Below are 144,179 nucleotides of genomic sequence, written 5' to 3' on the forward strand. Positions count from 1 at the left end.
TTTGAAAATTTTACAGGCAAATTAACCAACGGTACCTCTGAGAACAACCTTTCAAAAAGTTTCTCAAGGTGTTTTCATCTGTGTCACTGAATTAAATCGTACCTCTTCATCCTACCCCCATATTGGGTTGTTTTGTGTAGGCTTCTGTACCAAATGAGCAAGGGCAGAGCAAGACAGATCAGTTACTAACAAGGGTTATATGGAGGCATAAAACAGGTTAAATAGAGGTATAAAATTAAAAGGACATAACATAAAAGAGGTAAAATAGAGACATAAAATTAAAGGGCCTTATCATATTCACTTTTACTATTTCTAATAAGTTCCCTGACTTGGTGTGACCTTCTGAGAAGCTTGGTAGTGCTCAAGTTTTATTTTTTTTTATTTTGAAAATATTATCATTCTCAGTGGTTATTTTTTCCTATTATTATTTTCCCTAAGTAAAAGAAAGAATCAAATTAGTTTAGTATAAGAAAAATCACTCCAAATGTTGAAGCTCAATATCAAATGCCAAAGTATCAAAAAAGTCTCAATGCTTTTGACAACCACAATTCTTTGTTAATCTTGATTTATTAATAAGTAGCAAGTGCAAAAAATATCATATGTAGTCCATTCATTTCCTACTGACTTTTTATAGGTAACTTTGTAAATTTATGTGTCATATTTAAGAATACATAATTAGAAACATATATTTAATAATTTAAGAAATATATTTAAGAACAAGTAGTCACCTTTTATCTGTCTGTTGTTATTTTCATAATAATGCTTAGAGACTACAAACCCAAATGTATTATGGTAGGAGTCCTTCAAAGACACTGAGGAATCAGTGCTCCCTGACCATTTGAAAGAAAGAAATAAAAGTTTAGGCATGATAAGAGTATGCACATTCACATAATATCTCACTGGTAGTGTAAGAAAAGGAATATAGTTTTCCCAAGTCCAGGCCAGTTTCCTAATTCTAATTTCCTAACCTTTTTCCTGATGGCTGAAGGAAGAGGAAAGAAAAACCTAGGATTATTTGTTTCATCCATGACCCATCTCTGTGCCCCAGCCATCATGGCCTGATCAGTTTTCAGATACTGTCCAAACAGCATAATAATGTAAGTAGACAAATTAAATCATATTAAACATCTTAGCCTTTGGATGATAAAATCACACTTAACAATGTCTGACAACAAAGAAAAGCCTATCCAGTGCTGGGTTTGATAAAGAGTAAGACCATAAAAGAGAAAATAAAAATCTGCCCTAACATGCTTGCAGAATTTCTGTCAGTTCAAATCTTTTTTGAAGGATCTACGGCTAACTGTTAAAATATCTCAATTTCTAGAGATGTCAGAAATTGACATTCGGGAAGCCGAAGATAAACTGTGAGACTAAAGCTTTCCAAGATTGTTTTCTATGCCTTTGTATTGCTGTCTCTTTTCCTGTGTTACTGAAATAAATTAATTTCTCCTCTGCTACTTGACAAGTCTATTGAATACAGATAAAAGGAACAATGCTTATTCTTACATTTTCCCAGGTCTGCTACATTAGGAAGAGAGACAGTAAAATACAACAAGACCTGGCCTGTTTTTAAAAGCTGTAATTCAGAGAGGTGCATAGGAGGAACATGTACAGCATACACAAAAGGTACAGAGGTTTCCCTGCGCTGCGAGATTGTCTGTAAGATAAAGTTTTACACTTTACATGGTCTGAGAGCTGTAATAGTATTATTGTGTATAGTATGAAATACAGGATGTAATGATTAGCACCAGTTATAAGAACAACTAACTATAGGTTTGTATATATGGCTGCAGGTAAAGTAATACAGTTCAATAACTATGACACAGTATCTGTGATAAGATTTGAGAGCATATTTTGGCAGATTTTGGGGGAAAACACTCCTTACTTCCTGTCCCTTGTGCTGTGCAACAGCCTTGCGCAGGCTTCTGACTCAAAACATGTTTGTAACTTTGCATTGCTATGAGCAACCATGTGATAACCTCTGGAACTGTTAGTAGGTTGGGATGTTTTCTTTCTTTCTTTTTTTTTTTTTCCCCTCTTTTTTCTTTTAATTCATGTGTCTCTGTCATTTATTCACACATAAAAGTATACAAGCTCCACAAAAATGGGAACATAGTGCAATTATATATTTATCTATACTTGGACAAGGTTGATTCCTCTCCATACAGCAGAAATTAGTCAGTTTACACAGCACAGGAGTTAAATGTGAATCTCTAATATGCATGTATGTGCTTCTATTACATGAATTGTATCTCTAGTCCCATCAGCATGGTTGTGGGGTAAGTCACCCTCCCACTGGCAAAACAGAGACACAGAACATTATCTGATGCAACGATGACTTAAGAGGTTGGCAGCAGCTAATGGTGCAGAAAGTGGTTGTTCTTTTCAGCCCACTCCTTCCCACCTGCAGAGCTATAAAGGTATGCATAGGGACAAACGAGAGCAGCAGGAAGAGTCATGCTCCCTGCAGTCTGAGCTACCCTCTGCTACCAAAAATGACAGGTAGCTTTTAGCCAGTGACTCTACAAGTCTATTTTTGGTAACTTCTTATCCTATGTATTCTATTTCTGTCATTACAGAGCGTTCATGCAAATGTCTGTATGGAGGTTGCTGTTACAAAGCTACAATTTACTGGCCCGCATTAATTTTACTACAGTAGATTATGACAGACAGAAATTACCATGGTAAAGATGTCTTCATTTACACAAAGGGAGACCTTTTCTATTATTCCTAACTGGAATTGCTGTTCTTGTGAAGCCTATTCTTGTTATTATCTTTTCCTGATTACACATCTGTCATTTCTTTTACAGTCTTGGTGCTGTTCTAGCTAACCATATTTTTAGAATAATGGAGGAATTTTAAGTCTCTGTTCAGAAGTAGTTGGAAAACATAATCTTGATTGGCAGAAAAATTGTTTATGTGATTAAATTTCTTTTCAGCCCAGCTCCATATCAGTCTATTACCATAACTGCTAAGCCTTTTCCTGGTCATCTTGAAGACACAAGCTGCTTTCAAAAATCTTAATTTAATATATTCGTTTCCTGCTAATCACATTGCATATACTCAAGATTCCTTCATTTAATATGCATTGTAACTCAGTAAGTACTTATATCTTGATCCCTTCCTTCTGTAAGAAAACATTCCATTCATTCAGTCATCTGTCAAATGTTACCCTGCTGTTGCATTTGAATAACCTTTTAATTCCTTTTTTTTCTACTTTCTTTTGGCTTCTTGAATGAATGGATATTATAGAGTGAGCTTTTTTAGATACATACTTCTAGATTTGTAGACACTTCTTTGCTTTGGTAATATATATGATTTCCATTTGATCTTTAATTTTTGGTTCTCAGTGTGGGGTTTGGGGTGGGGGGAGATGTGTTCTTATGCTTTTATTTGAGACTTTAATTTTTTCAGTTTCAATTGGAGTTACTTTTCTAATCAGAAACACCTCTGAGGTTTTGGTCATAAAACTAAGCAATATCAGGCTTAGTCAATGGCTAGATAGGAGACATCCAAGAAAAATAGTTGAAGACCTCAAGTTACTTGTGGTATTTCAGTAGGTGGCACTCTGCTCTAAGCAGGAACAGAGCTGCTGCGCACTTGTGATACTAGGTGGAGACAAAGTAATAAAGAAAAAAGCTTAAAAGTCAAGATTATGAAGGCTTTTGATCATGAGGTATCCCATGACACATATCACAAGAATAGCAGCATTTTGGTGAAAATCCAGTTTGGGTAATTATTCTTCTGAGTTGAATTCCTTTTGCCATTTCAGTCTCAAAGAGCAGCATTCTTCACTTTCAACCAGAACATGTTTCATGCAGCTTTCTAATTGAAGACTTGGTGCATTACAGGAGTGGGTGAATTAACATAAATAAGTTTATTATTTGTCCAGGAGAATAAAAGAGAGTAACAAGGCCAATTGTTCTAGATATTTTTATGTGAGCATCAATCTATCTATTCCAGATAAGTAGCAGTCTCACTGATGATCTAATGCTTAGTAGGTTCATGACAATATTTCAAATTGTATTGCAGAGATGCACATACATATGGATTGTATATATTGAAGTGGCACAGTGCTGCCTTCTAAACTTAACTGCATTTGTTAACATAATTCTCAAATGTGATCAAGACTAGTCATGTTTAACTGGCAGTCTTTGAATCACCAGCACTTTGAAAGTAAACATTTGGAATCAGACTGGGGGAGTGAAACACTGGTTATGGCCAGTCTCCAAGATAAGCTTTCCTACAGGGAGCTGCCAAAAGAGACATTGCTGCTAAAGGAATGTGCAGATGTTGGAAATCTGACTGAATGAAAATCTTGAAAAGCAGTGGGTGCCTTGAGGGTGGCTCTGTTATGGCTCAGGGTTCTGCAAGACTTCAGGGGTTAAGAAACCTCCACATGACTTGATGGGAAAGCAAAGGGGTGCATCTGTGTGGGGTGGGGAGTGAGTTTACTGTAAATACCCAGATATTAAACTGTTTGCATGCTTGCTTTTAAATACTGGCTACACCTACAGAACCTCTTTTGTTGATCCTTTTCATAAAGAAATAATGTAGTTATACAAACACAGAGTCCTATTGTGTATTTCTCAGCATGTGATGCAGGGGTGGAAATAACAATAATCACACCCACCAATAAAAGGAAATTGTAATTAACTGCAAAACATAGTAGCAATGAGAAAACAGATAAATTAGAAGCCTGGAGGGACTCCAGCTACTAGAAAGCTGAATTTCCAGCTCTAAGAATAAAAATAACAACATATTTTTAATCTATATCTAGATCTTATCAGTACATATTGAAAACGGAAAAGTGAAAACAGAGATTATTGAGGGAAAAGATGTGAGAAGTGAGGGGCTTGCAAAGACTAATGCCTGAACACTGAAGAAGCCGATAAAGGCTTAATGAGTTCAGTGCCATCAATTCATACATGGGAAGAGCATTTCTTAAGCCAAGAAGTTAAGGAAGGAATAGATAATTACATCAAAGAACTGGCAACTCTGACATCCATATGTGAATTTGGGCGTTCGTTAATTACAGATGGGGCTGCTTGCAGGAAACATGATTTCAGTTTACCAGAAAGACAGCTGGGAAAAAATCTCTAGAGCTGGAGATGTGTCTTGAAGAAGGAGCTGAGCTTTCCAGGGGAGGAAACAAAATGGAATTACATTGAATCAGAATCATAATTGCTCAGCACTAAAGCTGAGCAACCACACAACACAAGCTGAAGGAATGTGTTAGACAGAAACACATACCACAAATACATACATCATAGTCCAGTATATATGCAGCTGAACACAGGAAGAAGGATTGGAGGAAAATTACTTAGTATTTGAGCACCAGAGGGGTGAAAACAAAACAAAACAAAACAAAACAAAACAAAACAAAACAAAACAAAACAAAACACTTTTTTCATGTTGCAGTGGCACAATATTGATGCACTGCCAACAGATAATACTACTGACCAATACAGGAGATGATATCTTTGTACATATTTTGAATATGCAATTAGATCAAAGCTGAGGAAGTTGTTGCTTCTCAATTATATGCTCAATTATAGAGGCTGCTAATAAGAGAATCATGGACTATGGTGGAGATGTAGTTGTTAACGAAGATTATCACTGCTGGAAAGTACAAAGAGCAAGATAAATTCAAGACAGATTTGCCAGCATCCTATTACCTTCACTCTTACAATGGGAAGTTTCAAACCAGCCAACAAAGCATGAACACAGTGGAGTGTGACAGGCTTTGAAAAAATAAATAGTACCCTGATTGAACAGCTTTCAAGAAGCAGATGCTAAAGGAATCTGTAGTGAATGATGACTGATGTGGGCAAGGAGTGATTGCGGTCAATGAATATGTATGGCAAATTTAAGAGCTGACATCAACTGTCATGGAAAAAGTTGGGGATAAGAGCATGTTTGATTCGAGGCAGAGACCTCTGCTGATTAAGTGTAATCTTACTGTGATCTTTTCATCTGGGAAAACAGAACAAAACAGAACACAGGACTTAGTTGCTCTAGTATATCTCTGCAAAAGTTCTTTTGGTGCATATAAGCTTTGGGGCCCAATAACCCAATTTTCTTTTGGTTACTTACTTAAATTATAATATTCTGCTCCCTCCCAGTGGAACTGGAAGATGTTGCACTGTGATCCCATTTAATATGCGCATAGTAGTATGGAAATCTTCCACATCACTTATTTCCTATAGCTATTACATTTCCAGGTAGTTCCCTGTGACTTCTTTTCACAATCCCTCCCCAATGATCTAATATACCATTTGAGATCTCTATTATGCTATCTGTTATATATTACGCACACACACACACACAAAACAAACAAACAAACAAACAAAAAACAACAACAAAAAACACTTTTTAAAATGAATTTTATAATATCTGTGTTTTCTGATATGTCCTTAGCACCTTAGCATCTGGAAGTGATCAGCCACAGCATCATCTCTGGGCAGATGACAGAATAAGAATGAAAGCAATTTTCAGCATATTTTGAGAGCATGCTGAGAGCTGAAGAGCTCCGGAGTTCAATGAGAGACACCAATTCAGGATTTCCAAGGAAGAGGAAAATAATTCAGTTCTGCCACACATTCAAGTCCTAAAAAGCAACTTTCCTGAGAAAAAAAAAAAGGCGTGCACACACACACAAAAAAAAAATCATCAAACAAAAAACAACCTGAAGGAATAATGGCAGTGGTTTCTGCAAGTATCACTTTCTTTTAAGTACAGAAAAAGATTTTCTGAAATGTGTAATAAGATGAACAGACATAGGCATCAGCTTTATTTATTGCTTTGACTTTGAGGAAACTGCTAAATTTTCTTTCTTTCTTCTGTATGATTATGCTGACAATAGACAGCAAAAGTACAAAGAGCTCTGGCAGGTGCTTATTAATAGGTTTGATAAATCTAGAGGTAAAACTTCATAAAGCAATTTGAGAGAAAGATTGGAAGATGGCTGACGTTAAGTACCAACACTGGTTTGAAATGTTGGAAGTAGTGTTTCAGAGTTGGAACCCCACAGACACAATGTAGAGTTTTATGATTCTTCTGACCTATTCTCTTTATTTACCAAATGCTGTATTCTCCATATGTTCCCTGCCTTTTCAAATAATTAAGTTGTGCTCAATGTTTAATTATTTATTGTTTTATTTCATCTCACCAGTCTCCACAATTCAGTCATAAGTCACTCCCTGTAGAGGGTGTTCACTCTAACAGGATGGAAGTGCAAACAATAGTCTGTTGCCAAACTCATCAACAACTTAATCAGCTCTTTGTTTGTAAATGTTGAACATAGCGTGATAGTTTTCTTTGGAATGAGTGCAATAATGTCTTTGCATGTCAGTCAGAGTATGAGTGTATTTATGTGGCCTGCTCTTTTTGGGATCGCATTGCAGAGTTTTGGAGTTCGTCCATCTGCTTTGTTAATCTTTTTTAACCGTTTCCTTGCCCCAGTCTCCTGTTTTCCCACTCCGTGTCCTTATCCTGGTTTGCCCCTTGCTTTTGTCTTCAACATGCATGATTCATTATTTCTCTTTGTCTTCTCATTCAGGTTATCCTAATTTGCTCTTGCAGTCTTGCTTCTTGCCAGAGCTATCTCCCTACTCCACCTACTGAGGATAGGGATCAGTGATTCCCCGTCTACTTATCTGACTAGTCTTAGTCCCATCGGTCACCTCACATTTTAAAATTCTCTTCCCTCTGTCAAACGTGCCTTCACTGGTTCCCTCTTCCATTTTCTGTACTATCTTCCTGGCCTTCCTTCGTCTTGTCACAACCATGCTCCTTCCCTGTCCAACTATCTCCTCACTAGGCCAACGCGCTTTTCACAATTTCCCTGTCCTTCCTCTTGTCTAGGTCTCCAGATTCCTTTTCTGACTCTTCTTTTCCTTGTCCTTATGGCACTTAAGCTGGGCCTTTCTTCCCTCCTCAGGCACCCAGCATATGTGAGCGTGAGAGATGGGCTCCAGTAATTAGCCCTGTGGAGGGTAACTGCAGTCAGGTCTTGCCTGTACTTCAGCCTTGGCCTGGAGGTGCTCCTCCAGCCTGCGGGACCATTCATGCCCTGCTGCAGCAGCATGAAGGGTTCTGGCATAATTTGAGAATAAATATTTTCAGCAAGTTTACTACCAGCCATGTTCACAATAAAAGTGTTTCTGATATCATAGCAAATTAAGAATATTTTGGTGGCCTCTTCATTCTTGTGCTCAAACATTAAACTAGTAGGCCAAACACTCCTGGTATGTTTGCTTTGTACTGTGTTGTAGGTGAAGGACATACTAACACAGTAAAAATCTTTAGTGAAGATTAAAGATGTATCTCTGAAGAGCTATACTTCGCCATTCCACAATCTAGATAATGAATATAGATCACGGTGAAAATTGCCACAGCTTCAGGGGGTTTAGCAGAGAGTCGATTATTGGCCAAGGTTCTTGCCAAGACTACACCAGAAAAATTTGATGACGTTCAGTGCTAGCCCTGTGAAACCTGATTGACAGCCTCAGCTGAATGCATTTAAGTGACTAGTAGTACTGGAAATCCCAAGTGTCCAATTAAAAAAAAAAAAAAATCTACTGAAAAGCAGCGTGAAGAGCTGGAGCTGGGCCTTTTCTTTTGCTTTTTATTTCTGAGCATTTGGGTTGAATTCAGGTCACCTTTTGTCAAACATAGGTTACATCTCTTGGTTATATAGCCAAGAAAACTGTTTACAAGTCCAGACTTGCAGGTTTTAATAAAGTCTCTCCAATCCAAGTGCTGAGATTTAAGAAGGCAAAACACTGTGAAACAATACACTTGTAGAGGTTGGCAAAATTGTTCTACCACTAATACTCATCTTTCTCAATAGCAGTCTTCATAGAAATCAAGGACATCTCCTGGTAACACCCACATTTTCTCTGGATCCCAGTGTTTGTAAAATAACTGAATAATGAGTGACCCTGAATCTGTTTGCATTTGCAAAGAGACCTGAGATTATTTTTACACTTTCTAGTCCAACAAATAGAAAAGGTAAACATATCTGGCTTTGTGAGCTCTGAAACGTCAATTCCAGAAATAAATCCCTCTGATAAACGTGATTCATTACAGATTTAAGTGATTAGATTTGCATTAGGTCCAGACACTTAGATTTATAGAATAATAGAATCATTTTAGCTGGAAAAGCCCCTCAAGATCATCAAATCCAAACATCAACCTAACACTTTTAAATCCACCACTAAACCGTGTCCCTAAGCACCACATCCACAAGTCTCTTAAATACCTCCAGGGATGGGGACTCCACCACTTCCCTGGGCAGCCCATTCCAATGCCTAAGCATCCTTTCTGTGAATAAATTCTTCCTGATATCCAGTCTAAACCTTCCCTGGCACAACTGGAGGCTGCTTCCTTGCATGCTGTCACTTGTCACCTGAGAAAAGAGACCAACACCCTCCTTGCTGCAACCTCCTCTCAGGTAGTTGTAGAGAGTGATGAGGTCTCCCCTCAGCCTTCTTTTCTCCAGACTAAACAACCCCCGTTCCTTCAGCAGCTCCTCATAACTCATTTTTTAGTCCCTTTGTTGCTTTGTTGCACTTCTCTGAACACATCACAGACACTCAATACCTTTCTTGTAGTGAGGGGCCCAAAACTGAAGCAAGTGCTCAAGGTGCGGCCTCACCAGAGCTGAGTACAGAGGGACAATCCCTTCCCTGGCCCTGCTGGCCACACTATTTCTGATACAGGCCAAGATGCCAGTTGCCTTCTTGGCTACCTGGACATGCTGCAGGCTCATGTTCAGCCAGCTGTCAGCCAGCACTCCCAGGTCCTTTTCTGCCAGGCAGCTTTCCAGCCACTCTTCCCCAAGCCTATACCTGTCAGATACAAGCCTATACTTGTCAGATAGATGTTGAAGAAATATTAGGAAACAGTTTCATGGATGAGGGATCTTAGCTGCAGATGTCCTGTTACTAAAATATACTGACACTGTTTCCAGAAAACATAACTAACAACCAGAAAAGCTCATGTAGCTCATTTACAGCTGTTAATGAACTTTCAGATAGTGCTCCGATCCAAGGCTGGCATCTTTAAGATAGAGGTATGGCATAAACAATCTAAACATCTTAACGTACCATGTCAGGTTTTAGGAGCAAATTAAAATGTGCTATATTAATCCTTATATTATATGGATGCTTCAGTGCAATTTAATGTATACTTCTTAATTTATGCAGAATAATTGCAAATCTTACTACAAGCTGATTTATGACACCGAGAAAAGGAAAATTTAGCTACTTCTTATTCAATGCCCTGCATCAAATGATCCAGAGTGACTGGTTACTTAGTGTGTAAGTCAGAAAACTGTCAACAAAACCTCAGTGAAACAATAAAGCTACTTTAAGAATTTTGTGTATGGCTACAGCCAAGTCTGTAATCCACTACAGTGCACAACCAGCAAGAAACATCCGGGAGATAATGGAGGGAAATGAGATACACATTTACCTAAAAGTAGTAAGACAGCTTCTTTGCTTGACTAATGTTTTATACCATTCAGTTGGAGTAAGATGTGGATGCTCATTACTGCTGTCATGAAAACTGCCTGCTACACAGCAATGGCTTACTGTTTTTGGCACTGAAGATACAATATCTAGATTTTCACAGTGCCAGAAGTACTACAGGTTCCACCCTGACTTACAAAATATCTATGAACAAAAGGTCCTCCTGAACTTCAGCGTGCTTACTAAACACTGGGAAACTACTGGGAGAAAGATACCAGAAATTATGTCAAAGCATAATACTACAAATAGCAATGCATTCTTTCATTTTCAGAAAATCAATATGAAAAAAGAGAACAGCTTGTAAATTCACTGTCCCAGTCAGCTGTTATCAAAGGTAACCCTCAGTCAACGACTTAAGTGACTAATTTGCCAATATTAAGGCACATTTCAAAAGCACCCCTTAATTCTGAAAATTCCTATTTTGACACTATGTAAACCAGACGATGCTTAGTACAGACCATTTTATAGCTATCATTGGTTTGGATGGGAAGTTTGAGTTTCTCTTTCCAAAACAGATTAATAAAATCCTAAATGTTAATACCAGAAAGGGTGATTATAATAATCCAGACTCCTTTGAATTCTGAGAGAATTTTAATAAACTTTTCTTGCATGGAACCTGTAATTTACAGATGAGCTACTGCATATCTATAGGAAGGCACCCAGACTTGATTTAAAGACTTGTGTGAGTGAACCTATCACATCCTAGATAAAGTGTTTCACAGTTAGTTACCTCAGTTCTCTCCTTTTTTTTTTTTTTTTTTTTTTTTTCCAGCTTCTAACCATTAGATTTTATTATGACCTTATTGTTAAATCATCCTTTCTGCCCAGGAACCATAATCAGCTGAACTGAGCTTAGACACAATAAGTCTTTATTTAAACATTTTATTTAAGTGTTGAACAGGGAAAAGGCACAGCATATTTTTGGGAAAAAATGCATGGACCTGATCCTAATGTGCATGTTCCTAATGAGCTGGCAGGCCAAGACATCCTTGAGGAGCCAGGGATCATGGGGCAAGCAGGCAAGGGGCATCAGGACCCTCAGCACAGGCAGGGAGAGCAGGTAGCACACCTGCAGCCCTGTAAATCCCCCTGACATCATGACTGCAGATCCCCATAATGATGATTTGCACGAGACAGCTGACAGGCAGCCTTTGGACTACACCCCTAAGCTGTATGCACACCTTGTGGTACTTGGGAGCCCTTCTTTCTCAGGTCTCAGCAAATCCCTCCAGTTGCTCAGTTGTTCTCTTAGCTGCTGCTGCTCTTCTTTGGTATGCTCAGAGGAGTCCTTCTCATAGTTTGCAATCCTGTGAGAACTGGTTGTTTATACTGTTGGGCTCTCGCTTTTCAACTTGTTCCAGTATTTTCAAGGCCTTTGCTGTTATCCCACATTAAACTCAGTTCATAATAGATTTCTGGCACCAAGCTCCCTTTCACAGGTCAGGTTCTCACAACAGGTTGATAACAAACCCCGTAGAACAGGACTGAGGCCTTGAGAAGTTGGCATTAAGCCTGTGGCCTATTGCTAGCAATGACAGTGCTCTTCTTAGTAATTTTCATTCATTCTATGCTTTGCAGCAGCAGAGGAAACTCAGGTTGAGCTGGCTGTGTAGCACGACCTCCCCAGCATTTATTGTACCACTAGTCTCTAAAATGTACTCCCTCATACATACTGTGTACTAAAATCTCCAATCTCATGTAACCTTGATAATTGAGTTAAGATGTGTGGTGTTCAAATGTGGGTAGTGTATCATCGGATCACTTGTATCAGCCCACTTCTGTCATCACAGCACTTTGCATTTGGTCAGCTTAGGAACTCACTGGCATTTGTTTTATATATATATCAGACTACTGCTGAAGATGTGACAGAAGTCTGACAAAAATGTAGGAGACAAAACCAGTATTTATTATTTTTAAATATAAAGTATTTTTAATGTATTACGTCAGTATATTCATATATGCACACGTGTGACAAACAGGTCATTAACAATCTGATATAGAGTACATATATATGTTAATCAAGACAAATCTATCCCAAATCTGTATTTGTCCGTATTCTGTATTTGTTAATAGTCTACAAAAATACTTACAGGGCCAATTCTATCAAGTTCCAACACTAACCTCTCTTTCCAGTTGAAAGCCAACCCCTCCTCAATGTTTTTCAATGAGACTTTTTTTTTTTTTTGCTGTTGTTTGTTTGGCAATTGAGATAAGGTTTGTTATTTGGTTTTATTCCAACAGGCAGGAAAAAAGCAGATGGAGGGAAGGGCAAAATATAACATATATTCAGGATACAGATAATTGTGTGGTTTGGTGCAGCACAGGAGTCTGACCCATCACCTTACAATTCTGCTTTAGATCAAAGTTTCCTTTCTTTGTGCTTGGCACTGTACTTCTTGCAGAGGATCTGCTAATTCAAATGGAAAACAATAACAGCAATGCCATAACAGATGAACGCAAATATTTCCAGTAGCAAGATTTTTGCTCAATTTACGTCATTTCAAAAACAATTATTAAAGTTTTCAATTATAATTTTACCCAAATGAACACAAAATAAATGTGCCAGCAGTGAACTGAGCTTCTCACTCCACACTAACACTCAGCAACAACCTGTAGCTCCGACATCCTCAGGAAGGTTTGCACACAATTCAGCACACTTTATGGTGGGGATTTAACCCCAACCAAGACATTTGGGTTTTACTATAATAAAAAGAGGTATTATTTTATATTACCATAATAAAAAAGACTGGAGATAATGAGAAATAACTTCACGGTGGTGAGGAGACACAAACCACGAACATCACAACTTGGAAAAGCTGGAGTCTATAAGGTACTTCGTAGCTTTAATTAACTCCAGGTAATAAATAAATGAACAAACATGTACATAACACTCTATTTTGCACAAAAGTCAACAGGTTAAATAAGCTCCTCATCGAGCATTGGTCGGCGCAAGGAGCTGGGCGGTTATTTTCGTCAGGGGGCAGAAAGGAGACGGGGGCTGCTCTCCCCCTAAACACCCCCTGCTCCCTTCACCCCCTCGCGGCCCTACAAAGCAGAAACCCGTCCGGGCTGGCTGCGGCGGCCATGCCGAGCGGCGAGAAGCCCTTGGCCACCATCGCCCCCCGGCGACAGCGGCGGGGAGAGCGGCCGGTGCCGGCGATGAAGGAAGGGGAGGGGAGGGAAGGGCGGGACGCGTCATGGCGGCCGCTTCCCCTCAGCGCTGAGGCGCCGTGTGCGCGGGGCGGGAGGGAGGTGCCGCCGGGCGCCCATGGAGGGCTGCGGGGCCGAGGAGGAGGAGGAGATGGCGGCGGAGGAGGACGAGGAGGAGGAGGACGGCGGGCCCTTGCAGCGCCTCGTCAAGCGGCAGCGCAAGGAGAAGCGGGAGCTCCAAGGTGAGGCGCCTCGCCGGGAGGAGGGAGCGGCCTTCCCTGCCTAGCGCCTCGCTTTGCGGGGGGGGGGGGGAGGAAGGTTTTGGGGTGCCCGGTGGGGTTACAGCGGCCCCAGCTCCGGGAGAGCAAGGGACATCGCTCACGACAGGAAGGAAGACGATAGTCGTGATATTACTGCTGCCTGCCGTGTGGGATCTGTGTCTGGCCGCGTAGGAAGGGCACGGAGGGTGAGGGAGCAGCCGCGCCATAACAGCCAGGCTGCCAGCACCGCGCTGCCTTGCCCTGAAGTTGAAGGAGATGTGTGCTTCTGTGAGGTGTTTTAGGGAAGCCGGCCTCCCCGCTGCCCATGCGGCCACATTTCATCATCCCAAACGCGGCTGATCTGCAGTGATCCACCTCCAACCTCCCACCCGGCCATCCCTGTAGTAGAGGACCCGTGTGGGCTTACAGCACCGCGCTTCAACTCTTATGAGCCCCATTTTACTGGCCCCATTATATATTAATGTTCTGCCAGCTGGATTCTGTTGAGTTGCATTGTTCATTGTAACCTTTTTGTTAATCTACATTGATGTGGCCTTTTCCTTGTTTGGTTTCTTTGGTGTGTGATATGTCAGTTGCAGCCTTCTTATCAAAGGGTTAAAGAGGTGGAGAGAAACTATTTGGCTATTAACTAATAACAGCTAATAATTATTATTATATTTGTAGGAACTTAGTATTTTGAGGTGGTTTTTCATCCCCTGAAGTTAACTGATATTGAAAAGACAGGTAGTAATCAAGAATTAGGTAGCTGGAGCACATGGTACGCTAGCTGGGAGATGCTGAGGAATTTCAGTCCTCCCCTGCCTAAAAGGGCATCAGGTTCTTTACAGAAGACTGAGTCCATCTTCGTGATGGAGAGGCAGGTAACTTAAACCTACTCACTTGAAAAACACATTCCCAAGAAGTACAATGATTAACTGACAGCAAAACAATTTGTTCCAAAGAATTAATGTAAGGTGCATCTCAGCCTCTGAGAACCCAGCATCTCTTCCACTTAATGATCCTTGTAGCTGCCACCCCACAATGTACTCTCCTTGCGTACTGGTGAGTCCGTGCATGGATTTCCTTCTCCCTCATTACATCAATCTTTATGATCAGAACTGCTTCTTTGTCTAACTCAAGTGCTTCATCTGTGAGGCTGAATACTTGACATAAATCTTTTAGTGTAAGTGTTCTTGCAGTCTCTTTTTGAAAAGTTTCATTATCATTGCAGTCACCCAGTCAAGGGTGAAGGGCAGTAAAAATGTACTGGTGATGAATTGTAAGCAGGGTGTTAAGCAGTTAGTGCTGGAACACTAAAACAGTGAATGCAGAAGTGAGGAGAGCTATCAGGGTATGCTTGTGTAAGTGCAAAGGCTGTGGAAGCTGAGTTTATTCAGCCAGGAGAAGAGATTATGGGGGATCTGGTTGTTTCCACTACCAAATGGAACAGGTGGAGCTGGACTCTTCAAGCAAAGCATAGTGAACAGGCTAGAGACAAGAGTTGGAAGTGGTAAGAAAGATTCTCTTGGGAAGAAAAAAAGAAAAACATTTTCATAACAAGAATGGTTGAATGCTAGAAAAGAATACCCCCAAAAGTTGCAGAACGTCCATCCCTGGAGATGCTCCACAGTCATGTGAATAAATTCCTGATCAACCTGATTTAACTTTGACATCAGCCTTGCTTGGAGCAGGAGATTGAACTAGATCACTTCTGGACATCCTTTCTAACCAAACTATTTTGTGATTGAAGAAATGAAGCCTTGACTGAAGGCCTAAAAATACTTAAGGGACTTAAGCAAACTGATGCTTATCTTATTCAAGACATACTTCTTGAATTCAGCTTTTAGAAGCTTTATTAAGGCCAGGTAATCTCTGTTTTTCTTTGTCTGCTATAAAAAACATACACATCTTTTCTGTGATAGGATTTGAGAACTCAATGACCAAATAATTTTATTTGGAAGAAATAGGCTGAGGTCTGCTATTTTGATAGAATTCTTAAGTATTTTTAATAGCAACCGCATACAAGCTTTTTTCTTCTTTGGATGTTATGATTGTGTCTGTTAAGAAAATGTATGTGATTTTAAAATGTGATAATTGTGGTATCTTGACGTGTGTAATTTCTTTTAAGACTAGCAGCCCTCCTTCCTTCAATGATTGTGGAGTAGCTATATTTAGAGGTAACATTTTATCTCGCTGCTTCTTTAACAGCAAAAATTCAAGGCATGAAAAATGCTGTTCCCAAGAATGATAAAAAGAGACGAAAACAGCTGGCTGATGAAGTTGCCAAACTGGAGGCAGAACTTGAACAGAAGCACAAGGAGGAATTAAAGCAGCTGAAGGAAGCTACACCTGAGCAGAATAAGGTATATGCCTTAACTTCAGCTGAAGCTGTACAGATACAATTTGCATTAGGACTTATTTAACATTTTATGATGATAATGAAGTAATGTGTAATGATTTTAAAGCATTTATTCTTTTCCTTGAAATACTGGTAACTTTGGGAAGACCTAGCTGTTATGCTGGAAGAGTTATTTAGCTGTATTCTTGTTGGTGAGCAGTATTTGATTTTGCTCTTACAGTGTGTTAGTAGCTCAGGCTTCTTAATGATTTTTTTAATATTTTTTTTTTAGTTCCTGTTGTGTAGTAATTCTAATTATCTTATGTAGGCTACTAGGGTATTGATGGACTTTGACAGGCAGTTGACTAATGCTGTGTGATTGGCTTTGCAATTCTGTCCACAGTATAACAGACCTTGTTTTTAAGAACGCACTTTCTACAGACATGGGAGTTGGCTTAAATGCTTCTGTTCTGCCGTGTTGGCAGCATAGCTACTTACTTGGATTCCAGTTTCCAGTGTGCTGCTGGATGCCAAACCATTTAATTTTTAACAGAGGCTTAGTTTTACTAAAATCTGAGGAATACTGAGTGGAGTAAATCAGATACAATTAAATACTTCTATAAGATATTAAAAAATTACCTATGTTTTAGCACTTAATAATTAAATAGAATCCTGTTGTTGCAATCCATAGACTTAATTCTGTATATCCAGTACTGAAGAGATCTCTTTATTTGTGTCTTGTGCTTGAATTTAAGTGCTGTTTGTGCAAGCAGGCCTGTTCATATACTTTCTTCACCTAAACAGCAGTACAGCGTCTGCCTAAATTGGTGCAATATGGTTCTCTGTGACTAATGCTAATGCTCCATGCTTTTCCAAAAACCTGTCTGTGTGACACTTCCTGGACCAGGTGTTTTCAGATTTGTAACTTAATAGCGGCTTAAGCAGATTGCCCTTTTGCTCGAAAACAAGACTGAAAAAGATTTGTGGATGACTTTCAGGGAAATAATCTTGACTCAGAATCATTTGCTGAGAATCCTTGTGAAAAAAGCAAGCAGTATGACTCTATAAAAATCTTACATAGTAGTCTTTGCTCAGACGCTTAAGGAGATGATTAATTTGTAAGCATTGAACAGAATGTGTCTTAGATTAGTTACAAGAAGTTTCATTTTGCTAAGCAAGCTGTCAAAACATTGTGATGGAGGACTTTTCAAGCTAACATCTTTGCTATGGTTATAGACTTCCTTGACAGGATTTTGGTTTGAGGTATATGGGTTCTTTGATTTCTCAACCTCTTTGTTCAGGTTGAAAGTATTACTGTGCATCCCAAAGTGACATCTGGTTGATACCATAATGAGATTAGTTCTGACTTTCTTTTTGAGAAAGGTCAACTCTGTCTTTTTTAAATGGTATTTATGTTTTGTTATGGATGATGGAGCCTTCTGCTTTAATTGTTACAGAACTGGGTAACAGCTCTCTGGGTGCTTAAGCTTAACATTCATCTGCTGGTAAGGTGAGGAAAATTTTCCCTTGCAGTCCATAAGCAGTGTTCAGACAGCTTGAGTTAAATTTGAGCTATGCACCTCATAATAATTTATTTTCTGGGGAACAGTGGAAAAAGTAACCAAGCCCATGACAGTGGGGTTGGGGTGTGAAATGCTTGACTTGCAACTTTGACAGGCTTTGTGCTATATGGATCTTTGTGGAAAACATTGTAAATACACACTGAAACTACCTGGAAACAGCTTAAAACTGTTTCAGGAAATGCACATCTCATTTATCATTTATGCTAATAGAAACTTTCAACATTTTCTTTTTTTCTTTTCAGATATATTCTATAACTGATGGGGTTGCAAATGTAGAGCTTGAGCAACAAGAGCAACAGATTCAGCAACCTCGAATATCAAAAGCACAGAAGAGGAGGGTATGTAGTGTTTAAACATTTTACAGATATGTTTCAGTTTAAATGAATATAACTGAAGTTTAACGATTTTACAGGAGACCTTACCTGGCTAACTCAGTATTAATTTTGTACCTCCTATGTGTCTTCAAAATCTGTAGGGTTGCTACATAGAAATACATAAGTATTTTTTTTAAAGATCCACTTTTTTATGCTTAACCATGAATTGGGAATCAAAATAGGAGATAAAAGAAAAAGTTACAGGAGACAAGAAAAATATCTAAACCAAATTATTTTATTTCTTTATTAGTATTTTAGTGAAATTCTTATGAAAAATATGTAGGATACTGCGTGGGGAAAAGTTGAAGTGGTAGAACTTTACAGATTTAATAAAAGAAGTTTACTTCTGAAGTTCTTGTAAATATTTGAGTTTTAGGATGTATTGGTCATCTAGCATTTGTTAGTGTTTAGGTTTTTGGAAGGTTTCTGAGACTTAGTATTACTAATTCAGGAGAGCATTTCACAAACACGAATGTACTGAGGAAACATTTGAAGAGTTAGAGACAAGTACTAAGACAAGAACTGTACAGACATCTTAATATTTGATGTGTTTTCAATCTAAGGAAAAGAAAGCTGCCTTGGAGAAAGAAAGAGAAGAAAGGATAGCTGAAGCTGAGATTGAGAATTTAACAGGTGCTAGACATGTTGAAAGTCAGAAACTTGCCTCCCTGTTGGCAGCAAGACACTTGGAGATTAAGCAGATTCCTTCTGATGGCCATTGCATGTACAGAGCTATCGAAGATCAGCTCAAGGATCGCCAGAATTCCTGGACTGTTACAACTCTGAGAAACCAAACGGCAAAGTATATGCAAAGCCATTTTGATGACTTCCTGCCATTTCTTACAAATCCCACTACTGGAGACATGTATAGCAGAGGTAAGAATTGTGTCATAAGAGACTTTAGAAAACTTAATTTTATAATTCTTCTTCTTCATAATGATATGTTTGTTCCTGAACTTTATTAATTTGTTGGTTCTGCTGTGTTCTACAGAGCACAGAAGATTTACTTTGTTACCTGGTACACCCAGGTCATAATTTTATTTTATTAAAGAAATCTAGCAAATATTATTCCTTCTCTTCAGTGAGCAAATATGTTTTCCTGCATTTGGACTTTTCTGGTTCTAGTTTTTCACTTTAGGATCAGTATTTTTCTTCACTTGCTTGCTCTTTGCTTGTTGAGAGAGAACTACTGAAAGCTGACTTTTCCTTTCTCCACAGAGGAATTTGAAAAATACTGTGATGATATAGCAAATACGGCTGCGTGGGGTGGTCAACTGGAAGTAAGTATTCACTTGAAATTGTATCACAATTTCACAAATTATCAGTATATCTTCAAAAAAGGGTTTATGAAGAAATAATATGCCTGTAGGCATAAAGAAGCACATTCATAATTTTATCAAGAATTTTCTCCTATAGCTATAAATAGTTTCCCAATGTCAGTAGATTTCTGATGGTCCCCTGCTGTCCTGATAAATTTGATGATAGCAGCTAAAGAATTTGATTGTCCAAAATATCACTAGAAAGAATGACAAAAGGTGAGGGGGAACAATATTTCTTAAAGGGAAAGCATCTTATGTTTGTTTTCGTTTATGTCTTTGCTTTTTATCTTTTACTGCTTTCTAAAACAGTAGTTATTAAATTATTAAAGCTAGCACAATGTTACCTGTTTTTATCATCAAAACTCTTTACCTTAAGGCAACTTATTTTAAATTACAGCTCAAAAAGTCGAAGCTATTTTGCTTATTTTAACAGAGTTTAATTTCAAAACAAAATTTGAAGTGTTACGCCTAAACTTATATTTGCTAAAGCTAACTATCATGTCTTCTTCCCCCCTAACCATGTTGGATTTAATCCTGTTGTTGAATTCTTTTTATGCCTTACAGCTAAGGGCTTTGTCACACATTTTGCAAACACCTATTGAAGTAGTGCAAATGGATTCCCCTTCCATTATCGTTGGTGAAGAATATTCAGGCAAACCAATAACACTTGTGTAAGTGTGTCATTTTACCCATTTTTAAAATCATTGCATTTATTTCTGTATGAGAGAACTCACCTTTGATTCTCATCTGTTTTGTTTCATTTTCATTTATCCGCCTGACATTGACCTTCAAGACCAATGGTAATTTTTTTCAGAAATGGTAGTTGTGATTTACAATAACTTTGAAGATATTAAGATTAACATTCTTAAAATGCTGACAATGAGTCTGAAGCATGATTCAGTCACTACTTTATAGAATGCTGCAAAGTTATTTACCTGTTAATTCCAAAATCATTGTGAAATTGATTTAAAAAAATGCATCAGGAAACTTTTATTCAAAGCTTATGTCAATTTATGTCTGGAAGTCACCAAAATTAGAAACTCCTTGTTGACCGTATATATTTATATTTTATATATTTATATTCAGTCTTTTTTTTTATGACCACGTATTTTTTCTAAGAACTTTTGCTAAAACTTGAATTTATTTAAGCTGTCTTCGAGTGCTCTTGATGTTTGTCATGCAGTATATTTTAGCTAAACTAAGCAGTTGTTTTCTAACTTTTTTTAGGTATATGAGACATGCCTATGGATTAGGAGAACATTATAATTCTGTAAAACTTCTAACAGACACTGCTACAGAAAATGGCAGCTAACATTTAAAAAAAAAATCCACGTGGATAACAGTTGCATCTTGATACGCTGGGCTCCAAACAATTCTCAGAGAGACTGTGAAGTAAAACTACCTGGAATGGATTAACAATTTAAAAAAAAAAAAAAAGAGGTACCAGGGTTTTACTGTGAATCAGAAAAAGCTCTTGGTTTGAAACAAACAAAAAATGCAAACAATGCAACAGTATTTTGAACTTGTTGGTATTAATCATATTTAGAAAATCTCTAAAATGCTGGCTGTATAGATTAAAACTTTTTGTTTTACTAGAGCTTTATCCCATGCCACAGTGAAAGTACTCAGCAGTAAATGTTTTGATTAATCTCCAGTCTACTGAAGAATTAAGGTTACCTGAAGGTTCCTGTCACATTATTTCTGGCAGATTTTCATGATCATGGAAGAGTTGAGGACTTGAAAAAAGTTGACAGACTTTGCAGTGTTTCTTTAGTTTCAACAGGATATAGCTTTAATACTATAATAGGGATCTGCTCCTTTATTTGGGCAGGGAAGAGCCGGAGGGAAATTCAATAGTAGAATCTCTTGCTTGGTTGAAGGAATTGCAAACAGTCGTACAATTTTATGGATGCCTATTTAAGTTTTTGCCAAAGTTTGAGGGATTCACCTGTGTTTTGCAGCTGGCAGTAGGAACACTTGATGCTCTTCCAACTACTAAATCTGTTTGGAAGAGGATTACTGTTTATGTACATCGTAGCATTGATGCAAGTTCATCCTTAATCTTCATCTGTGCATTTTGATAACACAGAAATCTTAAAACCAGAAAGCTTCTCAATTTCTTCAGTTCAGGTAGTGAAATTTGTCTTAACTCATCATTTATGGATCTGCTGATTTAAGTGTCACCTAAAAAGCAGTATTTTATAAAGCTTAAAACAGCCGGTTACATACAGGTATAAAAATAACCACTTTGTTTTATGCCAGTAACTTTAAAGGCATAAAAGAATCTACAAAAGAATTAATTTCATTTTCATTGCTGCTTATTATGCACAGAGAAGACTTGAAGGGTGTTTGTTTTTTTAAAAAATACGGCTTGTCTTTTTACGTTGGAAATGAAGATTTCTGTATTGAGGTTGCTATAATTATGACTTCAAAATTAGCAGCATTACTATAATGCAATCATTGCTTTTAACAATAGATTTTTTTTAAAGTCTTTGCCAATAACATCATAAATGTCTGTGTTATTTTAATGCTAATAAGTTAGTGTGGAGAAAAGCAGTTTTTAGCAAATTTAAACAGGTATGCCCTGGATTGAAGCTTGAGCTAACAGTGCATATTTTGTAATTCTTCAGTGAACCTAGCCAGTGGATTGACCTTTTGGGACTTACAAATTCTAAAAAGTAAATCTGCTCTTACTCAAAGAGATAAGTGTTCACTTTATGGATCAGATTATGTCTAATTTAAAGCACTTTGAGAGAGAAAAATAAAAAATAGCTATTTATAGCAGAAGTGTAGTGGGTGGACAGGAGCTGGTTCAATAATGAGAACCTATGAATTGTCAGTTCTCTCCTGCAGTCACTTCAGTAGGGTCTTCTAGTTTGAAGGAACCTTCAGAGGCCCTTGTTTGGTCCTCACACACCGTGGCATTCAGAAAGCCGGGGTCTCTATTTCTGCATTTTGTTGGGTCACGGTTACAGCCTCCAGTGCAGCCCACCTTGTGCCTTCTGCAGCCACAGTTTGTTTCCACATCGGCCCTTGCAGGACCACCCCATGATGCTCTTTTTTCCTCCTTTGACTGCTTTTATTGGAACCCATTCTGCATCCTCCTTCTCTCCAGGCTCCGCAGTCAGAAAAAAATCTCTTCTACATCCATTCCTGGGGTTGGTGCAAAGGGTTTTGTTACTTTTTGCCAGCGGGTCTTGGGTTTGGGTGGAATGTAATCAAAAGAAGAAACTGGAGACTCGGGCGGCCCTTGCTGAATGCGACGGAGCTTCTGTCCACTGGCAATATGAAACCATGAATCTAATTTCAAAGTGTGTAAAAGGTGTGTCTATTCATAATACCACTGAATTTCACTAAAAATAATAGTTTGCAATAGCCTTCTTGGTATTGCTCAAAATTGATACGAAATGCATATGCTGCTTTTCATAGATAACTTGTGAAAGAAGTTTGGTTTATTGGATTTTCATTCTTGTTTCTTTACCTGAAAGAGAAAGATACCAGAATCCTGGAATGCCTGTACCAACAGTTTGTTTACAATCTGTATAAAGCAAAAGAATGTTATAATATAGTGAGCGAAAGATCCTTGCTCATGTTGTATGGAACTTGCCAAAAAGTAATAAATTGGTTTATTTGTGGCGAATCTTGTTGTGGTCACTTTTAACTAACTGCATAATACTGTCATTTCATGGACACAGCTTTTGAAGCATTGTATTCTTAATTGCTTTCAGCAAGAAGTTCTTCACTTTATCGCAGTTGTTGGCCATGAAATCTTAGGTCTGTGGAGTGATATTTGAGCATGTTTCCACTGGCAGCCAAGCTGGAGATAGCATCTCAATGTAATGGGATTAATAAATTAGTCAATGTGATGGTGAGGGTGGGGACTCTATCCAGGTGTCTCCTTAACCTGGTTTGGAGACTTGGCTGAGAGCAGGAGGCTACATTACGCTGCCCAGTGAACGCGATGAAGTTGCTGTCTTAGTAGATGTAGTGGAGGACTGTGGTGGGCTGACCCTAACACAGTTTGTACCACCTGTCCTCAGGGCAGGGAAAAGAATATAAAGAACAAAAACAAGAAAACTTGTAGGTTGAAATACAGAGGAGGAAAATCCATGCAATGCAAAGGCTATCTCTAGCCGCTTCCCCAGCCCTTCTCCAAGTCAAAAACAAACAAACAAACAAAAAAAGAACAAAACCCATAGTTTTCCTTGCCTCTGCCTTAGGTTTTGTCACTGAGCATGATGCTACATGGTAGGAATACCCCTCGGGTCATTTTGGGTCACCTGTCCTGCCTGTGTCCCAGCCTCTTGTCCACCCCCAGCCCACTCACTGCTGGGGCACAGTGGGAAATGGGGACTCCAGTTATTTCTAATAAAAAAAACTCACCCTGTTGTGTCTGAATAGGTTGTTGTTGTCCAGAAGTGTCCACTACAGATGAGTGGTTCTCAGTCTTCTGTCATATGTGTAACCCATAGCCAGCTTTTTAATGGTTTAAGTGCAATGTTATTCTGGCAATTTAGAAGTCTCACTATACGCACGGGCTAAATAAGTGGTTTTTAGAAGTCCATCCTTTGGTCCAAGCCTTCTGTGAAGAAAGGGAAAAACAAGAAATCATGACTACAGTACCTACTGCTCTATTTGTGTTAATCTGAGAGGGGAGTTCATGTTAAAATATGTCATGCGTTGATCTAAATGGTAGGGGATAGACGCATAAGCATGTGTAAAATTTTCAGTTAATTGAAATGAATAAATAGAATCTTGAATAAAGATTAATAACAAAAAGTACAAGCAGCTAGACATCTATTGTAAACTGGTATATGTAAAGAAGGCATTCCACTGCTCTAATAGCTAAACAGGGAGACCACGTGTAGTGTCTGACATTTATTTTCTCTTAGTAAGACAAAGTGGCAGAGACCCATCCTTTCCTGATGAAAACCAGTCAGACTTTATAAGACCCTGTTGATTTCAACCACAGCAGCCTGCTACCGGTATACATGTACAAGGAAAGGCTTTAGAAGCTCAGCAGGTGAAGGCATGATCAGAGCACTAACCAGAATCTGAGTATGTGTATTTGATATAAATATTATAGTTTTATGGAGACATCCAGGTCAACGTGCCACGCTTCGTTTAGTTACTTGACAAGTGAACGCCATGTATGCAACTGAAGGCCAAACAGATTTTCTCTGTATTATCTTTGATTTATTATGACAAACTAGTTAGAATGAGGTTTTTCAAGTTCTTTATATGAGTTCCAAAACAACATCTATCTTTCAAAATAAACAGGCAAAAGATTTGCCTTTCGTATGGTGTCATATGAAGGAAGAACCGCATAAAGATCCTTTCTGAAGAATCCTGTTTGCAGTGGATCTGTTTTCATTTGCAGTGCTATTGACATGGATTAAGTGTATGTTCTTAATTACCTCTTGCTGGAATTCTAGATGTTTTAGCTTTTGCTTATTACCTTTTTTTTTTTTTTCTCCCTGAAACTGCTTGTATTTGTGCTGGTTGGGGACCTTTTATTCGCATTTTTGTTTGCTTTATAAGGAGCTAGTGCAATTGTGGGTGATGTTTTATTATGTCAATGCTTGGGAGGAAAAACTTTTTGGTTCTATATAGAATTTAGTCTGTGCAGAATCATTTTCTCATATAAGTGTACTAATCTTTCATATCTGGTCACTGGAATTAATGTTGAGAACAACACGTAGATATGAGAGAAAATGGATTAGTCTGGCTCTGTTGCATGAATGTGGCTCCTGGTAGGCTTTGAGCTCTCTCTGAAAGATTCTTTTTACAGCATTACAATTGCCTAATATGGATTTCCATTGGAATGTTAAACCAATTTCACATCTGATGTGATAGCACAGACAGCTAGTACAGAAACCATGGTCTTTGTGAATACTTACCAGCAACAAAAAGTCTAAAATCACGAATCTTGTTTTTTAGTATGAGATTTTCATTTTTAAAGAACAACAGAAGGTCATAATAATTCTATAGTAGTTTTGAATACTGTATTACTTACATAAACAAGAGCTAAATACAGAGATTAGGTATTTCTGTTGATGCAAATTAACACAGTATTTTCCTACCAAGCAACTCTACCTGAAAGCAAAAGCTGTCCAGCGTGTTGGCTTTACTTTGCCTCTGGGAGTGTGGGAAAGCCCTAGGAAGTGTATCGGGTGGGGGCAGGAGGGAGAGCAGGAATGCTCACCTTTTGCCATAAATTATTTAAATCTTTCATTACTTTCAAGATTTTTAAAAAAAATTTTTAGTAAATATATAATAAGTGCAATAAAGCATTTGTGTTCCTTGTGGATACATGTACAATTTTCATAATCTGTTGTGTTTGCATATATTAAAATATTGTCCCAGATTTAAAACACTGGGAAGAGGGGAATTTGTTTCATAACAACTTGCTTTGGGGCAAAAATTTCACTGGAGATAGGTCTCACCTCCTGTCCATGCTTGGTTCTTACCTTCCCTTTTTCACAAGCAGTTTAACAGGAGTTGTGACAGGGCACATTAAAAAAACGTAAGGCTGAAATTTCAGGTATATGCACAGCACATCACCTCTGGTTCTACTCTGCCTCATGGACTAAGAAGTGCTAGCAGCAGTGTGATGGGACAGATCTGACAGGGTGGGATGCTGGCCCTCCAGCTGCTATGTTTTGCCTCTGTAATGTTTTTAAGAATTGCAAAGGTGAGAATTATAGCTACCTGTGCTGGTGTGGTTGGTATCAGCCCCACACATTTTGCCAAGCTCTCCAACCTTCCTCCTTAGCCAGCTCTGGTCACCTTGTGGCTCGTGAATTCACTGATGTGAAGGATGAGTAAGCAGAGATAGGCTCTTTCATAGACAGTGTGGGGCTACGTTGTGGTGTGTGTTCCAGAACATCCCAATCAGGTTTGTAGGACAAGTGGCATCTTCAGGGGTGCAACAGCCTTTGTGCAAGAGGAATGATGCTGAATGCCCAAGGGATGCCCTGAAGGCTGCGATGAGAGTGTGTCAGGAAGTCCCATCTGCATCATCTGGTTAGTCTAAAAGGAGCACTTCGGGCCATCATCTTTCATAAGCCATGAAACTGTTACAAGTACAACTTTTTTGTTTTTAGCTCTCAGACACAGGCTGCCCTTTATCTCCCAGCTGCTCTCCTGTGATGTATTTATTAATGACAAGCAGCCTGTGTTGATTACTTAATCTATGTAAGCAGCTGAGCAGACATAAAAATAAGACCTGCAACATAAAAAGCATTTTTTCCTGCTTTCTTTGGCTCTAGGAAGAACACTAACCCACCAATTCCTTTGTTTTGAGAAACTAATAAAAGCAGCAGATGGGTTATGATTAATCACCAGAGGCATATGGTATGTGTACTTTCAAATAGAATTAAAGTCCTTATCAGTTGCCTCCATATGTTAAAACCAGGTATATCATAAAATGAACTGTTCACACATATACAGACACACAAATCAGTAAAATTGCAAATAAACTGACATAATCTCTATGTTCCTAATTAAACACATAAAGGTGTTGACTGAAAAGCTTTATCCTCTTTATCCTCTTTAAAAATTAGGAAAAAATGGAGTGCATAGCCTTAAATAGCAACAAAAAATAAAAAATAGGTATTTCCAGGGAGACAGATTTTCTGCAAAGGCTCCCTGAACTTTATCTGTCCTGTAAATGTTTTGTCTTGACATCTGAAGAGATTAGATTTATGAAGGGTCTGAAGATGTTGTGTTTGTTCAGAAACAAACTTAGGGGCTTCTCAGATGTGAGTAATGCTGTTTTATGTTTTAAAGGATTTTTTTTGTTTCTTTTAGAGAATAATGTTTTTTTCAAAAACATTTTGTGTATATATATATTCACACACACATGTTCATATGCACATATTTAATGATTACTAAGTTCTGAAAATTCACTCTAGGAATTGCATTCTGGAAGGTACTTGAAAACCATTCTGATGAAACTAAGGCTGTGATTTTAAACTAATAGTTTTTCCTCATACACGTACATATCCTATAAAAATCAAAATCCAAATGAGACCTCAGTGGTACAGAAAGTCAACAGTTTGTTGTTAAATCTTATTAAGGCTCCACTGAATTTGGAAGTAGTGAGGGACAAAGGGTGGTGCATCTACCAAAGAAGCATTTTTCTCTTACCTGTATGCAGAAAGTTGGAGCACAAAACACCAAAAGCAGAATAGAGAAGGCTGTTGGTAACTGGGGATGCCTGTGTGAAATGCACAAAAATATCCAGGCAAAGAATACCAACATGAAGGCTAGGTTAGCTATAAAGTTAGCTAAGTACAGAGATGTCAAATTAAACCAGTAGCATGCATTACAGAAACAAAACATGATCTGCACAAGGGAGATTGTGTGTTCCTCCACAGGATCTGTTCTTATGCTTAAAAAGTTTCTTCAGAAGGGGAAAGAAACAAAAGCAGAGGTTTACAGGATTTACTGCTTTTTATAGCTCATATTTTTCTTAATAAAATGAAAAATAACAATATACTGACAAGAAGTTGGAGAATGTAATAAAAGGATGTTTTAAATCCAACTTGAGAAACTGAGCTATTTGATAAAATCAATAATGAAAGGGTTCATAAGGAAAAGCCAATAACAAAAAGGGTTCTCAAGGAAAACGACCTACCTGTTATTCCCAAACTTTAAATTTTAGTTTTTCTGTTTTAGCTGTGTCAAAGAAAAACTTTGCTTATTTTAATAAAGAAGAAATTGGTTGCCACGCCTCTGACAGCGTACCCAGTTTTTGCAGATTCTGTTATTTCTAAAGGAATGATAGCTTTCCCCGACATAACAAATGATCTTTCCCCCTCTAGTGCAAGGACATGTAACAAAAATTGTGATAAGGGTCTCTTTCTATTTAGACAGCTTTTAGATCCTAACATCTTCACTGAAATAGCCTTGATGCTGCGTGTAACAGTAGGGGTGCAATTTTTTATTTTTTATTTAAGAGAAAGTGAATTCTTCACATGATAGGTCCTTTGGAAAAACATCTTAGCTACTGAGTTTTTCCACTGATGCTGGAGATCTGTGGACCATTGCAGATCTAGGGCATCTTTATAAAGATACTGGGACTAGGTTGTCCAACTGGAGTGGTGTGTTGGCTCGATGTGGGCTGTCCAAGGAGGGCAGGCTGGGAAGGTGAGGAGATGAGGCTTCTGCTCTATGAGAGAGCAGTTCTGATGTGCTCTGCTGTGGGACCGGTGACTGCTCTGTCCGTAGCTTGTGGGTCAGAAACACTGGGGTGCCTTCAACACACCAACCAATGTAGAAGAGAAGGTATGCGAAGCCTTTAAAAACAGCTGGAAGAGCCTGTAAAAGCCATTGGAAGAGCCTTTAAGAAGAGGTTTCTTGGTTGCAGGCCCTGAAGTTAAGGTCCATCACCGGTAAGTTGATTTCATCACACTCATAAACAGAAACCTATTTCTGTTTATCATCATGCCAGTGACGGAGATTCAAAGTATCAGGATTTTGATGTCTGACAAGAGATCTGGGCACCTCCTTGCTAATCGCTTTCCAGGACACAGATTCTTTGTGTTCCTGATGCAATATTTGAGAACATTTATAATTACACTTACCAGAGGCTGGACTCAAAAATACGTTGTGTTGATTGTTCAAGACCAAAGCTTCCTAGACAAAAACACTTGAAAAATGCAGATAAAGTAGGAAATTAAAGTGTGATTAAAAGGGCATGCCAAGAAATGTAAAGGTCAGCAAAACCTGGATGTTATCTTTCAGACATAAAAAGATTTTCCCAGAGAGCATTTTAGTAATTGAAAATGTATTATTTAAATAAGGTCAAACATAATTTTTTCCAATGTCATTTTTCTCCTTTGAGCAATTCACAATTGTTTTGCTGGATTTTCTATATAGCAGTTAAGGTCTTCCATTTGCTTCATTTGCCATGATTCCAAAAAGAATGGCAAATCACAGAATGGTTTGGGTTGGAAGGAACCTGAAGGATCATCTAGTACCAATCCCCTAATCTAAGCACATTCTAAACTATCATTCCCTTACAGAGGTTTCCCAGTTCACTCTATGTCTTCTATACAAAACAGGACGAAATTATGCTGCTTTCATTCTGACTATGTTTTAACAATCAATATTTGCTACTGTTACTCAGGAACACATGATGACCATCTAATAAAGTAGGAAAATTTATAATATGGATGTGATTTTGTCAGAGTATTGCACAGTCAACTACACTTTAATGCATTTTTAATCAAGCTAAAAGCTTTTAGTGGTTAATATAAATTAAAATATGAAGATTTTACTCCTTTTTTATTGTTTCCAATTTTATATATATATTTTTCTGCTCTACAATTTATCTGAGAGTTGTTGTAGTATCTACAGATATTATTGTAGTATTGTAGTATATTATAGTATCTACAGATATTATTTCTCTGCATGTACCTTTCTTTGACTTACTGTGGTTTGTGATATATATTTTTTTGCTTACTGGAAAGATGCTAAGATTTAATTTTCAGGTAAGGGTATTTTTGTTGTTGTTGTTGTTTTTCTTTAATTTATTTGTTTCCCAAAGAGGATCCCACTGTATTTTTTAAATGCTGGATGCTGTAAAATTACTGACACTCAAAACGAATAATCAAAATCAGATTGCTACAAAGCTGGAATAGACTTCAACAGACCCACATCTACCCCTTCTAAGCAGGATCATGTTCCCAAAGACCATTTCTCACAGATAATATACAAAGTTTTATTTTTTTCTTAGTACCTTCCTTTTCTTAAGGAAAAGGCTGGTAGCAGTTGCCCCCTTTACAACTACTCAGAAACTGATCAGAAAACCTGTTCTGTTCTTTCTGATGAAAAAAAAAATAAAATGAAGGCACTCTTCTCTTCCCTGCATGTCATGATTTCTAGTCATTCCTTCTAATTGTTTCCATCTCTGTCCTCTGGACACTCACTGCATTAACTCATGAAGATAGGCATCACTTTTAAATTATTTACCCAGTTTGTGGCTTAACTTCTCATTTCCATGAGAATTCTTCCCTCAAAAAACAAACAAAAAAAGAAAGAAAAACAAACACAAAATAGGCTCTTCCATCAGCAATGGAGTTAGGAACCACCCTGATTTGGCTGCGTTCAATTTTGGTCAGCCTGGCTAGCTGCATTCATGGTGAGCTGCATTCTACCCCAGATGGTATGTGGTAACGATATCCATCCTGCCAGAGAACAATGTTTCTCTGATGCTTATTGCCATGTTTTATGCCATGTTTTATGACGCTAATTGCCATGTTTTTTCTGGGATCTTTCCATGGTCATTTCCAGTGGCTGTAATGCAGAACCAAAACTGACTTCCCACCTGCTAGAGAATCAAAGGTGAAGCTGCTGCTCATCTGTATACTGTACCAGAAAAGAATAAGGGGGAAAAGATTTGCTGGAGCAAGGTGTTTTTTGCTTTGCTGTTGTTGCTTTTCTTTTGTTTTTAATACTTTTTTTTTTTTTTTTTTTTTTTCCAGAGTTCTAGTTCCCTGGCTAGCTCTAGATCTTTAATGTAATAATAAGACAGAGTAGGCTAAATTTGAAAACTATTGCTTAGTAAATACATTTTATAATAAAATCTCCCTTTAATCCCTTATACGTGTCTTTTCCTGCAAAATTTATTTACATATTTTGAAAAGAATACACAAGGTAGTGTATTTGTACAACAGGTGAAATTACCTCGGTAGAGGTCTTTTATCCTAGCTGATTCCTCACAATGTATAAAACATATTGCAGTGATGCATGTAACATTAAATGTTGTCAGATGGGCAAACTAAGCTGTTGCCTTCAAAGACTGGGCTTGTGTAACATTTTTCAGATCAGATCACTATTAAGATATCTCTTCAATGACTGTCTTCAAACACGCATTTTAGTGATGGGAAAAGAAACAACAACACTGTACTGTACACTGTAAAAAGATCTGTTAGATCTGTTAGCTTATTTTTTTAAATATATAGAATTTATTGTGCATATAAAAAATACATTTTGTGGGCTAAAAGTTGGTTTAGTGAATGAAAGCTATCATCTTAAATAGGAAGGGCATAACTAGGATGGAATATTAAACACAAAGTATTTCCCAGAGTATTTCCTATAATTCAATTTTAAAAGAAACAGCAAAGATCTATAAAGCCACTTGCCCATCTCTCAGAATTTATTCTGTTTCTCACAAAGCATTGACTAATACAAGATCTTTGATTTCATTTAAAACAATAGTTTTCAGAAAAATAATCTGTAATTCACATCAGGACGTTAAGTGAAGCAAAATGCACCTTTAGAATGGTGAATAAAACAACCTCCATACTGTTGCCTACCCTGTTCTGCTTTGTTTGTGGGTACATTCCTGTTAATCATGACAGTGAACACCACCAGAAGAAATAGCAGAGAACTACATCAATAAAGTTGATAATCTGGAGTTTCTTAAAATGTTTTGCATTTCAGAATAATTCAAATAGTTTGGTTTATTTATATGACTTTAGTCATATAAAAGAATATTTGAATTATCTCATTACTCATCTTAAGAAGAAAAACCTGTTCTTTTAGAATGATACTGATGGGCTTTTTCTAAAGCAGTGGATAATCTCACAGTATGATTTCCTTAACCTAAGAACTTCCCTTTACTTCAACTAAAAATGCTTGCAGCATCTAATATCGATAACTAAGCAATTTTGCTGCTTCAGTTTACATGAACTGTTTTACAGATGAAAAAGAGAGTTGAAGAAATGTAAGCTTAAAGAAACAGACAGATTCTTCATGAAGTAAAAGCATAAAGGAGTAAATACATGCTCCAAGAAGTATGTGAAGTTGAAGCTCTTCCTTTACAATAATTTAGGAGCACATAGTCCGCTGGTGTTTCTGATAAATCGTTCACATATTTTAATCAGACAGTTAATCCTTATTTGCTGTACTAGATTAATCTTGTCAATTGAATGACAGTTTATTGGAGAGCTAGAAATTGTCAGAAACAACCCATCAAGATCAGAATCCTTGACATTAATACATTAAAATATCTTCAACTTGGCTTATTTTAGATATGCTTAAATTTTTTCTATAACTGTTTCAGTGCAAACGACAGAGCAGCATACTGTCTCAGTAGTGAAACACTTCTTGCTTCCATTTTTTAACATGAAAGTTGACAAATTATTTATTAAAACACTGTACAAATTAGTTATTCATTGTCAGGAATAAAACTGTCAGTCAATCTTAACGAAAGAGACTGTAAGATTATGGGAACAACTCCACTTTTCATTTTGCATACAGTGCATCTAACAAACACTTACTTTTGAAATATAGAAGTCTGGGAGTAGATAAGCCATAACTATGTTGAGTAACTCCATTTATATTTTAATTATGAAACAATTCTGCATGCCACTCATCTTCCCATGGACATATAAAACAAACAAACAAAAAAACCTAATTGGGTACTTCTGTTTTCTTCAGTTTATGTTCTAAAGTAAAACAGTAGTTACACAAGCTCTTTTCTGGAATCAGTGCTGAATACTTTACAAGAACATAAGATTAGAGCACATAATATTCTTTTAATTCAGTTACTGTCTGTAACGATACTTTAACTAAATATTTGAATGACTGTACACCAAGATTAGTAGTATGTATTAATTCTCATTTACTTTTTATCTCTAAAGGATAATAACCTGTTTTAAAAATTGCAGGAAACAAAAAGTTAAGGTGAGGTGGGGTTAGAATATGATTATTAAAATTGGGTAAAAAAAAGTTCTTAATAAGGTTATCGGCAACCTCAGTAACAACCACGTTTCAATAAATCCGAGCTTACTACACGAGTACCCCGCAACAGCTCATTTGCAAAATGTCAACATTCAATCACAATTATCTAAAATTAAGTTCAAAACAGATTAATAAATATGAAGCACAAATTTCATAGTTATATTCAGTTACAGTGTATGGTATGGCAGAATCAGAGAATATTTCAATTTTGAAGATATCTCTGAAGGTCCTCCAGATGAACATCTAGCTCAAGACACTACTAATTTCAGATAGACCAGATTATTCTTTCTTCCTCTTTATGAACATCTTCCTGCATATTAAAAAAAAAAAAAAAAAAAAAAAGGGGATGAGAATTCTGTAAATCCAGACAGAAGAGAAACACTGGTTTCTGACTGTGGTTCCCACATTTCTGTGGCCTAGCTGGTCAGAGGGACCAGGGAAGTTCTTTAACTGAGAACTTCCTCAGTTTCTGCTGAGTTTTACAGCTTCTTTGGACTCTGCCTCCTGGGTCATAGTGACTACGAGGTTTCACTGGATTTTTCTACTTACATTCTGTCCTAGTAGATCCAACTGACAGACTAGAACAGCATGAGAGATATTTCTGTCTCTTCAGCCTATTTGTGATGCAGTGTTGTGTTCAGTAGGACAAAATCACCTGATGCTTATTCCTTTAGACAGGTCTTACATCCATTCCATTCTCATCCTTAGCCATCCATTTCTTACATGAGCTATCATACTTAGGTCTTTCCAGATAGGTTATCTTATTGGAGAATCATTCAGGATTACAGTGATGGATTGTCATCTCTTTCTGCTGGGGCTGGTTATAGTTGAGGGCTGGTTACTTAAGAACTTCACCTGTTTGACCTCAGTCATTGCTCTCAAAGCTCTCCCCTGTATGGGTATCGTGAGCACATCCCATGCAAAGAGGTGTTTTGTCCACATTTGTGCAAATGGTGGGCAACTCATACTTTGTTTTCTACTTGAATTTCAGTTTGTTATTTTTCATTTGTATTCCCAAAGATCTTTTTATTATTGCATCTCCCTCCAATTTAGCACCAGCTGCATATCTCATTAAAGTATTTTCTATTTCTTGCACCTCATTAAATGAATGTTATGTAAGACTGGGCTGAACAGCAGTAATGTACTTTGTCACACAGCATTAGCTATCTCACTTAGCTAATGCAATTTGCCCTGAGTATTTATTTCTCGGAGCTCCAGTCCCAACAAACATAGAGCATTTCTGGCAAATTTTGTTATGTGGTATTGAATATCTTCTTGCCTATTCAGACCTAAATTGCATGAACTATCACACATTTTATATGACTTACACCTCTTTTGAAAGGACTTCTCCACCTCAGAGTACAGAACAATTTCTCCGCATTGCCAGTTCTTAATGCTTCTGCTGCAGCTGCCAGTAAGAATTCCCACTATACAATGATTTTTTAAAAAATCTGGGCTTCATCCATGAGTATCTGGATTCCAGCCATGGAGTTAATACCAACTAGTTTGTAGTAACAACTCTCAATTATTACTCATGGAGTACATAATGAAAAGAGTGACTTAGAGGTAGAAGATCCTAAATTCCTTTGCCATCTCCTGCAGCCTTTCAGTCCCCAAGACGCACTTTTATATATATTTACTTTCTGCAGTGCTGATAATTCTAACTTTTCCCTAGATCCTCTTAAAGTTACTGAATTTTTGGAGTAAAAGATTTGTGTGTTGGGTAATGAACTTTCAACCCCATATTAAATGATGTAATGCAGTTAAAAACTACTCTTGAAAGAGATTGAAGTGGATATTCCTCATTACAAATGTGTGTGACTTAAAGGATCACATTATGGAAAAATAAATATAGCTTCATAGCCATAATTACTTTAGCTGACGTTCAGCTGAGCAGCAATAAAACATAGATCATCTTAATATGTATTGTTGTTAATCTTACCACTGATTTATAACATGCAAGCTAAGATTACCTCACTGGGTTAGACAGAATAAAGTCAGTGAAAAACAGCTAAGCTTGATAATTAAGCCAGACAAAGTGGCAAGTAGTTTTTTGTTGTATTATTATTATTACTTTTTCCCTGCTTAGTATATATTACCGTAATATATGTAAGTACTAAAAGACAATGTGAAATTCCTTATTTTTAGCTATGATTGGTCCTGCTGAGAATATATTCAAATAAAGCAGATATTTCAGGTATTTCATAAAAGTAAATACACAGTGTTTTATTTAATTAGCAGAACAGTATTGGAATGTGCTATGATTTTAGGTTAAGAATACCTCCAGCCTTAAAATTCTTCTGGTAACTTGTGGAAGCAAAGCAATAAATGAGAACTTCACTTTTTTTTTTTTTTTTTTTTTTTTTTTTTTTTTGTTCTTTTTGTTGTTGTTGTTGGTATTTCTTTAATAAGTTTCTTATCCTGTTTGGGATAGGGCACTTTTATTTAGGTGGTTTTCTTGCTTTCTTTTCTGATCTGAGGCAAGCATAGAGCTGATAGGAACTGGGGATCTTTGTAATAAAAGAAAAATCAGATTATGTAGTCCTCTATCTTTTTCCATATGATGGTAATAATTATTTTTTAGATCAAATGCACAAGATTTTTATACTTATTGGGATATTTTCAAGTACTTTAGAGCAAAATGAGATAGTTACATTTCATCAGTCAACAATATCTTTATTTTCAATTTGGTCTTTGGGACTATATCTGCAGCATCTTTGTGCAAGATGGCCTTCTCAGTTCACTAACTATTTTTTAAGAAATCCATGGTGGAAATCATGGAACAATTCCATTTAAAAGAAATAAGACTGGTAAACCAAACTTAAAACTTGGAAGAAAATAAAATCCATCTGTATTTTATTGTTGTTGTTGTTGCTGCTTGACATTCTGAAACAACTTGGAGCAATGTCTTAGTCCAAGATTTCCAACAGGACCCAGCTGGCTTTTCAGTCACGGACACTCTGTCATTGAAGAGCACTAGCACTTCTGTTCTGTAAGCCAGAAAACATAGGAGAAGATAAATCACTTCAAAACAAAGGCCTGATCTGATAGCCTATTTCAGTTCCACTTACTTTTCGCTCATGACCAAGTTGTAAAGTATGTTCTCTTACACAAACCTAATTTTTATGAGATGTTGTGAATTGTGGTTGCTCTTTCTATGCTATCAGTTGAACACAGGTGCATCTTTGTGCTAGTTACACAGGCCACCGATTTGCTATGGTAGATAAGGTCACAGAGGTTAAATGATTTGTCTGTAATATGATGAATAGTACAATAGAAAAGAGAATTGGGTTACATGTGGATGTGGGTTGAGAAACTGAGATGGAATTGTAAATCTGTAGAAAGCATTTGGAAATGCAGTACTGAAAAACAGGAAATCCTGAATGAGTACTATTCAGCATGAGCATATGTTTCTTTGGAAGTAAATAGATTTTTAAGGAAGTGGCAGAAGTATTTGGACTTAAAGCTCTGTTGGAGGATCCTAGGTATGTGGGTTTACAGTAGTTTTCATAGAAGGACTTAATATTTGGTTGTTTTTATATAGCTTCCTAATCACAGACTTTATAGTACATTTTGTTTAATGATTTATTTACCTATAAAGCATTTTTAAGACATCACGTATGAATGCATTGGGTCCCAATATGGGTGATAAAAAGAGATTTGAAGAAGTTCAGCACCTTGGAAAACCAAATCTCTTAAGAGCCACTTGAAGGTGGACCTGCTCATATCCAGCATGAGTGTTGGATTTCACAGCAGCTTCAACAGCCTCCCAGATGGATGTTGCTTCTGCTGCCACTGTCAGGAGCTAGTGCAATCTCTCCTTGTGCTACTCTAACCACTGCTTTCACTGCTGGACACCAGCTCTTTGCAGCATCCTGTCCCTTTCCACATAGTGTAGCTGTTGGCTTTGGTCATCTTGATCCAAAATAGCGTGCCTGTGGCTCTAATGAGTAGCCCTTATTTTTTGTGTGTGTGTGTGCTTTTCTCATTTTAGTGTTTCTGTAATAAAGTGAAGGCTGTTTGTCCAGCCCACCAGAGGACACGTAAGCGTGTTTTACTCTGAGGATTTTTAGGGGATGCGGAAACTTCTGGACTGTAGTTCTGAAGCACTGGGCATGCAAAAGAAGACAGGACTGATGTAGCCTAATCCATGCTGCCTTTTGGCTCTTTTTGTATGTGAACCTTCCTCCTAAGTTTGCTCAGTTACTTGAAACAATCCAAAAGATCAAGGGAGTGAGATAAATATGAATCAATATGGGCACCAAGGGTCCAAGGCATAATTTCATTTTCAGGCCCTCAGCTGTTTATCTGTGTAGATGTTTCCCATGAAGTCCAAGCTAACTAGGCCTGTAGTGCTGCTGTGAAAATTCATTCCTGCTTCTTAATTTGAAAATAAGCTAAGTTCCTTCTATGGTCTCAGACAGCTGTATATGCCAGAAATAATGTTTTCAAATATGAAGAGGGTTTGTTTGTTTGTTTGTTTTTAAATATATTTCCTGCTTTAACTGTAAAAATCTGAGTTATAGAGTTGCCATCAGCAGCTGCATAGTAAACACACTTTAAGAAACTGTAAATACAGATCACCATGACCTAACACTGACCATCCAGACCCTCTGGACATGAAATACAATCACTGGTGCCATGACTTAGTATCTTGTTAATTTAAATATTTTAAAGGCACAAATTTCTTAATATCTTGTAGTACTATCTCCTGTTGTAATGTCTTGATTTTCTGAAGTAATTGAAAATTGAAAAGGAATATTTCAGACTTTGTCAAAATTTTTCATAGTATGACCTTATTTATCTTAATTGTATCCTAATCCTCCAGTCTTTTATATAAGCAGTATTGCTGTCTGCTCCTAGCTTAATGTTGTGTACGTGACACAGAAGATAGAAGGTTCCTGTCCTAAGGATCTCAAAAAGAAAACATCTGTCTTAAAGGCACAATTTTAGTTTAAATTGTGCCCTTGGAAGCCTTTGTGCCTTTGTGCCAAACCTTTTTAAAAAGCTATTTACAGGTTGCTTGACAGAATAAGAAAGTGAAAAGTGATTTCAAAATACTGATGTTATGACTTTTCTTTAAAAAGTATGTAAAATATTGATGTGTTTTACATTCAAAAAAAAGTTTTTTTTATTATTACTATCAGAAGAAAATGAAAATAGTCCAAAATATACACCTGCTGTCTATAGGGACTTTACTATGCTCCTGCCCATCATGGTCTTTGCTGCTGCTGCACGGCAGAGTAAGGAAAGAATGTGCTCAGTAGATCAATCAGATTGCTCTCTTTGGTATTGTTTACAATAATTGTTAATTAGTTTCCTAGCATAGTACCTCATTTGTGGTCAAAATAAGATGCACACCAGATGGAGAGAAAATTAATTCCAAAGTAGTAATCTATCCATATACATAATTATTCCTTGTAACTGTGTAATGGTGGTGGTTTTGGCTGTTTAAGCTCTAGCAATGGATAGATCAAACAGATGACATTGCTTAAACATTATTCAGGGTTTTATTGGGTAAGCTGTAAACAATTGATATATGATTGCTTTTTGATTGGCTTCTTCTTGCAATCCATGCCTTTTAATGTGATATTGGGATTTATGTTTTTTGTTTACAGACTTTGGGTTCAAATTTTAAATTTGCATAAAGTGTTGCCTGCTAATGTATTTTGTCATTTCCGTTATAAATCCTACCTTCCATAAGTTGTCTTTTAAAATTTGTTATACAGGTGCCTTGATATGGAAGAAAATGAAGAAATGATGAAAAATATGGAATAAGAATCAGGTTTGAAATGTTTGGAGTTTTTTAACTTTTTTTTTTTTTTTTTTTTTTTTTTTTTTTTTTTTTTTTTTTTCTGTGTGTGTGTTTTGTTGGTGGTGTTTGATTGTTTGTTTTGTTTGTTTTCCTGGAACAACTTTACACTTAGAGTCTCTTATGCCTCATGAAGAACACTGAAAAAGCATGAATGAATTATATTTACAAAAAAGATTTATACTCTTTGTTCTTACTCCTATGGACTTTTTCATGTGGAAGCAAGATTACTCTTTCTTTAATGTTAAGAATCTGATTATTCAAGTTATTTCTCCCTCCTCTGAAATTACAGTTGTTTTTTATTTCCCACTCTTTGGAAATCATGGTGATGTTACACAGACAGAGCTGATTCAGGAAACATAATCCTAAACTTAAGTACATAATTAGTCAGTAATTTCAGAGGGATTCTCAACGCGCCTGAATTTAGGGATGTGCTTTTTAAGCTTCTTCAGCTGGTCCAAAGTTGCTTTGAAATTACTTTGCTAATTACTACTCCTATTATAGATACTGTAAGGCTTAAGAACGAGTAAATAAAAGTTCTATAAACATGCAGATTCTTCTGTAATTGAAGTACTTCTATAAGCTTTCTGTTTAGAAGAAAGGATCATTGGAATGCAAACATTTCTGGAGACTTTTAGCTCATAGCATGATCTTTTCACTTTGAAGGATGCAAATTGCTGAGAGGAGATGAACTTTTGTACTGTTGTGCAAGCTGTGAGAGGTACAGGTTGGGTTATCTCAGCAAAGCTCCAAATATTCTGACACCTTTCTGGATTTGAACATTTGAGCAAGGGAGTGGTTTAAAAACACTCTATTTGCTGTTTACTCTGAGGCAAAACTGTAAACATAACATATTAAATTTATTCTTATCATGATGGAGATATTGCTCAGAAGGCTGTGAGGGGTGCCCTAATGTATGAGAATGACAAAACCAGAGTAAGCGGTGTGAGCTTAGTGGTGTTTTCCCTTTAAGGTCTTTGGAGATTGTTGTCTTATATGCAGTCATATTGTGCTTCCAAATACAAGAAAATCAGAGTCAGAATACTTTCATATGTGACAAGTCTAAGATGTAACATTATACATGATTTAAAGATCAATTATTTCAATAGTTTAAAGAGAAAATATGCAGTTTCTCATTTGGGTAGGGCATAAATCAAAATCCATTTGTGACAAGAAGAACATCAGTGATGTTTACATAAGTCCTATCTGTGTGGGCATTTGCACAGACTTTTTCTTTATGCAGGAATACATGCACACATGCAGGCTTACCATTTAAAAACCTCAGGAAAAATATATGTGGAAAAATTAGTATAATTTGGATACAAAAAGTATTTAATGTCTGATACAGGTTTTGTTGTTAGATGTAGATCTAATTGATGTTGTTTATCTCATTTTTCCTTTTCAAAAACACCTTCACTCCAGCATCAGGTTTCTCAGTGCTTCCTGTTTGACCTTATACTGACATTGGTTTAAGTGGCTGGCTCTTTAAATAACACACTTTAAAAATCAACACACATAAAAGTAAGGCAATATAATGGCAGATATTAATTATATGTGCAAATAAAGTAAGTCATTACTGGCAGACAGGACCCTCATTTATCAGATAGTGAGATCTAAGATGGTTGGAAAGGAGCTAAAAGAAGAGCTGAAAAACAAAGTCATGGTGTGGCTCTAATAGCTGCCCAAATCTTTGGTCTTTCAATGTCAGTTCCCTTTACTTCAATTAAGTTCTGTACAGTCTGTGTCAATGAAGGTCATCAGGACTTGCCACTGCTTTGCCTTTTCATCAACTTCTCTGTAAAATTTCCTCTTTCTCTTTGAAGATGCTTTCTGGACATCAGTAAAGTAATGGAAGAGCATATATTTTGGCTCATGAAGACTGAAATTTCAGTTGAAGATGACAAACTGCACATAGGTGAAATGAGCCTCCTTTCTCACTCAAAATGTTTGAGTAAGCACACCAAATTTCTTTGAAGTATGGAAACTCACTCTCTGAATCTGAGTTTCTCTCTCATAACAGATATCAAGTTTTCTACAGAAATTGTCCCAAAATATGTTTTAAAACAAGAGTGGTTTTTCAGGTTGAAGCAACAAATGTGTGCTATATGTGCCTTGTTTGAGGCACTGTTCTGCCTAGCTTCTAACATACAAAATTGTGAATTTCTGAAGGACAAGGAAAGACTCATTTGAGGGCAGTAATTTGAAACTGGGAAAGTACACAACTGACCTATGAGAGGAAAAAAAAATTAAATAATCAGGAAAAATCCTGTCCCATCAGCAAATTTGAGCACATGGGACAGGTTTTAACCAGGTGGAAGGGAAATGTCTGTACAGAATGTGAGAATCAAAAAGTGGAAATCTTGCATGAAAGGAAAATTAATTGCAAGCCAGTGGAATAGAAAGAAAAACATGAGCTAAAAAATATAAAAACTTCAGAAGTAACAACATAACTATGAGGGGAAAAGACCAAAGAAAGTGGTTTGTGCTGTTTAAGAGAATAAGGAACTAAACAAAAGCAACTGCTAAGCACCTGAATCAGCAAACTATCCAGCCATATGCTCAAGTACATTTTTTTATTTAACAAAACACTCTACAGTCAATTGAGTAATCACTGGGGTCTGCAGAAACCTTTCCATAGCTGCTCTGAGAATTAGTTTAATCCCTTGGACAATCTTATTTATTTATTTATTTATTAAATTCAGTGAGACATAGGTTTGTAGGATTACAGAAAATGAAGATGAAAAGATGATTATTATTTTTAAGAGTTTAATCTGAAATTTTTAATTCATATAAACTGAAAAACACACTCTTCCTGATTACTTTTAAAACTGTATTTGCAAAATCTGCATATAATCAATTGATATTTTTCTGTTTTGGCAATACATCTTGAAATACATGTTATGAGGAGATACTGAGGACACTCAGGCTGTTTAGTCTGGAGAAGAGAAGACTGAGAGGTGGCCTCTTTGCTCTCTGCAACTTCCTGAGGAGGTGAATTGGAGAGGGGGATGCTGGTTTCTGCTTCTGGTAACTGATAGTAGAACACAAGGGGACAACACAGAGCTGTGCCAGGGCAGGTGTCCTGGTTTCGTTAGGACAGAGTTAATTTTCTTCCTAGTAGCTGGTGGAATGCTGTGTTTTGGCTTAGGATGAGAAGAGTGCTGATAACACCCTGATGTTTTAATTGTTGCAGAGCAGTGCTTACACCAAGCCAAGGACGTCTCAGCTTCTTGCTCTGTCCTGCCAACGGGCAGGCTGGGGGTGCAGCAGGAGCTGGGAGGGGACAGACCCAGGAGAGCTGACCCAAACTAGCCAAAGGGGTATTCCATACCATCTGACGTCATGCTAAACAATAGATAGGGGTGGCTAGTTGGGGGAGGGGGGCCGGACTGCTTGGGGTTAGGCTGGGCATCGGTCAGTGGGTGGTGAGAAATTGCATTGTGCATCACTTGTTTGTACACATTATTAGTAGTAGTACTATTATCATCATTATCGTTATTATTATTATTGTTGATATTATTATTTTCCTGTCTTAATAAACAGTCTTTATCTCAACTCACAGGCTTCACTTTCCCATTTCTCTCCCCCATCCCAGAGAGGGAGGGGGGAGGGTGAGTGAACGGCTGTGTGGTGTTTAGCTGCCGGCCAGGTTAAACCACGACAGCAGTTTCAGACTGAACATTAGGAAAAATTTCTTTGCTGTGAGAGTGATCAAACACTGGAACAGGAACAGGCTTCCTAGTGAGATGGTTGCCCCACCTACCAGTGTTCAAGAGGCATTTGGATAATGCCCTTATTAATTTCTTTTAACTTTTTATTAGTCCCAAAGAGGTCAGACAGTTAGACTATCTATGATCTCTGAAGATCCTTTCCAACTGAATCATCCCATCCCATTCCATCCCACTCTTTAAACATACTTAGAAGAGAACAGGGTCTGGAAATGGTCTCAGCTGTCTGTGTTCCCTCACTATGACAAAGGACAGATGACAACATCATAAGAGTTGGGGGTGTCAGGGGCACTAATTGGTTGGAAAACCAACTGAAGTTCTGCAACCCTTTATAAGTATCTGTGGTGGGTTTCTCTTGCCCCAAGAAGCACATTTCAAACATCTTAAATTCATGATTTAATTAAAATATGTGCAATTCAGTCAGGTGACTATGAATTTACCTTTAGTTTTTGTGGACTGAAGGTCTTATCTCCCTGCTCCCACAACCAGGTTTCAATGTTATACACCACAGCAATGCCAGGATGTAGTCGTAGTGATTTAAACCGTAGTTTACTGTTTTCATTATAGAATGATTCAGTCATTTCTAGGAAAGAAAGATATCTAGTTTTAAATTGTCTAATGTGAGCAACAGTGGATATTTAAGAAAGCAGCATTTTCTACATAAATGCAGTCATAATAGAACAGAAGTATATACTAATAAACATGTGGAGCAGCGGTGCAAAGATAGAATACATTGCTCAAGATGATCTAGAACAGATTTTTCTGCTGCAAATATAGGCCAGTAACAACTGGAGCAAAAATGTCCAAATGATAGAGTCTAGGCCATGGAAGTCTTGTCATACGTAGACTATTTAATTACTAAATTATAATTATTACCCTTTATAGGCTTTCCTTTTTGAGTGGCTATATTTTCTGTCACAAGCTGTAAAATATATTACCATTGTAATTCATAGTATGGCAGCTTACAGATCTGGTTTAACATGGTGCTTGATAATTAAACTGTTTCTTCAGTTAAGTGATTAAGTATCCTTTTCACTTTGTTGAAATCAAACCAACGAATAAAATCTATGAACACTCTAAAGCTGCAGGTTTTTGTAACTAACACTTGCACTGAATCATACATCTCTGTAAAACATGTAGCAGCACAGTATGCAGTAAGAGTGGGAAGAAATTAGGTATTTAGAGGCTTTCACACAGAGAAAAATGAGTGAGATATTACCACGGGATGCAAAATAAGGGATTTCATCTGTTGAATTATCTGGAGACAAGCTATTGCTGATTATTCATGTAGCAGTATCTTATCTCTGTAACAGTGTCAGAACAGAAACTTATGTGAGAAAGAAGGCTACAGAAAGTGGGATAATATTTGATTTAGTAGTCTATCCCCCTGCCATAGATGATGTAACACTAGAGAGAGTGTGAGGAACTTTCTACATTGCTCACACTGTTGAATGTAGTGTATGTTTGGGGTAAGAAATGGCAACTCATGAGATGCGACAGGAAAGTGATTCCTTCTGCACCATTTTTGAAGAAAAAAGCAGCAATATCACATTTCAACATTCTTTATCTTTTCCTTGACATTCATTTGATTAATCTGTTATATGGCTCTGAAAAATATCCTTTTTCATCATCCTGATGGTGTTTAAGGTTTTCCTGTTTTTAGAATGCTCACAGACTCACAGTAGCTGTGGCACTGTGGGTAGTGCTTTTCAGTCACACATTGCTACAATTCCAGGAACTGAAGTTCTATTTTCCTTCAATAAACATTGTGTGTCTGAAACTTGAAATCAATTTATGTTGTCTATTGATATAAAAAAACAATTACCATTTTGAATAGCTTCTTGTATGATCATTTTTCTAATAAGACAATTTTTATTTTTTTTTTTTATTTCACTTGAAAGTGGAGTAACTGAAGCAAGGGGTTCTCCTTTCTGAAGAAGAAATACCAGAAGGTGACAGAGAAAATAGAACCAGGCTGTTGTCAGAGTTGTATAACAGAAGGATAAGTGGCAATGGTCGCAAGTGGCAGCAAGGGAAATTCTGTTTGAAAACAGACACACAGGGAAAAACAGAATGCAGTGAGTAGTTAAGCACAGGAATTGTTTGTCCCCCAGCCTTGGAGGTTTTCAAAATGCTCCTGAACAAGGTCCTGAGCAACTTGAGCTGACTTTGCGGTTATTCCTTCTTTGAGGAACTGTTTGGATTAGATGGCCTTCTGAGGTCCTTCCTGACCTAAATTGTTCTATGATTCTAAGGATATTTGGAGATTAAATTCCTCAGGAATGCTTTTTTTCACAATAGTTGTTCTCAAATGCTTTTCTGGTAAGACAAACTGTAGTTAGTGAGCACCTAAATGAGAACATTTAATCAGGTAAAAAGTAACTTGATGTATAAGAGTTCTTTGTGGGCTTGGGAACAGCATGCTGTATTTTTTGAACATAGCTACATTTTAGATGGGGATTTTGTCTTCCCTGCACTATCAGTGTCTGTGTCCCACAGCTGAGGGAGGGCCAGGTCCTGGAGCTGTAGTTCACATGTTAGGTCTCAGACACAAAGATGGATATTTCTTCAAGAGATTTAAATGCTCAGCACCCAGCACCCACTAATCTTCAATGGAATAAGATTTGGAGTGACAAGAGGAGATCGTTCTCTGGAGGACAGGGCTAGAATTGGAACTGGTGTAAATGTTCCTCTCCTCACAGCTTGCAGAGCACGAGTCAGCCTATAAGGTCTTCAGTGAAAGGAGCAGACAGTAGTAACACAACAGGAGTGCAACTTAAGAACATGGGTGCAGTATTATATTTTCTTTCTGCTCGTGTTTGCATTTTTCATTTATTAATTAGCTGAGGGCAGACTGTGCCTGAGCACTGGGAGCACTTACAGTTCAGTACCTGCTAATCTAGCAGTCCGCCTTCAGTTTCAGACCAGCAAATACATTTGAAGTGTACTGAATACTGTACTGAATGTACTTTTATTGCTGCTACAGAGCTTTGATTTTTACCAGACAGTGTAATTAAGCTGTATACTTAATGTTATCCAGTTTGAAAACTGTCATGTAGTGTGGCAATCAGGTCTGGATAGTACTCTCAGACCCTGCGAACATCGAAGAAAAATCCCGAGTCAAGCCACTGGGTGACAGTGTTGCTTCACACAGCTGTGTATAGCACAGCCTAACTGGAGAGTTCTGAAAACCCCATTTGCAGACAAGATGCTGAAGCTGAACCCCAGCTTTTTGGGTCAGGATCTGACTACGGTGCTGCCTGGATGTTCACCTTTACCTTGGCATATTTCTGGTCTCTCCTCGGCACAGGAGTGCCAAGTGTTAGTGTCAAGCCACAGCAGCCCCTAAATATGCTTTATGATGAAGAGAGGGATTATTTTTTTTGGCTTAATCTGTTTTGTGAAGGGCTAGGATCTTACCTTTTTTGCTCCATATACGCATTTAAGTATTTGATGTTTGAAATGAGCATTCTTAAACTTAGGTATAACTGAAAATAGATAAAGTCCATCTAGATTTGGAAGATATACTGGGAAGTTTTGGACTTTGTGAAGTATATTTTGTTTCAATGCTAAAATTTTAGGGCATGAAGTTCCTTAAATTTCAGTAGTAAATAATTAGCATACTTAAAGGGATACAGCTTCTGTGGCCCAGTTTAATTTTAATTTTTATAACAAATTCTCAAAATTCAGGAATACATTTTGGAAAAGCATGGACTTTTGTCACTGTTTTTGTTTTGTTCAATTTTTCAGCACCCTCTTATCATGCCAGTAGCTTGTATAATATAATAGTAGTAGTTCAAGTTGTTTAAACTCCTACATACCACCTTTTATTTTAAATATGACTTCCCTTCTAAATCTAGCTATGTTTTGTCAGACATACTTGGAATTTTTCATATGATTTCTCTTGGAATTTTAACCAGCTTTCCTAAAGAAATAAAGATTGTGTGGCTAAGGTATTTGTCCATCTTTTATACTTGTCTTTCATATGATATCCTCTGAATCCTTCAAACATTTTTATTGGAATTTGGCAGAAAGATAGTAGTACCAAAACTAAGGTCATAGAAATTCATAGAAGTCAGGATAGAGGACAAGAATGAATGGAAATTTGTTTCAGCACTGAAAAAAAAAAAAAAAGTGAGGAGACCTCAATAGTTGTATGTTTTTTGATCACACCACGTACCTTCCCTTGTGCAGTGAGGGTAGGTGAGAGACCATGGGGCAGTGATTTGGATGAACAGAATGCTCTTAGGGAACACATGGTGTAAATCAGCAGGAACACAGGTTCGGTTAGCCCGAAGTCCAACTGCCTTAATGTTGGCTGCTTGCATATATTTAGTAATTGATCTGTCTTCTTGAGATACCTTGCAAGAAGCAACTCACATTATAGTCATCCTGACATAAATGATAGTCTAAAGTAGAAATAACTTTATTTAACTTCTATGAGGATATGTAAACATATTTATAGATCTTGAAGAAAGTTGGTTTATGTGATACAATTTTTGTGCAAAAGTCCAATGATTTCCTGCAAAACTGCTTCCATATGAAGTGGGGATTAGGACTTCTGTCTTAAAATTTACCAGATTTTTTCTTTTTCAGGCTTAGGTGGAAGTAAGGTGTAAACATTTTATTTTTTTTTCACCCTTTGAGGCCAGAAAATCAAACCTCATAACTCCATGTATCCACCATGTATGTAAATATCCAATGTATGCAAATATTAGAGGAACTGATGAAAACACAGCCTGTCCCCACATAAATTAATGCATTTATCAATGAACCTATTTTAAAACAAGTGTGAAAAGCCCTCCAGATTTGATGTATAGTACAAAAATTCTTTCTTTTTGCATAGTTTTATATACTGAATTTTGACTTATGTAGTTCTCTTTTTAGCATTGCACATATGTCCACTATTAGAATCATAGTACTGTGTATCTTCCAGAAAAACAAGTACTTAGTCACTTGAAAATAGGTATTTCTTATGTAAGACCATCAAAAAAGCTAATTGTAAACAAACTTTACAAATATGTGTGTGTACACACTGACTTAAATGCATAAAACCAAAGGTTTCTCATAGTTATCATTGAGTATTTCAGAAAACTGAGTTTTATGCACCTGTTTCAAGAAAGGAGAGGGTTTCAGAACCTTGGCAGCTCATAGATATTGTAATACAGTTTGTAGTATGACAAGTCTCTGTAGTTTGTTCTAACATCGTGTGTCTGGTATGGTATGTCTTTCAATTAAGATATTTATTTGTTTTACAAAGAAACAAAAGAATTTGCTAATGTTTCTTTGAGGTTGCACTACTGTGTAGTGAAAGGTTTACGTCTGCTTTCCCTTTAAAAAAAAAGAAATAATTTCTTTGTCTGGGGTGTTGTAAATGTTATATTGCTTTGTGTCATTGCTGTGAGCACTTTATTAATTTCCAAGTTACAATGAGGAACAATGTTTTTCATGACTGCTGACGATGTTGATCAAGTCCAGATCTAATGATAATTCAATGTCTTTTTCTCATCAAAGCAATTGTTGGAGTAAAATAAAATTTCCACACAAATACCACATCAGCATGGACATCCTAAAGACTCTGCATGTGCAGTTCTGTCTGTGTAAAACTAGCAGTGCGTATTTTCAAGTCTTAACTGTAAGATGCTTGCAATCATTCATGCACACACCCATAGAGAAAAACCATCCATTGTTACTGGTTATGGACAGAAGTCTGTTGATACAGCTAATCCTAGGAGTTCAGATACTAATCTCGGCTTGATGAAACTTTCCAAATTTACTGACACTGCAAATACTAGGTGGGAAAATCTCAATTACAGACTTTCTCAAACAGCTTCAGCATTTTGATGTGAGAAGCCTGAAGAATGGCAAATATATTCTTGTGTGTTTAGTGCTGAGTCTTTGGTACCATCATACTTTTTCTGACAGTTTCAGAATACTCATTCATAGCTTCTAGTGAACCATGTATCTTATTACATTAGGATTAGTCTGTTTTACATCAGTACCTATATTTTTGTACATACATATCTAAGTGTAGAAATGTATTTAGATGTATTTTTTGTTCAGTAAATGCTGTTACAGTTAGAGGTACTGAATGTTTATTTAAAAATAAGCAGCTCATGACAGGTAACTCACTTTCACTAGAAGGATTCCTGTTCACTGCTGATCATTTGAAAATAGGCAAAAGTCTGTGTTGTGAAACACTTGGCAGTTATAAAAGCCTCATTTATGAACTCCGTGAACTGCACTTTTAAGCTATAACAAGGCCAAAAAAAAAAAAAAAGTCAATATCTTGAGGTTTGTTACAATGAACAGAAGTAAAACAAAACTGTCTTGGGTGTTTTTTCTGCTCTTTAAAAGATGTACATGTTTAATGGATAGGCAGGGCAAAGAGTAAGTGCACTGGTGTCCTACTTGGGAACTGTAGTAGAAGACATTTTTTGTGCCATTATTTATTTTTTTTCATTTTTCTCTTTCCACTTTTGAGTGGACATCACCTGAACGACATAGTAGAATGGTCAGTGGTGCATTTGCCCTTTTGTTTCTTCCCCCCTCCCCTTTTTTTTTTTGAATAAAGTGTTGTTTTTTTTTTGTGTGTGTGTGTTTTGTTTTTTTTTAATTAATTAATTTATTTATTTATTTATTTATTAGTTTAGTTTAATTTCTTTTCCAAATTCATCAACTAAATTTTTAAGGTTGTACACCCAGAAGCCACAATGTTTTGTCAGTAACATTGTGATCATTAGATGTGATTAGATGTGGCAATGTGATTTAGAAGAAAATTTCATATCACAAAAAATTAGCTAATCAAATGAAACTTTTATGTGTTAGGAAAAAAAAAAGACATTAAATGTGGTATGAACTGATATGACATGGGAGATGTGATAAAATTCAGAACAAGAAAAATCAAAGTTGAACACAGGAACAAAAATGTAATATACATTGTAAAAAAACATTTATAACTATGAAAACCATCAAAGCCATAATATTTAGTAGATGACCAAGGTCATATTTAGCACTGATTAACTCTGAAATGTTAGAAACCTAATCAGATATTTGCAAAACTGGAGCATTGTTTCAGAACCACCAAAGCCAAGAGTTAAAAAATTGAGTCAAGTTTCAGACTATCAGGAAGTTGAGTTAGTGGATTAAAAATGAAATTTAATTATTTTTATTTGCCATTTAAAATTAATTCTAACCTTTTCAGGGGCTATGAAATAGCTTTTATTTGAGATGAGAATTGAGATCTCCTTTAAAATGGATAGCTCAGCGCTGCTGGTGATTTGAACAGAATATCAAAACCACAGTACCGTGCTGAATGGACGGTGCTTTAGCTTTGTTCATCTTAAGCTAAACATAAAACATAAAATAATGTATAGGAGCAAACCTGAAATATTTAAATATATATTTTTTATTTTTGTTGCCTGTTGCAGAACAACGATAGGGAGGGAACTTTTGCGAAGATGATGGATCTTGCATTTTAATCTAATTATTTTTTCTGCCATCCAGAGGCATAAAACCCTTACTGCCACCGTGTCCTTGCCCCATATGGGACAAAGCATATAAACTTGACATTTACACCTCCCCCGTACGCTTATCGCTTTGGATCTGCACGCTGCCTACCACGAACGAGGGGTGCGAGGGGTGCTACCGCAGGACCAGCACCCCGAGGGCAGAGCGGCCACCGTGGACGCGGGGGAGCCTCAGGGGACCCCCGGGGTGAAGCCGGAGGGGAGCCGGTGCCGGTGGGGGTCCCGCCGTGCTAAAGCTGGAGCGAGGCCAAAGGCACAGGGGATATAAGGCTGCCCAGGATATAAAGCGGGAGGCGACGGGCAGGGATCCCAAACTAAGGGGAGGCGAGCCTTAGTAGTCGGGATCTCTGCGTTTCACGTTTAGATGATTAAAAGTGCTTAATAAGTACTTTCATCCCGCGTGGTTGGAGAACGGCTGAAGAAACAACTTTACGTGCCCTTGTTCTTTTATTTTATTTTTTTTTTTCCTGTAGCCTTGGAACTGCAAAACCTCAGAAGCCACCTGGAGAGCGCCCCGGCGCGGGGTGGCGCCGAGCCGTGCGTCCCGCTGGAGGGGAGCCTCGGTCGGGGCTGGCAATGCCGAGGGGAAAAAGGACCCGGAGTACTGGCTGGAGGAAGGTCCGGGCTCTTCGCCTGGAGGACATCAGGCACTGGTGGATGAGGCGGCTGCCCGTTTTGGAGTGGGTGCCCGCCTACGACTGGAAGGAGAATTTGGTTCCCGACGCGGTTTCTGGGATGATGCTAGCCATTCAACAGGTGACACAAGGTACAGTTAGCACAGCTGAGAGTCATATTTGGAACTGGGGTCCTGCTAAACTTCGTTGGTCTTCTTTTATCCCCATATTATCCTAAAACTTTCTTTAAGAGAAACACATGGTTACCTTTTCAATGTTGATTTAATCTAAATCAAAATATGAGTTTACAGTGTTAACTCGTATGTGTATGTAATCAAAGTAAAAATGTGGATGGAAATACCTCGTGTTATTTTAACTGATTGCTCTGAACTGAAAGTTTACTATCCCATCCCTCTGATAGGTTTTCAGACTTAATATTGGAGGTAGGAGACCAGTAACTCTGTTCACACAGCATATGGTTGTATCTGATGTTTTAATCAGTTAAATGACCACATTTCCCTATTTTACATGAAAAACAAAATATATCTACATGATAATCGCACTGTAATGTGTCTATTTTATAATTGAATTTAAAGGAACTCCATTCTGGAGTAAGCATTGACATTCCACTATTACCTGTGTAAACCCAGTGTGCAGCAGTAAAAGTTAACAACGTTTTGTAGTTAAGAGGTGCTTCTCCCAGAAACATTACCCATGGAGAGGGTCTGTGTGCATACGCAGCTTGCATATTTCAGTTCCTATGTCGATTTAAAACTGTATTATAGTACCTAACACACCTCTTGTCAAGCAGCGATATGAAGTAGGGGTGGAGCTAGACTCCATTTAGCAGCTTAAAAATAAAGAAAAAACAATTAAAAAAAGAAAAAAGAAAAAAAAACTCTCAGAAAGAAAACCCCGTGGAATGACCTGCAGAAACCAAAAGTCCCAATAATGCAAGTTTGCTAAGTGTTTGCTACTGGGAAATAAAAGCTTTCATCCATTTTTGATATGTCTTTGATAGCGTCACCTTCTTTAGGCAATATTTTATATGTGTCTGAGGCAAATCCCAGCTGCTTGTCTGCTTCAGATGGATTTCAGCTCCTTGACTTATATAAACTATATATGCTATTTCTTAACAATTTCCCATATTAACTATGCTTAACTATCATCCACATTGTTAAATTATAAGCACTACTTTAATTGAATTACACTGGAGCTGGAAACAACCGGTTTGTATAAGTATTTGTGCTTTTAAGGTAATTAGGAACATCTGCATTGGCATGATTGAACTTTAAGAACCTTAATACTGTAATACTGTAAAGTTTCTAATTTCACTGGTATGTACATATACAACAATTGTAATTAAAATGCTGTTAATAACAGCATGGTGAAATTCATAAAAATATTAACAGCAGTTCTACTTTGCTTATGGCTTCAGACAGAAATTTCTTGTTTGAGTCTTGTACCAAGAAGTTAATTAATATGAGAGATTAATTTAAGATGATCCAGTAAAGATAGAAAATGGAAAAATCAAACACTGGTATGAAAAAATTAGAAATGACTGATAATTGTCATGCAGAGCACAGTGTCACTGGGTGTCACAGCAACATATTTAAGTAAATTCACGTATACAGAAATATACTACAGTTACGGAAAAATCTGAAGTTATGGAAATCTTTCAGTTATGGAAAAATCTGAATCTGAAAGCATACACAACAGCTTTCTGAGTGATAAGAGCTGCATGCTTCAGGGCAGAGAGCAGTCCAGTAGTCTGAGAATAAAGAAAAACCTTCCCTCAGAGCTGTTTTTCACAATTTCCTACTGTGGGATATCTTACTCATCTGGTATTGGCCATATTCAGAATATTCAAGATGGCAGGTGCTCTGATCTGATGTAAAGTGTCTGCGTTTCAACTTCTAACCAAAAAATTAGAAGAGAGAACTGTCTTTTCTTTGTAAAGGAAGGGAAAGAAGGAAGTCACTGCCCTTAGTGGGTCATGGCATCCTACTGAATGCAGCAAAGGTTACTTTTAAAATTGTTCCCTGTAGATTTTTTTAGAAATTGCTTCTGGATAATTCTTATGCAAGAGCAGTTTTTGGAGTCTACCTTGTGTAAGGGAGAAATATAGAAGACTAAATTAATGATAGTATTAGTGATCAATGCATGCAGATAACGTTTGCTCCCCCAAAGTTTTGTTTTTTTTTTACAGGGTTATTGAATACTTTAGAATATCTGTTCTTATGCTACCTTTTGTTTTGGACAGAATTTTAAAGAACTACTTCCACTTATCTTGTGATTTTCAGTGTAGAAGTGACTGCTATCTAAATGTGACTTATGACTTTAAACTCTGTAAGGTACCTTCAAGTCAGGTACTCAAAAATTAAATTACGAGTTAAAAATTAAATCAGAAGTTCATATATCACTTAATTTAGGATTAAAATGAATTCCACCATTACAAATAAAGTAGAAGATTAAGTCCTGTGGGACAGTGTCTAGGAATGGTGAACAAGAAAGGCCTGATACCCGAATATTCAATTGCCTTTACTTCCATGTGCAGTGTGGAAGAAATAGACCTTTAGAAGGCTTCCAAGGTGTTATGTTTACTTTCTCATATTATCCAACTATGACATAATCATTATCAAAGGATCCATAATGTAATAATCTCTGTAGAAAGTGAATCTTCTGAAGATGCCCTTCAAATGCAAACTGAAGGTTGTTTAAAACATGCTTAATTTGTGTTTGTCCATGTGTAGGGAATTTATTGATCATCCAGTGTAACTAGTGGATCCAGTACTGAGGTAGGGGAGACTGGACAGGGTAGGGTAGGGAGATGGGAAGGAGAGTCATGGGATTATTGTGATGTGCTATTTGGCATATGCGAAGAAGGAGGGCTCAACACCAAATCTTTGTTGAAACCAAGCAGTACTTCTCCACATGCTCCTATAGTTTTTTTATTGTCTACTACAAATGCAAGTTAATCTTAATTCACAAGTCTCAGAATTCACTACTGAATTCTTCTGTCCTGTTTACCCATGGAAACAATACCTGTACAGTCCCTGTCTATGTCCTCTAGTTTTAGTGTTTTAGCTAATTCAACAGAAGATGGTGGAAAGAGGTGTCCAATGTAATTATGTTTCTACAAATTGTATGAAAATGGCCATTGAAAACAGATCCTACAAGTTCTAAAAAGTGGTAATAGAAACTTGTTAGACATCAGTTAATGTGTAGCCAAAAAAAAAAAAAAAAAAAAACTTTTAATGCCCTCATTGCTGGAAAGATTCAGTTGGAACTTGCACTGTAGAACTGCAAAGGCAGTCAACCTTTAATCTAAACAGACAAAATAAACCAAGCTTCATTAGTTCAAGCACACAAAACTATAATTGTTTAATAATGTCATTCTCAACATCTCATTTTTCAAACATAGAATCATTATTCTTACTCTGATACCTAAGGCTGAAAAATAATCTTAGAATCTTAAATGAACTTGGTTATCCAGTGCTGAAGTTTGTAGCACACTTTCAGAGATAGCTAAGAAATCTCAGTTTTCATGTTTTAGTAATTACAACCTAATTTGTCTGTTTCTCAAAAATCTGTTTTTTATAGACCAGAGAAACAAGTCTCTAAATTAGCAATTGAATCCTTTATTTGCTTCTCAGACTAGTACTTCATTCCCTCTTAAAACTCATTAATACCCCATCAACAGGAAAATGATTTTAAAATTCGAAGACTTTTCTTTCTGTTTTGTTCTTTGTTCCTTACCCATACACACAAATTCAATTACTGTCTCCGTGTAGATGATTTGCGAGTCCCTAATAAGATTTTTCTCTCCAAATTAAACTTGCGTAAATAAAATAAACATTCCACAGTGTAGGTATCTACTTGTCAAGGAGCTGCTCTTGCATTCCTCACAGTCAATGGAAATCTAGTTGGTAAGAGTTAGTGAAATTTATGGTGTTTGATGTTGTAGGAGGTAGTGAGTGATTATATCATTTTTGTTTGCTTGTTTTTCTCTTTCCTTCACTTACTAAACTGTCTGTATCTTAACCCACAAGTTTTCTCACTTTTGCTTTTCTGATTCTCTCCCCCATCCTTTGGAGGGACCAAGCAAGTGGCTTGGGGGTGCTTAGCTTGACCTTGTCAAGGCTGGTTGATTGTACCAGTAAGATTTCCACCAAAAGTAATAAGAGACTAGCTCAGGGGTAGCCACTGAGGATATAGACATGAAAATTTAGGCAAGGTATTTCCCAGCCATTATAACTGTGGCATTGTGGGTAATAAACCGTTCATGTTTAAAATAGTTAATAAGGCAGATTGTACTCTTTTCTTTACTGTATCTCATCCATTAACCTGTCACAGTAATGCCAAATTTCTGTTTGTGGCTTTTCCATATGACCTTGACTTCATCTATGTAGGCAAGAAGCATACTTTGATCAAATTGTGTCTGAATTTTTCTGAGTTTTCTTGCATGATAACATTAAGATGCATTATGATGTATTCTTTCCATGCAGCTAAATCTCATAAACCTGTCAAACTGATTTTCTGTAGCCTCCTGAACATGTGCTATAACCCATTCATATCTGTTCTGAATGCAGCTGCTTAGCTCATTTTCAGTCTGTGGTAACTTTTTATTGCACTAAACAAGTTATTCATCTTTACTTTCAAGGCCTTTCATAGGTGATCTTCCCTGGCATTATTTATTCATTACCAAGCTGTTGATACATCTCTGATTAATCCATTTTGCTAGCCTTCTTCATCCAATGTAATCTTTTCAAACAAATACCTTTTGTGCCCTCTCTTTGGATATAAAGTATACAATACATACTGCCTGATATATTGCATGCTCATCTCAATTTTTGCTTCTCTTTTTGATTTTGTATAGAATCTCTCTCTCTCTCTCTCTCTCTCTCCCCCCCTCTTTTTTTTTTTTTTTTTCTGCTTTCCTCTCAGAACTATGTGTACTGTCCACACAGTACACGGCCTCTAGAAGCCATGTAGTAAATGCATCAGTAAGTTTCTCTGACTGTTATGGTCTGCAAAAATGTAAATCTGAGTTTGTCTGAAAAAGGCTATGCAAATTTACCCTCTGTTATGCAGCTGAGTTCATAGCTGCAGAAATTATCCTTAATTATCTCCCATAATCTGTTTGAATACATATATTAGTGTGCATAACTTATTTAGATATGTCAGTTCTCTGTATAGTTAGGGGACGCAGATGTATCCAAAGTGTAAATCAGGGTACTTTGGTTAGGACACTACATAATGTGCAAGACAAGTTCTCTGATCAACAACTGAAGTTGTCTTACTTTTTCTAGAGGTAAATTCCTAATATAGGTACCTAATTTTATACAATATGAACCCTTCCCCCAAAACTTCTTCCAAGATCTTGATCTAGGTTAAGATAATTATAATCTTCGTCTGCAAGCTATTAATGACCAGAGAGAATTCTGCTTTGGCAAATATATGACTTAATTTATGTTTTGTGATTCACTGGGTGATGATAATACTTGCACTTTTCACTTTTCATTGTAGGATCTTGGAGATCTTTACACTGTCTAGTAATAGCATTTAGAGTAAAAAAAAAAAAAAAAGAGTTGCAGCACATGAACAAATAAGCATAAAATAACATGAATACATTGAGACTTAAAATCTAAAAATGAACAATTAAAATATAAGGATAAGGAGATATATCTCATCACATAACTCATATATGCATTAAATTAAATTTGCCTGTTGTAAAAGGGATCAGAACACAGTGCACAAAGGGATCCTTCACAAGTTTGTTTCCCTACAATATCTGTTGCTGCTACAAAAACTGAAGTTTTAAACTGAAGTATATCCATTAATAAATGAAGATAAGTGTTTATCTTAAAAACAAACAAACAAAAAGCACACAAAAAGGTATATCCATTAATAAATGAAGATAAGTGTTTATCTTAAAAACAAACAAACAGAAAGCACACAAAAATCTTCCACAAACCCTCACTGTATTTCTGATTCCATCTTTACATTGTTAAGTTCCTGATATTTGGCTGGATTCATAAGCATTTTGCTATTTGTTCTGAAACAAAGGTGTGACCATGTGCTATACTGCATATACTCAAAGGGTACCCATATGGAAGCATGTGGATACAAGACTTGGACTTTCATGTTTATTGGATTTGAGGTTACAGCAGTGTTCTGCTTTTATTTATTTTTTTTAAAGTATACTTTTTGTAGTCAGTGAGCACATGCATATACTTCATATAGAATTTATACGTAGTGTTATACATTAGCTGGCTTTCCTATGAGCTATCATGAGAAAGAAATGCTTTGGCTCAAATAGCTTTTGGTGTATTGTTTTTTTGGAGGGGTGGAGGGCCCTTGAGGCGTATTTCCTCCAAAAGTGAAATATGTAGATGGCATCTGATGAAATTAGGATTGTTATTCCTGCCAACTTCTTTTTTTCATTCTGCTAGCCCAATAATAACTCACCAAGGCTTGGTGTGTTTTGTATGTTTTAATTAAAGTTAATTTAATCTTGAGCTGGATTTATTGCTGAACAACTAATTCCTTAACACTAGCTGGAGACCTTGCTGTTAAAAAAAAATGGACTATACTGCCTTCATGCATTCCAGAACTGGTGCCCAGTGTTTTGGAAGGCACGATGCCAAATATATGTATATATATATATTTATATATATATATTTAGCTTTTCATGGAGGAACCTCAGCTGTCTTCTCAACTGTGATAGTTGCTGTTTCTTTTTGTTTGTTTGCTTCTTTTTTTTTCTTCCTCTTTTTTTTTTTTTTTTTTTTTCTTTTCAAGCTCTGACCATAAATGCAGACATAAATATACTCTGAGCAGACTAACTAGAGCTAATAATTTTATTAAGGAGTAGATCTGTCTTGTAAATATACATCTGGCATACAAATAGCATATGTAGATGAAATTGAATAAGCACATTTGGAAAGAGAGCCAAAAAATTTCCTAGAGAATGCATTGGAGAATCTGTGCAGTTCATAAATGATTTGTGGAAGAAAGTCTCCAGCTGAACTCTGGTATAGTTCTCCCTTACAAAGAATAATGATGTAAGCTGATAATGAAATGTAGCATATTAGTAAGTAAATGCAGGGCAATATTTCATATTTATACAACTTTCCAGCAGACGACTAAGGCATTGGTGCTGCTGTGAATGCACGATTTTCATTCCTAATGTCTGTTAAGATTCTTTCAAGTTGCACATGTGCTAATGCAGACCTGTCTGACAGACTACTAGAAATGTGAATTCAGCTTCTCAGACCTCTGAATCCTCTGGAGCCAGAGTACGGGTATACGTGTTAGTATGACTAGACAAGCTGTGCAATGTCCCATCCCTGCGCCTGGGACATACCTGAGCACCATGGACAGAGACTGACAAACCCAGGGAGTGTTGACTCCCTGAAGAAAAAAATGACTTCAACTATAAACTTCTAGGTCAGATAGATCAAGAAGACTGTTAGTGCTAAGATCCTTGACCATCATTTTGTCAAAATAGATGGTTTTCTTCATAGGTCTCATGAAGTTGGGTTCATCTTGGGTTAAGGCCTTTTATCAGTCAACAACTGGTCTTTATTACTCTACAGTGTTGATGCTACTTAAGACGCTACCTCATAGTTTAGTTCTCTGGTTATTCTTACTGAGGTGTAGAGGAGTTCTCCTGTAATCCCTTTTCAAAATACTTATTTCATTTTATTTTGGAGATGGCCAGGTTCTTCACGTGTTATGGCTGACCAGTGTATTATAGTAATTGGTCTAAATCTTTAATCTCTGTTTGTTTGTCAATAATATTTTTTTTTCTTTCTTTCCTGGATTTTCATGAAAATAAAAGAAAATGCTAGATTTTTTTCTATCTGTTTTTGGGTGTAAGTATGTAAAATTTTATGTACAGAAAGGTCAAGATATCTTGATTAGAGAATTCGTAAATGAGTCACACAGTCCACTTGTTTCTACTACTGAAATACTTGATTATCTTTTCTTTTGAACGTAAAAGATACAACTGTCAGTATCTGGAAATCTGCAAAGTGGAGAAGTAGAACAGTGTTTTCCCAAAAATATCTTTGACGTAATTCTCAGATGGCACATGGGGGAAAGATGCAGTTCAGATACTGTATGACTAATACAGTTGAGATACTCCAGTCTCTCTCTGTGGTTCACAGAGTCTCTCTGTGGTCTCTTCAGTCCACTCTGTGGACTGAAGGTGACAGTTGCTTGGGAAGGTGCTGCACTGAAGCATACCTGAAAAAGGAGAGAATGGTTGCTAACACTTGTGTGGACTCTGAAAGATTTATGGTAAATTTTGCAGAATCTATCCTCCCATTTTGCTGTGAAATTCTCCATTTTCCTTAGGCTCTGAATGGCAGATTGAGAAATGCTCTTTGTACCTTCTCTTCAAATAAGTTAGGCAGAAGGTAAAATCCATGTGTGTAGCCCCAGCAAATTATGCCATTAGGAAACAGGGATCTTGCAAGCATGAGCTGTATGTGTGCACCATCAAAGAACTGATACCAAGCTTTCCAATTTTTGAAGGAAAATTATATTATTTACAAAGGATCAATTTTTGTGTTAATAGCTCTTAACAAGCCAGTGCCAAATAATCTTCCAGGGATGTAGATTTGTGTTAAGAAATTGTTATGAAATATACATATTTTTTGTTAACTCAGTAAAAATTGTTAGCCTGGAGTTAGAAATTAAAGCCTTAGATATGAATCATTGGCTGTTTAATTTGTTGGTTTTCCAAGAGGGATCGATAGGAGACTCATTAAATGTGTTAATTCTACATTTCAGGACATCTAGAGGAAATGCTTTTCTTATTACATAATTCAGCATTGTGAAGGAGAGAAATTGACTTTTTCTGAAGCATCAGAGATTTTTCATGACTACAGATAGTGTTTTGAGAGGGATAAGATGTATTAGTGTTGTTTGGGGTTCCATAAACTTGATGTTTGGCTATCTTAATATAGTCTCCTTCAAGAAAAGAAAAGTTACAATAATAATTTTTACTTATATAGTAATATATGCTACAGTATGTAGCAAATGTATAGTTTTTCACAGTAAATAGTAAATGAAGAAAATTTTGAAACTCTTCAGATTAATTGTAGACTTGCTACTTTTTCTGCTTCTGGTTTGCATATCACATTTCTAAAAGAAATGGTATAGATATCCTCTGAACATACATATGTGTCACCAGCTTTTTTCCAAATGCAGAGAATTGTTAATTACTTCATCATACCATGATGATTCACAGTTCTTTTTATGGAAAATATTTTTTTATTGCTGTGACTGTGGTTTTGGCTCTAGCCTAATTAGGAGAAACTATCAAATTAGCAAACTGACAGACCTTTATCCTGTGGTAGGCCTTATTTCTATTTGTATCAAGCTTGTTATTTGATAGTTATCTGCATTTGACAGCTACCAAGAGTGGTGCCACATCTCTTGCTTTTCAGTGTGGCAAGCTGTGATTGTTATGCATCTGGTGCTAGCCAAAGAGCATGGTTTTCAATGAAACTGTGTTGCACAATGTTATCTTATGATAAGGAGTTAGTTAAAGCAAAGAACCACAATATTAATGTACTGTATTTGAACTTATTGTTGTTTGCATTTCTTTCCATGGAATTTATATTCTTATATGAGAACCTTAATGTCACTGCCATTGAGGCTTCTCCACATTACCACTGAAGATTACATGGGATCCTTGTTTTATGATATATTTCTTCTGAGTATTATTACTGTTTGGAATGAAAAAAATTAAAATAATGTTTCTTGTCTTTTGACTAGTTCTTGAGCATATGGAATGCATTGTAGCGAAGTTTAATATGAAAATTAATGAAGTGAGCTGAAATATACTACTGCTTATATCTTTAAAATGTATTTGAACTTTTAGAACATTATATGTCTTACCAGAAAGCCTGAAGTCTTTACTAATTCTGTTTTATAATGCCCCTCTGCTCTTACACACAATTGACACATTTCAGTAACAGGAACAAAAACCCAACAGAGTCAGGACTGGAAACAAAGACTGGTAATTTTAGCTCTGTCTTAACTGCCATGACCTCACCATGAAAAGAATGAGCCACCACTTCTAGAAACTTAATACAAGAAGACTGTGAAAGGTCCACAAGTGAAAAGACAAAAACAAGGGCCAGATTTATGTTCAGATTATCTGCCTATAGATGAGATGTATTTCTCAGCAGTAAGTCTGTGAGCAAAGCAAAATTCCTTCATGGATCCTGCGGGTTTGCTGGTCTGGGTAGCCCCTTTGACAGTTTTACAAAACTTGTCTGAAAGAGTTCAGGTTGTGCCTCTCAATTCTTCTGTGCCCTGTTCAGAGAGCTGAAATGAGAAGCTGATGCAGTTTTTGTGTTGCTTCTTGTGCTCTACACACAGCTTGTACAGCTTATGCTGGATCAAATGCATTCTGGCCATAATTGTCAAAAGTTTCAATTGTCATAACGTCCTAGGAAACACATAAAAATGTAAGCACATGTAGAGAGGCCATAATTGGCTTTTACAGTCAGATGACAACAGAATACTTTGTGGTAGCTGAATTTTTGTTTTCCTTTTAAATACTGAGAGGAAGAACAATGTATGCAGTTCTTAATCCTGCATTAATTGGAAATATCAAATAGGAAAAAGTTAGTGGTCCCTCTTCTGGAAGAATTTTAGCTTAGCTTGTGGTATATTACTGTAACCTCTAGTTTTGTTTTGTACAACTTCTAAGGTAACCTCCTCTTGAACTGAATTATAAAGTTTCTTAGGGTGAAAACTTATTAAATACTAACCATTTCCTTTTATGAGGAAAACTCTTCAGTTCCTTTTAGAAGGAAAGCTTCTAGGTCCAAAATTCTAACAATTAAATTCTAATGTTAAATATTATAAGACTTTAATCTGCTTTCTGCAAAAATGGACATTATTTTAAAACTTCTTTTTCAAAATTGTTCCTTTTTCCTAATGAAGAAGGAGTTTATGTGCTTCCCTTGTAATCACTGATGGAGACCAAACACTTAATGCCAGACAGAGAGCATATGAAAGAACTAACAACTCCTTTGATTCATAGATGTGAACCACCTCTCTGTCCCAGACTATGCACGGTCTCTCTCCCAGAACACACACACACATATCTATACGAAAGCTTAGACTGGACTCTCACATTGAAGGTGGACTTCAGAAAGGCACCTTGTGTGTTGCACAAGCCAGTCCTGTGTCCCTACTGCAAGATGTGGTATCCAACAAGATTTACAGAGGATCTCTGCCAAGCAATTTCACCTAATCTTAGTTTCTAGAAGGAAAAACAGTGAAATGACAGTATAGGCTGTTGCTCTGAAGCATAGTCTGAGGAGTCTCTCTGCTGCCTTGTAAGAAGCCAATGTAGACTTGTTTTCTGTCTTGGGTATCTGAAACTGAACAGCAACCACAGCTGCTGCTCTGCAGATATATCTCTGCTAAAAGAGGCATATTGGGAGACTTTCTAAGAGAAAGATGGACATTGTCCTCTATAGCCAAGCAATGAAGGTAACTAGTAACCTGTAAAGTTAAATCCTAACCAATTCAGTTCATTTTCTATTTCAATATAAAAATCAAATATTTTCTGTGTTTCTGGACCCACAGCTTTACATGATGGGAAAAAAAAAGTTAATATCTGAAGGATTAAAAAAAAACCAGGCACCTGAAAACAATGAACTCTGGAATATTTTTTTGTTGTTAAAAAAAAAAAAAAAATGAAGAAAGCAGACTGAAAGGGCTCCATCCAAACCAAAATTATAGGTTTTGAACTGCTTGTAAGAAATAACCATCTGACTGCCTGGAGCCCTGGCAGTTTCAAACCCTTGTTTGTTGGAATAGGGGGTGGAATGGTACTGCCTCCTCCTGTGAGAGTTTTCTATTAAAAGAGTTTGGAAACCTTATCGAGACAACCTGGAAAAACAGTAGCTGAGGCCATAAATCATATCCGTGACCTATTTGTTTCTGTTAGTGATGACGATGCAAAAGAAAGTGTGAAAACTTTGATGACAGACAATAGATGAAAAACCTTTCTCATTTCTTCCTGATCCTTGTTGTAAAGCTCTCTTTGCAACGGCTTATGGTCTAGATTTTTGTAAATGAAGGTGTTTCTTTTCCTGCTCTTAATAAAATCATAGACATTTCCTCATTAAAAAAAAAAAAAAACAACGCAGAATAGTTTTTATTTTACCTTCATGCAAAGAAGTAATTTCATTTAACTTTCCATAGGGCTGGCCTTTGCTGTTCTATCTTCAGTCCATCCAGTTTTCGGTTTATACGGCTCTTTCTTCCCTGCCATTATTTATGCCATATTTGGAATGGGTCGTCATGTTGCGACAGGTAAGTGTCTATTTGCTAAAACATTTTCTGAAATAAGGAACTGATAATTGAAATAAAAGTATGTCATGAGATCAATGGAAGGAAAATAATTTAAAGACTAAACAGAAATATATATATATTTCTTCTTTTTATGACTATTTCTTTTTTTCCAGTTTACACAATGTTGAATTACCCAGACACCAGGAGATCCACCTCTTCCTTAAATGAGGTTTCACCTAGTTCAACAGGGACAAGCATGAGGAAGTGGTAGCCCAGAAGTACCAGACTCCTGACATCAGCAGAGCTTCATATAAGTCTAGTCCTGAAAGTCCTAGTCCTGGACAAGCAGCGTGCACTCCATGTTATATGGCATCCCGTATTGCTCCAACTAATGTATGCTTGTGGGACCAGTGACTGGATCTGAAATCATTAATAAAGCTCTTTTTTAAAACCCATTAGAAATATCTCTATCTGTATATCTCTATATACAATACAAGACAAAGTGCATCTGAATTATATCAGTGTCTTTAGGTTTTGCAACATGGACAAAGAAATAATTTGGTAAATTCTGTTTACCTTTTAGGGGAAAAGCCATCAATGTTAAATTTGGCTGACTAGTAATTCTTATGCCAGGCATTCTAATATTCAGTTAAATTATTTAAAATTTCTGAACAGCTAAACAATATTTTAGAGGAGGAGGAAAGCCAGAAGTTTGTTTTCCCTAAATGTGCAGAAAGTTTTTGAGCCTTCTGATGTCTGAGAAAGAGCTGTGGATGCCAATATCAACTTGAAGCTGTAATGAATGTTGGAATGCACTCTGCTGATTTAAGAAATATTTTTTAAAGTGAAAATTTAGAATTTGGAAAATAATGTTGCTACTTGAGTAGAGATAGACTAGTATACTTTCTATACTAGTATACTAGTATACTTTTTTTTTTTAATATATTAAAACATGAATCTATAATGAAAAGTTGTTAAAAAACAATAATTTGGCAATGGATTGTCAGCTGTTTGTTATTGTGAAGTTATTAGGAAGATAAGAAAGTCTCATATGATCATATGTAGGAAAGTGGATAAAACAGTATCTGGTTGACCTAAATTCTACTAATGAAAACAGATGAGGCAACAAGTAAGTGCAAGCAGATAAGGCTGATCTTTTATCCTTGGGACGGAATAGCATTCAAAAAGTGATTTGCTGAGAGTTCCTCAGTTCTATGGCTGAGAATTCCTGCACAATCCCTTTTGTGGAAACCTGGAAACCTGTTCAGATGTCTTCCAGACAAATTTATTATTATTATTATTATAAATAAACTTGTGTGATATATGTTGTTGAACCTTTCAGTAGAAATGTCTCATGTACTTATCCCATCAGCCACAGTTAAGTAATTGTGGCAAGCAGGCTGAATTGGAGCAATACTGTCTCTCTCAGAACTCCAAATGCTCTGTAATTGCTCTTGTACATAGCTGAAAATCTCCTCTCCTAACAGCAGCTTCTACAATATCAATGGGGCTCTCTATATGTGCACAGGCTGCAAGAATGTCCTTTGTTAGTTAAATCACTTATGTTAGCAGGAAATAGGAAATTTCATCAATGGCCATGTTCTGTCAACTTTTACTTGAAATATCACTTCTATGACATTGTTGATCTAATTTGAAAGATTATTTACCTAAATAACAAATCCCTACATGTTTTTTCTTGTCTGCTCTTGATAGAAGTGATTTTGAAGGATCTTCTGTTAGCATCTTTATCTGTGATAGGAAGGCCATGCAATATAGTAGGTCAGATGTACACAGGAATCAGGAAGGCTAAAAAAATGAATTTGAAGACTGCTGTGGATAAGATGATCAAACTGGTAGTTAAAAGATCTTTAAATACATCAAAGTGAGGAAGACAGGAAGGAAACTGTTGTGACACTTTTCTGACAAAGATATAAATGGGACATTCTATAATAAGGTCACAAGACCATTGAACTGCCAGAAGGGCTCTGGAGGGAATCCTGGAAACTGTATTTCTCCCCTATTATTACAGACTACGGTAAAAAATAAGATCACTGAAAGTTACGTATGATCAGAGTTTGCTGGAAAGGTGTTAATGTGACTTCTACGTAGGAAAATCCCATCTCACTAACCTCCTAGAGTTCTATAGGAGAGTTAGTAAGCACATAACAAAAAGAAATACTTTGAATGTAAGATATCAGAATGGTCAAACAGCTGCTGATAAGGTTGCACACCAAAGATTATTAAAGAAACTAAATTGCCCTTGTGATAGAAGAAAAGTTATTTTATTAATTATTAGCTGGTTGGAAGATAAGAAGACAAAGATAAGACTCAATGGTAATTTTTCAGGGTGGAGGAGTCCTAGTAGGGTCCCAAAGAACTTGTGATGGGAGTTTTACTATATCGAGGCCAAGGTGATGGCAGAACTGTACTCACCAGGTTCTGTACAAATAGGGAAGAATAAGAATAATGAGAGCTCAATGAAACTGGTGAGATCACTTTAAAAGAAAGTATAGAATAAAGAGAATACTATGGCAGATGTTGAGCCTCTGGAACCTGCTCCCAGAGGACATTGTGGAGGAAGAAAATACAAGCAGGTTCAAACAGAAGATTCAACAAATTCATGAATGGTAGTCCATAAGGAAAATCTAAAATGACCAAATAAGGATGTACCTCAATACAACAGCTATGGATGCTGTGGTTTATGAGGGGAATAGACTGCAGAAAGTGGCCAGGCTCGTGTACTTTCCTTGAGTAATACCTCTGATTTCCACAGCTGGAGTTGGAGTACTGGGCCAGATGGGCCACTGAGGGGCACTGACATAGCTGGGCGTTTCCTGTGCTATAGGAGCTCCATGTGATATATTTGTCCTTTAAAATATTGGATTATCATCCTTCTTTATCTATGTTTTGTTAAACTTGCTTTACCTCTCTAAGAAAAGTTGTGAGTTTTTTTGTTTTGTTTTGTTTTGTTTTCTTTCCTAACCTGCCTCCAGTGCAGATTATTTCTTGATTTTTATTTTTAAACATACACATCTGATAACTGTATTGGGCTAATGATTAGGTATGTAGTATGATTTAATTACCCTAGAAATTTGAATAGTGAACATTTGGGACCTTTAGACAAAAAATATTTCATCACACACATGGTAAGTCAAAAACATCTGTAGTACCTTCAAATAATTGTGAATAATTATGTTTCAACCTCTTTTATTAATATGTCTACATAAATATTCTCATGAAAAGTTTGCATTTAATTTAGATATCTAAATGGTATTTTACATGAAGAAATTTGTAATATGTGAAAATATTATCTTAGAAATTATTGTTAGGATTGCACAAAATGACACTCACTCAAAATGGCCAAGTATTGAAAAAGTGATCATTAGTGATGAGCACACATATACAATCATTGGTAACTTTTTTTTTTTATTATTTTTATTGTATTATTTTTTTTTTTAGGAACGTTTGCTTTGACTTCCTTAATATCTGCCAATGCAGTTGAACGTCTTGTTCCCTCAGCTGGCACTAATTTCACTGCAAACAATAATTCAGGAGTCTTGGGCCTATCAGAATTTGAAATGCAGAGGATTGGAGTTGCAGCTGCAGTTTCATTTCTGGGAGGAATCATTCAGGTAAATGGTGAACATACATTCTGTATGCTGCTGATGTTTGGCATTTGTGACAACTCTGACTTTTATAATATACTTTTTTCACTTCTCCAAGAAAAACTGATCATGGGTCTGGTCTAACGTTCATGAATGTGCTTTAAGAATTTGCTGTTTGAGATGCAGTAATTATTTGTATACATGCTCCTAGGGTGTTGTAATGTGAAGTAAAACCACATTCCATCAGCTCTAATATAACATTCAGTTGCTGTTGGTGTTCCCTTTCCTTCTCCTTCAGAAACAAAACATGAATCAGCTCTCTGGTAAGCACTGACATATTCCTGAGGTTTTCTATTGCTTTTGGCCTGAAGAGAAATACTATACAATATTCAATAATTAAAAACAGTAGGGGAAACATCTTTAAATTCTCTTTAGAGTTCATACACCCATCATTAAAGCAAAATAAATTAGTGAAACAGATGTCTTCAAATGATTCTCCAAAGCTTATTCAAATGATCAGAGGTCTTTTAAATTTTTTCTCTTTTCCTATTTTCACCACAAGCACTGAATTCATTTATCCATTGCCAGTTGCTTAGGTCTTCAAAGAAGGCTTCCATCTTTCCTTGTAAATATTAAAATGGACGAAATGTTCCAGCACTTGACATGCAACACCTCCTGGTACCTCACTTCCTGGAAGAAATCCAGATCCATACACTTGGTTCTTTGGTTCCCTCTACCATGCAAAGGATGAGCTAAGGAGCCCACATTGGCATCTCCAGTGGCTTGGAACTTGGAAGGAACTGAGGCATAGGCATATGCTAGTTGGTAGGGAGTATCAAGAAGTGTGGCCATTCCTGCTTTTTTTTTTTTTAAAAAAAATATATATATATTTATTTATTTTTTATGTTTGTTGGCGGTGGTTTTGTTTTCTTTTATTGGATACAGACTTATAACTTGAGTTTACCATATGAGGGAACCCCCAGAGACAACATGTAGATTAGACCTGGTGCAGATAACATCACACCTTTCCTAGAGAGGCTGTGTAGTCTCCCTCCTTGGAAATCTTTAACAGCTGTGTGGGCATGGTCCTGGGCAAGCAGCTCTAGGTGGCTCTGTTTGAGCAGAAGTTTTGGACCAGGTGACATTCAGAGGTCCCTTCCAACCTCAACCATTCTGTGATTCACTGTGAACCACTCTGTGATTGTGCCTGGCTTCTGTATGTGCACCAATGAGTGTAACACACCACTGCATTGTGTGTAGAGTGCTTGTAACAGCTAAAAGTCCTTTGAGCATACACATTGGTACTGCTGTGCTCAGAGAATATCAGTCTCTTATGTCATCCCCACTTGTGTGTTAAAATGCCAAAATGCCTAAAGTGGGAAGTTGCCTGCATTTGATCTAAGTTTAAAATCCAATGCAGAAAAATTTTACTTAGCTGCTGCAGAATCCCATTAGGTGTGTAAATCCTCTAGACCTCTTCCTCTTTCATTTTGAAAAGTTCTTCTTTATTCATATGCTTTAAACTGCCCCAGCTGACTTATCTTAGCCTCTATCGTATTTAAGCCTGACTGGAATGAGAAGAACTGGAAAATCCTTTGCTCGAGTCTTCAGAGTGAGTCTGGGAGGGAGCTGTGCCAAGTGTGTGGGCAATTCTCCCAGATCAGTAAGGTTGTTTTTATTACAGCCCTACTAATAGAGTTGGTGCTTGCTGTGCTGCCACTAGTGCTTCATGCAAGTGTAATGGTGAGAGCATTTACCTGGGACACAGAGAACAGATTAAAATATGCATTTCCCATATCCCAGAGGACTGCCTAGAGGCTGCTCATCACAGACATTCAGGTGGAAGTCCAGATAAAAACTGTGATTAAATTTTGCCATCATCTTAGGTGCTGTGAATTGTGAGAATACTCATTTCTCATTTTGATTCCAGTCTCCTGGCTAGCAGTTGCTGCAGTTATCAGATAAGGAGACAAGGTGAATCTTGCTGGTAGTGGAGAGCTCCATCAATGACCTGTGTCATCTTCTGATCAGAGTAAATAAAAAATTAATGAATCATATGGAATAGGTGTTGTATTCTGGTATGAGAAGATTAATATGACGTTTTGGAGCAATAGATTTCCACTGAGGACATCCTGAACTGCAAAAGGAAAAAAAGTGGAATCGTCACTGTTGTTGGGATGGTACTTATCTAGGAAAGGAGCAAACCTTCATTTTGTTGTCTTCTCATAAAGCTGTTTTTTTACATTGAAACGCAGTGTTCTAACCAGTCCCTAATTACATGGGGGGACATAATTACATAATTACATTACATTAAGGAAACTACAATAAATGGCTGATGCTGTGACTATTCCATACTATGGACATTTTCCACACAAAGGATGAACTGTCCCTCTCCAAAACATCATGTTCCTTCTTAGAAAGAGTATGTAAAGACTTGAACTTGGCCAGGAAAATGATTTGACACTATTTTTCAGCTACTATATCTAAAAAGCATTAAAAACAACTTTTATAATTGGTTGCTGATGAGCAGTATTGGAAAGAAAAAAAGGTTTCTGCTTATCCAGAAAACATATTAATGTGACCTGCTATAAGTTTGTTTAATAAGGAAGGAGCACCTTTGAACATGAAGCATGTTTTTGAAAAGCTAATATTCTTATCCAATACTTTGCTTCCCTGTGGAGAAAATTATGTTGCTCTATTCTATGTAATACGTAGTTCGTTCTGAAACCAAACATAAATCTTTATTATACAGTGGTAATCAGGAAAAGAGCTCATTTTCCTTTTACAATGGAAAGATTTGGTTAATGACTTTCTGCAGGCTGATATTCTGCATCTTAGAAAGGACGGCTAGGATGGATGGGAGTTCTGGTTCCCACAATGACAACACAGCACAGCATGCTATGTGTTAGTCTAGACCACAGAAGGAAGTCTTCAGGTCTTGGAATGAGGAAAGCTCATTCCACACACCACCAGAAGCTACAAAATACTTTAAACTCAACTATAATGAACTTAAGAGCAGTAGTTCTAGGAAGAAATTCTTTACTCAAAGGTTGGTGAGGCAGCCTCTGCCAGTGCCCAGAGAAGCTGGCAGCCTCTGCCAGTGCCCCATCCCTGGAGGTGTTCAAGGCCAGGCTGGATCTGGTCTGGTGGGAGGTGTCCCTGCCCATGACAGGGGGTTGGAACTGGGTGGGCTTTAAGGTCCCTTCCAACCTGAACCATTCTATGACTATAAATCAAAAGAACAAAAGACACCAATTATGTCTATTTTAACAGGCCAAAAAGAACTTTAAACTGGTGACTCAGTGAAGCTGAACTGTCTGTGTCATATTGGTCTCCAGAAGTTCCCAAGATATCTTCACTTTTGCAACCTTTGATTTTGAGATAATCTACAGAAAATACCAAATGAAAGTTTCACAGTCTGTACTGTTTCCTTACAAGAGATATTCCCTGTGCTTGAACTCATCTTCTTAGCCCAGGCAGCAAATGATTCAAAAGAGTACCACCACTTCTAGTTCTGTGTAATGTTCAAAAAAGAATCATCTCCTTCCAGAACACGGAGTTTGGAGGGTTTTAAAATGTTCTCCAAAACTGAATTCATTTAACAGGTAGCACATTATCAGACTCCATTACTTTGGACAGAAAGTTTGAGATTAGTGATTTCCAAGAAGCCTGTTATGCGTGAAAAATTCTTACTGGCCATAAAGTTAAAATGACTACACAATGAGAGTGGAATTTTAACAATAATAAACTGAGCTTGTTGTCATGGGAAGTAAGTATTGAAAGTGGACAAGAACCAAAAGTGCTTGAATTAATGAACATAGAGGAGTTTGCTTTCTGCAATTACTCATATCTCTTCTCCTTGCTAAATCCCCATCTTTTTCTACTACTCTACCACTTCTGTTTAATCACTTGGTTTCATAATTTTTTTCTGTGATTTTTTTTTTTTTTATTATTTTTTTCTGTAATGTGCATTAACTCAAGACTGCTTTCCCTCACTCTCTCCTGGGTATTTTCCCTTTCCCTGACAGCTCCTTCTGATTTCATATGCATGAATTTTATCAAGAATTTATACTAATGAAAGCAAAATTAATCTCAAGATTAATGAAAAAGACACAGAAAGAAACTAGAAAAAGACACAGAAAAACTAGAAAGAAAAATAAACTTTTTTTTTTTTTTTTTTTTTAAACTCATATTACTCTCTCTTTGAATTACTCCCTCATCTCCTAGGAACTAAATTTTGAAAAAGGAAAAATTCTGGAGAAAATCCTAAACTATGTGAAAATTTTATTCTTTTTACAGTTTAAGAAAAACCCATTATTAGTACAAATAACAAAAAGAGAAACATATTTGCTTTTGGCAGTATTTTGTATTTTATTATTTGCTATTCTGACGCTTCACAGTCAGTTTTCTCTGTAATTTTTGTGCATCAACAGGGAACAAAAATCATACAGTACACCAGAAAAGACTAGGAACCCACAAAAGTTAGCATCATGACAGTAATGAAGATAAAGTAGATTACTATAAATTTTAAATTAGTAGATTACTCTAAATATTAAACTCTGCATTTTGATTATTGCTCAGTGGGTAAAAGATTTTATGACATAACATAATGTGCTGTAATTGTGCACTGTCACATTAGCTTACTCTCACATGGTGTTTATCCAAAAAGCACTGTTAGCCAAGCTAAGGACTGTGTCTGTCCTCCAGCAGAGAAGGTTAACTTGAGACTTGATCTATGCCTGTATAAATGCTAAAAATACAAAATATATACATCACAAGAAAACTTACATGAAAAGGGTTTTGGGAAGTTGATTGTTTGGGGAAGTTGTTTTCCAAACAATGTTTTGCCTCCTCTCCATCTAAGCTGTTCTGTACATTACTAATGTTACAAGGACAACAGGAATTTGACATGCCAGCTTATGCTGAAAATTGCATCCTTCTATTCAGATGTTTTCTCTTCTGGTTGTTTCATGGATGCACACTTAATTAATTTAGCTATAAAGTGAATAAAGAGCAGGATGTACACGCTGATGAAGAGTTGCCATTTTTTCTGGAAGTCCTGAGTTACCTTCTACAATAAGAGACTGATGATCAGCATAGGCAGGTGCTTGTTGTTTCATTGAGCGGCTACAGAAATTGCCCATCTGAAACCATAGGCCAGATTTGTATTTATTTTATATAACCCATAGTTATACACAAACAATAAGAAGTATGCTTTAAATGTGACTAACCTTTTAGTTTCTACCTGTGAAGTAGAGTCACATGGCCTCAAAATGCTGAAAAATTAAAAAAAAAAAAAAGTAAATGTGTATGAGATGCAGAATTTATTTTCTGTAATCATAAATCTCTGTAATTCACTGTAGTAATAATAACTTTATCTGAAATATTAGTATTATTTAATATTTCTCAGTGATATTAGTTATTTCACTGAACTGCCTCTGTGGTTTTGATTTTGATTAAATAAATATCCATCTCATCCTCTGGAAAATAAAATATAATACGTTTAGAAATTTCACATCAGTACAATACAAACTGATCTTAGGAAACAAAGAAAAACTCACTAGGGGAGGGAAAATTTATTCCTTATTGAACTTTGCTACTGCGAACAATATTTTAAATATCTGAATAGGCACACTATTGGAACAAACAGATAAACAAAATATTTGAAGTTAGTAATTATTGGTTTCAGACATGACTAACTAAATTACTACTCACTGACAGTATAACAGTAATTATCTTTATTGGGGTCCAATCTGGAATGGCAATCAATGTTCTGATTTTTTGTAGTACTGAGCAGTTCTACTATTAGTTGGAAATAGAGAAAATTATCCTCATATTTCATCTCTTGAAGGAATTAGGAAATTGCTCACTAGAGGTTTTTATGTTAAATAAAAACCGCTCAGTTTTTGTTTTGTGTGTGTTTTATTATTTTATTTATTTATTTATTTATTGGTGAGCTTTTATACTTGTAGCTCGCTGCATACAGGTGAGATTCATGGTGAAAAAGCACATGGTGGTCATGTGTAAGGAATAGTAACATTTAAAAAGGATTGTTTTAACCTCAAAACTACAACAAAAACAAATATAAAGGAGACTGATGTGTTCTGAAGTGACTATTTAATATGGTAAACACAAAATAATCCTCATGGAAAGTATTGTCATAAACAATTCTGAGCAGAGTCGTTTAACTTTTCATGCAGAACAACAAATGCAAAAGGATATAAAAGTAAATAATAATAATAATAATAATAATACTTTTTGATCTAATGAGGCTGCAGAACTGACTGTAAGGGGGATAATTTAAATATAATTTAATGTAATCCAGCAAAGTATTGCATGTTATGCAAACCACAGTAGCATCTGTAAGTCAGTAACAACCTTGGTCAAAGAAATAAACTCTGTCAAATCTCATTCTTTAAAGAAAATAAGTGATTGCAGTCTGGGATAAAAGGAGATAATATAGTAGGACACTTAATACTTTGGGGTTTTGCACTATATTTGTATGAAGAATCTACAATAGTTGTAAACAGATTCCCAGATTAGAGAGGAATTCTATGATCCTATCCATGCACTCTGAAATAACTTCTGTAAAAGTTTCAGGGCAGCTGAAATTATCTTCAAGATCAAATACATGTATAACTGAGCCAAAGTCTACTTTTTTTTTTTTTTTTTTATTTTTTTTTATTTTTTTCCTAGAGGAGAAATCTAGTTTGAATATAGGATTGTGTTTATGAAATTAGATGTTGATTTTCCTTCCTGTTTTAAGATTTCTGATTTTATACAGATATTCTATTTTAAGTTAGTTCAAGTATTGCCCAAGTACATAGGAAGTAGATTTTTAAAGTCTTTAAAATACCTTGCTTTTACTATAATTGTATAGATTTTGTTGAAACAGCACATGAAACCATATAAACTTCTCTGGTTTTCTGTAAAGAAGAAAATATTTTTGTACCCTCCATCATCTAAAGCAAATTCTGTATCTCTTACCTGAATAGCTGCAAAACCAGAAACCTCTGCATTTGAAGTTGATGTAACTATGGATTGGTCATACATGAAATATTTGATATTGTAGCATGAGAGCACCAAGTATTATGATATATCAGACAATATGCTCAGGGTCAGTAGGATATCAGGTGGCTAAAATTCTGACAGAGGAGCTAAGATAATGTGTGACTGTGTGGAATAGGGACACTGGTGGCACAGTGTCCTGGGGCAGGGCAGAGCCCTCTAAGTCTCAGTGTAAGCCTCATGTCCCTGCAGTTTTAGCACCCAATAAATTTGGTAGCTATTGACATTACTGACATTGGGAATCATGCTATCGACAAGTTGGCATTGGTTAGGTGGACCACAACCCTTTGCCTACTCAGTATGACTATCAGAGGAGCAGGAATGAGTCAGTACCACACTTATTCAGCTGATGTTTTTATAGTATTTGTTTTTCTCCCATATTTGAGTAACAGAGAATAATAAGCGTCACATGAAGACAGCTTCTCTGAGTTGTCTTACATTACTAAACTAAAGCTAGAATCTGGTAAACCAGTGATGTGAATGAAATAATGCAGATGAACCAGTGAGTTCAGTTTTAAGTTCAGTTCATCCTTCAAAGGACTTGTGTGTTCTATTCTCAATTGTCTTACAGTTTATTAAAAGGACTCTCACTGCCCTATCACCAGGAAGCTGCACTTTATTACTCTTACTGATGCACATACCTTTGCTTTCCAGGTAGCAATGTTTATGCTGCAGTTGGGCAGTGCCACCTTCTTGTTAACAGAACCAGTGATCAGCGCAATGACAACAGGAGCAGCGACACATGTGGTGACTTCACAAGTGAAGTACTTGCTGGGAATGAAAATGCCATATATATCAGGACCACTAGGATTTTTTCATGTGAGTTCTGTAAATGAGATAGGTTATTTCATTAGCTAAAATTTTCTTAACACACTATGTGTTGTTTTTTCTTTTTTTCTTTTTTTTTTTTCTTTATATATATGTGCAGAATTAGAGATGCATGTGTGAATGAAGAAAAAGTAACACTAAAAAGTTTTTTTCACTACTTCTGTTTGTAGAAACAGATTAGGAAAGCTTGATGAAGAGTTAGCAGGACTGGTCATATTTTGAAAGGGTACAATAACCAATTTACAATATAAACATATTATAGCATCAATATTTCCTTTCATTAACATGAGAAATTACAGATTTTATACACTTACAGGGAGGGTTAACTCCTGCATGATCAGCTTCTGAGAGAGAACACTATATATTTCAAATGTCATTATTTTCTTATTATTTTCTTCATATTTTGCTCAATGTAACACAACCATCATTGTGGTAAAAAGAATGTGACTTGTGATTTGTGGATCTATTATGCAAAAAATTACCCTACATATGTTACATGTTACTTTATGACTTTTTTTTTTTTTTTTTTTTTTTTTTTTCCGGAAGTACATCAAGTATACAGCTTCAAGGTAGCTTTTATAAAGTGCATATAACCTTTTATATATTATCATGGTGTCTCCCTTTGGAAAGTAGACATTGATGGCTGAAAATTTTAAGGATTTCAATGCTGTGTGATTTTACTGCACAAAAGATCTGAGGTTGATTCTTTAAGTTAACTTACTCTAGCAAACTGAGTTTAGGTGTTGTGAGTATAATATCTTGTCTGAAGAATTAGTAGTATTATAATAATATCTGTCAAAATGATAATTTACTTATAGCAAAATTATATTTACTAGCTGAGTAGATATTTACTTTGAACTGATAGTAATTATGATTTGGTTACCAGATGAGGGAGGAGGTGAGGTTTATTTTAGTTAGCTACTAAATTAGGACACCTTATTTAAAAAGATTGACCACAGTTTCTTGCATTGCTCATCTCTTCATTTTCTCCTGTTAGTTTGGGAACTTAGTTAATTCAGATTATGTAGTTAAAAGAAAAAAAATATTCATTTCAGAATGTTGTAACATTTGGTAACATTTTATTTAGATAATACATCAGTAAGTTTTTCTACAGGAACTATTTATTAATGAGAATTAGGGACATATAATAAAGGCAAGTAAATATATCTTGTAAGAACATAAGTCAAAATGTCATAGTCATTTTTATGAGTAGTTGGTTGGCCTGTAAGGCTATTACAAATGATTCACCATATATTAAAAAAAAATGTTTATTCTTTAAAAGCCTTTTCATAAATACTTCTTAATATAAAATGAGAGCAGCTTTTTTTTTTTTTTTTTTTTTTTCTCATGATATTTCCATGGTGACTCTACTTACATATAGGCATATTACCATCTTGTAGAGATGACTAGTGTTAAGTACCACAGCCAAGACATAATCAAAACATACATTATGAGCAATAATAAAGAACAGAAGTAACACAAGAAAATATTTCCACGTTGGTGTGCTGATGATATCATAAGTGAGGTAATTCAAATGCTTTGAAAGAAATCTATTCCCTTATCCCTTATATTTTTTAACGTGTTTGAAACAAGGTCTTTGCCCTTCATTTCACTTTCGAACCCCTTTGAGCATTTTCCAAATAATTTTTTTAAGGTTTTCAATTGCTCGATAGAATCATGTAAAAACAAATCAACAACAACAACAACAAAACTCTACAACTTAATAACAAATGACAAAGCCTTCATATATAAAAGGGACAATTTTACCATAAAAGTATTTTTAAATGCTTCTGGTATCTGTTTAGACTTATGGATTGCTTCAAGAAACTCTGGTATCTCAGTCAACAGCACTGAATTTGGCAGTGTGTTTCTGTACATGTTCTTTACTCGAAATTCATGAAACCCCAAAGACTGGTATTTTTGCATTTTATTTGTATTTTTTTCCTTTCTCCACTCCAGATCACCTCCCACTCACAAAGCCCATTGTTTTGCTTCAGGCAGCCTTTGGGTTGGCAAAGCAAGAATAAGAATATTTAATAAAGTGTGATAGGAGAGTTGAAAGTAAAACAAGCCAGTGAAATATATTTTACAGTGAGTGAGATCACGAATAAATATGTAAAAATGAACATTGTATATGGAGAACAAATCTACTACACTGGCATTGAGCCTATGGGATTGTTGTGTTTACACATAGCTTATGTAATGTATTACATTTAATTTTCCCTGTATATGATTTGTAACACTGCAATTGAGCTGCACATTGCAGTGTCAATAGAGATTTTACAAAACGGAATGGCCAGGTGAATGTGAGAAAGACAAATGGTGAGACAGCGCTACATGTGTAGTCTAAATTTCACAAGGGACAAGAAGAAAACTATCAACAAGTTTTACTTAGTCTCCGAAAACAGAAAGACATATCTATATTTGCCCTTCATCCTTGTGTAGATATGTTTATCCTACCACAAGGTTGTGAGAAAATGCAGCACTACAAAGTGATCTCCTGTGATGTGACAAACCTACTTTGGAAAAAACAGTATTTTGTGGTTGTGTTGCAACTTGTTTACAAAATCTTGTGGTGCTGCAAGTTAGCTGAGAAAGCCTTCATGTCCTTTCATGTCCTGTTCAAGTCAGTCCTTTACCTCCTCTTTTTCATGTCTGTTTTTTTTTTTTTATTATTTTCCCTCTGATTTTTTTTTTTCTTACGCAATGTGTTGTATTTGTCAAAAAGAAACAGTTTTTAAAAAATGTAGCAGGGCAACATGCCCTTAACCTGTGTAAGGTGTTATAATTATTTTGTTGAATTTAATTCTTCATTTGTTTGCCTCAGCTTCCATTCTTGTTTTTGAAATAATCTTTTTTTTTTGGCCTTTGACACTACTCTCCATAAGATCCTCATAGAGAATCTGTCTACACTATAGTGTCTAATGGCCAAAGTCTAGTTGGAGATCAGTAGCTAGCAGTGTACCCCAGGAGTCAGTAGTGGATCCAATTCTGTTTAACAGCTTTGTGAACAGTCTTGATGATGGGCACTCTCAGTTAATTCACAAATTACACCAAATTGGGGGGAGCGGCTGATTTACCAGAGGACTGTGCTGCCATCCATGGGCACCTCAACAGGTTGGAGGGCGGGTCCGACGGGAACCTCATGAAGTTCAACAAGGAGAGCGTCCCTCCACTTGGGGAGGAACAACCCCAGGCACCAGCACATGGTGGAGCCACACATCTGGAAAGCAGCTCTGCAGAATTGGATCTGGGGGTCATGGTGGACACTGAGTTGAAGATGAATGAGTGATGTGCCGTTGCTGCTAAGAAGGCTAACAGTATTCTTTGCTGCATTAGGCAAAGTATCACTAGTATGGCAATAAGAGTGATCTTTCTGTTATACTCAGTGCTGGCGTGGCAGCACTTGGAGTACTCTGTCCAGTTCTGGGCTGCCTAGTACAAGAGAGATCTGGACGTTCTGGAAAGAGTCCAACATAGGGCCACCAAGAGACTGGAACATCTGTCTTATGAGGAGAGGCTGAGAGAGATGAAACTGTTCAATCTGGTGCCCAGTGTGAGGACAAGAAGGAATGAGCACAGACTTGGGTTTGCGCCTAAACGGCTTTACAATTAACAATTGTAAATTTACAAATTTACAATTAAACTTTACAATATGGGTGATGGAGCACAGACACAGGCTGCCCAGAGGCTGTGGGGTCTCCTTCTTGGAGACCTTCAGAAGCTGCCTGGATGTGGTGCTGGGCACCCTGCTCTGGGTGTCCCTGTTTGAGCAGGGGCGGGACCAAGTAGCCTGCAGACAGCCTCATCCATTCTGTGTAAGTTCTAAGAGTCTTGGCTTATATATTTTTAGAAAAATAACAAATCTTATTTTTTATTCAATTTGTAAAGAAAGAAAAACATTCTAAATATTTATGCATATTTCTTAGTAATTCTTCATTAGAATTATATTTATTCAGCCTTCTTTATATCTCAGTTTGTCTAGGCAAATTAAATTCAACACCAAAGCCAGCATAACTAATGCTGACAGAGCTCATTTTAAAAAGGCCCACATCTCTTTGACTTTAACAATTAAGAATCAATCTATTTCTTCCCTTTTCTTACCTCCTTACCTTAGATCTAGCTCAGACTTTAATGACTTTGTGGGCACAGCTTGCAATGTAGTTTTCCAGATTGCTTTCTTTGTCCTAATTAATCACAGCTCCTGCTTGGGCACTGAGCCAAGGTCTTCACTCTCTTAAAAATGCATTTTTTTGAAAATTATGGATACAAAGACTTATCCCAAGTCAGTCAAGACACAGTCCACATTGTCTGATGACAGTGGGATAATATGTGGTTAAAAACTGTTATTCAATAACCATCCTTCAGATCTATGACATGTAGATCATTTTATTTAACAAGTTGATTTTAAAATGTTTTTATTCGAGATTCTGAGAAATGTTTGTGCTGGTTTATATTGTTCATCCTTAGTCTAAAGTCCAAGTCCAATGGGATGGTCTACATCTTCCCCTTTATGAGAAAAAATACATTTCTTCTCCAATTTCTTCTTATTTTCTGTAACAATTTTTAGAGCTTTTTATTTTATCTTTTTCCCTTACAAATTATGAAAAACTTCATAAGAATGACAAGAGGAAAAATCAGGAAGCTATTTGTAACTTACTCATTCTTCAAAATAAATGTTATGTCTTCAAGGAGAGACAGAATCAGAATGGGGAAAAAATATCATCATTTTGACTACCTTTCTGCTAGAACAGTATTCTTTCCTAAGATAATTTTTCTAGTCCTTTTTCCCATCTAACATAAATATCTGTATTTAAACTCCAAACCACCAAACCTTGTTAGCATTATACATTTGTTTGAAAACAGATTCTGTGGGGCTGAAAATTATTAATCTATATTTTGATAAAACTACAAATGCCACTTCCAGTTTATTTTAGTGATCTTTGTTGTTAGAAAAAGAAACACCTTTCATTTGTTTAATTAAATATCTGTCTCAGTTGTTAGATTTTATTATCCTTTATGATGTCTTTTTAAAGTAAGATACTTGTGAGGCAGTCTAAATCTATAGCCTAGATTTTAACTTCTGTTCTCTATACAGTTTGCATTTCAGGCTACACAGTAGGTACCAAAACTTTAATGCAGAATTCCAGGGACTGAGCCTACTTTTTTTTTTTCCCTGCAGCTTTATTAAGCATATGCGTTGTTTCATGCCTCTTTTTTTTCCTCTAGGCAATGGACTATTGTTTTTATTCATAAGGCCTGAAAATACTTTGTGATGGGGATATAATTATTCCTTTGTATATCGTGATGGAAGTTTCCTCCAACTTTCTTCAGTCCTTTGTAACCATTCCATGGACTTGTGATTTTTTTACTTATTTTTTGTTAATCTGTTATCATACTGATTTATGCCTCATTTTCAGGAGCCTCAAATTCAGAGTAGAACTGAAATTACAGTTCACTGATAACTGTGTCCTCAGTGCTGGAGTGAAGGCAACTGCATTCTTCCAGGCCTGTTATTTACAATTTTGCATTCATCATCATATATCCCTTTTATTCATTCACAGTCATTCTATTCCTATTCTTTCTTTCTATTCCACAGGTTACTTACGTTTAGCATTATATTTCCTTTCTTCATCACAGATGCAATATTATTCTGACCACACTTTACATCACATTGCACCACGCCTTAGACTTAGCAGCTGAGGCCTCCCATTTGCAGCTCTGTAGCTCTGCTCCAGTCTCCTCTTTTAGCACTGCATTCTGTCTCTCCCTTGCAGTACTGTAGCCATTCCCCAACACCCTGGAGCCTGCTGTGTCAGGACTTTTAATTTTGTGGTCCAGTGTGCTTTGCACCCTTGCACCTGCAGATTCCCACACAAGGCTGTTTTTCCCACAGAAAAAAATTTCCACTGATGTGTGAATCATCCTTTCTCTCCCCAGCCTCTTCCTATCTCTTGCTTCATGGCTTTTAACCTATAACTTCATGCTAGGGAAAGAAATAGAGCCTTGTAGATAGCATTAGTCATTTAAATAGTTATTTAAATAGCCAACAATACACACACAAAGCATGACAACTAATTAGTATATGCAGCATCTGGACCTGATCAAAGTGTGCTCTGTGGAGTGCTTTTAGTATAATGGGCAAGAGCAACCAACACGGAAACTGAGTGCATCCTGATGAAACTATACAGTTACTCTAGAAACTGTACCCCCATGAGTGTTGAGAGGGGGCCCTGAAGAGGGCAATCATCTGGGAAGATTCCTCTTGCTTCTCTTCCCAGCCACTACTGCATTTATTCATTCTCTTTTTCTCCATGCCCTTCTTCCTCCTTTCTGTCTTTTTTTTTTTTTTTTTTTCCCCATAGAAGTTACTTTTACCATTGGAATTGATGGATGTCACAAGCTATGGACACTTAAAATAAATCTTTGTGCAAGCTTCTCTTAACATTTTGTGCAACACTCATTTTTGTCATTGAATTTAATGAAGAGGAATAAGAAAAGGATAAATATCAGATGTACTGGAATTTTCTAGCTTGCTTCTGCCAACCAATAGAAATATATACATTTTTATATACAAACATTCACTACATTTTTTGAGTCTTTGAAAATTCATAGAATTCAGCAATGATAAGTTAGTGATTTTTTTCCTTGCAAAATGTTAAGTGGATGTTAGTGTGTCAGATGACTCAAATCCTGGAGTACTGATTCTGATCTCCTGGGTAATTCGAAGCATTTCAAGTTGTGTAGATGTCATAGCACTTGACCCAGAACAGTGTATTTTGTAATCTGATTCTAATTTGTTGTTCATCTCAATCACTGTAGATTTATGCCTACATATTTGAAAATATCAGATCAGTTCAACTAGAGGCTTTACTTCTCTCCTTGCTGAGCATTGTGGTGCTTGTTCTTGTTAAGGAATTGAATGAGAAATTTCAGAGAAACATTAAAATTGTTCTTCCTATCGATCTAGTTTTGGTAAGTATGAAGCCAAATATCAGATGTTTTCCTTTACAGAGTTTTCAGTGGTTTAACTAATCTGCTAAAGTTTACTATGTTGTCTATAGTTACCCACAACGACACCTGCCACTTATTAAATGGATAGCTAATTTTCATGGCTGTATGTTAAATGTAAGAACAGGAAACAGTTTGGCTAAATAATTAAGAAAGAAGTGACATACGTTCCCAATTTGTGTAATATTTTTCATGTGCTTACTACTTTTTACATAATTACAAGAATATGGAGCCTAGCATGTTAAAGTGTAAGAAGTTTGATGTAGAAAATGAAAAGTAACTGACACATTGTAACTCCAGGCAAGTCTTGTACTGGGAAGTTCTGGCTCAGATATTGCCTGTTATTTATCTGCAACAAATTTAAATACCTAAACTATTGCTTTCTGTAAGTTTACTTACAGATTTCCTTTCATATGGCGTAGGCTAAATTGAAATTAGCTATTGCATTGTAAATCTCTACTTTAAGGATTAAGCTATGGTCAGATAACTAGCACCAGGACAGAAGTTTCTGTTTTTCTCTAGACATCTAAAAGATTTTTATTTTTAACTTTTTTATCTTTTTATTTTTTTGTAAGTGAAAGATTCTTTTCAGAGTGGATCATCACAATTACTCTTTTTTTTTTTTTTTTTTTTTAGAAAAAAAATTACAAAAGAATCCTTTCTCATGGGCAAAATGCTGGAAAATGAGGTTCTGGTCCCTGCTCTAAGATCTGTTTCTGTATTGTCTTTTAAACAATACCAGAAAATGCAGCAGACCAAGGATGATGGACTGGAGCTTGATCCTGTTCTTATATCCTGTTCTTGTGGGATTTATGTGATCAGCTCACAGAAAGTACAAGGAACAAGTAGAACATCCTTGGGACCAAAATTTCCTTTCCCTCAGCAAGGTTTATACATGCTGGAACATACATATAGGAGGCAAACACACCACCTCTTTTGTGCCAAAGTTGACTCTGCCAGTCTGGATTAGATGCACTCAGACAACATCATCTGCCTCAGACCACTCAGGAATGGCTAAATTATGAATTACTTTAAGCTGTTGGCATGAATGGAAGTGGCCTGAGGCACATGCTGCACAGGGACAGCTTGATGCTGATTGTCAAGAGGCTTTCCAGAGACTTTTGCAGATTGCTTTTATTAACACAGAGCAGCCAAACTTCACTATCGACCTTCTTCAGACATATTTTCTAAACCCATTATTGCATCCAGATCTTAATTTCTTTTGCCTCACTTCCACATTTGCTGAAATTTTAGTAATAATACTTCCCTGTCATAGTGAATTGTAGTAAAGATAAATTCATGAACCCTGTCATGTGTTTAGCTATGGCAATAACAGGGACCATGTGAGAACCTGAAAGCAACAGAAACATAACGTCTTTCTCTGTATTGAATCAAACAGATAATTGCTACATCCGCTGCCTGCTACTATGCTGATATGGAATACGTCTATGGGCTAGAAGTTGTGGGACATATTCCTGAAGGGTAATGTGCTTTTTATTAGCTTGTGGCTTTTAAATATGTTTAGTTCTGCAAACAGCTTGTGAAGAGGTCAAAGTAGTTTTCTGAAATAAGAAATGGCAAAAATCTATCATGTCCATTTCTGAACTCCTCAAATACTCTCTCACAGTTCAGTCCCACATTAAAAAGGTGTATTGGTATAGATATTATCATCAAATGCAAACTTTCTTGTACATTTTTGTAGTTATTTCAATACTTTATGGAGTAGGTACAGGATACCTGATGATGTCTAATGGATAATAGAAAGGAGATCCTAAAGTCCTTTTGTGGACTACAGAGGTGATCTGGGGTGATTCAGTTCTTAACTGCAGCATTTCATTGCAACCCCCCAAAGTCTCCCTTAGATGGAGTACATTTCCATACTGTCCATAACCTATGAAGATACTAAACAGTTTAAAAGATTTAAATTGAACTTTTCAGGAAAGTCAAGTATGAAAAAAGAAAAAAGATATAAAGTCAAATCTCTTCTATTTCTTATTACAAAATTAGTGAATTGGGGATTTTATGTCAGTGGAGAGAGAGATAATTTAAAGGGAGCTCTTCATAAATTCTCAAACCACAGTTTACAAATGGAATTCTCTATCTAAAACTTTCATCTGCCACTACAGTTTTTCCCTGCAGTTCCCAATAGACAGTAATCTTGCTAATCTAAAATATTGATAAATATCACCTTACAAGTATTTAAATGTTAACCAGACATACAGAGACTGTTTCTCTGTTTCTCTTGTATTTTCATGAATTGCAAAAATTGCACAAAGGATTGCTTTTTTTTTTTTTTTTTTTTTTAACAGGCTACCACCACCAAAACTGCCGCCCATGAATGTCCTGTCTGAAGTAGTCACTGAAGCTTTTGGAGTAGCACTGGTTGGTTATGTAGCATCGCTAGCTCTAGCCCAAGGCTCTGCTAAAAAGTTTAAATACACTGTGGATGACAACCAGGTAAAGCTCTTTCTCCTCACTTAAGGAGACCTTAAGGTCGGTAAGCCTTGAAATTGCTTCACCATTTTGGAAATGTGTTATAGATGAATGACCAGTAGGAATGGGTAAGTTTCATGTGGCATCCTGAGGCCTTCCAGTGATTACTGTAAAACCACAATCTAGTACAAATCAGGTCTGTTATAGCATAGTTAGTTGAGATATACCTTTTGGGTAAGTGCTTCCTTCAGGATAACCTCATAATGCTGCATTTGGTCCAGCCAGCAGCCAATTTAGGTGTTAATGTGTTTTTCCAGTGTTTTAAGGCAAGACAGCTTCTCTTCTGGCAGCTGAGGTCTTAAAGACCGGCTAAGATTTTAAATCAGCTACTGATTAAAGAAACAAAGCAATTTTAAAAATAAACCAGGTACTTACAGCCCCAGGACATTTATAATATTTATCAGTTATAAAATAAGAGTTATGCAGAGTAGAAGTCCCGTCTGAAATAAAGGTTTATTTATATAAAAGAAGCAGGGTGGGTTCAGAGAGCACTGCCAAATTTGCAGCTGTAAGAGCTTTCTGTGCAGAGTTCCATTCTGCAGCAGGCAAGCTGCGGATAAAAGTGGGATGTTTGCTTCCTGCACTACCCTACTGCTGGTTATGGTGAACAGGTAACTTCAAGCCAAGTGGAAATCCATGGTAGGAAACACTCAATTTTAAGTAAGGTCCTAACTACCAAATAGTGCTATGTGATGAGAATGCTGCCCACATTTTGCTGTCAAATGGTTTGAGATAAATGACATAAAGCTGGATGGTGGTTTTGCACACAGGTGGTTTTGCAGCTGGAGACATTTGGTCATCCTATCTCAACAGGTCAGACTTGCTACATCAGTGAATGTGCTTTGCAGCTTCTGCTATTACTGGAAATGTACAGTGACAATGTTCTTGTCTACTCAGTTCTCTAAAAAAATGTTCAGAATGAATACTTTGTTTTATGAATTTCTGTTGATGCTGCAGAACAGTGTTTCCCAGGTAGTAGGGGGAAAGCACTTTGAGCTGATATGCTGTAGTGTCTCAAGGACACTACATGGAGCACAGCAACCTGTGTGTCTTTCTGCATGTTTGGAAAACTTGTAACTTACGCTACTTAATTACTGAAGTGGTGGGAACAATTTAAATGTCTGCACAGAATAACGGAGCAAAGAGCAAACCCTTCATGAGAATAGAGCATACAGTGTGGCAGCGTAGTGGCAAAGATGCATTGCATTCAGGGACCAGGCAGAGGGGGCTCTACATGGTGATACATTGATGTTCACGGCTATCTTGTGTCCTTTAAAGTGGTGCTGTCCTGTGCTGTGGAGACCAACATATGATCATGTGTTGTCCTGGCTGGATATAATACCACTTGTGTACTGAGCCTGTGTACTTCTAGCAGTACAGATGTCTTCTCTTACACATTCCCCTCAGCAGATGAAGCCCTGGGGTAGGAGGCTGATGCTGGGTAGCCAAGTTGGGGTGCTTTTGAACAGCTTTAAAAGCTGTTCATCTCAGGCTGCAGACACAAGGTAGTTTCCCCACAGCACTTTTTCTTCTGTAAGTCATTTTCCAGACACGTCTGCATTTTGATTGTGAATATACATCAGATACATTTGTAATGAATTACAGTACATTACAGAATTGCAGTGTTGCTGCCATACTTCACTTTCACTAAAGCATGCTATGAAAGAAAAAAAAAAAAAGAAGAAGAAAAAAAAAAGACAGTGGCTGTCTTCTTCCAGTAGAGTCATAAGCCAGAAAAAACTTGGACATTCTCCAGATCCCACTACTTGAGACTGCTGCCTGTTAAAAAGCAGATGTGTATCATGATGTAAATATTTTTGCTGAATTTCATCTTCAAAACTTAGTACTATCATTTGTTTTGTGAACAAAACATCTCTTCTGCTTTTGATGAATCTGGGTTCAGTGGCTTTCAAAATAGCTCTGTGTTGTAAGAAGATATATTATACTGGGAGATATTTTATCATGTATGTATGTACTATTTTCCCTCAAAAAATATGCCCATCCTTTATTATTGCTAATATTTGCATAGGAGACTCCTTTGTTGGCTAGAAACATTGAAATGACAGAATAACAGGGGGAAAAAAAAACATATTCTTTTTAACAACTTTGCAGGAATTTTTGGCTCATGGTCTCAGCAACGTGATTCCTTCATTTTTCTTTTGCATACCAAGTGCAGCAGCAATGGGGCGGACGGCACTTTTATATAGTACGGGCGCCAGAACACAGGTAAGAGGTTACAGTGCAGTCAGTAGGACAAATAAGTGTACGATGCTGCTCACTGGAGCTTGCACTTGTTGATCCATTGTACTCCTCTCTTCTCCCTTTTCCTCTATCCTGGAAAATTACTCTGCCCAGTCAATTTTAACAATCTGCATGGAATTACTGCATGGATCAGCAACCGTCTTACTAGAAAAGCTAACGGTTCCCCTTATGCATTTTTACCAGTTTAATTCAATAAAAACTCTTAAGTCTGGGGCAGTAAGGTGCCTTCAGTGCTTTGCTTTCAGACTGAAGAAAACTATACGGAAGACTTTTTTTTATTTTTTTATTATTATTATTTTTTATCTGTCAGCACTGTAACAAAAGTGCCCTCTAATGGTGTCTAAAGAATTTAATGGTTCAGGCTAAACTGTTGTTTTTTGTTGTTGTTTTAAATTAATTTGGTGCTCTTATCTGATTTTCAAAATAAAGAGAAAGTAATCTTAAGAGCTGCTCCTAGAGGAAGCAATGTTTCAACTTCTGCCTTGTGACATGGTGTACTTGTCCTGTCCCTCAGCATTCATTGAGACCACAGAGATGACATTTCATTTTTTCAGGACTTTTTTTTTGGCTTTCTCTTTCTTATGGAAATGAAATCCAAAAGATTCTGTGGCAATAGCATGGAAAAGAGGGAATTGTAATCAAAGAAAATGCTCACTGTGACCCTGTAATATTGTTACCTGTGCCTGTGAACAAGAAAAGCAGCAAACTGCTCTTCTGAGACCTTGGCATATGATGGCACCATGTGGGCTACCCCAGCTGGGAAACCTTGAGCACTGCCTCTTCCTTCCTCTGAAACTCAAACGTCCATCAGTGTCATCCTGCCACATAAATGTGTAACATGGAATTTGTTGCAATTGTCCTTTTATAATGTTGGCCTTGCCTGTATAAAGGTCATTAATTACAAGGTAAATGCTAATGCTAAATGACTGACAAGCTTAAGCACAGTCTGTAGGCACCGATGTTTCTTGACTATATTGTGCAATTGTTTCTCAAGCAGACACCACAATACTGAGAAATGATACAAGACTTTATTTCAAAACTCTGCATGTTAATTATGTGTTAATTAGCCAACACACTTCTCTGAACGCAGTTAATCATAATGAATAATTTATCCAATAATCATCTTTGAAAGCATTTATATGCAAATAGTTTAGCTACCACTTTGGTATTATCTATTTAAAGTTTTTTGTGTTGGATTCGATGTCATGCCATGTGCCCTCGCCCTCACAGATATCCTCTTCTCTTACCTGCTCATATCTTTTGTTGGCAAAGTGCAGTTTTACTGAATTGTGGGAAGCTTTAGGGTAACCTGAAGGCCTATCTGGGTAACCTGTATGGGTTGAAGGCATATAGGACATCTGAGTTCTGGAAGATATAGGCAAAGGCCCCACTAGAACATCATTCACAATATGAAATGGAAAAAGAAACCAACATGGTTTGAAGTCAAGGTAGGAAGTCCTAAAATAACAAGTGTTGACTTGCTTTATCCAGAGGTTTCATAGTATTGCAGAGTCTGCATCCACAAATTGGACTGTGGTCATACACTAGGATTAGGAGAATACTTTATAAATAAGTATAAAGTATTTATAAGTGCATAAATAACAACATTCTCTCTCCTGCCTTCTTTGCCTTTGTTTTTGAAGACAACATATCTGCTCAAGACCTTTCTTCTGGGTCTGTCTAGGCAGAATGAATAAATTAGAATATCACTAATTGATGTTTGCCATATCATAAGGAAAAAAAAAGAAAGGAGCAACAGCTTGAGTTGTTCACAACACAGGGAGACATGAGAGAAATGTGAAGAGCTTTGCAGAGGCTATATGCATAGCCCTCTTTTCTCCAAAGACTACATTTTGCATTCGGTGATGTCGCATATTCTTCACTGACATATTTTCCAAGGAGACAACAGAAGTGAAGGACTGTATCATAGACTGAGAAGTGTCCTTCAAGTAGAATCAACACTTTTTTTTTTTTTTTTTTTTTAGTTGGGAGGTGCGTTGTTTTTTTGAGAAGGCAGAGAAAGGGAAAAGCTCCTTGTGACTCTACCAGCAGATTCTGTGTCCCTTTTGCTGTAAACACTCTGTCTACCCTTCTTGATGGTATTTTTAAGTACACCATGGCTCTCTTTTCTAGTGTTTTAACAACTTGTCTGGTTTTGTTTTTAACAACTTGTCTCTTAAAATTAAACTTAATTATTTTAGTAAAGAAACATTTTATCAATATAAAAATAAAGTGAGCATCTGTCTACTTACCATCAAAACGTTCTGTGAATCTGGACTGTATCTTAATGAGACCAGAAGTTCTCTACTTTGTGAACAGTCAGAGTGGAGAAGGAGATTGCAGTTTTACTGTAGTTTTCCATCAGATTAATACCATGAATACTGTGAAGTAACATAATTCTTAGGCCATATGTTTGTCTGGATTCATGTTACTTGCATTAATTATCATTATATATACATACAAATGTAATTTGCTGCTATGTTTTCTAAAATAAAGTGCATAGCTGCTATAGCACAAGGGTCATTGGTAGTTTCTGACTTAACCCAATAGCTTTCCAACAGCTTCCTTTCAGTGCCAATCCCAGTAAAAGAAGTTAGAAAACTTGTCCTGTGCAAAAATAATAATACAGTTCTTCATATATAAGTTGTACTCAGTGTTATGACAGATCTGTGATTCAGTGCAACATAGAATGCAATTGTTATAAATATGTTATGAAATGACACTGGATGCTGTAAAACATCTGAAATGAGATATTACTTACACACGTTTCATTTAATAACTACATTGGTGGCATCATGCTCTCACTCTGTGTACTGACATCATGTTCTAACCCAGATATTGGTATCCCTTACTATGTTCTCACTGTAGTTGGCTGAAGGTAATCACCCTAGATAGAAACTGAAACTACATGTTTCTGCAATCCATAGATACATTAATAGCTGACATATTCAACATCTCATTCTTGATTATGTCTACAACTTTTAGTAATAAAACTTTTTTTTTTTTTTTTAATTGGGTGATTGGATTGGAATTTCTTCTTTATTTATTTTAGGTGGCTTGCCTTATCTCCTCTGCATTAATTCTTGTGGTAATCTACACAATTGGACCAATGCTATACTGGCTGCCTATGGTATGTTCTCTATCTTATTTTTTAAAGTTTGCATCAAATATTTTCTAAAGACTTAATTTCTTTGAGGGAAAGAAATGTCGTACTACATCTGAAATAGCTCCCTTTAATTTCAATGAGAGAAAATAGCAAGGGTAGAACATGGTCCTAGAATAATAAAATATAGAGGTGACTGTGTAGTGTATGTAGATTTTACACATACATTGTTATATATATAAGCTATCACTTAAGCATATAATAAAGCATTTCTCTTCTACTTACTTTTGACATGTAGTTTGTGGAAAGTATACAGCCATATTGTTGTGGTTTTAAATTGACAGAGCTTGGTAGAAATTAATGGAGATCCACAATATTACTCCCGTTATTTATATGATGTATGATTATGCTTTTGAAATAAATGTAACAGAGATGATTGAAAATAGTAATCTAAGCTTAATTACAGAAAAATATGATATATTCCTATAACTCTGTCATGGAATACATCTTCTGCATTAAGAATCTATAAAGTAACATGATGCATTTTCACACAACATATATCTAACTTTTGATATTGAAAAGGAATATTTATTTATTTATTTTTAAGGGGACTCTATCAGGGAGTGTAGTGATGGGACCAGGAGTAACGGCTTTAAACTAAAAGAGGGGAGATTTAAATTATATATTATTAGATATAAGATTGTTAGATATTATTAGGTATAAGATTATTAGATATAAACTCTACTCAGAAGCTGGTGAGGCACTGGCATAGGTTGCCCAACAACCTATGCTTTCTTGATATTTCATTACTTTTCTCCTATGCTTTTTCAGTCCTCTTTACCTATTCAACATTGCAAGTTGAATATTCTCCATCATTCTTGAGCTCCTGAAGATTTCTTCATCCTTTTTCTGCCTCTTTTTTTTTTTTTTTAATATATATTTATTTATTTTTATTTGGAGGACTATAAATTATCTTGTCTGCCACAAAATTAATGGATTTTTATTTATTTTTTATTTTGCATTAAACACTTTCTGCAGGTAATTATGAAGGGAAATTTAATTTCTTCACTGTGGAGAAGTTTACCGCTGATTTGCTTTGGAGTCCCCCAAATGTGTCAGAATGTAGTTGGTCTGATGATGCATGGAGAGTCTTGGAATGTCCTGAAGTTTTTGTCATTTTCTCATAGTCAAGTGCCCTCTAGAATGCCTTCAAGAAAGAAAAAGAATGTCTGTGATACTATTATATTTACATCGGAAGAATACTTGAAATGCTTGAACTTACCCCACTTTTGAAACACTAACTTCAGATTTTCAATAATTTGATTGCAATATTGATCACTGATTGCAGAAAGAACATTCATTTTCCCTACTAATTTCATAACAAGCTTTTGTTTTTCTTTTTTTCTCTCTCTCTCTCTCTTTTTTTTTTTTTTTTTCAGTGTGTGCTAGCAAGCATTATCATTGTGGGCTTGAAAGGAATGTTAATGCAGTTCCGTGACTTAAAAAAATATTGGAATGTGGATAAAATAGACTGGGTAAGTGAAACTCAATCCTAGGAGTTTTTCTTGAGGGCCTTTAATAAATACTTGCTAAATAAACTTTAATAGTTCTATGGCCTTAGAATAGATAAGTGCAAGACATAATTATTAGGGCTTTTGTGTATCAATCAGCTGATTTTCTGTCTCAGAATAGCAGCATCTGAAATATCAGTGGTTTGTATTTAAAAATAATAATAATAAATTTTAGAAATTTTGGCAAGTGATAAAGAATCAAACCCGATTTAATGTTGAAAATGTATATACTGTCAGATCAGATCAATTGGGTCAGGTATGTATCTAATTTTGTAAGCCTACTCTATCCAGTTAGCATGTTTTTGCTATTGGAAAATTTTTTTAATATTTTATTATTTTTTGTTATTGTCAAAAATCCCAGTATCTTTGTTCTCTTTGGATATGGAATGACCACACATGACAAACAGAACTGGAAACACCAGAGATGCAGAAAGACGTATGTCCTAGGGTGCTGTAGGTAAATTGCCTTAACTCAGAGATTTTACAAAGAAAATATGTATTTGATCATTATGAAAGATTCTGCAATATTAGAGATAAAATAGAGCAGAAAGAGCAGACAGGCAGGAAGAGGCATAGTAAGCAAATACAGTATAATGCAAAGTCTGAACAATCTGACATCCTTTGCACAGAATTCCCAGCAAATATTAAAGACGACTCCATGTCAAGAAGGCTTCTAGATTTCTTTTCCTAGAGAACCTTTGAACACATTGCCTAATTAGTGGAACCAAAACTTCTAACAGCTTTCTAGATCACATAAACACATATTGATATCCCATAATGATTCCGAAATTTCTGTTTATGCAGTTTCAGTTAGCAAACATTTATAAAGGTATTTTGGGCACATCCCCCTGTTCTGTGGTGGGAGATACAGGTTTCTGGAGGTAATATTCAATTTTATTGAACTCTCCAGTGACTTAGTATTCTACAGGGGCAATGGTCATTCTATCCTGATTAAAATATAAATATTTTTATAAAGTACTGAATTTCAATATGGAAAATGGAATTGAGTAAACATCATCAAGTTTGACTGTGTGAGGTTTCTCCTATTCCATGACAGAAGACTAGAGTTAATAATAATAATAATATTGGTATAATCCAGATGAAAAGGTCTATCTTTCATGAAGTCTTATATTCCTAGCAGCAAAATTCTGAAATCATTTTCTATCGTATGTACTGTATTTGGTCTTCAGCTTGACCCAGGCTGCCAGTGACCCAAATGATCAATGGTGTGGATCAAGAATTATTTTTGGGACAGTGGACTTAGGAAAATTGGTAGTTATGGGAGGGATCTATAGCTTCCCTAACAATGCATTGAGAAAATAAGTGGTTAAGTTTTCCAGCAGAATATTCTAGAAGCTCACTAGCCTTGATGAACCTTTATAGGCAGACTAGCCTGATTGATTTTTGCTTTTGTAGTTTTGACAGAAAAGGATGGGTGAGTAGTTATTACATCTCTGACGTCTGTCATTATTTTTAAGAGAGGTTATAGAGAGGGAGAGTTTGCTGGGTTTATCTTTTTGACTGAATGTACTTGAGCACTGATTTATCTTCAAGTAGTTGTACCATCAATCCTTAGCCTGACAGGGTAAATCATCCTTCTTTAAATAGCATAATCTAAAGCTCTAAACATGGATCTTATGTTGCTGCCTAGGCTAAGGAGCCCCACCAAGCCCAGTGATTTGAGAAATTACAATGGTGTTGATTTTGGCCTGAAAACATTCACCCAAGACCTGACAGCTTGTTGGAAACAAATCAGTTCCATTACCAGGTTATCCAGAGCATTTTGAAGAGCGAAACTCTTACAAAACATTTGGAAGTAATTAGCAGCTGTCCTTTCTGGAACTGATTCTTTGAAGGGTGTGTGTCATGTAACATAGAAGTCAGGTTTGTTATGCTCACGTGTCTGGCAAATGATAGTGCATGGAAACATAATGTTATAGTTTTTGTTACCTTGTTCCCTCACACTTAAGCTTCTCATTGAACACAGTTTGTCGAGTAGTGATTTAATACATCATAATCCTTTCAAATGTAAAAGGTACAGCCTGAAATCTCTCCATTCATCCATGGATTGCTTTCTCTTGCAAATTTAATGATCACCTTAATATAATTACATATACTTGTTTCAGTTTTCTTTCAACTTTTTTTTTTTTTTTTTATTCTGCTTTCAGGAATGTCCTGCTTTTAAATCCCACCCCTCAAATCACAATGAACTTCTTTCCAGCTAGAACATCACTGCTCTTGTTCCAGAGTCATTTCCTGTCATTCACAACTTTCACATGAACTTTAAAGGTCTCTTGCTTCAATTAAGATCTTCTGTTAGCCCCAACACCTCTTCAGATTACTTCAATGATTGCAGATAAATAACTGTTCTATTCCACTGATATGTATTTTAAAATAACAGTATGTTTACATAACTATATACTTTACAGATTTTCTCCTCCCTCCATCTTTTGGTTGTTTCTAAGGTGTTGATCCCTGTGTTACCTGTGTTTTGTACGCTGACCTGAGAATGATTTGTCATGATTTTTTGCCTTTTTTTTTTTTTTTTTTTTTGGGGGGGGGGGGCGGGGGGGAGGCAAGGTGAGGTGGGGGAGGGAAAGTGGACTTTTTCTGTAGGGGTACCTCACTTTTCAGGTCATCTTTTCAGGTCATCAGTTCAAGCATTGGTTTCTGTACCCTTCCCAGCAAGGGTAATTCCTTCTGTAGGCCTACTTGTTAACATATCTTCTCTTTTCTATTCACCAACTTGAGAGTGCACTTTCCTAGTATCAACAAAAAGGCCAGTAAAGTCCTTGTTAACTCTTTTTAGGGCTGAAAATCCCAGACCAGCTGCAACTATTCTAACTAGTCAAAGACTGATAATGGACTGCTAAAGAAAAATATTCATTTTGTTGTTAACATTTGGAAACAGAAATTATCAAATACAGGGGAAATGTGTTTCAGAAGGTGAAAAATGACAATAGAATAAAGATTATTCTCATGAGTTAAACAGCTATATAAAAGGGATTTAGGGTATTGAACAGAGAAATAATATTTAAAGATAAAAAGTGTTAGAAATTGTACAAATGATTTGGCTAGGAAATGACGTCAGCTGAGACAGAGCTAAGTTGTGTGCCTGACTTGTAAAACAGAAAGAACAGCAACAATTTATGGTAAAAATTGCACATTCCTTGCATGGTTCTATGATGTGAGAGGTAGTTATGGATGAATGAATTGTAAGTGCGCATTTATTAATATGTAAAAGCTGTAATCAATGATACCAAATCAGCAATTAAAGTAGAGCCAACAAGGGAGGGCTTACTTTCAACAAGTGCCCTCCAGCATCTTGGCAGTGTGGGTTTTTAAGACACAAAGCCTCCACATTGTCTAACTATTTTGTCAAAATAGATTGGAGTAGGGGGTGCAGGGAAGGTCTTCCATGGGATTTTGGAGCCCATTGGTGTAATTTCATGCATTTTTAAAACATTCTATCTTCTTATCCTGATGTGGATAGCCTCATGATAACATTTTAGATTTGTTCAGGTATTCATCACGGTGAGGCCCTGTTTTGTGAGAGATCTCAGAGGGCTTTGCTAATAATCAAATTTCCACAGAGTAGCAAAAAATCCAGCTCTTCTATGACAATAATTTTACACAAATACTTCTAGGTTATGAAGTCCTAGATTTTCTATCCCTCCTGCATTAGTGAACATGCTACTCTGTGTTACATTAATTTTGCTGCAGTTTGTCTAAGTGGAGTGGGAAGGGGTTTACAAGTGCTTGATCCATTGAGAGTGTGATTGCCATATAAGTTCTTTTTAAAAAATAATATTTATATCAGTCCATCTGTCTCCAGGCAGTCTGCAGAAACAAATACCTTCTCAACTCTTAAGTAAGGAATGCTTGTGAAAACTGATATTAAAAAAGTACATCTACTATTCATCAGTTCCTCTTGTATGACTGTAGTGGACTTGAGCAGTCATGTTGAGTTTTGGTGCAGGATACTCTGAGGAATGTATGCAAGCATCAGTCCTTTGCAAAATAATAGAATCACAGAATCATCTAGATTGGAAGAGACCTCCAAGATCACCTAGTCCAATTTCTGACCTAACACTAACCAGTCCTCCCTTAAACCATATCCCTAAGCTCTACATCTAAATGTCTTTTAAAGACCTCCAGGGATGGTGACTCCACCACTTCCCTGGGCAGCCCATTCCAATGCCTCACAACCCTCTCAGTAAAGAAGTTCTTCCTAATATCCAACCTAAACCTCTCCTGGTGCAACTTTAGTCCATTCCCCCTCATCCTGTCAACAGGCACGTGGGAGAATAGACCAACCTACACCTCACTACAGCCTCCTTTAAGGTATCTGTAGAGTGTGATAAGGTTGCCCCTGAGCCTCCCCTTCTCCAGGCTGAACAATCCCAGCTCCCTCAGCTGCTCCTCATAAGACTTGTTCTCCAGGCCCCTCACCAGCTTGGTCGCCCTTCCCTGGACCCGCTCAAGCACCTCCATGTCCTTCTTGCAGCGAGGGGCCCAAAACTGAACACAGAACTCGAGGTGCGGCCTCACCAGAGCCGAGTACAGGGGGACAATCACTTCCCTAGCCCTGCTGGCCACACTGCTTCTTATACAAGCCAGGATGCTGTTGGCCTTCTTGGCCACCTGAGCACACTGCTGGCTCATATTCAGCCGACTATCCACCAATACTCCCAGGTCCTTCTCTGCCTGGCAGCTCTCCAACCACTCATCTCCCAGCCTGTAGCACTGCTTGGGGGTTGTTGTGCCCCAGGTGCAGGACCTGGCACTTGGCCTTGAACCTCATACAGTTGGCCTCAGCCCATTGGTCCAGCCTATCCAGATCCTCCTGCAGAGCCTTCCTACCCTCGAGCAGATTGACACACTCACCTAACTTGGTGTCGTCTGCAAACGTACTGAGGGTGCACTCGATCCCCTCATCCAGTTCATCAATAAAGATATTAAAGAGATGTGGCCCTAATACTGAGCCCTGGGTGATGTTAGACATGGATGTACTATGTATCCATCCTGTAGTCTGAGCCTCCTCCTGGACTCAGCACCTTCTCTACCAAGACAACCGCTGAATGAAGAGGACTTTAATAGGATTCTCCTACATGCAAGTGACTGGCATACTTCACAGTATATACAGTGGAAGGCTTGTCAGTCACATCATGTTAGGGCATGATTATATGCTTTTATCCCACCAAGTTCCTGTCGCAGCCTTCCCCCAGTGGTGGATGTGTAGATCCTATGAAATTCAAAGGTCTACATGGAACCACACTGCCCATAGAGTTTCAGAGATAGTTGCTACACACGTGCAGTCACAATACCTCCCAATGCTTCTGATACTTTCTGATACATACAGGATTCAACATAAATCTGTATCTTCTACTTGTTTCTTTTCTCCCTCTTTAAAATATAGTACAAACATATTTTGAAGTTGGATTTTGTTTTGATTTTTGAGAGTAACGTGTACCTATATAATACATTATCTCTGAGGTTTGAAGAATGAAGTGGTTAGATTCTATCTATCCTGGAGTATGTACTAACAATCTTTAAGTAAGTTGCCAAAGAAACCTTTGATGTTTTTATGACTTCTTTGTTGAACCTTACAACAGCCCATGAATTAAAAAAAAAAAAAAAAGTCTAGCAGATTAACATAACTTCTTCCTACAAGTTTGATGCTACTCTGTATAAAAAGTACTGACTCAAGGCCAATATAAGTCACTGAAAGGGTGATTGGCAGATGAGAATATGATTGTTTTGGCCCATCCTCTACAAAAATAGGAGTCTCTGGTTACAGTTAAGATGTAAGATACTATGCTGCTAAAGGGGCACTCAACTGGCTTTCTCAGTACTCAGCAGTACTTCAACATTTTTGGCTTTGATTCTTCCAGTGTAGACTTTGTTTTGGGATTTCATCTTTCCTTTTTTCTTCTGAGACTAAGAAGAATTTTGCAGGTCTTGCAGCAGATATTGAGTTAGATGTGATATCAAGAATAAGGTGACAACAAGGCACAGGTCTGCAGTTGAAGTGGATTGCTTGATCTCATGCTTTGTCAAGGGTTCAGCCTTACCAGAATGGGCCAACTCTTGATCCAAATTAATTTGAGGTTTGTAGTCCTTCTGTTAGCCCTTTCACATTTAGAAAGCTTCTTTATAGATATATAATAAATACATTTAGAACTAGTTTCTTTTTTTTTTTTTTCAAATATATCCACGGTAATTTGTAAATTTGTATAAGATCTCATTTTAAAATATTACTGGAGGCTGAGAACTGTTTCAAAGAATGAACCACCTCATTTCCTGGCAGCTGGGTCACAGAGGAGACTGCAAAACCTTTTGCAGTAGTTAAGAATTTTTGAAGATGAGGGAGGAAAAGGTTTCTCAGTAGAGTCATGTAACAATCTGTCCTCCATGAAGCATGAATTGTATGAGTTACAGTTTATAATACGTAAAATAACAGTTCTGAAATCTACTTGAGCAAAATTCCTGTGGTTAGGCTGAAAGTACGCTATTGTCTCTGGCTTTCCTGAGCTAAGTGAAAGCATCAGAAAGGGTAATTTTAACACCAATTTTGCCATTGTAATGTGATCCGTTCCTCTGCAAACATTAACGAGAAGCACTGTAATTGTTCAAAGGGGTACCTGTGGAGAACTGTATATTCACAGGAGTGAAAATACTTGCCATTCTTTTTTAACACTTTTTATATAAAGCTAAGGTGGCAGTCTTTGCTTAAGGGTCCCTCAAGGAAAGAACTATGTGCTGAATATTAAAGTTATATAAGAAATCCAGTCATTTATACTTCTTTTAATTTAAAAATCTGTACATCTCTATGCCACATGGAGTGTTATAGTATGGAAATATAAATGATTATTTTTGTTTAGAAATAAATTAAGAAAAAAAAAGTCTTTTTTTTTTCCTTTTAAATATTTTAAAACCCTTTTAAAGTGACTTTTGTTTCAGATATTCTTCTTTATATTTTTGTTAATTATATTTAAAATGAATTCAAAGTATTATTTATCAAGCATTGAAAGATGGGGAAACAATCTGAAATGTTACCAATTTCATGTAAACAAATTCCTTCCCCAATATTTTAAAATTGTTATAGAGTTGGTTTATTCAGCTATAGTCTGCTAAATGCCACTTTTAGTTAACTTCCTATCAAATTAAATTACTAGTGTGAGAAGAGCTCTTTGTATGTGATCTTTAGGGTACTTCATTGTGTAAAAGGAAAGGAAGATTTAAACTGTGTGCAGTGAAGAAGCTGACAATAACTTACAATGTGAAAAAATCAAATATAGGTTTAACAAACTGAGTTTATTCTGAATTAGACTGTTAGTGCAACTTCATATACTGTTTTAAGGAACTCCAGAGTGAACTTCTGTGAGCATTAGGATGATGTGGTCTCTAGCGGAGTGACATTATTTTGATTGATAATTCAGTCTTCTTCATTTTTTTTTTTTTTTCCTGACTCATATAATGTGCATTGTCACAAAATTAAAGCTAATCACCATTTACCTAATCAAATTTTTTCTTCCCTCCTTAAAGAGCATATGGGTTAGTACTTACGTGTTCACAATCTGTTTTGCTGCTAATGTGGGACTGTTGTATGGTGTTGTCTGCACTATAGTAACTGTGATTTTCCGCTTTTCCAGGTAAGTTATAACTTATTAAAATGTTCTAGTATCACATCATTTTGTCTTCTTTCTGTCATATACAGTACACTAAATTTAACGAGACCTCAGTTTTTAGTTGCATAGAATCACAGAATGGTTGAGGTTGGAAAGGACTTCCAAGCACGGACACCCAGAGCACCACCCAGAGCCCAACACCACGTCCAGGTGGCTTCTGAAGGGCTCCAAGGAGGAGACCCCACAGCCTCTGGGCAGCCTGTGCCAGGGCTCCATCACCCGCACAGCACAGAAGGGCTCCTGGTGCTCAGGGGAACCTCCTGGGGGCCAGTTTGTGCCCAGGGCCTCCTGTCCTGGCACTGGGCACCACTAAACACAGCCTGGTTCTGTCCTCCCTGCACCTTCCTTTCTAATTGCAGAAAATTATACGATAAGATCATTCAGAAGGCAAAATCACACCTGTAGGCTAAAACTTTTTGTACTATGGCATTATTTTGTGATTTCTCTTAATATTACACATCTCTAGGACCATTAAATGAAGGTAGCATAAAATCAACAGAGCAATCAATAATATAAATTTGCTTCCAGTCAATAATTTTTTGTTTTTGAGAAAGAATATTTCTGACAAGACTAGCACAGGATTGGCAAGCTGATATTTGTTTGGCTAAAACACATTAATGAAAGAAAATTACACAACATTTTCTGACATCTGAAATGTTCACTGTAAATTATATGTAAGAATTAGAAAAGTCAGGACAAAGTAACTAAATCTAACATAAATTCATATATTATTTTCCATATATTACAGTTGCTACTTTTGATCATGAGTAAAGGAAAATACCATCGCTCATGATCATTTCTTACCACAAAATTAATCCATAGCTCACCAGTCCTACAAATGACTTGTAGGCAAGCTGTTGTTTGCATGAACATTTAATTGCACTGGAATTAAATACCATATAGACAGTTCAGTCTAATGCTCGTTAAAATTGTGCAGAGCTCTGTTCACAGAATTAATTTGCAGAATCAACATGAAAGTAGCTCAAAATTACAAGGCAATTGCAAATTATGGCAGATGGTTTCTGCTTGAAACAATCAGAACCTTTCTTGTAACCTTCTGCTACTCAGCAAACTAAACTATGGGTAAATTCTGCTAGTAAAAGAAAAGTTTCCATGTTATTTACATACTGTGGTTGGATGACTGAGGTTCTAGTGATAGGACTAGAGGGAATGGCCTCAAGTTGCGCAAGGGAAAGTTTAGGTTAGAAATTAGGAGACATTTCTTCCCAGAAAGAGCAGTCAGGCATTGGGACGGGTTGCCCGAGGAAGTGGTCGAGTCAACGTCCCTGGGGGTGTTTAAGGAAAGGTTGGACATGGTGCTTGGGGACATGGTTTAGTGGGTGACATTGGTGGTAGGGTGATGGCTGGACCAGATAATCTTGAAGGTCTTTTCCAACCTTAATGATTCTATGATTCTATAACAGAAGGGTAGGGATATTTGATTTTTTAAAAAAAAGCTTGAACCTCTGTTATTGGACAGAGACCTCAGCCTGAACCTGCACTAATAAATAAGACTCTTTCCGGTGATTCTTGTGGTCTTTGTTCATGTTGCACATGATTGTCCATTAAATATAAAGGCACTGAAAGATCTAACAATCTTAAAAGTTGTACTGCACAGGTAAGTTTAGCATGGGATCATGCAGTAAGTCACCCAGTAACGGACAAAAATGTTCTCAGTAATGACTGTTGCAGAAGAGTTAGACACTAAAGCACAAAAGATGTTGTAGATGATTTATTGTGAAATCTCTGTTCAGACACCAGAGTATTGGACACGGTATGTTATGTATCAGAATATATTAAAAACAGCAGCAGCTACAGCTAGATTTATGCAGACAGGGGAGAACAGCTGAGTTTTGCAAGCCTCATTTAGCTGACCCCAGTACCTGCAAATACTCCCTGTGCATTGCTGCATCTACTAAATGCTTGTGTTCTGGGATGATTTCCATTACCTAGCTTTAGGCACATAGCTCAGATGATAGCTAATTTTATAGATATCTTGTTCTCCACTTAAACGTGTTGCTGTAAAGGATGTATGGAAGTAGAATATCTTACACTGAACTGCCTTTTCAAGGCAACTTTCTCTTTCCACTGACCATATAGGGACACTGACTTTTCCAGTTAAGTCCTCCACTTTGACAGCTATAGCATAATGTTTTGTGTTATCATACAGAGGTGCATAAATTTTAATGACAAAAAAATATATATCCTTGATTTTCCTAACTCATTTCGATTGAGTATCTTTGTTTCCTTTCCTTACAATATGATTTTGTAGGTAAAAAATGTTAATTAAATCTTTGTACATTTGAAGTTGTAGCTTATATATTACGTATATTGATATAAGACTAGCTCTCTGGCCAGATATAAGTCAGTAATGAAATTTAATATAAACATTTTATTAATAATATTTGAATAAATATATAACATTATTAAATTTTCATATTGATATTCTATAATTCTAAAATTTGCCTTTTACTCTTAACTTCATTATGATTATGATTAATAAGCTTTATATGCACAAATGTATATATGGATTGCATTGTCATAACTTTAAACTTGCATGCTGTAATTTTGATGTGTTTCACTTTCTGTTTCTGTTCAAGACTCTTATTGTTTGCCTCACAGATTTTCTGTTTGTGTTGGTTACAGAGCAAGGACACTAAATTTGAAAAATATGAAAGAAGTGGAATATAAATACAAAACAGAAGATAATTGTGTAAGTTATCTTTTTATTTTCCTTTTTTTTGTTTGTTTGTTTGTGTTTTACTCATTTATATTTGTGTTTGGCAAATGTTTTCCATCAGAGCTATCTTAGGCTCAAAATCTGAATTTGGTTTGGGTGGGTTTACTGTTTTGGAATGCTGAACAATGCTGGAATGTGAGAGGCACATGAGAATGGGGAGGACTCTAAAATGTAAAAACACTATTGTTGAGTCTGGCCCACTTGTCAATTATTATTATAACTTTTCATTCTTAAGAAAATTGGTGGAGTAAATTTGACAGAGATGGGTAACCATTTGACTTGCCTGCTTTTTTTTTTTTTTTTTTATGTGTGTGTGTGTCAGTTAACACAATATTTGTACAAATCCCTATGCATCATTTTTAAGCTAACTGCTCCCTATCTTTTTATTCTAAATGATTAAGATTAGTGCCAGTAACCATGTAATAACAAAGCACTGTCTACAGACACTGGGGAAAATAACATTTTGTTAAGAAAGCAAATTGCTCAAGAGATTATTATACAGAAAAAAAAAAAAAAAGGAAAATATTTTTAAGATTTATAAAAAATGTTTTTAATTTAATTTATGGAGTCACTGTGTAATTTGGGGTAATTTTTAATGTATGAATGTTAGGGTAATCCAAGTTCCACTGGTAAATAACAGCTTAGACATAAGCAACAAGACTTTTAAACATGAAAATATGCAAGCTTAATGATCTACCCCACCATTAAGGTCTGTGGATTTATAGGGATTATTTCATCAACAGGAGAAAAGACACTTTGATGTGGAAAAAATTAAAAGGGCGTTTAGAAGCTTGTTTGAAACACGTTGTACCAAAGGCATTCACTAAACTGAATTCTTACCCAAGTGTAGAGAGAGCTGTGCCATATGCGCAGGGCAATTGGCAACATCCTTCTAAGTGACAAAGTAAAAATGCCTCCTGAGATGATTTTTTTTTTTTCTTTCTGGGCAGGGACAGACAAAAATAAGTTATTTTCTCTCAGAAGAGTTTTTATTGAGAAAGGAGTTAGAACTAAACTACAACCAGGACTAATAGCCAAATTTGGCTTCTCCATCCCAGACATAAGGTTATACCTAAGTCTTCCATCAGCTTTATTTGGCCCTATGATTTGAGACTTTCAAGTCTTTCACCTCATAGTAGCTCATTGATGATCACATGCTTTGATCTCTGAACATCTGCCTTATTTTGTCTTTGTTTTCATCTTCTACTTTGCCAGTATGGCACTGAAGTGCCTACTTGTCTCCATGCTAAGCCATGTATGGAATAGTTTTTAAGGGAATCTTTGCAGTATTTCTACATTCAGCCATGTATTGACCTCTGTTTTACCCCTATTTAAGAGGTTTTGTTTAATTAATTTATTTCTCATATATTCTCTTACCCATTTTAAGTACTGGTTAGGCTTTACCACTTGATGTACTGAACTATGTTGGTGATATGATGATCACATTCACAGGTAATTGTACTAAGTCACTATACATTTTCTGGGGTTCATTGACTCAGTTCTGGATGTCTGAAATGTTTCATTAGCTTGTATGATGTCTGCTACAGTGGTGTCTGAGAATTTGTCTGGTTCTCAGAATTCTACAGTAAGGAGGTCGTTTGTGTGGTTTGTGGTAAAGATTTCCAGTCCTGTTTTGCTTAAGGTCTGTTGGGAAAACTGTATCTTCAATGCAATCCCATGATTCTTTGAACTTCTACAGAAGTTGTCTCTCTGTCAGCTCCACTTACTTGTGTTTGAATACGACCTAGTTAAGTAACTTTGCATGTCTTTGACTTTCATGAGAAAGAATAGAGACTTTTGGAGTTTATATTCTCTTACAAATTCTCAAAGTTTAGTTGTTTGTTTGTTTTACTTCCTGTTACCCATTGTCATGAGTAGTTCATTTCTGAGAGCTGATACTTGCACAAATCATATATTTTATTTTGGCATAAAAAATCAGTAATGAAAATAAATAGGATCATTGCTGTGCAATGTTCAGTTGTGGATTCAGTGATCCTCTTTTTTTCTCATCTGTTCTCATCAAAATGCTCTGAACTTCCATATGTAATCAAGAGATCCAGCCTCCATGAAAGACATACCTGAAAGGCAAATTAATCCTATTGTGTTTTTGCCAACTCGAGCTTATTAGCAGTGTTGTTATAGATATTTAAAGATCTCTAGTTTCGTGCCTGTTGAGTAGAAAATGCTACTGAAAATATGATCCTGCTTATTCCTGCTTTACAGCACTAGAGGCATAAAAGAATACAGTTATTTATTTGAATATAGATAAAGAACATGCAAGTGTAGTATCTTTTACTAGATCAAATAGTACAACTGGAAAAGTGCAAGGCTGGAATGGTCAGCAGAGTTTTCTTCAAGTCTTAAATACAAACAGCAGGCATCAAAGCAGCTGAGAGCAATTGCTCCACACTGAGTCAGGTCTGTCTCAGATGGTGATAGAGAACAAGTTGTTGGTATCCATCACATAGATGGGACATTTGCTGGGGAAACAGCAAGAATGGGGTTCTTTCCCAAAGAAGAGAGACACACAGTTGGTTTATAACCTGTGGAAAGTGAAGACATCAGTAGAATTAGGTTAATTCTACCTAGAAAACATGTGTGTAAACTGAGCTGCTAATGTTGATATCTAATATATTTATATATGCATATATGCACATTGAGACTGGCTTTTTGCAGTGTGAAGTTTGGATGAAACTTTTTTTGATAAAATGCAGACAGGATCCAGGGCAGATGATGGTTCTTGTGCAGATTATTGATTATATTGGTTGTAGATAAATGATAGCAAAATTTTAAATCTGTGCCTCAGGCTTAGTCTGGATCTAGTCAGTGCAAGTGGAACCATCAGGAATTTGCTTTTGCTGAAGGGCTTAGTGAAGTAAGAGTGGCTACAGAAAGATTTCTTCCAGGGCAGGAGCTTCTGCTGCAGGCTGTAGTTAAATGATTTTCTGCTTCATCTTCAGCTCAGGGTGGTAGGAGAACCTGGGAAGTGGGACTGATGGGAATTTCCTCTTGTAATGAAGTCAGTGGTGGCTTTTTTCATTTCCGTGAAAAAATATCCCTATTGTACTACAGTCATCTTCAGATGACCAAGATTAGCATTATGACTGTTTCCTTAAACCAGCCACATTGTATGCTCCAAAAACTCATTTACTTTTTACAATACATATAATACTTCTCTAGTAGAAGATTTTCCCAGTCTGCAGACCTTGTCTTGCTTGTGTATGGAAATCACACCAACTGAAACAGTGCTCCTACTATTTGCCGGGTGATAGTTCTTAGTATTGTGCATTGGAATTAATGATTTTGCTTTTGTTTAAGGATAATTAAAAAAAAAAAAAAGTTAAATTAAAAATTAAATTAAATTAAATTAAATTAAAGATCATTTTCGTTACAGATTGCTCTTTTACTTCAGTCATGTATGAAGCTGATCAAGATGGTTATCCATTAGATCATCCTTACAACCCAAAGTTCCTTCTAGATTGATTTACAGGAATTTTCAATACTTTTTAAGAAATTACTGATGTTGTTATTATTATTTTAATTTGTAAAAACAAGATTAATGTCTCAGCATTTTGTTTATTTCATTTCACAGCAATCATTAAAACAGGTAAAGATAGTTTCAGTCAACAACCCATTAGTCTTTCTGAATGCCAGGAAATTTCATGCAGACCTTACAAAAATAATCCAGAAGGATAGCACGAGCAGCCAGGCATGTGAAGATGTAAACAAGGTAAGATGTGCTACATGCTTCAGTAATCATGGTGACAGTGCTGAAGAGCATGATTGTTTTCTTTGCATTTTTTATTATAATTACTTGAAAAGAATATCTTTCCTACCTCTCTATATGTGGTCTTGTAAAAGACATTAAAACACTTAGCCAAAGCTCTTCAAAATTTCTGGGAACCATTACATATCCTCAGTTAATGTGAGGTTGTGACTTTGAAAAAGCAATGAGTAGCTAAAATTCTACTTGAATAATGTTGTGTATTATTTTTTGTTATTGTTTGATTTTTTTTTTCTTTTTTTTCTTCCCTCTGGAGATGACTCCATGACAGACAGATGCTTCATTTCTGATTCTATGAATAATTTTAATAGATATAGGAAGAAGGTACAAACTGCTTGAAGTTTTCCCCTAGGGTGGTGTTTCTTTTTTATTTTCTGCACTGATTGTATTGGAAAAATAAATAGCACAAAAATTTTGTAGAACTTGTTTTTGGAAAATATCCCAGTAAGGACTGTATTTTTAAAGATTATTTGCACATAGCTACCAAAAATTCCTACAGTGTTCCCAGAAAGAGGGGAAAATGTATTATTTTTCTATCATTACAATAAAGACATTCTAATAAAATACAATAAAATATAAACTGTAGGCAATCTCATCTGGTTTGGTGAACTTCACTGGGAAAATCATAGATACTTCCTCGATGGTTTGTTAAAACAGAAATATTAATCTACCACCTCTGCTGTCTCTTGCTAAAGATCTGCACTACCTGTTCCTACACTGATGAGTGCCTTCTTGTTATTCAGAAATCCAGCTCAGATATTGTGCTGCTTTTTTTCCTTAGCTCTTCTAGTTTAACCAATTTGGATTACCAAGATAACAAACTCCCAAACTGAGAGAAATTACTTAGGATTTTCATGGAATTAATTTATGAGTTAATTTAATAAGTGTAATGAATTGATAAGTTAATTACTAAGTTAATTTATAAGTTACTTAGGAGTGAGATGTTATCCTTTGTCTATTCTGGAAGTTACTTGGCAGTACAGCTGACTGAAATACTGTGCATAGTTTTTTGTTTGTTTGTGTGTGTGTGTGAAATAATGGTCTTTCTATGGAACATAACGGAAATGAAAAAGAGTTGCACTTTGGATTTTGTTTCCATGCTGTATTCTGTTTTAAACATGTCTACTGACAACTTAACATTCATATTGAAATCATTACAAAAACATTTCTCCAGATAAACATAACTCTTTAATAAATTTACATCAGAACTATTCTCACTAAAATCTTACATGAGATTGCATCAAGTAGAAGTTAATCTTACAAGTTTTCTAACTTGAATTTATCTTTTCAAGAACATCTTTCTCATCTTTCTATTACTTCTTAACCCCTGCTTTCCCAAGAGCATCATTTTTATAATATGCTTTATAATGGCTACAAATATCAAAGAGATTGAGTCATCTGAAGGAAAAAAAAAAAGCGAGGTGTGAGGTTACAGTTTTATATGACATTAAAAAATAATTAAAGGCTTTCTCAGCAGTTATAACGTATCCAATAGACTGTTGCATACAATATGGTTTTTGGAGAGAATGAGTTAATTTTGCTATTGAAAAAAAGAATTCTTGTGCATTGCATTGATTTTCTCTGGTTATTCTGCATTGGATTAGTTTTCCTTGGTATGCTAATCGTTCTTTGCTTTTATTTCAGTGTGAGCAGAACACATTACTCTGTTCATTTTCCAATGGAAGTTGTCATGGTGAGTTTATTTTCTATAAATTATATTAAAACCAAGATGGATGTAAGTGTGCAAAATGGCTCCAGGTTTTTCTATTTATTTATAGGTGAACTCAAATTGTCTGGAAACTAATATTTCAGATAGATCACACCTTCACTGAAGCATGAGTACTAAAAATTATTAAACTGTTAACCTTGGCCTAGCAGATCCTGTTTTTATTCTGTTCTTGACTGAGTTTATAAGATTTCAAAAGTGGGAAACCAATGAAAATATTTTTTTCTGCAGGAGTCTCTGGTTATTTCACACAAATCAATCTATGCATACTGATATGGGTACCTAGTGTGTGTGTGTGGGGGGGGATCATTTCCAGCTTTGCCGCCTTTATTGGTCTTCAGACAAAGGCTTAATAAGCTGTTTTGCTAAGCTGTATTCTTGTTTTCTTGTGCGTTTTTTTTTTGTTGTTGTTTGTTTGTTTGTTAGTTGGTTGGTTGGTTTTGAGCTCATTGTGGGACTTGAACATTAATATGCAAAACTAAAAATAGGATGGGATTAGGTCTATGTGAAGTCTTTGTGGTCTTTAAAGGCATTGAACAGAAAAACTCATAAATGTCATCTGAGTTATCAGTGACACTGTGGCCACCAATATAGCACAGTAAAACTGTACAACACAGAATAAAGAAAAAAAGAAAACAACGAAGGGTTTGCTTTTAATTAAGGATTAAGCTGGATAATTCTACTCTTCCCACATTTTATAGCATTTAAATCAAACCAGAGCATGTACATTCCCATGGGATAGCTGGTAGAACCTTTTGCAGAAGATACTTTATACAGATGACTTCATCATGGATGGAATTCAAATATTGTGTTTATTTAAAACACTTATAAGCATTAAGACCACAGTAGAGAATCTGATTTGGGGGCTGTTGTCTGATAGTTTATGCTTATTAACTAGGCTCATGACATTTTTATGTTTTTACTGTGTTTACTTTACTTGGGGTTGATAGAATGTTTTGCTGTAGCACAGCAACATAACGATAATGGCTGTTGAGACTATACAGTGCTATACTGTAAAACGGTAAATGAGCACACAGCATTGTGTTTGTGGGGAGATCTTTGGAAGGTCTTGTCAGTACACATTTCAGGTTTCATTGAAATATGGTTTCGTTGGATGAACTGGTATCTTACAATACAGAAATGACAGACAGCACTGGACCTCTCTTCTGATTGCTTTTTTTAAGCCTTGAGGACTTAAATGTTGTTGTTCTTTGTACTAATCAGAGTACAGTGACTCTTTGTGGAAGCTTTAAAATAAAAACTGGAGAGGAAGAGAGAAAAAAAATCACTAAAAAAGCAGCATGGGTCCTAAATTTTTAGAAAGGAGGTGAGCAGGAAGACATAATTCTTGTCCTTATATCAGTCATCCTAGAGGGCACAGCAGCATCTTCATCAAAATCTTTACTTTCAGCTTTTGGGGAATACTGATTTGACATTGTCTATATCAGCAACAAGTTAATTAGTTTCTGTTGCCTTGCCCAGTGGTTCAGAGGCAGCAGGTCTGTACCACCCCATCCCCCCTTCCTGAAGTCAGGCAGCCTCCACTGGAGGATGCCAGCTTTTTGGGAAGGTAATGCAAGCTCCAGTCCACCATTGCCTCTCTCCATATATACATATGCACATATGTGTGTGTGGTTCCTTAATGATGTTTGTCAAGGAAGGGAATTCAGTATGGTAATAGTAGGGTTTCATGGTGTGCTTGTGCAACGTATCAGCTAAGCACACTTCAGGTGTAAAGTGAGCTCAACTTCTGTGCTTGAATGTAACATTTGTAAGTTAAATCAACTCCCTCCTTCCTTCTCTATTTATTTCCTTCCTTCCAGTTTCTTCATTATTGCATCTGTTACACAGAAGCAAGTTACCTGTAATTATATTTATTCCAAATCTGGTTTTGAACTGTCAGACTTTTAACTTTTATTTAAGCAGAATAACAATCAAAAGGGAAAAGTAACCTCAGGCCATTTTTTAAGGTAAAACTTGTTGGAACCTGCAGATATAAATGTGCATGTTTTTGGGGGTGAGTAAGTAACAGAGGAAGAGTAAGTTCTTCTGGTTTGGAGACGGAGTTTTGTAGAATTGATTACAGTAAGCAGACCAGCAGATCTCATAAATCCTTCCTGGTTTTCCACTGCAGTAATGCCAAGCAGACTTTCTTTGAAATTCTTTAATTTTGTTTGCAATGTGTTTATTAATGTACATTGGACAGGACAAAGAAAGTAAACCTCTGGAGGTGCAAGTCCAACAGACTCAGACTTCTGTCAGAAAGGAATTAGCACCATTATAAATCTACACAACAAGAAAATTCAAAGTCCTCTCAAGATTTTAAAATCTTTTCCTCTGCTGTGTCAAAACCATTTCAATTAACCTATCTTTACATTCATAATTCCTTTTATTCATCTTTTTTTTTTTAATTTTATGTTTCGTGATAACTAATATTAAACCTGTTATTTGTCCGCAGACAAATAACGTGTAAATGTTATGTAAATAAGATGTACATTGTTTTCTTGTTTTCCCATTATGAAAGCCAGGAATCATCTGCACGCTAGTTCAGGACACATTTAGTATGTGGGTATGTGGGTAATTTAAGAATTTGAGGTATATTTTCTCTGTGAATCCTAAGTGAACTTTCCCAAACAAGCCAGAATCATGTAGAATTTCAAATCTGAAGAACTTTTTTTTTTTTGTCCAGGAGAGACTATTTCTGTCTAATACATCTCACTAATATGTTCTGCCTGTTGACTTCACCCCGTTGCTCTGATGCCCCTTCATTTATCTGTACTTCTAAAATGTGCCGTTTGCTTAATACATGTCTCAGTAAAAAATAGACAAATTTTACTGTGATATTTTGGGCTTATTTTGTTCTGTCGTTATACAGATTTCTTGACTACTCGGTAATTAAAGCTTTCTCCTATATCAAATGTGCAGGTGAGTCACTGCAGCCATCTCAGAGTGAGCGACGTGTTTTGATATTGGATTGCAGTGGACTGAGTTTGTTTGACTACACTGGAGCCTCCATGTTGCTTCAGGTATTTATAACACCAGATACATTCTGTACATAGAAATATATGATTACACACACAAGTTATTGGGACCAGTTACTAGTCACATCACTGAGATTAGTGAATAAACATGGTCACTTATGGAAAAGATGAGCAGAGTTTTGGTACTGAACTGCATTATGTTTATATAAAATTGTATACTAGTAATTCTAAATATTTTAAGTGACATTCAGTGCAAACACAAGTATTCATATTTAATGGAAATGAGTTTCTGAAAGCACTCATTTTTATGCATTTCTATATTTTTAAGCTGATTTAGGTCTTATTCATCCCTCTCATGTCAGTTATGTCAGTTATATAACTTGGGTCGCAGCCCAGGCCTTTTCTTATCCTAACTATTTTCTCAGTTTACTGAAGTGAATAATTAAGTGCTAAATTAAAAAACAAAGCAAAACAAACAAACAAACAAAAAAAAAAAACAACATATCTAGGTGTGTACATAGTCAAAAGGAAAACTGGGATAATTAAGTAAGGTGAATGGAAGTTATTCTTTATTACATCCTCCCTCAAAATAAAGGCATTCATTAAGCTTAGTAGGTTAATATATATATATATATATATATATATATATATATATATATAATTTGTGAAACTGATTTCCAAAAGGGCTTTGAGATCTCAAATTTATGGGACACCACTCCATCCTGGGCTTTGAGATACAGTTTGGGGTTGCAACCTCTAACTGAAAGACAGGTCCAGAACAGAGTTACCCGAAGAAGAAATGCAGTTCTTCCATGTTGCACTCCTTTCATAAATATCGTCAGTGCTGCTAGAGTTAAAGGGATTTTTAGTCTGAAGCAGGCTTTTGGTTTCTGTTTAAAATTAGTTATTCTGACGTGGTAAAAAAAATGCTTTTATTTATTTATTTATTTATTTTTAATGGGGACTGCTTTGGATGCTTCCTCATTGGTCAGAAAAGGCCCTACTCTCGTTCTAGAGTTATTTTCACTTTTTGTTACTTTTTAGCTTATTGGATACCTAGTCTCTGTGAAGTTGCATATTTTCAAAGAAAGGATAAGGAACAACTTACTGCAGAATATAGCATGATGGCTGTGGCAATTTTCTGATAGACTGCTGGAAGTTTCAAAGTTTCATAGGTCAAATTTCTGTCTTTCTGGACTGGTTGGTAAGCGTACAGAAAGGAGATGCAGAAACTTGTTGAAAAAGGCATACTGGAAAAACAAATCTAACAAATATAATTATAAATGCTGTATAATTAATCGTTTTAGTTTTATTACCAGTAGAACTGTAGGGTACTTTGTGGAGGGGGGAGGAAATGATGCTTTCCTGTTCAGTGTGGGTTAGCCTCGTTTGTGTTATAGAGGGGCTCTCTCTGGTGGCTGCTGTCAGCATAGCTTGAACAGCAGCACTTCATGCTCTGCCCGCTTTGAATACATTCTTTTGTGTGTGTGTATTTTATTCTCTGTTGGTATTTTAAACAGTTCTTTTTTTTTTTTCTTTCTTTTTTCTTCTTTTTTTCTTCTTTTTAATTTCATGTTTTCACACATATAGATTTACATGGATTGTAAAAACAGACACATTGATGTGTTGCTAGCACACTGCAAAGGCAAGTATCAGCTTACAGCAAATTTTTTAACATGACAGTTTATATATCCTCACTACCTTATCAGTGCTCATATGTTTGTTTTATTACAGCTTCCTTGATAAAAGCAATGCAGTACGGTGGAAATCTTGAATCTGAATACCCTGTCTTCTTTGAATCTGTTTCTTCAGCAATCGATGCCATTCAGATTCACAGGGTAAGACTTATAGCAGGGGTAGATAAAGTCTGGAGGGGCTTCTTGGATGCTCACTGCACTTTGACAGTCTGGGGAAATCTCATTTATCCAGTGAATGTTTTGTGCAGAAATCTTTTATCTGTATCTGTATTCTCTGCAACCAGTCCTCAGCCTCTGGGGCTGCAGCTATCACATTTTCCCTGCTTGCATTCTCTTCCTCTCCTTTTGCAATAACTTCTATGTCTTCTATGCTGGATCCAGAGGCATGATGTTCAGGTGCATTAACCTGGGTGCATGGTCCACTGGAAAGCATAATGTCATCTCAAAATACCTAACAGAACCTCTCGGTGAGGGAAATCACCTAGTACTCAGCTGTGATTTACTAAAACTATACTCTGTTCCTCAGTCTGCATTGCTTAAACAGCATGCCTCTGGTTAGCATGACTCTGAGACGCATACGTGCTAAGTAACAGAGAAGGCAGATAAATTCAAGTTGGGGTTCCAAGCTGTTCTGACCAAAACACTTCTGGATCCCTGGCAAATTTGTTCAGAGCTAAAAAGCTCACCTCTGTCCGGCCCTGCAGTGTAATGTGTTGGCTCACTGGTGGAAAGAGGGGAGAGGACATGTATGAGGTGGAGGGCAGAGCTAGAGGGAGGAGATAGAAGGATTTGATCACAAATTGAGCCTAGAGGCTTGAACAGGCATTTGCTTAAACATGTATTTATTTGCACAATAATAATTCTTCCATTCCTTGTTAAAAGGCTATAAACCTGGGCTTTCCTTGTAAACTGTATAAGCCTTTTCCATTGTAATCCCAGTGTAACTGAGCATGCATTATAAGCAGTGTGCTTTTCCATGGTTGCATTTATGATTCCAAACATGGCTAGAGCTCAGTTCAGAGCCCTCTCCAAGAGACATTAAACTAATCATGGTCTGTGGTTTCTGTTTTCTCTTTCTCCCCTTTACTGTGATCTGGCACATTTTACTAATTTAATTAGAGCTGCCTATGGACAAAATACACTTTCCATTGATTTACCCAGATAAGGCGAGTTGACTCTGTTGTTCTGGTGGATTGACTAGGAAAAGTATGCTCTCTTTGGTGCTTTTCAACATTTTTCTTTGTTACTCTGCAAAAATAATTTACTGCAATGGTAACTGCAGGGCAAAAATAATGGGGATGGCTATTGTATATTTTGCCTGGGTCTGATTAGAAGAATTAGCATGATTGTTGTGTTATAAAAGATCTATGTTCTTTATAGACACCAATTAATGTTCCTAACATTCTTGCAAGATAGCTAGCATACCCATTTTATAGTAATGGGATGTGGACAGACCAGGATAAATGTCCAAGTAAAAAGGAGCTCAGAAGTCCATTTTTCCAGGAACTGGTAATGTGCTTCTACTGGAGTCGCTAAGCAAGTCAAAACTCTGAATAATAGTTTAGTGGAGCAGTCTGAAAAGCTTGCACACAGTCTCACATTTTGAACGTAATTATTATGGACAGTGTATGTATGCTGCCAATGCCTCTTCAGAGCTTTCAAAATACATGTATGTGAGATGGTTTCTTGATGTGTTCCTTGCCTTTAACAACTGAAGATAAGATAATATGGACAGGAGTAAAAACAAAGGGTGACCACAATAGCAGCACCACATTGTAACTGTGTCTACACTTCACATGACTTTTTAAGATGCTAAGGTCAGCAGGAATTTTGAGTGAAAAAAAAATAGCAGGATAGAATAGAAGAGAACAGAGTGGAAAGAGGTGGAGATTTATGGAAAGTGATTTGTTTGGATTTACATTTCTGATCCCCTCACATCAGTCTTTCATCCACTACTTTTACATGATATTCTAGGAAAACATTCTAATACTTTTTTTTTTTTTTCCCCTTCTGTTTCTCACAATTTAGAATTACAGCAAGTTCAGTGAACAGAGTGAAGTGTGATGCCGACCCATCAAATGTGGCTAGTCCAATCAGCTCATATTCAGAATGAACTATACCACGGTTTCTCCTTAGCATTTTTTTTTTCTCCAGGAGCTCTCATATCTCTCATATATACTACTTTGTATGCCATACATATTTACAACATTCAGTAATGACAGATCTGCCATTCAGAAAAAAAAATATCTTTAGCTACCATCACTCAGAGAATGTTCATACAATTGTTCTATAATGGTTTTATATAATATTTTTATACACATTTAGACACAAATTATTAGAAAGCAGATGTGGGGTATTGGCTGTTTACTATCTTTTAGATATCTTTTATTATAACATTAGTTGTAATATGCATCTGTAGTTTTGTGCATGGAGTAAGGAGACATTATGAGTTCTTGAAAGCAGTGTGTTATAATTGATACAGTATACGCAGGAAGCCATATACCAATGCATACTCTAATAGCTTTACTTATCCTTTTTGCTGTTCAAGATAGCTATTTGCAATAACAGCATCATATCACAGCTAACATATCCTTGCATTTTTCATATTTGGTTATTATATGCTTTTTAATGCCTGCCAAGGTCAGTGAGAGCACAGTATTTTGAAAGAAGGCAGATGGATGTTGTCTAAGTGCACTGGATTGTCTCTTCTTCTAGTAGATGTCATGAGTTATTATAATAGTTTGCTATATTTTCAGTGTCACAGGTATTCTTTAGCTCAGATTGAAGAGGAAAAATTGGTAACATTTTTCCAAAACTTTTTCTTGTTTCCAGCATAGTCTGCATTTCTGAATTGCTGCTGGAATTTGATCAGGGCTGGAATCTTCAGCTGTGGCAGCTGGGAGGTGACCCTAGAGAGACACAGAAGGCATGTGTCAATTTTCAGCCCAAATTCCAGCTTATGTGAGCACACAAACGGGGGGTGGGGGAAGAATTCACAGGTTGAATTCACACGTTTGGATTGCAATTATGGATTGCCATCAATCATATTAGATTGTGCTATCACATCAGTATCATATTATTTGGCAACATATGTGAAGATTTTTTCCTTGTCTTTTTTTGCCATATATGTACACAAGCTGTAAAATGTAAAATTTGAGGAGAAAAAAAAAATGAGAATGGATGAGGAGTATGTAATTACCTCATTGACCTTAAACTATGGAAGCTAAAATGTAAATGAATATGGCATGGCTGTAATGGCTATCTTAGCACTACAGAGAGGAGAGAAGCATGAGGGTGAAGTGCATAAGGGAGAAGCTGGAGTGCATAGCCAAAATCTAATGCTAGGCATCCTCTTTTCAGCAGCAGTTACGTTTGTATGTTTGTCTGGACACCGCTCTCTGCCCAAAGCAGCTACCAGACGTAGATGAGGCAGCTCACGGAGTGATTTTCACATCTTGCATATTTTTGTTAAGGCAAATATAAGCCTTTCTTCTGTTCTTGGTCATTCCACATTACTAGGAGACAATGGGAGAGAGCCCTGTGTTCTTTTACCTTTTCAGTCATAGGTGACTATTAGGGTTATTTCACACATTGTGCCACAGATGAGCAGAAGCATTCTTTATGTGTTCTACTAAGATAACGTTTCAAAAATACTATGCAAAATGCTGATTAGTAACTGTAAGAAGCTTGTTATACACAGAAGTAAGTTCTGTTCATTGTGCCAAGTGCATTTGTGTCAGATGCTGTAGTTGATTGCAAATGACTCATTACATCCTTGGACATAGTAACAGGCTATAACATTTGGTTATTAATTTCCTCAGACAGTTTTAGTAATTTATGAACACTTTAGAAACTGTTTACATTGTGCTTTAATTGTAGAAGAATCAACTGTATGTCACAGCTGAATGGAGATCTCTACTTAACTGCAAGCTGAATAAATGAATAAAAGTTATCTTTTCTATTAAGTTCATTATTTATTCTTTGATGGCTAAATGTATTTTCTGAAGATTTGTGGATATGTTGGTTAATGAAATTGTTAAACTGTGGTCTTTAGCAAAGATAGCATCGACCATGAGACCTTCAGTTTTGTTCCGAATGATCTTGTTAATGAAACAACACAGATGCTGTTAAAATTATTTGTAATGTTAGTGCCTGATGAAGCTCTCTGCATCAAATTAAGAAATTTGTAGTGCTAATCAAAATATCTTCCACTTTTCACTGTGTTCAATAGAAATACCATTGCTACAGCTAAATGGCTGTTTTGAGATGGACATTTATCTCCCATTAGGTCAAAGACCTCCCTGTGACACAATATCACTTACAAATGTGTTTCATCTGTGTAAGACTACAAATTCAAATTGTCTTAATGCTGTGATTACTGCTTAATTGTCTCTCAGGGTAGAATCAAGGAAGAAATACATTTCTTACCTTATGACTCTGACTTTTCTAATCTTCCAGCACTGGGGCTTGGGATACTTGTAATATTCCTGTAATATATTTTACTTTGTATAATTAACCTAAATTTCCTCTTATTTCTGAGCATATAAATTGTTAATTAACTTCCCTTTCTGGCAAGTAGCACAACTAATGACAGTTTTTTCTCAGAAGAACAGAGCATTCGAGGAGTCCATGAAGGTGCTTTGAAGCTGGCAGCAATGGAAGCTTCCCTTTCAATTGCTTCTAAAATATCTGCACTGAATATATGCACTGAATATCTGCTTTGCCAGACCACTGCTTTACAGAGCAGTGGTTACTGGATGAGAAAGAGTCTTTTTTTTTTTTTTATTCTATGAGTGACCTAGGAAGGCAAATTAATTCAGTGCTGATGTTTCTTTTCTCTCCCTCTTTCTCTCTCTCTTTTTTTTTTTTTTTGGACCACCAAATTATTGACATTTATGAAAACTGGTGATTTTTGCCTGCCTTTAGGTGACCAGATGCTGTTGGATTTCATAAAGCAGTGACTGACTGCCAGGGAATTATCATTGATCTCTCTGCTTGTGGCCTGTGAGATGCTGAGTGTCTCATCTGCATGACTCTCTGCAAATCTCTGTTGATTGTGTGTGTGCACGGTTATCTGGCAAACAACTGCCTGATTATTTGGTGAAGATTCAAGGAAACAGCCTAAACCTTTTAGTTTTGGAGTTCGATATCAGTTTTAACCTGTTCCTTGATGCTCTTCAGTATATACTGTCCACTGGCTCTGTCTCACAGGAAGCATTAGGCTGTAACTTATGCTGAGGTCTGCAGCAACTTATCCCCAGACGTCCTGTTAGCTGCACCATATTCTTCTGGAGCAGGAAGGCAAAGTGAACCAAACCCACCCTGTAGCAAAGGGGCTGCACAAAGCCCATGTGCTATTAAATGCCCTGGTATCACTCTCACAACTGAGATGAATTGCAGACAGAAAGAATAAGGGGGCTTTGTTATTCTGTCCCCTTGAGGCAGCCATGCATCTTTGTACCTTCCAGCCTGATTTACCTGAATAGACATAGGGACTTTTCAGAGTAATGCAAAGTTTTATTACTTGTGCTTGCATGTGTAAGGCTGTGTGTTGGTAGCAAGAAGAGTCCAGTCTTGCAAAGTGCTGAGCTCCCCTGGTTCCTGTTGGTTTCTGAAGGCAAGAGAGATTCCACTCCTCACAGCAGAGGCTCGAGGAAGCATCTCCTCACCTAACATGCCGTTCTGTGAGGTTTCACCTAATGAAACCAACAGGGGCTCCAGGCAGTAAACAATTCAGAAAATCTGGCCATTCATTTTGATTCCTACCTGTGTACTCAGATGTAAAGGTTTTACACCCCTAAACTCAAAGCATATGGAACATGTGAGTTGTAGAGATCCATGTTTCAATATTGCACATTTTGGTGCATTCTGCAGTACATAGGAAAACATTAATGTAATGTTATTTTCAAGAGTTGCTCAATATTTTTAGAGATTTGGTATTTGTTTGATGTGTTTAGGATTTCTTAGCTATTTTTAGGAATTAATTCTAAATGTTAGATATTACTTGACGTGAATGAAGAGTTTTCCCATTAAATTTAAGATGTGTTAATCAGAATATGCTAAAATGGGGATCTGATCATATGCTTCTTACAGAATTTGTGTTTCACACGTTCCAAAACAAAGCAAGCAACGAGGAAAAAAAATAGAGTGCAAACTGATGTTAAGAAGTGAACATAGTGACAATTATAAATTAGGCATAAAACGTGTAATAAGGAAAAGACTGTTAACATTATATTTATGCAAATTAAATGGTTCTAATTCTCATCATATGTCTTTCTTTTTAAAGGTTATTTGCCCTGATTCTATGATTCAAGTGTCACAAGGTCTGACTTCAGCTGCTTTGACATAATTTATTTGACAGCTCTGTGTGCCATAAATATATAATGTAACAAGGAAAGGTATCTTCACTGTTGAATGAAAACATTAATGCGTCAATACTGTGTATGAATACTGTTTGACATTTACTAGTTACAAAAATAAAATACACAGTATGCCTTGAAAATATGGCACTCCTATTTTTGGAAGATACTTTCTTTGTCTACAGAACGTAGCGTCTCATAAATAAATGAACAAGTGCACTTCCAGTGTGGATGCTAAATGGTGCTTTCATCATTAAGATGGATTTTTAGTAAAGATCACATAATCTGCATGTTTCCATATGTTTTTTGATGCATTTTTTTTTCTTATTTCAATTTTGTGTATTAGCATACACAACAATAAATTTATACAGAAATAAATTGGAATATGAGACAATTTACATGTGGCAGCAGGAAGATGCCCTCATTACTTCAATAGTTAGCAGCTTTTTTTTTTCTTTTTTTTTTTTTTTTAACATTTTGGTCTAACCAATCTGGGATGAGATATTTTTCTTTCTCCAACCTCAAAATATATTAGATCTTAATAATGAGAAAAGAGAAATTGTATTATATTCAGAAGTTTGGCTTCCTCACAATTCTTAGGGGAGTATGGCGTCTAACAGATGCTTTTACCTATATAAAGAATACAGAAATCTTGGGCTAATTTTCCCAATATTGCCTCTATGCATATACAGTCATTTGAATATATCTTATTTAACTTGGTAGTTTACATCTACAGATGGCGCATACTGATGGTATAGCATATATAAAGTCTGTGGCTTACCCCAGTATAAGGGAAATTATGGTTAAATCCTCCCACTCCCTTAATGACTGCGATGGCATCAACAGAAAAAGAGATCGACATCCCTTTAAAAATTTGGTCTTGAAAGTAGTAGCTAAATTTTCCAAGCCTGGTAATTTAGGAAAGCATTTACCTCTACCAAAATTAATACAACCTCTACATTTTTTTTTTTTTAATTTAATTTTACAATGGTTTGCAAAATACAAATGGCTTGTAGTGTCACCAAATTATAGTAGATATACAGTGAAATATTCTTAATGATAAAGGTGTTGTTGTTGTTGTTTGTTTTCTACATCTGTGCTTGACTACACTCACAAAATGGCAAGGAAAGCACTCTGGAGTGAGATGGCTGAGTAACCTCATTCTTTTTATTCCCAGAACTGGTGTGTCAAAGCCCAAAGTGGGCTCTCACCAGGGATATGAGAGGTAGCTTGGAGAGCAACTTCTTCCCTAACAGGAGTCCTCTGGCTCCATAGAATTTCTGGAAAGCATGACTTGCAGAAGCAGAGAAATGGATAGCTGTTTAATTTTTTCCTAATGTGCCTTCCAGTAATAAAAAGGCTTTTTGTGCTGGATATGTTCAGGTGATTAAGGATTGAGAAGAACTGAGGGAACAGATGTGTAAGTGGTCATAAAGGTCTGTGCTGTCCCAGTCTGACTTGGTGATTGTAAAAGCTTCTTATGCCCATTGTGCTTTAAAACTGCAGCCAGAGTTTAAGAATTTTTTAAAACTCCACAGTGCTGGATTAAGCTGCACCCGATCCTTTCATCTAAATCCCACAAAGTACCTCCCACAAACTAGACACACTGTCTTTATCACATCTGAGCGAGAAACTAATTTGATCCCTTAATTGTTACTAATAGTTGTCAGATTTTGTTGAACATTGTTTTTTGCACATTTTAGCTTGTCTGTAAATTGCTTTGTTTATGTAAAGAAAGCCACCAGCAAATAAGCTGACATTTGTAGACCCAGGTAGTATGGATAAAAAGGCTTCTTGCTCATAAGTTCAGGAAACAAGGTTTCTATTAGTCTACTGACAAAGTGCCAGGAGCATTGCAGAATGACACGTAATCTGTCTGGGGTGGTTTTGGGTTTGGACCACTTGCAGCTTCTGAAGGAACTGAACCAGCACAGTGACAGAAAAAGTGATTATAGAAACATGAGGACAGGAGAGGACCTATTCCATTACAGAGCTGCATTCTTTTGTGTGATCTAGTAGCCATGTTTTATAATCTCAAGGGAATGGTCTTTAAACCAAACTCATGATTGCAATGGACTTGACTTGCTATCACAAACATTTGAAGCCTGAACAGGCTATAGTAATTATAGCAACAATTCATCTGTGGCAGTCTACAGATGGGAGAGTTTCTGCCTCTGTGGACCTGCTGTGTGTTTACATCTCTATTACTAAAGTCCTCTTCTAATATGTTTTAAAATAATATTATGACATTTCATATCCAAGAAAGTTTAGTGGTCACAGTACTGGAATTGTCAGTTTATACTTCAGTGTAGATAGTTTATACTTCAGTGTAGTTAGTTTGTATTTCAGTATAAACTAATAATTTTAAATGCTCTATGAATTTTCTTTCAGGTTCCTTTTTCTCTTTGCTTTCACTCTAACTCCTTTTAAATCTTTGGAACTTCATTGCTTTCTGTTTCAAGCTTTCTGCTTGATTCCTTTAGCCAAATTCTTAATTCAGAGTACTTCCATAAAGGAAGACATGTTTTGAAAGAATGAGAGCAATCCTAACTGATAAGGAAAAAAAAAATCAACCTCTCTTTTTTGGTCTTGGAGTCTATCCAGATTTGAAACAGGTTTTGGAATATTGCATTTGCAATCTGCATTTTCATTTTATTTTCAGCAGTAAATTTGTGTTTAAATCTGCCGATCTTCAGGTTCATTGCTGGCCTGGCTCCACTATTGCTTCCACTTCACATATCTCCGGCATGCCTAATGTCTTCAATTCCCAGCACCATGAAACTGAGATGGTGACTTTTAGGGGACCCATGATACCCTGGAGACCAGGGTCTTGAAGGCTTCGCTCCTTCCTTCTTCCCCTGTCCTCTCTCCAATAAGCTCCTCTACAGCTTGAGTACCCCATGCACAACAGTGACTGTGACACACATGCAATGGTTCAGATGCAGAGCTGGAGACCAGGGCTGAGATGCTGGTGAGATATGAGGCCACGGTGCACGGGACTGAGAGGAGGCAGCAGAGTGTGGGAAGAGACCAAATGAGAGAAGAAATATCATGGGAATGGGAGTGTGTGGTACTGTGCATGGATGAAAAGTCTGAAGGCACGTGGGGCAGCTGGGATGTCAGGCTGCACGGAGATGCTGCATAAGGAGGCACATGATAAAAAATTCAACCATTTGCTATTGGCAGGCCCCTGATTAGCAGACAAGTAATTTTTCTGCAGAGGTGCTAATTACCTCACACAGATAGTTGCCCCACACTGCCACTGAGCCTGTTAATGTAGTCGTAATAGCATTTAAATTACTTCAATTTTAAAATTTAAATTAAATTAAATTTTAAATTACTTTAGCAATAAAAGAGGGTGTTGAGGTTTTTTGTTTGTTTGGTTTTGTTTTGTTTTTGAGAGTAAGATTTCTTCTTTCAGACAAAATGCAGTATTTATAGGTGTTTTATCCATAACAGCGAGAAGTACTTGTATGAGCAAGCTGACATCTGTCTCTTTTAACCTCACAGACTACACCTTTTCAGAGAGACAGGTGGTCCATAAGGAGGAACAGGTGTATCCTGAGCATTAACACCTCCGTGTTGTGGGCAGTCTTTGCAAACACAGCACTCAAAGCACTTCAATCATTTTTCCTCCATCAATGCCGCTACTCAGATACTTCAACAGGAACCAGTGGGGTAGTGGCAGGCACAGTTCATGGCACGTGTCCAAGAAAACTTAGGATAGGATTAGAAGTGTGTTAACTAGAGGAGAGAAAGGTAAAGGAGAAATAAATTCAGCCATAAGATTAATTCAAAGATAGGATGATAGTCCTACTGCCCCATTTATTGGGAGACATCCATGTAGGTTTGGATGGCTGCTGAACCTACCTTCTCCCTGGTCCCTGGCTTAGAAGGGCAACATCCTGCTCACCCAGGCTGTGTGCTCCAAGGTGTGGTCTGAGAACTTAAAGTGTGTTTTGACAGATCACCAAAATCTGCCCCAAATCTGTTGTGCTCAGGTCTGGTGCCACAAGAACTCCAAGTTTGGGCACCAGGTAAAAGCAGATGCTGCTGCACTCATCAAAGTCAGGAGCAACTGCCAAGACCTCTACCAAGCATTGGAGGTGCTGTCTGTGCCTGTGCAGGTATCAGAAAGGATCTTCCCATGCAAATGCTATTTTCATTAGCAAGTAGGAGGAAAAAAAAAAAAAAAAAACACTGCTTAATTTTGTGGGGTGTAAAGTGTGTCTGTACCAGCAGTTTCTTCCCCATGCAAAACAGCAGATAAGTGTTGGTGACATTCAAGTTAAGCGTTTCTTGTGTTTTTTTTTTTTTTTTTTCCCTCCAATTTCTTGGCCATGTTAATTTAAGATAGGTCCTTAATGTTATATTAACATAGATTTTTATGTGTCAATTAACAAATAAATTCATTATGAAAACTCATTTAGGGAAGGGCTGACACCAGACAAAGCCTTGGGGCAGCTGTGGAGTGCCGGGATGCAACATCTGCTCCATCAAATTGCACTCAGACATTGCCATTCCTTGGCTGTTCATCGTTGCTCAGTGGCGTCTCAAGCAGCTACGTACCTCCCCAGGACATACAAGTTCAGACACAGACCCACGAAGGCCAAATGTCTCCTTTGAGTCTCCCAGGCATAACCAGCTAAAGGAAGTTGTCAAGGCACACAACCCTTTGACATGGAGAAAGAAAAAAAACCTGAACAAACTACATGCCATGTTGATTTGTCATGCCAGGTTTGCTTTTGTTGATTTATTTAAGCAGTATTGAATTTGACATCCATTTCAAGCACTGAATCTACCTTTGAAGCCCACCTATTTGTTATGTTATGAACCTCACTCTGCAATTTAGCTAACGTAAAAATGCCTCCCATTACTAGTAGTGGTGCCTCTCATGACATAACAGAAACTGACTCAGAAAGTAGCATATGCTGTTATCACCCATAATAGATCAGCCACATCTCAAAGACTGGAAGCCAAAATTACCATTTGGCATGTCTGTAAATTCAAATATACCGTCTGTCCTGAGTTGAAAATTAATGGAATTTTGTCTATTTTATATATGTATCAAAGGCTTTGCTTTCACTATTGCCATAAAAGATTTTTCATTTAGTATTTGTATTATAGAAACTCTCCATGGGTGTTTAATGTTGTTGCAGTCCTCATCAGGCTGCAATTTGTAAAACACATCCCCTTCTGCCTCTCTGCAGATTTCTTCCTCCACATCTAGTTTCAGTGTTCCCAAAAACACAGAGCTGGGAGGGAGGACACTGAGAGGCTGTTCTGTCCTAAGGTAGGACCCATGAAACCATCCCCAACATTTACTTGTTAATAAAATTAATGGAAATACTAAAATTTTACACATATACATACCTCAGTCTACGTAACTGTAGTCTATACTCTATATATCTGTATATATGTATTATGAAGATTCTCCCAAGTGGGCCAGCATTATTTAACTTATGTTTTAAAAGGCCTTATAATTCAGAAAGGGGCAATTACTAAAGAGGAACCTTATCTGCACACTTTCTGAACAGAAAACTTCCTGAGAGCAGCCAGATTTCCATGCATACGCATTGCAGGATCAGACCTTTCATGGGTAGCTAATTTCTACACCTGTAGCTGTGGCACACAGACAGCACAAAAAACTCCTGTCGAGGGTATGTTGGTGTATTTTTTGCCCAGTCGAATTCACGGCCTTTTTTTTTTTTTTTTTTTTTTTTTTTTCAGGCAGCCTCTGCCACTCAAGTGTTTGTGATGAAGGCTTCTTTTTGACAGCTACAGTTTCTAAAAGGGACAAATTATGCGTCCAGTCCTGCAAGCCTGCCTGCAATGAACGCCTTTAGAAATCAGTGGAGCTTTCACATGGCAGATGGCTCCCCAGAATTGAGCTCTACATAATTTTGCGATATTTTAGCTGGGGATATTTTAGTGGCTTTTTCCCTATGCATGACAGCATGATTTGCTGGCTGCTAGAAAATGTCATCAGACCCTTTCTCATTCCACAATGAAACCTTTGGATTATTTTTTTTTTTGAAAGAGAAATATATATATATATATTTTTTCCTCTTGCACAAGATGCTGCTATCTGATAAAAAATTGTTCCAGATAAAAACACTGTGACACTAAAAGGCTGGAAGGGTAAAATAGGCCTAAAGCCACAAGAAAGGGGGAGAGTTTTTTTTTGTTTTTTTTTTTTAAATACAACCTTAAACAAACGTCCCACTATTGAAAATATTTCTGTCCCTTAAAATTTATATGTAATTATATACATCCCTTATGTATCTGATTTCATTTAGGATGTCCTCTGATTTCTCCTGGAAATCATTAAAGACAAGAATATGATAAACTCACCAGGTTGAGTTCTTTTGCATTCTCTCAAAACAAGAAAATTGTTCTAGAGTAAATTTCATATTCATTACAGAGCAATCCACAGTCAGCCTGCCTCGTGCAAAGACAACAAGGGGAAAAACATCACTGCAAACTTCTCCTGTTTTGCCAGCCTTTGTCTGAGTTCCAGAGAGAATTAACTCATTATCCCTGGCAAGGGTTATGTCTGCATGCAGAGATTGCACTGTGTTAACTTGTACCAGAGCTTGCAGTGTAGATTCTGCTCCTCAAAGTTGGTGACACAAGGGGTTAATGGTAACAAGACATATTCCTAGCAGCTCTTATAGTGTTTGAAATGCCCTTCCATGCCCAACAGATGTTTAAGTTCAAGAGACCAGTCAGTAAGTGAAGCACAGGCTGTCTGGCTCCTTGGGCAGTCTATCGAATGACACAGGAGTCCCATTCAGACATTTTACACTTCCCAGTGTGGCATTCCCATGGAATGTGTATGTAGCTATGACTTACTGGCTCTGGCTAGTAAGTTGCCATCAACTTTTTGAATATAGGTGTAATTCTAAGCATTTACCTCTGTATTATAGACAAAAATAGGTAGTCAAAACACTTCTTGCTCCTCCAAAGACTTAGTAATGTCATTTACAGCGCATAGAAACACACACACCTCTGTGTAGGTTTCTCAGTTTCACTTTGTGAACTATTCCTTTCCAATATTTCTAATTGTTTTCATTAAGCATTCATTTGTTCTTCACCTTTCACTATGATGAGGATTCAACAACACTAAAATTAGCGTGGTTTCCTCATTTCCTTCTTTATACAACTGCCATAATCAATGACATCGGCTGATCTCTGAAGACAGGAACTGCTAGTTAACTTTCATTGCCACTCTTGGCTGAACAGTTGCCTGGCTTTGCAGAGCATAAGATTCTAAATTAGAGAGAAATTGTGTCTATATTTAAAAATATGGTGATACAACAGCAATTTTAACATCAGGATATTTTGATTACATACTTTTGTTGTTCAGATAATGAACACTTCAAGACATGAATCTTGGCTATGGATCAGGATTTTTTATTCAAAATTATTTTTAACCACTGCACCAACAGTGCAGAGACAGACTCTATATCAGAAAGGTTTGAAGGCTTGGGGGAGCATGCAGAATCCCACCTCATGTCTTCATGGGCATTTCATGTGCTGGCCATCCTGAGCTTGGAAATACAAATGAGTAAAAGCCTCTTCCTAAACACAGGCCTAGGCATGATGCAGGAGTCCACCTTTCCTTTGGAGGATGTTCCTGTACTAAACACAGGAGAGAAAGCTATATAAATGGGGAACAACAAGACAAAGACTTTGCCTTGGCAGCTGAGTCAGGATTTTTTTATTATTATTATAATTATTTTTTTTTTTTGCATCTGGTGACTGGTGCAGCTCATTACTGCATCAGTAACAAGGAGTCCACACGAAGAGTTAATTAGCACAAGTTTAGAAAATTAGGGAAATGGGACCTTGAGGAAGCACTCTAAGGCAAAACATGCAAACCCATTTTGCTAATCGAGAGGCATTGCAAGTTTGGCTGACATTTGGTTTAATGAACAACTTTCATTGTCAACCTCCTTCACAGAGTTCAAAACCATGTAGCTAAACTCTAGCTTGTCTAATATATTGTTGATGGACTGGACCATTTTTCATCAGAGGAATCAACAGATTATGATTTCCCATTCTCCAAATGATGTACAACCTCTCTCTGTCCTCTTTGCTCAAGTCCATAGACCTAGCTTGGTTCATAAGGAGGAAAGAGGAATTCATTTTGTTATAGGATGAATATGTCAGAATTAGCATTCTTTGCACAGACTTACTGAACCAGAATAGTAAGATTGATCCTCTCTATATTTCACTTTGAGCAGCACACTATTTCCTTAATATGCAAGTACTCTTCATATTTTGGAGGAGCCTCTGTTTTTTGAGATCTTGACATAATGCCATCTAAGTAGTAGCTTTCACATGCACATGTGCTAAGTAACAGCCCACAGCAAAGACAGTCTCAGTCTCCTTTTATGTTCCAAAAACTTAGTTACATAACGATTTTAACCTTGAAGCTGATACATCTGTTAAAGATCTGCTCCACCAGAAGTCCTTAAAAAATTCAGTTGGTGTAACCTACATTAAAATTTAGCTACAGAGGAGTGAAAACAGGGAATACTCATTATCAGAGATAACATTTTTTGGAATTGATGGAGTTTTTTGAAATGATTTTGTGGGGCTACATCTGGAATAATGGAAGTGGTGCTGTCTTCTCCAATCTGGGATTTGTGAGGAGCTAGTTTTTGTAATGACAGAAAAGGAAGAGCAATCCCAAGAATGGATTTTTATCAAGAAAACAAGGATCAGTTCATTGGTCACCAAAAATATCATTGAAGAAGTGCTGGATTCATGGAATGACCCCTGAAAAAGATTTGATGTGCCTGAGACATTCCCTGACATGTCTAGAAGGTGAATTTTGACAGTTCCCAGCAGCATTGTAAAACAGAGATGTTTAAAGAGAGGATAAGTATGTCAGAACAAATTAATTCTTATATTTTATTCTAAAAAAAGAAAAAAAAAGTTTCATGCATTTAGGGTGGATTTGGGGGGAAAAATGCTGTTTTCATTAAAAAACAACACAAACAAACAAATAAACAAACAAAAAAACATTTTTCCAGTAGTTTAATTGATTTGGCAAGTAAAATAAATGTGCACATAAAATGCCTTTTGTTCACCACTAATGGAAAATATATTTAGATTTCTTTAAAATACTTTTTCCATTTGATTTTTGTATCATTAATTAAAAGGTTTAATATCCTTGAATTCTTTTAGTAAAACTTATATGTTAATGGCAAAATAATTTTCACAGGGAAAAACATTTTGATAGAAAATTGTCAATTTAGTCTGATGTAAATGAGAAAGAAATCATTCCATATTGGTGGAGAATAACAATGAAATTATGATGTCTTGAGGAAAAGTGAGTTTAATTTAGGGAGACAAGAACACCAATGATTCTGCAGCTGAACATCTGAGTTTCATCTGATGTTTTGGATGCTTACAAGATCCAGATTTTAATTCAGAAAACAGAGCTGTCTTGACCAGAACTTCTGTGTTGGTTTGTTTCTAAGTTGTTAACCCTTCCAGGAGAAGCTAGCATGGGCAGCTTGCAAAGGGCTGACACCTTCCAATAATTTGATGCTAATTCCTGAACACCAACTGAGCTCAGACGGTTTTATTTATTTATATTTCATTTTTCAGTTATAGTAAAAAAGAAACCTAGCTAATGCAGACATGTATTTCATGTACTATCAATATTAAAAAGAAAAAAATAAAATATTTTTTCATGCTACATTCTTTGGAATTAAATTATTTCAAATATTTGAACAAGAGACATTTACAGATGCTCTGCTTCATTGAAAGTGAATCTGAAGTATGTGCAGCTGTGCTTGTAAACTGTCCAAGAATAAATGAAATATAAAAATTCAATCTATGAACAGAAACAATATAATTTGATTATTTGATTCCTACAACCATTTACTGTAGATGTTTGTAACAATAATATTGATTATATTGTTTATGCATTGTTATACAATTACAATTAATATTACTGAGTCCATTAACTTGTTGTTATTAAGTACATTCCTGATGAAAAATGCTTGCAGTTGTTTTGTGCTCAAAAACATTTTTAAAAAAGCTAAATTGAAAATAAATAATGAACTGTATGGGAATTTCACTGACTGCCCAGGCTTGTGACTTACTATCTAAGAGCAGTATTTCCTGAAAACAATTTTATAGAAGAGCTTCCTGAAGAAAGTGCAGTTTCATTATTTTCAAAATACTTACTGATTTTGAGAAAACGTACTGTGAAAAAAAGGTCAAAACAAGATTGTTTGACTATCTTATTCAAATGATTTGAATATTGAATTTTTATATAGTTTTAATATAAAATCAAATCCAAACACAATGCCTTACACAATAACTGGAAATTTGGAATTTTTACAATCTTGAGTTGAAGGATTTTTGTCTTAGAACGATGATACTGAGGTCAAAATAAAACAATGTTGAAATATATTGCTTCAATGAGCATGTACTAACATTTTCTGGAATTTTTATTTCATTAGTAATTTTGGAGTTTTAGCTCACCATTTCAATTAATTTAGAGCAGAGAAAAAGGAAAATATTACTCAAAATGGAATAGAACTCCACAATAAAGGGAATATCTTTATTCCAAACAGTATGAAAAAAAAAAAAAAAAGTAGGTGGAAGACTTTGGTCTGTGAGGTTGCACTTATATGTGAAAGGACTGATATTACTTGCTATATTAACAAATCTGCATATGGACATATATTAAATGAAAACAAGGATTTTGACCTGCCAGTTAAAATATTTAGGGATTTTCCCTCTGTATTGCCTTACTTTTCAGTATATATTTACCACTTTTATATGGACACATAATTTATACCTACTCTTCATTTGACCCGAGCCACTAAAGCAAAAGTACTACCATTAATTCAAGTCAGTTTATACAAAGACTCTTTTCATTGGCAATGTGCTGCTCCAGCACAATAACCTAACAAAGGCCCCACATAAAAGATTTTGTAATGTATTTTTAGGGTACTTTGTATAATTTTGATCTACTTTGGTTTACTTTGCATACCTTCTCTATTTTAATATTATTTGAGTTCTAACTACAGTGGACATTGTATAAAACTACACAAGAACCAAAGAGGGAATTAAAATAATAATAATAACAAAAAAGAATCCTTTCTATCCTTTCATTTGTGGTCAGTCACCACTGTACTCCCTCTCATTTCTTTTGAGATTTGTAGCCAAGAGCAGATCTATGGCCATCTGTTTTTAATCTGCTATTCAGGATGATAGTCTGTGGATCAATGAACTCTAGCCATAGTCTATAGAGAAACTGCAAATCTTTTTGGGATAATTTCCAGAGGATAATAATATTCACAAGAGACTTCTTTTGCCTTCCTTATCTCAAACTACAGTTTTTCATAAAAGAATAGTATCATAGCTGCCTGTTCCAACAATTGCTTCTGTCATGATGCATTATTGCCACTGAGCTAAACAATTGAAGTCATAAATCTCTGAGCTTTTAACTATGCTACTACTGCCCAAAGGAGATTTTGTGAGACAGCAGTGGGCTAAAGACAGTTGAGAGACTAAATGCAAGAGGGTAAAATGGGACAGACAAGCTTCCTTCTAAAACATTGTTCAGATTTTCTTGCAAGAAGAGCTTAGCATGAAATAAAGTTACTTGGCAAGTATGAAATTAAGCAGGGTACGCTTGCCTCAGTTAATGCCCAACAGACACTGACATAAATGAGCAGTTCCTCTGACTGTACACTACCCTGAGAAAAACATTTAGGCAGGAAATGAAAACTACTTTTTGCTGTCCTACTGCCCATTGACTTGTCATCTGTTGAGAGGAAAATACAGAGCACTACTGTCCCTGGCTATTGTGTACTCACCCAGTGAGCACTCCCCTACACTCACACTTCTGTGCATGACCTGCAGCCATCCTCTCAAAGCCAAAAAATACCACGTTTTTAATCTCTTGAGATGGGCCTGCAGTGCTGCTCCTTCTCCCCTCCCTTGCTGTTCCTGAAGAAAAAGCTGGGACAGTATATTAAACAGAAGGAGATGCAAGTTTTTTATTCACAAACTGATGTTTATAACAGATGTTTATAACAATAATATTGATTATATGGTTTATGCATTGTTATAGAATTACAATTAATATTACTGAGTCCATTGACATGTTGTTATTAAGTATGTTTCTGTATATTAAGTATGTCCCTCCCATACTGCTGGACAGCCCAAAACACTCTGCAGGGTTGCCTGGAATCCCTCAGGGCTTAAGGATGCTCATTATCACACATGCACCACCGTTGCTTGCAGAGGGGCATGAAGGCACAACGAGGCAGCCTACTAAACTGTTCCAAATAAATATGAATATACAGCAGTCCTTAGCCATTAACTCTCAGATAAGGCTTTGTTATTTCTTTCAGAAATCTCTTGGAAATTAAACCAGTGTAAACTCAGGAATGTTATCTGATGCAGCCCTGATATCCAAAGTGCATCAATACACTGAAATCCTTGTTGATGTGAATACTCATATTTTCAAATTATTGCTATATACTTCATGTAAGCTGCAGCATCCTCAAGCCTCTTGAGAAAAACCTAAGCTGTCCATTCTTTCAGATTCTTCTAACACTATTTAAGTATGTTGAGATGCTGCATTTTAATATGAACAGCCAAAATCTCCCCTTAGGTACACAAATGGAATTCCCAGTGAAATCAATTAGAGTTGTCTTGGAATCTTCCAGAGTACTGTAAGCTTTATACTCATTTATATCCTAGATGTAATTGGAGATACATCATGTGAATTGACTAATGGAATGCTGAATCACCCCCATTTCACTATCTGCATGGTTCAGGTACTTAAAGCTTTTCACTTCCTGTGAACTTTCAGAACTGGAGCATCTTTGTACACCTCCACTTGTACAAATCACTTCAATTTTATGGTGCTAATCTTCCTCGTGGTTGGTTGTTTTTTTTTGTTTGTTTGTTTGTTTTTCAGGGTGAGGGGGGAGAGCTTATATGGATTTTCTGCTAAGAAGGAAAGAACTATGGGGAAAATTGTACTTTAAGTTTTAACTGAGGCAATTCTTACATAAAAATATTTCCACTCTAAAATAATACAGAGAGCATTTTGTAGCAAAACAAATTTTATACATAAATCAATTACCAAATCAAATAAATTTCTTCCAAAATACTCTTTCAAGAGCACCTAGAAACACTAACACTAATAAGTTACTGAATCTGAAATTACTTTTTCCTGACAAACTATATCTATTTTATATTAAAAATAATAATCATTCCTAGCTTACACAAAATATGCCAAATTAATTATAAAATATGTTGTCTGAAGCAATTTCTGAGATATTACTTTCATATTTTACTATAAATGTTTTCTTGGTTTTAACCTTTTCAGTTTAGACTGAAGTAAAGCTAAGTTGGGGTGGGATATCCATATTTAAGACATCTTTCTGGGAGATATAAGTACAAGTCAGAATCATAGAATCACAGAATGGTTTGGGTCAGAAGGGGTGTTAAAGATCATCTGTTTCCAACCCCCTTGCCATGGGCAGGGACACCTCCTACTAGATCAGGTAGCTCTTCTAGACGGCCAGTGTGAATTGTCTTTGTTGATAATAGTAGTGCGAGGAGTCATATAAGCAGGGGGTAGTACCTTGATTCATGCACAGGAGAAAACACATTTTCTGTTTGCCTTTTGTTTCTGCCACAGAGTTAGTTAGCTTCAGCTTTATGTAAGAAATTGCCTTCCCAACCACACTTTTTTTTTTTTTTTTCCCAGCCTTAAACTTTTAATGAAGAGATAACCTGAATGAAATAGAATATTTTCATTGAGTCTCCTGCTGTCCAAGAAGCAAGGCATTTACTTAAATAAGATTTATCTTCAAAACGGAATATATTGATTATGTGCTATCACAGTAACTGAAGTATTTATTTGACCAGGTGATTGACAGTGGTGCAGTGATTTTGTTTGATGGATGTCAGTGCATAGGAAAGACAATGGTTTTATGTGATGTTACCAACAGATTTCTGAAGAGTTCAAATCATGTTTGTCGTTTATGGGGGTCAGGAATCTAGGAAGATTTTTAAAAATAATTGATATTTCTTTCAGAGAATAGATTTTTCATTAAGAATACCATAAGATTAGGGTACTGTCTTGGGTTTATGTGGCAATGGCCTGGTAGCAGGGGACCTGCAGGGCTGTGAGCAGAGCCCAGCAGCTGCCCCATGTCAGATCAGAGCCAGCTCCAGGCAGCTCCAAAGGGACCTGCTGCTGGCCAGAGCCAATCCAATAAGCAGTCTTGTTTGCACCTCTGTGAGAGCATATTTAAGAAAGCAAAAGAAGAAGAAAAATATATATCTGTTGTGAAACAGCAGCTGGGAGGGTGAGGAGTGAGAAGCAGCCCTGTAGTTCCCCAGGTCAGTGAAACAGGAGGGCAGGAGGTGCTCCAGGCACACAGCACCAGTTCCCCTGCAGCCTGTGGAGAGGCCCCTGGTGGAGCAGGCTGTCCCCCTGCAGCCCATGGGTCCCACATGGAGCAGATCTCCACGCTGCAGCCCGTGGAGGAGCCCCCGGTGGAGCAGGTGGATGTGGCCTGGAGGAGGCTGCGGCCCATGGAAAGCCCCCACAGGAGCAGGCCCCGGGCCGGAGCTGCAGCCCGTGGAGAGGAGCCCACACAGGAGCAGGGGGTCTGGGGGGAGCTGCCACCCGTGGGGGACCCGTGCTGGAGCAGTTTGCTCCTGGGGGATGGACCCCGTGGTACAGAGCTGTGTGGGAGCAGTGCTTGAAGAGCAGCAGTCCACACAGGGTCAGTTTGGGAAGGACGGCATCCCATGGGAGGGAACCCACGTGGAGCAGGGGCAGAGAGGGACCATGAAGGAGTGGTGGAGATGAAGTGGCAGGGACTGACCACAGTCTGTGCCATTCTCTGTTACCCTGTGCTGCTCGGAGGGGAGGAGGACGTAGAAGAGGGTGAATGGGGGAAGGTGGTTTTGGTTTACTTTTAATTTTTCACTGATGTAGCCTGCTAGTGATAGGCAATACATTTTATTAATCTCCCTATGGTGAGTCTGTTTTGCCCGTCACGATAATTATTGAGTAATCGCCCTGTCCTTATCTCAAACCTTGAGCCCTTTCCATTGTAATTTTCTCCCCCATTCCCTTTGAGGAGGGGGAGTGAGATAGCAGTTGTGGTGGAGCTCAGCAGCCCAGCAGGGTAAAACCACCACTGATACTTCTTAATCGGTGGGTTTTTAACTACTTAATTACAATAATTTAAAATTCTTTCAATAAATGTTTCCTAGCAGTGAAACAATTTTGCTAATCAAGTTTAATAAAGAATAAAGATTTACTTTTTTTCTTTTTTACATTTCATCCTCAGAGTTTCATCCAAGATCCATGCAATGTTTCCATGAACAAAGAATGCACCTGCTACACTCATACATTGTGCGTTTCTAGGTGGGACTGTATATGTCTGAGTTTCCTGTTGGGGTTTCTAGTATCCCTCTCTCAGGGCTATGGGAATCTCAGAATCACAGAATCACAGAATTTCTAGGTTGGAAGAGACCTCAAGATCATCGAGTCCAACCTCTGACCTAACACTAACAGTCCCCACTAAACCATATCCCTAAGCTCTACATCTAAACGTCTTTTAAAGACTTCCAGGGATGGTGACTCCACCACTTCCCTGGGCAGCCTGTTCCAATGTCTAACAACCTTTTCAGTAAAGAAGTTCTTCCTAAGATCCAACCTAAAACTCCCCTGGTGCAACTTTAGCTCATTCCCCCTCGTCCTGTCACCAGGCACGTGGGAGAACAGACCAACCTCCACCTCGCTACAGCCTCCTTTGAGGTACCTGTAGAGAGCAATAAGGTCGCCCCTGAGCCTCTTTTTCTCAGTTATTCCTTAGGAATGGTAAGGAAATCCCTGTGTGTGTGTTCTTTAAAAACAATCACAGTTAATTCACCCTTTCTCAACATAAATAGGAAGTACATGAAAGTATATTCCTTTAAAGAGAAGAAGTAAAAAAGCAGTTGTTTCTTGTGGTGGCCATTTTGTGCTAAAAGCTGCAATTGGGGCTTCCTTTTCAATAAAAATACAACTTTAAGTTACATTTTCCCTTCTTTTTTTTTCAATTTATGTTATGCCTGGGGTCTTGGTATATACTCACAACTACTGAATCTGCTCTAAATATTGTGGTTTATTAGTTTCACAGAATTTTAGGCATGTCTGAGCTGAACAAAACAATACAATGGTATTGGCTGAAATTGTGTAAACAGTTTTATCATTATTTCTACTTCTTTAATTCATTTGCAGAGGTTTTAGCAGCTGTGGAAAATGTTTGTTTCCTGCAGCCCATTACATGTTATGGAGGGTTGGGAACTTTACAGGAAAAATGAGAAAAGATACTCACCAGTTAGAGTTTTCAGATATTTATTTGTTTGACTCCAAATCCTCTGTGTTTTCAAATAAAATTAGATACAGAAATGAATAAAACATTCTTAGAAGATTGAAAACAATCTTTTACCAAAAATGGGGCATGATAGGTTACAGCATATTCAGTCAGATGTAGATCAGTGCTATGGCTACTTAATGAAACAGCCTTGCTAAACCCTGTGCTTATATTCACTTGCAAGTGACCGCAAGAGGTAAGATCTCCAGAGGTAGATCTTTTCTGGCAAACTGAGGCATCTAATGACAGACAACCCCCCTACTCCGGCGGCCTTAGAAGGAAAAGGAATCTAGGTTTTCCTATTGATTATACAGGATATTGCTTTAGCCAGACAGACTTAACTGAACACCTACAGTGAAAGCTCTGGTGCCTATCTTGGGTGGCCCTTTTGACCAAATATTGCACCCCTCCTGCTCCTGCTGCAAGGACGGAAGGACAGGGTCAGGGTGCAGGGACAGGGACAGGGACTGGTGTTTTGGCTTTCACTGAACGTTTTCTTGGCATAAGCTTGCTCTCTGTCTGGTACTGCTTTGGTGTCAGCCCTAGAAAGTGCTGTGCTGCGTACCTTATAGCTTTGCTTTAGTGAGGTACAGGAATATACTGAAATTTGACCATGAAATGAGGCAGGATACGAGAGAGAATGAATACAGGACTTTCTGCTTTTAAACTGTTGCTCGGTAAGAAGGAGTGGTCTTGCTGTTTCAGAACCTCAGGTCAGAGCATATTTTACCTCCTGCCTTCCTGGCTCCCTGCAGCAGCATCAGTGAGGATGCTGCCAGCCTGTGCTGAAAGCTCGGGCAGCTGTCTGTCTGCAGAAATCCCTTAGCTATCAACCCCAGCCTGCTCCTTTCATCCACAGGGGAAAGGCAAAGCAGTTCCCCATGCCCCATGGGGAGAAGCCATGTCTTCTCCCTTCTCCACGGCCCCTGCCTGGGCAGGGACCCTTGCTGTTCCCACCACATCCTGCACCACTGGTGGGGAGCAGTGAGGTGTGTGTGGGGTTCCTGACGGGGGCCTGGCAGCCAGGCAGGCTCTGGGGGGTTGCTGGTCTCTGCATGGGGGCACAAATGTTTCCTGGCTTCCCGTTGTTCCCATCGTCATTGGTGCCTGCCCCCAGGGCCACCACTGCTCCCTCCCCAGCCTCTCTACGCTGCAAGCGCAGCTTGTCCCTCATTTGAATAAAACCGTCATCAAAACCATTCAGTTGAGTCAGCTATTAAACCACTTAATTCCAAAATCCATACCATGGGTGATTTAGAAAGGACAATTAAAAAGCCAGGGAATGGTCTCTATGGTTTTTTTATTGTGAACTTCATCAGCTCAGAGTGCCGCTTGCCATCAGCTTTGCTAATAAAAGTCTTGATACACAAATTGAAATAGTGTTTTATAGGTGCCTGCTTTGCTTCCCCTCCTCTAGCCCGGTCTGTCAGAAAGTGCTTTCTTGGTTATAAATCACTCTTTATTTTATTTTACTTTTTTTCTGACCGCAGATTTAGGGCCAGATTAAGAGCAGCCATGACACAACCAACAGAGAGAGATGGCGATGAAACAGCCACCCAGTGTGAGTCGTGTGGCTCCTCACAGCTGGGTGCAAGGCTGGTCTGGGATGTCTGGTGAGCTTAGCACCCTTCTCCTGGTCAAAGTCAGGGCTGGGGAATGAGGCAGCTCCATCACAGCTCTGCTACTGCAACGACAACAGCTGAACACAAACCGTCCTTGGGATGAGGAGCAGGGCTTCAGCCTCACTTGTACCAGTCTATGGCAAAGACGGTGAGACTTCCTTCTGCAGTTAAACTAAGCAAAATTTTCTTTAGTATCTATTAATTCCAGATTAACAAAACTGAGAGGCAAATGACTAAAACTATACAAAACTCAGAGCAAGATTAATCTGAAATTAATTTTTGTTCTCATGTTGTCCCTGACTACACAGAAAGGAAGCTGGTTTCCCAATAAGGTTCCTTTTTCGTGACAGCCTATGTGAACCTTGCTTGTTCACATTCTGCAATGTGTGAGCAAAAACCTGGCCCAGATCATTTGTTCTGCCCTTCCATTTCTGCTGGTGGGTCAAACTGCTCTGGGAAAAGAACACTCTGAGAAATCCTCGTATTCAGCCTAAACCAGTGAGAATCTGATGTGCTAGGAACTTGGATTGAGCTCAACTTCCCTTTTGATGAAAACAATCCAGGCAAACGCACAACTGAAAATCTTTCCCTCTTCTCTCAGATAAACGGAGGGCACTTTGGAGCAGGGCTGTGCCCTCACTGCCGGAGCAGAGTGGAGCAACAGTGCCGGAGCAGCAGGGGTGGGAGCTGCCTCTTTCGAACATCAGCATCACACCTGATGTGAAACCTAGCACACAGAAGTCCCCAGAGGGAGCTAACCTGGCCCACGGCAGAGACCGTGACTGTGCTGCACCCAGTGTGTGGGCCTGTGAAGACACTTTGTCTCATGTTCTTCTCCCTGACAATTTGCTATCCCAGCCAGTTGCCAAGGCAGTGCTCCTCGCTGGATAGCATTAACAGAGGTGTGTTTCCTTTCAGCTTCTACACACGTCTGGTTTTCTATTTCTCTCCCTTTTCCGTTTCCTGTTGGCGCTACATCCTAAACTCCTAACCTCTTACACACATGCACATTTTTTCCCCCTTTACTGGGAGGTGCCGCACAATGAAATCCATGTAGTGAGAGTTCGGTTTGCTGTATGTTGGAGCCGCACATATGCTAGCCAGTTTTCTCACCCACACCCCTCTCCGTGGGATTTCTCAGCACACTTGCTTCCCAGCTCCTGCACTCAACATGTGGTGCAAAGTGTAGTGGAATATCCGGGTCTGAGGCCCTGCAGTGTACATGAGGACTCTTCCTGACTTGTATTAACATTACTGCCAGTGAAATCTGTGGCATTTTGATTGCTTTGGAGCTCCAGTCCTGCAACGCCTTTCTCTCCTTGCCCATATGAGTCTCCTTTCGGCTTTTTGTCTTCACATGAAAGAGAGGGCAAAAAAATTCTTTTGATGTTTTTGGGAATATTGCAAGATATTCTCAAGAAAACACCATTTCATTTGCTCAGGCTCTTGTTCATACAGGCTTTCATGACTTCCAGGATTGACTATTTTAATTTGTTCCTGGTGGTGTTCCAGATTGTTTGCTAAACTGGCTGCAGATGGTTTTGAATGTTGCTGCTGCCAGAATTGTTACTAGGACTTGATCTACAGATCATATTTCTCCAGTCTCACGTTCCCTCTACCCCAGTGCCTGTTAAGCAGCATATGGCTTTAAAATTCCTTTACTGACTTATAAAGCTTGCAGTGGCTCTGATTCTCTTTACCTTCCTGACCTTTTAACTCTTTAGACTTCGACTTAGGCTCATAGCTTTTCTGATGTCCACATAGCTTTTCATAATGTCCACTGCTAGTTCAGAGCCAGCATTCAGAACCAGGGTTGAGTATGGCTTGGGATTTTTCTCCTTGTCATGCCTTTCCACAGCTTCAGCGAAGTAAAAGTAGTGGGATTTTCTTTCTGCTTTGGTTGCCTAATATTCAATTGATTATTCCAAGCTTTACACTAAGCTCTTCTACATAGATGTACACACAGACATAGGCACACACAAGGTCAACATATAGCCAGTACACTGCTACCTTAAAATTAAAAAGTGCGAAAAAAAGACAGTTTGATTCTCAGCTGGTGTACAAGAGAAGTGAAATCCCGGAGAACCAATTCCCAGCTATTCTGTGCAAAGAGAGAGCTCCTTGTATGTGCATGGCATGCAAAAATTGGGAACACCACCTGTTATTTGTGTGCCCTTCATACACTGAAAGCTCAGGAATATCACTCATAGCTAATTATGAATAACTGCTTTCTATTAACATTGTGCCATCTAAGCTGAAAAGCAGGTATTCAAAAATGTTACCTTTCCCAGGTATATTTAGTCACAGAGCATTTGGTTCCTCCCCAGCAATGACCAAGACCCTGGTGCAGGTTTCCACCCCTGTCACATGCAAGGACCGCAGAAGGGAACTGGACACCTGGAACTGGGTGTTTGTACTGCACAAATGCACAGTGGCTGAAATTTTTTATTTGCTGTAATCTGTGGGAATTTTGTGACAGCCAAGACTTTAAGGAGTGAGGTTTAGAAGCAGCTTGTTTAGCTAAATTTGGCAAGTGGATGAAAAGTGCCCTTGTTATCAGTAACCTAGGCCAGGATTGTCCCAGGGGGCGATGAGATTTAATCACAGGGTGTCATAGTCTTAGGGCCCCCTTCCAAAGATGAGCCACTCTACAAGCCAAAACACTGACATTTATCCTTTAAGGGTTAATCCAGGGTGGATTTCAGTCCTCTTGCTAGCCATGAGCCCCTGCTGAGCACTGAGTTTTTTGTCCCAATCTGGGACTTCAAAGTGCTCCCTTCAAAACCTGCAAAACCAGGGCAAGAACCCCAGTGCATTTCACTCCTCTGCCTTCGCTGACAGTCATGCAGTTATTTCTGAGATGATACATAAGAGTTTCTATGATCTGAGTAGCTCTGCCTTTACAGATCTCTTTTTCTTCTTAGTCTCCTCAATCTGATTCTCATGACGAGCTCTTAAATCTTTTGCACTTATTCCTTTTATTCTGTCTTTCCATAAACTCTCTTCTGTTCCACTTTCTAGTCAGTCTTCCCTACAGAAATCCTTCGTATTTAGTCTTCTGGAGTTGATCATTGTTACACACACACACATATATATATTTATATCATCTTGTGGATTTTTATTTTTTTTTAATGAAAAAACTTGATTAGGAAAAACAGGGGAAAAATGAAACAAAAGAAAAAAACAGAAAAATCTAAAAACTTATCTCCACTGCCCTTTAATTGACTGAATTCTAGCTGTTTTTCTTATATATTGTTCTGTAAAAAAAAAAAAAAAAATAAATGGGAAAGAAAGGGAAGAATGAATGGAGAAATCACCACATCTTCATAAAAATCCTTCTCTCAAGATAATTGCAGATATTACAGAAAAATAAGTCTAAATTCAGATTAGTTTTTGGAGCATAGAATATATTAGGTTTATTCCTGTATGGTAAATTTGTCAAGGGAAAACTGGAGTACTTTATAAGTAGTTAGTATACTCCAGTAGAGTTTATGAAGTATATGGAAAGGAGCTGTAAGGGAATATAAGGCATAGGACATGAAAATTCATTAAAGTTCATGACAATTTACAGTTGTGGTGGGGAAGCCAAATGACTTATACTGTCCCCAAGTATACAAGCAGGTCAGCCTGTAGAAATTTGGAATTATTTTTCTCCTGTGTGTGTGCTGGTAAAGCTAATATGAGAACATAGCATAGCGGTCTACAACCAGCTTTTTATCAAGATGTTGACCAATTGGGGAAAAAAATAATAATAATAATAATATGACCCCCCCCAAAATAAACAAATTTATTTGAGAGCTAGAGAAGTTACTTTGCCTTCTCAAACTTGAAGCTCAATGTGTTTATTCGAGTGAAAAGATGGATGTTGAAATAATCTTTATTCCAACAGATATGGCCATAACAAGAGTTACAGCTGGAAGCTCTGGCCAGATGAAGACAGAAGAAAACATCAGATGTGCTCTGAGCAGCAAGGGCAAATAACTGCTGCAACAAAATACCAAAAAAAAAACAAAACAAAACAAAACAAAAAAACCACCCACCAGTGATATTGCCTAAACAAGTCTGAATGCTTTTCTGGAAGACTTGCTTTTACTCAACATAAGTTTTGTTTTAGTCACACGTATTAGTGGACTCACTCAATATGTGAAGCCTGGATAGATGTTGGCCACCCTGGCCTTAAACTTTAGCAGTCAGGGGGATGACTTACTGGGTCCACTCAGGTTTCTGTCACCCTTGCTTCACACATAAAGTTGGAAAAACAACCCTGAAGGATTACTTCTATTTGCTTTTAATAGGAGGAAAACAATGAATATCATTTTTTTATAGAACTGGTTAAAATGTATTTCAGCAGATCTTTTTGATGCTTTTGATCGAAGTTAAGTGCCTTAACAGTTCCAAATAAAACTGTCTAATTTTGGTTTGTTGACTTGAGCTAAAATGTTATCCGTATGAGCTCCTCTGATTCCTCCTGGGAACTGTAGCTCAGATACAGAGTTCCTATTTGTCCGCTGTGGCTTGGGGTCTCCAGCTGAGCTGGATCTTGTCTGATGTTTCAGCTTCAGGAATGTCTATGCTCAGTCAAGGAAGCTTTGGCAAAAAGAACTGGGGCAAGCACTATCTGAACTAAACTCCCTTAAGGTACTGCTATGACTTCTGTGACCATTAAGTAAAATCTAACTGATTTGATTGAAATGTTTTAACTAAGCAAAACATTTCCCTTGGAGTCAATGTTACACAGTGAATACTCAGAAACCTCAAGGAATATTAATATTTCCTCAAAGTAAAGTTCAGTTTTGCAGAAAATGCATTTTCTATGAGAAAGCATTCATGGAAATTTCCTGACTTTTTATTTAAGAACAAGAGAACCAGTTCTTAATTGAAAGGGGGAGCGTGCCAAATATTAACACCCCCAGGGACAGCAAAACTGATTAAATACGTGTCTAGTGTTCTGTTTTTAATCCAAGGGAAACTACATCAACGACATACATGTTGTTTTAAGTTTTTTTCTCATTTTTATGAAAAAGTGTCTAAGTAAAACAGCATGTTCTTTATACTGGGGTTCCATTCCCTCGGGTTGCTCTCATCGTGCTCATGGCTGCTCTTTTCTCTGTGTGAGCAGACATGCCAGAAACATAAGGGCTAGGAGCAGAGATGAAGAAAACACTAAAGTGGTCTGTGTGCACGTCTGACTAGCTGCCATTGTGAGCCATGGTGATCTTGAGACCTGAGCTATCTTTCACGAGCACGATGATAGTTACCATTGACTTCCCACGTGGCAGTCACTTTTACCCTCTTACAGGACTGAAACCCTCAGGACGTGCTGAGACCACTGTCGTCTGTAGTGACACATCTATTCCTGAAGCCACAGCTGTTACAAACAGCCCCAAATGGTGACTAAAATGGGTGAAGTAGGATGTTAGAGGTGGCAAAGTCTTGCTGCTACTGAAAGAACTGGAAAATGCAGATTTTAACATTATTATGGTCCGTATTCAATCACTCAAAGCAAGCTCTGCTACTTAACCATCTCTGGATCCAGATGCAGGGCAAACTGCGGTCTTTTTCTTAAAAGACTTGCAATGATGTAAATCAGATATTCTGCTGTGTAAGCTTCAATGCAGGGGAGATTTTGCCTCTTAACTGCACACAGATTTGACTGGTGTGAGACAGTTTGCAGGACTTGTATACGGTTCAGAAACTTGTAGACTTTAATGTAAAACGAGATTTCAAGGAGACCTTGAACTCTGCTTGCTTAGCCACCACTAGTGCCTCTTATATTTTTGGTTTAGTAAGTATCACCTTTCCAGATATATTTTTCTCTATCTGTACACATAATGCTATCCAGAAAAAAAGATATATAACAAATATATAACAAATATTATAATATTAATATTATATTAATATATATAACAAATATTAATTCTCTCTCTCTCTCTCTCTTTTTTTTTTTTTTAAATATGAAAATCTCCTTTAAAGCCTATACCTGCATGTCTTAAGGACTTCCTGGTAAAACTACTTGTTACCAGACAATAATTGTTGCTGGACAGACACAAATTAAATTAAAATATAGTAGATAGCCTAAGAAAATCATTCTGATCTTCTTCACTCTGATCAACACTTACTGCTTGTGTATCCACCAGCTGCACCATCAGAGTCATCAAAATATCTTAGTACCCACTATGCTAGATCCACCTGTTCCAGAAAATGCATGTCATTGATCACTATACTCTGACAATGATGAAAATGTAAAGATGTGGAATTACTGAGACTACTCTTAATACTGATTTAACATTAACCAAGGCTTTCAAATCTCTGGCACAATGTGCCATCTCTGAAAGCAAATCTGCATCTCTGTAGAACAGACCTTTAACTTCTCGACAGTGATCACATGGTCCATTGAAATACAACAAGGTGACTTAAGGACATATGGATCAGAGTCAGGATTGCTTGAGCAGTAGCGTCTCGATGGTTTTAAATTTGTAGGACAGGTTATAGCAATGTTATTGGAATAACTGTAATGTCAGCTGATTAAGTGTTCATTAAGTTGCAGCAAAATGCATGATTTTTCTGGAAATATGTTGTATATTTATATGTATGTGTGTCCATATACACTTTTTTAAAATAAAATTGATACAGTGTCCAGCTGACATAAATCTATGTACATTGCCACACTCTTCACTGGTACTTATTTCCTGAAAAGGCTGATGGATAATTGTAACTCTGGAAAATATATTTGCTTAGGTGACTTTAAGGCTGAAATCCATCTCTATCATCTGAAGTGTAAAATACCTTTCAAGAAAGAAAATGTCTTGTCTGTCTTGTCCAAGAGTCACACGTTAAAGGAGTCAAAGGTCAAATCTAAACCTCTTTTACAGTACAGAAATGGAGAGCTGAGATCACATTAAAACACAGTCCTGTTCTGTAGACATCCTGAGAAAAAGCAGAAATTTAGAGAAAAAGTCATCCATCCATAACAAGCAGGTTCTTCTCATCAGTGAACACAAAACCAGAGAAGCAGAAAAGACCGGCAGAGCGGTAGTTTTCTTTTACCACTAATATGTGGATGGCTAATTGGAGAGCACTGTGTGACAGTCAGCAACAAATGCTCAACGTATGAATCAAGTAATCCAGTGAAATGGTCAAAGACAAGCCAAATTGTTTACAGGAGGCTTTCAGTGTGACAGAGGGTTTCAGAGCAGCTTTGCCAATACACAGCTAAGCTCTGTTGGAGATGTGCGTAACTGATTCTCAGTGGCTGATCCTGGTCTCCCCATACAAGAGTAGTGACCATGTCTGTCTGCATAAGAGCACTAGGTTTGCTCCCTACATTTTCTGGATTATGCTGTCTTTCAAATGGGTAGGTACATGGAGCTGGACAAGCCCCTCAGGATGTCAAGTAGTCTTCAACAATTAAATGCATTATGCATTTCACTTCATGAAACATGATACAGAATGAATAAATCTTGACGTCACTATAAACTAAAGGAGGGAAAAGAAGGGAAACCTATCAAAGAGCAATGTTAGAATAAATGTAAACGTAATAGTTCTCTGCAATGTGATGTGGATGGGTAGCACATCCCCAATCTGCAGTGCCTAGGACATGCCTAAGGGAGGAAGTGGAAGAGCTGCCGTGATTGACACTTGTTACCAGAACTGCTTCTGGATTAGATTAGGACTGTCACATTTGTGACAGGGGTTTCCTGGCCAGAAATATGTGTGCATGCACCACCCAGACGGCCTGCACATGCACTGGAAGTGCATCCCATCCTCATGTCTGAGGTACTCTGCATGTGCTGTGCAGCTGTGCATGCATAGTTGTCAGATGGACCCAGTGCACATTGCATTTACACTGTCATCTGTACAGTCTATAAACTACTG

The 144,179-nt window shown here is 37.0% G+C and overlaps 2 protein-coding genes across 2 annotated transcripts; both read left to right on the plus strand.

The window, feature by feature from the left end:
* Positions 1–13,708: 13,708 nt before the first annotated feature.
* Positions 13,709–23,199, plus strand: OTUD6B (OTU deubiquitinase 6B). Its single transcript, XM_068672244.1, has 7 exons — positions 13,709–13,927; positions 16,154–16,308; positions 18,109–18,204; positions 18,804–19,116; positions 19,459–19,520; positions 20,124–20,230; positions 20,787–23,199. The coding sequence occupies exons 1-7, from the start codon at positions 13,804–13,806 to the stop codon at positions 20,869–20,871; spliced, it is 942 nt and encodes a 313-aa protein (XP_068528345.1). The 5' UTR covers positions 13,709–13,803; the 3' UTR covers positions 20,872–23,199.
* Positions 23,200–34,089: 10,890 nt separating this feature from the next.
* On the plus strand, positions 34,090–118,392 carry SLC26A7 (solute carrier family 26 member 7). The gene is made up of 21 exons (XM_068672245.1): positions 34,090–34,267; positions 39,044–39,099; positions 50,857–51,149; positions 63,241–63,351; positions 66,790–66,962; positions 74,658–74,822; positions 81,654–81,806; positions 83,242–83,324; positions 84,152–84,299; positions 86,448–86,561; positions 89,650–89,727; positions 91,140–91,235; positions 98,820–98,926; positions 101,609–101,675; positions 105,295–105,432; positions 107,131–107,179; positions 110,138–110,238; positions 111,784–111,838; positions 111,928–112,031; positions 113,919–116,525; positions 116,817–118,392. The coding sequence occupies exons 3-20, from the start codon at positions 50,960–50,962 to the stop codon at positions 113,952–113,954; spliced, it is 1,968 nt and encodes a 655-aa protein (XP_068528346.1). The 5' UTR covers positions 34,090–34,267; positions 39,044–39,099; positions 50,857–50,959; the 3' UTR covers positions 113,955–116,525; positions 116,817–118,392.
* The last annotated feature ends 25,787 nt before the right edge of the window (positions 118,393–144,179 follow it).

Source organism: Anas acuta, chromosome 2 (assembly GCF_963932015.1).
Source record: "Anas acuta chromosome 2, bAnaAcu1.1, whole genome shotgun sequence".
Lineage (NCBI taxonomy): Eukaryota > Metazoa > Chordata > Aves > Anseriformes > Anatidae > Anas > Anas acuta.

Coding starts and splice junctions, on each gene's coding strand:
- OTUD6B (XM_068672244.1), top strand. CDS start 13,804: ATGGAGGGCTGCGGGGCCGAGGAGGAGGAGGAGATGGCGGCGGAGGAG. Junction 13,928..16,153: donor GGAGAAGCGGGAGCTCCAAG/GTGAGGCGCCTC, acceptor CTTCTTTAACAG/CAAAAATTCAAGGCATGAAA. Junction 18,205..18,803: donor CAAAAGCACAGAAGAGGAGG/GTATGTAGTGTT, acceptor TTTCAATCTAAG/GAAAAGAAAGCTGCCTTGGA.
- SLC26A7 (XM_068672245.1), top strand. CDS start 50,960: ATGCCGAGGGGAAAAAGGACCCGGAGTACTGGCTGGAGGAAGGTCCGG. Junction 81,807..83,241: donor TTCCTATCGATCTAGTTTTG/GTAAGTATGAAG, acceptor TGAATCAAACAG/ATAATTGCTACATCCGCTGC. Junction 89,728..91,139: donor TGCTATACTGGCTGCCTATG/GTATGTTCTCTA, acceptor TTTTTTTTTCAG/TGTGTGCTAGCAAGCATTAT.